At 40.5% G+C, this 116,535-nt stretch overlaps 11 protein-coding genes and 2 long non-coding RNA genes across 16 annotated transcripts in view; 8 read left to right on the plus strand and 5 right to left on the minus strand.

Moving 5' to 3' along the window:
• LOC111228960 (F-box-like/WD repeat-containing protein TBL1XR1) overlaps window positions 1-3,914 on the plus strand; it is a 29,292-nt gene extending 25,378 nt beyond the window's left edge. For all 3 annotated transcript variants that reach the window (XM_022755086.1, XM_022755085.1, XM_022755083.1), the window contains exon 16: window positions 1,138-3,914. In XM_022755086.1, the coding sequence (XP_022610807.1) occupies window positions 1,138-1,164 (27 nt within the window). In that variant the 3' untranslated portion in view covers window positions 1,165-3,914. The remainder of the gene's footprint in view (window positions 1-1,137) is intronic.
• Window positions 3,915-16,430: 12,516 nt separating this feature from the next.
• b3gnt5 (UDP-GlcNAc:betaGal beta-1,3-N-acetylglucosaminyltransferase 5) lies at window positions 16,431-21,396 on the plus strand. Its single transcript, XM_022754767.1, has 2 exons — window positions 16,431-16,656; window positions 18,730-21,396. Exon 2 carries the CDS (start codon window positions 19,043-19,045, stop codon window positions 20,204-20,206), a length of 1,164 nt encoding a protein of 387 aa, XP_022610488.1. The 5' UTR covers window positions 16,431-16,656; window positions 18,730-19,042; the 3' UTR covers window positions 20,207-21,396.
• Window positions 21,397-26,862: 5,466 nt separating this feature from the next.
• Window positions 26,863-31,902, minus strand: eif4a2 (eukaryotic translation initiation factor 4A2). Its single transcript, XM_022755376.1, has 11 exons — window positions 31,830-31,902; window positions 30,826-30,883; window positions 30,588-30,720; window positions 30,135-30,274; window positions 29,557-29,725; window positions 29,369-29,478; window positions 28,885-29,028; window positions 28,335-28,472; window positions 28,143-28,232; window positions 27,774-27,853; window positions 26,863-27,694 (listed from the first exon to the last, which is right to left on the minus strand). Exons 1-11 carry the CDS (start codon window positions 31,856-31,858, stop codon window positions 27,550-27,552), a joined length of 1,236 nt encoding a protein of 411 aa, XP_022611097.1. The 5' UTR covers window positions 31,859-31,902; the 3' UTR covers window positions 26,863-27,549.
• A 1,421-nt stretch (window positions 31,903-33,323) lies between these two features.
• On the minus strand, window positions 33,324-34,612 carry setd9 (SET domain containing 9). The gene has a single exon (XM_022755377.1). The coding sequence runs from the start codon at window positions 34,585-34,587 to the stop codon at window positions 33,727-33,729; it is 861 nt and encodes a 286-aa protein (XP_022611098.1). The 5' UTR covers window positions 34,588-34,612; the 3' UTR covers window positions 33,324-33,726.
• A 198-nt stretch (window positions 34,613-34,810) lies between these two features.
• On the plus strand, window positions 34,811-37,996 carry LOC111229168 (DCN1-like protein 1). Its single transcript, XM_022755378.1, has 7 exons — window positions 34,811-34,946; window positions 35,636-35,849; window positions 35,976-36,144; window positions 36,654-36,784; window positions 36,871-36,953; window positions 37,037-37,133; window positions 37,285-37,996. Exons 1-7 carry the CDS (start codon window positions 34,869-34,871, stop codon window positions 37,359-37,361), a joined length of 849 nt encoding a protein of 282 aa, XP_022611099.1. The 5' UTR covers window positions 34,811-34,868; the 3' UTR covers window positions 37,362-37,996.
• A 1,015-nt stretch (window positions 37,997-39,011) lies between these two features.
• ccdc39 (coiled-coil domain containing 39) lies at window positions 39,012-46,936 on the plus strand. The gene is made up of 20 exons (XM_022755375.1): window positions 39,012-39,110; window positions 39,850-39,969; window positions 40,099-40,245; window positions 40,345-40,503; window positions 40,639-40,731; window positions 41,127-41,255; window positions 41,423-41,614; window positions 41,769-41,872; window positions 41,963-42,095; window positions 42,396-42,590; window positions 42,723-42,887; window positions 42,969-43,106; window positions 43,910-44,118; window positions 44,264-44,387; window positions 44,576-44,735; window positions 44,825-44,931; window positions 45,457-45,597; window positions 45,854-46,033; window positions 46,175-46,263; window positions 46,480-46,936. The coding sequence occupies exons 1-20, from the start codon at window positions 39,012-39,014 to the stop codon at window positions 46,661-46,663; spliced, it is 2,868 nt and encodes a 955-aa protein (XP_022611096.1). The 3' UTR covers window positions 46,664-46,936.
• LOC111229170 lies at window positions 40,354-50,696 on the minus strand. Its single transcript, XR_002665400.1, has 3 exons — window positions 50,616-50,696; window positions 49,272-49,434; window positions 40,354-40,439 (listed from the first exon to the last, which is right to left on the minus strand). It is a non-coding gene; the product is annotated as an uncharacterized LOC111229170 (long non-coding RNA).
• Window positions 47,300-49,098, plus strand: LOC111229169. Its single transcript, XR_002665399.1, has 4 exons — window positions 47,300-47,437; window positions 47,560-47,664; window positions 47,759-47,835; window positions 48,002-49,098. It is a non-coding gene; the product is annotated as an uncharacterized LOC111229169 (long non-coding RNA).
• A 1,579-nt stretch (window positions 50,697-52,275) lies between the features above and the next one.
• On the plus strand, window positions 52,276-55,027 carry LOC111228907. The gene is made up of 6 exons (XM_022755019.1): window positions 52,276-52,301; window positions 52,570-52,788; window positions 53,309-53,417; window positions 54,187-54,297; window positions 54,684-54,762; window positions 54,894-55,027. Exons 1-6 carry the CDS (start codon window positions 52,276-52,278, stop codon window positions 54,983-54,985), a joined length of 636 nt encoding a protein of 211 aa, XP_022610740.1. The 3' UTR covers window positions 54,986-55,027.
• Window positions 55,028-56,540: 1,513 nt separating this feature from the next.
• Window positions 56,541-63,214, minus strand: LOC111228762 (Y+L amino acid transporter 2-like). The gene is made up of 10 exons (XM_022754785.1): window positions 63,149-63,214; window positions 62,310-62,833; window positions 60,600-60,725; window positions 60,368-60,512; window positions 58,836-58,959; window positions 58,003-58,106; window positions 57,817-57,913; window positions 57,523-57,672; window positions 57,224-57,407; window positions 56,541-56,882 (listed from the first exon to the last, which is right to left on the minus strand). Exons 2-10 carry the CDS (start codon window positions 62,818-62,820, stop codon window positions 56,788-56,790), a joined length of 1,536 nt encoding a protein of 511 aa, XP_022610506.1. The 5' UTR covers window positions 62,821-62,833; window positions 63,149-63,214; the 3' UTR covers window positions 56,541-56,787.
• A 914-nt stretch (window positions 63,215-64,128) lies between these two features.
• Window positions 64,129-75,439, minus strand: ripk2 (receptor interacting serine/threonine kinase 2). Of its 2 annotated transcripts, none has more exons than XM_022754787.1 (11): window positions 74,869-75,439; window positions 73,517-73,670; window positions 72,826-72,978; window positions 72,149-72,306; window positions 71,536-71,585; window positions 71,235-71,396; window positions 70,560-70,645; window positions 68,463-68,564; window positions 68,101-68,197; window positions 67,664-67,867; window positions 64,129-67,292 (listed from the first exon to the last, which is right to left on the minus strand). In XM_022754787.1, the coding sequence occupies exons 1-11, from the start codon at window positions 75,111-75,113 to the stop codon at window positions 66,904-66,906; spliced, it is 1,800 nt and encodes a 599-aa protein (XP_022610508.1). In that variant the 5' UTR covers window positions 75,114-75,439; the 3' UTR covers window positions 64,129-66,903. The 2 variants fall into 2 exon arrangements, with proteins under 2 accessions (XP_022610508.1, XP_022610507.1); XM_022754786.1 differs by having other exon boundaries at window positions 72,826-72,981.
• A 6,157-nt stretch (window positions 75,440-81,596) lies between these two features.
• On the plus strand, window positions 81,597-89,038 carry LOC111229047 (agouti-signaling protein-like). The gene is made up of 3 exons (XM_022755205.1): window positions 81,597-81,705; window positions 88,198-88,271; window positions 88,871-89,038. Exons 1-3 carry the CDS (start codon window positions 81,597-81,599, stop codon window positions 89,036-89,038), a joined length of 351 nt encoding a protein of 116 aa, XP_022610926.1.
• Window positions 89,039-94,183: 5,145 nt separating this feature from the next.
• On the plus strand, window positions 94,184-98,388 carry LOC111228908 (V-type proton ATPase subunit d 1-like). The gene is made up of 8 exons (XM_022755020.1): window positions 94,184-94,304; window positions 94,952-95,123; window positions 95,507-95,685; window positions 96,664-96,743; window positions 96,980-97,057; window positions 97,147-97,323; window positions 97,432-97,509; window positions 98,215-98,388. Exons 1-8 carry the CDS (start codon window positions 94,184-94,186, stop codon window positions 98,386-98,388), a joined length of 1,059 nt encoding a protein of 352 aa, XP_022610741.1.
• Window positions 98,389-116,535: the final 18,147 nt, after the last annotated feature.

Below are 116,535 nucleotides of genomic sequence, written 5' to 3' on the forward strand. Positions count from 1 at the left end.
CACACTTTTTGTTTTAGAGTTTTAGTCTGAAATTAAGTAGTATTTTTATCAATAATAATGCTAATAATCAAATGCACTCATTTATTTTGGGGCTATCTTTCTACATGGTAATGCCCCACAATGATCTAGCATACTGAGCTCAATCAAAGGTTTCCAAACTGGTACAAACCAGTCTCCCAGGAATGCTCCATAAAACCTTGGACATGGACCAGTTTTGCAGCATCAACCTGGGGAGTGCATTTAGTAGCCGTGCAAGAAGTGCTGTGATCAGGGAGATGACAGCAACACCCCATCAGTCAGGCGTTTCTGGTGGATTGCTAGACAGAAGTATCTACACAGTTAAAGGGATACTGCAGCCACCTGGTTGTTAGCCAAGTAACACTAAAAGGAAGTGCTTAAAAAAACAACAAAAAAAAAAAACACACTGTTAGCCACAGGTACTGGGAGACTGTCCAGGATAAGAGCATTATATACAGAGACCCTTGAAGAAAGTTTCAGAGTCTGCACTGCAGCACTACAGCAGATAGACAAGACACACCGAGGTGGTTTGGGAACAAGCATCTGAATGTCATTAAGTTGCTGAGCCAAAATCTGACCCTATTGGAAATCTGCTCAGAAACCAGGAAATCTCAGTTCATTGATGCTTTTCAGCCTAACTGACTTGACACTGAAATGCCTGCCACTGGAGGTTCTGCAAAATACTGGATAAAGGCTCTGAATATGCATCATGTTATTGTCCAATTTCTACACTTCTGGACACAAAGCAGGTGTTCAAACTTTACTTTTAATCAATTGTTTGCCCTAACCAAGTCACAACATGAAATCTTTTATGATCGGCTTGTCTGCTTTGACAGAATGCATTTTCCATCAGGTGCCTGTCATGTTTGTGTGTGCTTGACACAGTAATTGTCTGGCTTTCATTCACACTAACTGTATTAACAATGAATTTTAATTTACATGCAACTAAAAAAAATCCAAACAAAACCTAGTAGAAACTTTTTGTCTTAAAAAAAAAAAGGAACTAATATCTGAAGTTACTGATGATAAATGAAACCTCCTGTCTGTGTCAGTTAGAGGTCTGACGTGGTAGAAACAGTAGCGTTGTTTCTAACTGTCTGCTAATTCCTGTTTTTTCAGGTTTGTGTATTAGACCTGAGGAAATGACGCTCGTCTGCGGGAGCCATGGACCGACTACGAATGTGTACATAGCCAAAATGACTGACTGTCCCTGCCTGTCCGCCACACTGCTGTAGTCCCATCAGATGCCATGGCCCACCATTACAGCCAAACAGAGCCTCCCCCCTCCTCCTCATGTACACACAAGGACCACACCTTCGCTACATACAGTCATTATGTACCTGTCTGACAGGTGTGTATGGACACTTGCGTTGCTCTCACAGACCTGCAGGGAGAAACCTGCAGTTTGTACACTCAGTATGACCTTGTTGGACCCATCACACACAAACCAAAACACCAGGATTCTTCTTGCTTTCCTCTTTTTATCCTTTGTACCAGATTTATAAAGATTTTTGTTCTCTGTTGGTGTGTGCATATTGCATATGTCAGCATCTGGTGTCCTGTGGACATTGTTGTTTTGAATTTGGATTTTACTGTAGGTTTTATATTACATGTGGGTTGGGAGAGAAGGGAGGGGGGGTTGAGAGTTGTTTGTCTTTTACAATTGGTATTCGAAGCTGTTCATTGGGAGATCCATTCATCTTTTTTCTTGGCACTCTTCAAGGTTCAAAAATGCAGATGTATAGCTCAGAAGATGAAGTGGTTTATAATTTTGTCAACTATTTTTATCGAATAGATTTGCTCCATTTGCCATTTTTAACAAAGTCTAAAGCAGTTAATCAAAGGGTGAACTGTCCTTTGTTTTTGCAACTTTTATCCTCAGAAATGGTTTTCAGGTTTTCACAATTCATCAGGTTAATATAGAGCTCTAAAGAATTCAAAACCTCCAGGCTGAGAGATAATCTGTGTAGCTGTTAAACTCCATGTCAATCTCATGTTCTAACAGCGTGCTGGGCAGAAAGACAGTTAATGTGCAGTCAGCTTGAGGTTCCTGTCATTGAAACTGAGCTCGTCCTGGACCTGCGTCCTAAGCTTACGAGTAGACGGCCATGCTTTTGTGTCAGTAGTGAGGTAACGTGGCACAGCAATAGCTTGCTTTCTGGCGTCAATGCAGCTTCTGTGGGGAAAGAGAGAGAGAGAGGGCGAGAGAGATATGGGAAAACAAGCCCATAACGGCTTGAATCCATCTGACGTAAACAATTAATAGTCATAATTGTGCTTGTATCCAATGCTTAATGATAATCAGACTAAGTTGGTCTAATTGTGCTTGGTCATTAAACATCAGGACATCATGTGGAGTGCCACTCCCTCTGCAGGCACAGGGTTTTGGATCGCACCTTCGTAAACACAACTCAACATTCGCTCACATCACGACTGAGACAGTGAATCGAAAACTGCACACTTCACATCAGTTGGTCATGTTGAGCAGACCTTCACAACCACGAGTCAGCTTAAAACTTTCACTCTGTAACGTGTGCAGCTTTCGTATCCAGTGTTGACCTAAGTACACACTACAGTCCTTGCTTTGGTTTGCTGTTGTTGCCCAGCATTAACACACATACACACTCTCTGGAGACAGGCTGTGTTCAGGCCTATGCACGGATAGACGGCGCTTTTGTTTGTAGTGTTCAGACTTGCTGTTTTGAGGCAAGTCTATGCTTGTTGTTACAGAGCAGACTCGCAGCATATGACTTCATGTAACATGGTATCTGCATATAATATATATATATATATAAATATATATCTGTGCTATCACAGGGGATTCTTTTGTATGCCACTTGTGTGCTGAGGGTGGATTTTAAAGTAACTTTTTGAAGACGCTTGAACTACAGTATGTGATGTTTTTGTGCATCACCAGGGGTCGTGACCATGAGGAATGGTTTTTATAAAATACCATTAAACAGTCATAGCGAATTAAAAACAAAAAGAAGAGCAGCCCTTTGAAGGGTCTTTTTTCTCTGCACTTTAGGCTAAAAATGGAGAAACGGAGGTGTGTTTATTCAAGTCATCATAGACACACCTAATGTTGAAAATGCTCTTAACGATGAATCAGAATTGATGCAGAACGTGTGGCGTGAAGTGTTCCAGTGGGGAGACGAGGGGGGAAAGGTGTCTTGTCTCAACTCCTCAAGGTTAGACGAACCAAGCCAACTTCATCTCATAGCCATAACTAACATCTAACGGCTTGACACAGACACAGACACACACACAGACACACACACAGACACACACACACAGACACACACACACACACAGTCAGAAGTTTCAGAGATTTTGTTCAGAATGTTGCTCGTTTTTAAAAAAGAAAAAAAAAAAAAAATTTTTGTACTGAAGCTATAGACTATTTTGAAGTTTGCTTTAATGCAGTCAGCAGTGATTGGACTGTACCACAAAGACACTATTTCAAATGATGTCTATGACAGTGGAATGGTATTTTATAATGGTTTGTTTTTAGATGATAAGCTTTTTACACTGCAGTCAAGCGTGTTTGCTATTTTTTGTTCCTACCGAAAGTACTAATGTTGACTCTATCTTTGCTATGTCGGAGAGCCCTTGAAGGTTTTGTACTTCTCAAAACTTTTGTAATTCTGATTTATTTGTAGCTATGTACTCAAAATGAACAAAAATATAAAATTTGGATTTAATTGTTGATGTATTATAACACAGAACATGTAAATACCAATTTGCAGATTTTTTTTTTGTGTTGTCTTTGCCCTCACCTATGTTGTACTCTCTTTCTCTCTCACTCACATGGTTGCTGGTCTGCAGCCTCCTGATCTGACTGTTGTAAAATCACTCAGATCTCAAGGTCTAGAATAAAATCTATTTTGATAATATCATCGTGTTTGCATTTGATTTTCACACTTGTCTGGCTTTGGTGTTAATTGATTGTTATGGACTACAGTACCTAACTACAATCCTTTGGCAACACACACTGAGTTCAGACCAGTGTTTTTCACATTTTATGTTGCCGCCTCTCTTCCCTCATCATTCCACTCAATATCCAATCATGACAGAGCAAAAACAGAAATTTGAAATGGAAAATGTGTAGGAACCCTGATCAAGTCAAAATTTATTATTTATTAATTTGTTCAACACTTTGGTTTAAGGCAACATACCTGAAGGACTAATGACATTCCCCAGCCTCAGACATACTTTGCTTAGTGCTAATTTGCAAACATTAGTAAAACAAAGCAAATTTTATTTATTTGCACCTGAAAAACCTGAGAATTTTTAACAGGAACCCCTGCACACCTGCTTATTCATGCAATTATCCAATCGGCCAATCGTGTGGCAGCAGTGCAATGCATGAAGTCATGCAGCTACAGGTCTGGAGCATCAGGTAATGATCAAATCAAACATCAGAATAGAGAAAAATGTAATCTCAGTGACTGACTTGACTTTGGCTGCAATGTTTCACACTGAATGTATGAAAGCTGGGATCAGTTGATGTACACAGAGCTGTTGACTAGAGGGCGCCAATGAATCCAAAGCTGAATGACAACGCTTATGTGAACACAATCACATATGCGTTTCCCATGGAAAATGTGAAGATGGAGCTCAGAAAAACATGTAAGTCTAAGAAGGGTGAGCAAAACCATTATAGATGGATGTCGCAGCATAAAGGAAGACTATTCACCTGAAGTCGCAGAGTACAGATTGCATCATCTACACGAGAAGTAAGTTAGTCATCCTGAAGAGTCTGTGACAAGACAAATCAGGTGTCAAACTGCATGACAAACCTGAAATGTTGAGCAAGCAATCCTGCCGAGCCGCTAGAGCCACACCCAGTGTCAGACATGCCAAGGAGAGAAACAACAATCTCATTCAAGTTAGACTAAGGTGTCATTATTGAAAACCACAGTACAAATAAAAAGGTGTAAAGGTGTGGGGATCTATCTATCTATCCATCTATCTATCTGAATGTCACAGTCTGAGTATTGCTGCTGACATCCCATGATGGCCACAGTTTACCATCTCCTAATGGCTACTTCCAGCGTGATAATGCACCATGTCACAAAGCAAAAGGAGGTCAGTCCTTCAGTGGCCTGTGTGATGTGGTAGAACGAGAAATTAGCAGCATGAATGTGCAACTGACAAATCTGCAGAATGCGATGCAGTCATGTAAACGGGGTGTGATCTCAAAGAAAACTTTCCCTCATCTTGTTGCTGCTTTGAGAGCAAAGGGAGGCCCTAACCAGTATTAGTATTATTCTATAGTTCTTGGTGAGTGTACTTTAAAAGTGAGTTTTGAATACAGGCTGCAAAGACAGTATATTAACGTGTGTTTAACAGCATTTTAGTGACTATGTTTAAATTTATTTGTTGAAGTATAGTCAGTAAATGCTGTTGAGCATGACTTTTAAATGTAAAATATCTGCCTATAATCTAAAAGTCCTATAAATCTATAATTTACAGTAATTTTTTAAAGGTAGGTGCCTTTACAACTGTTGATCTCCAGGATCATTTTTACTGGTTTGGACAATGAAGTTACAATACGTCTATAAACAAACTGCTGCCACCAACACTTTGTACCTATCAGGTTACTGCATTAATATATTTATCAATATCAATATAAATTAATCAGTGGACTATGCTGAGTAAAATGTAATAGTGTTAACTTTGACTCTTTGCTCTTTCACTGCTGCTGTTTTTTCATGTGCATTGTCAAAGATTTATCTTTCTGGCTGCACTGGATTAAAATGGAGGTTCTGCTCTTTATTAAGCTGTTGCCATGGTGAATCATAGTATCAGATCTCCACTGATGAAGTTTTACATCTCAGGTTTAGTCAACTCAGAGTTCAGGGTTAAATTCAGAGTTTGTTTAACTCACTTTCTATTATAGTCCCCAGGAGAGATTCAATGTGCTTATATTCAAAGCATGCAAATGTTTAAACAAACAACCAGAACAATTTGACACACTTTGAATTTTTTTTTTTTTCTTTTTTTAAAGAAAAAAAAAAAGATACAGTCTGGTGTTGCCGTGCTAACAAGCTAAACTTAACCTGCTAAACATCATATGTTAGCAAGCATGTTAGAATTGTCATTGTGGCCGTGTTAGCATGCAGATGTTAGCACTTAGCTCAAAGCATTGCTGTGCTTCAGTACAGCCACACAGCACAGTTAGCAAGGCTGCAGACTCTTTTCCAAATTATGTGGAACATGAAACTACTGCATTTTCTGCTGTTACATACTGGAAACTATTGAAGAAGTTCAACAGGGTAAATATGTTTTTGGCCTTTTGAATTTCATTTCAACTATGAAGCAAGAAATTATACAGGACTCTGTCTTCTGCTTCCTTCTCTTTGCCTCACAGGTTCCTCACTTAAGCTTTGCAGTTCACTCTACTGTTGTAGCTACCAAGAGAGAAAAATTAACTGCATGTTGTCACAAAAAGTTCTGTGTGCACCCATCTCTTTTCTGACAGTCCGTGTGGTTTCATCCCCAGAGGGATTCATCTTACTTACAATACAAAGCATGCTGGTACTATGGTTTTCATGAAGCATTGTATCACAGGAAAAGGAAGGGACAGTGCACAGAGAATAACCTTAGTCACCAGCTGAGGTTGCACAAGCTTGTTCTAGTTCTAGCGAGTTCAAGTGTGCCAGATGAAGCACTCAAACACTTGCCTGTTAGTCTTTTCTACAAAATATATAAGATACAAGATGTAACTCAGGATTCAGATTACCTCTCTGTTTGTTTCAGCTCTTCACTGAAGCTACATTATACATTTATGTCCAGTACCGCAACTGCAACCCCCAAACAATGGCATGTCATAGGCATGACTATGCCCCATACATACAGCTTCACATGGGAAGAGAGGCTCAACAAGGAGACAATGCAAAAAAAATATACATATGAAGTAAAACCATATGTATATACACAGTATAGCCTATATATGTAAAAAAAAAAAATACATATGAAACCTGTTAGAAATTGGAACAATATCATATATTGACATATACAGCGGGTAAAATAAGTATTGAATGCGTCAACATTTTCCTCAGTAAATATATTTCTGATGGGGCTGTTGACATGAAATTGTCACCAGATGTCGGTAACAACCCAAGTTATCCACACATACAAAGAAATCAAAACATATGTGTCCATAAATTAAGTTATGTGTAATAAAGTGGAATGACACAGGGAATAAGTATTGAACACATGAAGAAAAGGAGGTGCAAAAAGGCACGGAAAGCCAAGAAACCAGCTGAAATCTGTCAGTATTTACAAAGCAATCCTGCCCCCTATCAGTGCAAATTAATATCAGCTGGTTTAGTCCTAATTGATGGCCTATAAAAAGGTTTCTCATTACCAAGGTGTCACACAATGGGCATCTCATGATGGGTAAAAGCAAAGAGCTTTCTCAAGACCTTCGCAAACTTATTGTTGCAAAACATACCGGTGGCATTGGTTACAGACATATTTCTAAACTTCTGAATGTTCCAGTGAGCACCGTGGGGCCGTTATCCGGAAGTGGAAAGAACATAATTTCACCATAAACCGGCCACGACCAGGTGCTCCTCGCAAGATTTCTGACAGAGGAGTCAAAAGAATAATCAGAAGAGTTGTCCAAGAGCCAAGGACCACTCGCAGAGAGCTTCAGAAAGACCTGGAAATATCAGGTACAGTTGTTTCAAAGAAAACAGTAAGTAATGCACTAAACCGTCATGGCCTCTATGCACGCTCACTGCACAAGACTCCATTGTTGAAGAAAAAGCATGTTGAAGCTCATTTGAAGTTTGCTGCACAACATTTGGACAAGCCTATGAAATACTGGGAGAATATAGTCTGATCAGATGAGTCCAAAATTGAACTCTTTGGATGTCATAGCATACACCATGTTTGGGGGAGAAATGGCACTGCACATCACCCCAAAAACACTATACCGACAGTGAAGTTTGGAGGTGGGAACATCATGGTGTGGGGCTGTGAAATTTACTGTTTCAGTGGATTGATGTAATTTTGGACAATAAAGTTTATTGTTCAACTGTAAAATATCCTGTTTTTATTACATATCTTTTTCACAAGTGTATAAATACATATACGATTTTTTTTACTCCCTAATATCGGTATCGGCCCCAAAAATACAATATCCAATATCAGTCGGGCTCTAGTCATAAGTCATAAAGTAGTAAGGCATAAAAAAGTCTAGTATTAAGGTTGTGCCGATGGACGATGATATCGGTGATCGATGATCATCAGAACGATCGCCGATTGCTCATGTCTTCGCAAATGTCAAGGTGATATTTGACTTGTTTTACCATTAATATGGTAACGTATTATTTGTAGTATTAAATTAATACTAATTTAATTTGCCTGTCACAGTTTAACGTATATAAACCGATGCTTCCACACATGAGCGCACACATGTGACACTCCGATCAGCTGATTGTAATGAAGCCGCTTGTTGTTGAGGAGCTGTTGTGATTTAAGAGCGAGATAAATATTCACTTGAATAAGGCCTGGGATCCTCTAAGTAAAGCCTTTCAAGCAATTATTGACACTTTTGGTTTCACCCAGTTTGAGGCTGAACCAACTCACTGCAATGGCAACACTCTAGACTTGATCCTATCCCGTGGAATTGAGGTATCTAGTCTGACTGTCTCTCTCGTCACTTCTGCAATCTCTTATCATTTTTTTATCAAGTTTGAAGCAACACCAGCCTGTCCACACATTAATGGCGCAAATGTATTTACCACACTCGAGGCCCTCGCTGCGTTCACTGTAGCAATTGACTCCATCGAAATTTGTACTACTAAATTAAACACAGCTCTGTCTAGCCTCTTGGACTCCGTTGCACCACTAAAACCAGACGGTTAAAAGAGGTCTACACCGTGGTTTACTGAAGAAACACGAGCCCTGAAGCAGGCCTGCAGGAGATTGGAGGGCAAATGGTGCAAATCAAAATCTGAAGCACTGACTTTCAATGGCACAGGTCTGTGTTAAAATACACGTGTGCTCTCTCCATTGCTAGAGCAGGCTACTTCTCTCGGTTAATTAGTAACAATAAACACAATCATAGATTTCTTTTTGATACTGTAGCTAAACTCACTCAGCAGCAGCCACCTCTTAGCTGCTCGCCCTTTACAGCCCATGACTTTCTAGACTTTTTCAGTAATAAAATAGGCGAGATTAGACATAAAATCACCTCTTCTTCTCCAGCTTCTACAGAACCAGCAGAGCATTATATTGAGTCCCTTTTAACTTCTCATTTTAACAAAATTCGAGACCCTGTCTCTTGAAGCACTGTCTAAGATGGTTTTATCTTCTAAACCTACCACCTGTCTGCTGGACCTTCTACCAGCTAAGCTCTCCAAAGACCTCTGGCCAATCTTGGGAACTTCAGTGCTGAACATTATTCATTTATGACTCACTTCTGGCACTGTTCCCAGCAGCTTTAAGACTACTGTGGTTAAGCCTTTACTTAAACACACCTTGATCCAGGATCCTTAAATAATTATCGACCAGGTTTCTGTCTCTTAAAAAGGAAGTTTTTCCTTGCCACTGTCGCCTAGTGCTGGTCTCTGTAAATAATATTATAAAGAGAAGGTCTAGACCTGCTCGATTTGGAAAGTGCCTTGTGATAACTTATGTTGTGAATTGGCGCTGTACGAATAAAAATTGACTTGACTTTTTAAAACACAAACACAATAATACCATAGCTTTGCAATAGACACGTCCGGCTTTTGCATGGCACAAGAACATATCCAAATATGCACATTGTTTTCAACAAATGTATATCAGTGTGACGTTAAAATGTATTGACAATGGACTATTAAACTGCTGGGCAGCAGCTTGTAATAAACCAAATATCTTACCTTGAGCTGCAGACAATGTGCTCCAGTAGTGACAATGACCCAAAGGTGGCCTTGGCCTTGGGTTTGGATGTCCAATGAGTTCAAATGTCAGTGTGGACATGCATCAAGGGGAGGCGAGTCAGTCTCTCCTGGGTCATGGTGTTGTAGCCATGTTTTCTCGGATGAGGCCACAGAGATGTGCAGGCCCATACCAGTGTAGTGTGGTGTCACCCCTGAAGGCGATTCCCTTGCTTCCCAGGAATCTGATGGATCTGAACAGTAGTTCCCCAACGTGTCGTACACTTCCCTGCTGTTTGGCAGCAGCAGCATCAGACAAGAGGACGTTAATCGGCACATCACTTAAAGTCAAATGCCTTTGTATTGTGTCGGTGTGCAACTTAGATCTCTCGTGCTCTTTGGATTTTTGAATTACTTTACGGCAGTTTGAAAAGCCACCCTTCAGGAAGGGGTTGTCAGTCCTAAAACTGTCTTCATCAATCAGGTTTTTTTCCACTGTGTTCATACAAGCAAAACACACAACCTGATCACTCTCCGCCACCTCATGAAGCCACTTCAATTTAGCAAACCAAGTTGGTGTAAATGCGCGGCCGGAAGTTTCTTTCCCCAAAACGTGTGGCAGGAAAACTGAAGTTGGGTGGCTCCTCAAATGCCGCCAAGTCAGTCCTAGCCTGACTCCTGGTAGCAGCAGGCCCCTTAGTGGTGGCGGTGCTCGGGTTGATAGTCCTCTCGGTGCTGTCGGCCACGGTCTCCTCTCGGACACTAAAGTAAAACCAAACGAAGGCGACGGAGTGCTGGTCGAGCTGCTGTCCTGAGCAGGCTGGACTTCAGCTGGACTCCCTTTAGCTGGTGGTTTGCCAAAAAAATAATGCGTTGTTGCGCCATTGTGATTTAATCGTTACACTGGGCTAGCTGTCGATGCTACAGCAGCAGCGGCACATTTCGGAATCCTACCGTAGTGCTCACGTGACCCGCCCTACTCTGCCTCTGATTGGCTCGTGATCGTTGCCTTTGTTGGTTGGATCGATTGAGGAGTGAGGATGGTGAGAATGGCCCAATCCCAAACCCTGAACCCTCATAGACTTAATTGACATCACCTGGTGAGTGATTGAGTGCCAGAGGCTGCAAGGGCTCAAAATGGTATAAAGAGGAACGGGACAGCACTTATATTACCTTACTTTGATTATGCCAAAACTATCGCATCCAGTTGTGGGTTTGGGACTTTTGATTATACATTTCCCCCTCCCCTCGCTCCCTGTTTGTAAACAAAAAATAATGTAAGATCAGATCTGATCCAATTTGAATATTTTGAATTCATCAGGACAAATAACTCACAGTTCTGGCTCTGAATCACGGTGATCTCTGTGTGTATACTGTCATATACTGTCTTTTTTCTTGTAATGCTAACATTAGGGTTTATTCCTTTCATGCTTCTTTGTTAACTGGTCCTCTTCTATCTTATTATTTCTTGCTGTTTTATAGCCATCGTTTACGCTTCCAGGTGTCCCCTAATAACCACGGTAACCCCGTGTTTAATGCCACAACGCTATGAACTTTGGGTAATTCCCTCAGGCAAAGTCTTAAGAATTGCGGACTTACGGAAAGTCTGCATAAAGGGCTCAAAATGTCCGCTAGAGCGCCGTCATGCCCTCGGTGGTTTGACAGTAGGACAGCCCTCACGAACTTGCCGGGAACGCGCCTCCAAGTCTGAGAGTCTGTGAGGTTGGACATCGGGATTGGGAGAGTATTCACTTAGTGAGCTTCCGTCCTTTCAGTCAATCAAATGTTAGCATGCCTAAATCGGTTGTCTTGGAGACATAGCCTCTTACATCGGAATGGTCTAATATGACTTCGCTCCAAACATAGTGCGAACAGATTCACTTAAATATCGGTAGGGACGTGTCCCTGTCAATATTATAATGTAATATTAAAAGATAGATCCATATACACTACCGGTCAAAAGTTTTAGAACACCCTAATTTTTCCAGTTATTTATTGCAATTCAAGTCGTGCAAGTCCAATGAAAAGCTTGAAATGGTACAAAGGTAAGTACTGAACAGCCAGAGGTTAAAAAAAAAGGTTTGGTTACCCAAAACTGAAAAATAATGTACATTTCAGAATTATACAAAAAGGCCTTTTTCAGGGAACACGAAGTGGGTTAACAATTCTGCAGCAATGAAGGTTGAATCAGCCTTGAAAGCTGGTGCTACTAATTCCTACAGATGTTCCAACTTTTCTTGACTACATACAACCCCCTCTGTCTGCATAAAAGCAGTGTTGGAACACACTGTGGTACCAGACCCTCATGAGCATCAGGTGAACAGTATTGTACTGCAGAAAGTAGTGTGTTGCTACAAAAATGGCGAGAAAAAGGCAATTAACAATGGAAGAGAGACAGACCATCATAACACTTAAAAATGTAGGTCTTTCCTACATGGAAATTGCAAAGAAAGTCAAGGTGTCAGTGAGTACAGTTTTCTTCACCATCAAAAGGCACTCAGAAACTGGGGGAAACTCTGACAGGAAGTGGTCTGGCAGACCCAAAGCCACAACTGAATCAGAGAACAAGTTTCTGAGAGTTAACAGCTTGCGTGAAGGCGGCTCACAGGACAACAGATTCAAGCACAGCTTAATAGTGGTCGTAGTAAGCAAGTCTCAGTTTCAACTGTGAAGAGAAGACTTCGAGCTGCAGGTTTGACAGGACGAGTTGCAGCAAGAAAGCCATTGCTAAGATGTCAGAATAAGACAAAGAGGCTCTCCTGGGCCACGAAACGCTGCCATTGGACTACTGAAGACTGGAAGAAGGTATTATGGACTGATGAATCAAAATTTCAAATCTTCGGTTCATCACGCAGGATGTTTGTACGCCGTCGAGTAGGCGAGAGGATGGTTCCACAGTGTGTGACATCAACTGTCAAACATGGAGGAGGATGTGTGATGGTCTGGGGCTGTTTTGCTGGATCCAGGGTCGGTGACTTGTACAGAGTGAGCGGCACCCTGAACTAATACGGCTACCACAGCATTCTGCAGCGCCATGCAATACCCTCTGGTATGCGCCTAGTTGGTCAGAGGTTCATCCTACAGCAAGATAATGACCCAAAACACAAGTCCAAGCTATGCCAAAACTACCTCAGGAAAAAAGGACAAGATGGTAAGCTTGAAAACATGGAGTGGCCAGCACAGTCTCCAGACTTAAACCCCATCGAGCTGGTTTGGGATGAACTGGACAGAAGAGTGAAAGCCAAGCAACCTACAAGTGCCACACATTTATGGGAACTTCTGAAACAGACTTGGGGAGAACTTTCTGAAGAATATTTGATTTCTATTGTAGAAAGAATGCCACGAGTGTGTTCAGCTGTTATATCTGCCAAAGGTGGCTACTTGATGAGTCAAAAGTTTAGAATACATTTTGGTCTATAAATTGATTATTTTTTCAACTCAAATTGCTTATTTGTTCTATTCTTTCATTTCAGAGTGCAATGACACAATGAACTGAATAATTTTCAGTAAAAAACTGGAAAAAGTGTGGTGTTCTAAAACTTTTGACCGGTAGTGTATGTCAATAACTGCTGTAATAATTCCTCCTGTCCATGCTGGCAGTGGTCCAAGGTCCATGGAAGCACAAACAAGAAATTTCAATCCTAAAACATGTCTTACATGTCTAAAACTTACAAATAACCAGTTAATCTGACTAATTATCTATCTACAATTTTTATGCAGAAAGGTATCTCATCTAATACATTGAAGTTGCAATGAAAACATGCAAATTTCTTACAGATCTGAGGTCTGATGTTCATGTCATTTATGCAAAAGACAGTAATCCTCTCATGGAACCAAGTTCTGCATTTGTAACAATGAAACAATGTAACATTTGTGCATTTTTGTTTTTCTGAGTAAGTGTGCATATAGGCTCACGCATACCTCTTTTTTACACTTTCCCTGAAAAAAAAATCCCATAATGCATTAGTCATGTGTATAGTAGGACCTGACTGTCTTGTACTGTACTCTTCTACATCTGTGACCTCCTGACAAACATTTTTTTCTAATCAGGCCACCCAGTACATTTTTAGACATCCATCTACTGTCAATTGCTGTACACTCTGAGGTGAACTTCTGAGCAGCTGCTTTATTAAATGAGGTTTGACAGTTTGGAGGCTGCGTGTTCGTATCAGTCTGAATAGAGAATAAGTGCAGACGAACTGCATATACATTTTCTGATGCAAACCAATTATCTCAGTCAATTTGTAGTGGGAACCCACTGTTATAAGAAAAAAATAGCATTTGTTAGGGTAATAAAATAACAAGGCAAATGAGAATATATTCCAGTATAATCATATTTGCTGTGTTTATTTTATTTTTTTTAAATTCACACACGCATAACGACTTCACAGTTTCATTACACGCACAATGGAAAATATATAGGCACATTAGGGCATGCAGATGCATTACCTCTTTTGACACATTAAGTTCAAAATAAGAGGACAGGCTTTTCAAATTGCTGTCACACCTAAGTCAAATTATGTCTGTGGTGTGATTCTTGTAAAGCCTCACAATGAACCAGATGCAGCAGCAGAAGTGGTCGAAAATGCCACATCAGAACACCCACAGAGTCTTTCCATTGGTGCACAGCAGGTAGCCAGCACATACAGCGTAATAGGCCGATGTAAAAATATGATGAGTATATTGCTATGCTAGCTGCTGAGACTGTAGAGGTTGAATGTGAATGTTACCAAGCTAACATTCACACAGTGATAATGCGAATATGTTGATAATCAGCAGGTATAATGTTTACTATATTCACCATGTTAGTTTAGCATATTAGCATGCTCACATTTGGTAAGTATAACTGATGCTGATGCTAATGGGAATGTCATTAGTTTTAGTTTTTGGTCATAAAAAAGTAATCAGAATCTGATACCGAGTCTGGTTCATTGCCAAGTAGGTTTTCAACATACAAGGAATTTGCTTTGGTGTTTTGGTTCATAACAATAAACATAGTGAGAAAAGAAATATAAGCAAAGATGAAACAAACAAGTTTGACCTGATGATGGCTCTTCATTAAAAAATTGAGGGATCATCAGAGTTCTTACAGTTCATCCTGTGGGGAACATTAATGTCTGTACCAAACATCATGGCATATCTACTATTTTCTATGTGGGATAATTACTTTAAGATTTCATGGTTCTTTCTTAAGAGATAAAAGTAAATACATGAACCCTCTTTATCTCAGAGCTTTCTCCAGCAGACTCACTCAGTAATAATTATTAGGAAATTACTGGACTGATGCTGTGAACAATGTAACACACGTTTCTTTAGACTGGTTTTTCACAGTAATATGTTCATGCAGTATTGTATACAGACGGGTGACAAAATTAAAGGAAAAACATGAAAAATTAGTGGAGAAACAGGATGACAATACCCCCATCCACAGGCCACTGAGGGGTCACTGAGTGGTTTGATGAGAATGAAAATGATGTGAATCATATGCTATGGCCCTCACAGTCACCAGATCTCAACCTAGTTTAACACTTATGGGAGGTGTTAGACAGCGCGCTCTGCCACCATCATCAAAACAATAAATGAGGGAATATCTTTTGGAAGAATGGTGTTCATCTTTCCAGTAGAATCCAACACTTGTAGAATCAGTGACAAGGAGCACTGAAGCTGTTCTGGTGGATCATGGTGTCTGAACACCTTACTCTCTTTGTGTTGGTTTTTCCTTTTTTCATGCATCTGTCTTCTCTGATGGTTGACACAATGGATGTGGTGTGTAACCTTCTCTGGCAGAATGAAAGGATGCCTCAACACGAAACGCTAGATTCAAATGAGTGAAACAGGAAGCTTTGTGTATCTGCTTCCTGGCAACATAATTATGGCAAAGATATTCAAATGTTGATATCAAACCAAAGATCTTGCACTCAAAGATCAAAAAAATAAACAGGACAAAGAAAGCACTGGTACACTGAGGTGGTTACTTACAGCATCACAAGCATCATTTTCTGGATGATTTGAAAAAATAAAAGTGCTTGTCGGACAAAGATTGAGACAGAAAAGAGGGACATCTTTCTGTCCTTCAAGCTTTTGTCAGTAACACAGAGCACCAACATTAGGTCCAGGTGGCAGGCCTTCCTCTCTTTATTTCCTATAGTGGGCTCCAAAAGTCTGAGACACTGCACTTTCCCAGAATGGGAAGAAACTACGTCTCAACTCATTAACTCAACTCATTAATTCATTCAACTCATCACTTCAGTCCAGGAAGCCTCCAGTTAGAACAATGTCTGTTGATGAGTCCTGAACTGGTCTCAAAATCAAAAATACACAAAGTAACTGGAAATGAACAAAGCATATTCACATGAAGTTAATTGGAGTTCACCATGTGATGTTTTACAGCGCACCTATGGAGTGAGACCACTCCTACATTGAAAAGGGAGGAGGGGGGAGGGAGCGAGAGGCAACTAGCTCATTATCAAGCAGTTTCTGAGTCTATACCGTGACTGCGGAGTGACTCCCCAACACCTTCACAGGTATTCCTCCTCCTCCTGCTCCTCCTCCTCCACCACCGCCACCGCCAAGCGAGTTTGACTGTGTTAACTGAGGAGTGATGGCTGCGTTTGACGGGCGCTTCACTTCCTGTCATCTGAAGGAAGAGTAAAGTAGAAGCAGAGGAGAGGACCAGTGTGGGACAGACGAGGACTCCGTGACGATCGGAGACTGTTGCTCCGTCTGTGTTGGATTCACACCAAGATCTTTTATTTTGCCGGTGAGTGCTGGAGTGATCAGTGGAGTTGTGGCGTGCTCTTCCCTCCCTCGCAACCCCCTCTCTGTGTGTTTCTAATCTATTTATAAAAATGGTGACTTTTGAAATATGTTAGTGGGGTGATTCACTTTCACACGGCGCTTGTTTTAGATGCAGCTTAGTCAGAAGAGGGAGGCTCAACACTTGTGTTTGTGCTCCAGTACGGGGTCATCTTGGTTTTGGACTGGTACTACAAGAATGACAGCAGCACAACCTGTTTGCTACTTGACAGCGAAAACACCTTCAGTAAATAATGTAACCGCATTTAACTCTTAAACATTTAACAAGGGACCATTCTGACCTGCAGCCATTACACGACCACAAACTTAGCCTACAAGAAAATAACAACTGTCTGACGAAACGTGTATTAAAAAAAAGATTAAAGATCAGTAGCAGTAGTTCAGACTGATGAACAACATCCCATTCTGGGAATAGCTGCTATCCGTTAAGCACAGTCACATTGTTGGCAGATGACACCAGGCACCTGTAACATAAGCCCTGTCTCTATGGACGTCATGATCAGACGATTATCTTTGTTGTCTATTGTGATTTTCCTACTGAGCAAACAAGATAGTCTGGTCTCATATGATGCTCAGCTATCATATGTATGTCAGGAAATTAGCGATTTGATCCTGCAAGATCACTACAATTTCATTTTCATACTGTCATGTGTTTCATATGATGAATATTTGATGAATTATGATGAATTATTCCCATTCAAGTGAATGGTACATTATGTGCCTGAACAGCTGGGCACACAAAAAACGGTTCTCATTGAGCTACAGTGGTAGCTGTTAGATAGTGTTGGTTTTATTTCTGACTCCACTCCAACACAATAGAGATGAATGGAACTTTTGGTACAGATATAAAAAAACAAATAAATCACTATCTAGCAGGTGTGATCACGTATCTCAGTACTGGCCAGTAAGAATAACCCCACCTCGGTCAAATTGCTGACAGGAATAAAAATTTGTAACTGACATGTACTTTATGACAGAGAGACAGGAAATATAGTATGGCGTGCACTACATTACTCAGAATCATTTGTAACTGTAAGTTTTACTGTGATAGAGCTGGAGGCTGATGTGAACCAGAGGTGAGGCAGAGTTTCTCATTATCAGGAAGAGAGAAAAGAAAGCCATTTATGAGCCATTGACCCCATTAGGCGTAGGCCATCCAATGATGTTTAAAAAGCTCTCGGGGTGCGGTGGGAGTCCCAGGCCCCGGGCCCATCATGATCCCCCCTTGGTTTCAGCCCAGGCCCGGGCGGAAGCAGGCTATTCTTGTACAGCATTGTGCTGCAGAGCTATTCTGACGCTGCCCATTGTGTCCGAATGCTTTCCATGACTCTCAGCGATTTCAGTGGGTCTGCACCTTAAACCCCTCCATTATGGACGAGCTTGTATTGCAACATTTGCTGTGTAGGCTTTTGCATTCAGTACCCCCACCTCCCTCCATCACCCCACTCACTGACTCACTTTTGATTTTCCAGCGAACGTTACTACTCTTGCACAGAAACACTGAATGCATGTTGCTGCAGTCACTTTCAAACCACAACAAAAGACTTGCCATTTTCACCATGGTTTCAATTGTGCTGCCATTTTGAAGCACAGTTATATGATCTGAGCACATGCTTTTTCTTTCTGAGAAATATAAGTGCAGCCCTAGTTTACTGTGAGGAACTTGTTCAACTGAATGAATAAATTGTCTGTATTTTTCAGTGACATCCTGATGAGTAGCTTAAGTTGACAGCGGGATGATCTGTTTATGACCATTAAAAAATACTGCACATGAGACCACACATTATAAAAGAATAATACGTGCTTGTACAATTATAGCCCAACATGACAGAAGAGGACAACGCCTACATTTGTCACACTTAAGTTACACATAAGGAAGTAGTGACCAAACAGATACTGAAAACACATGGTATGGTAGAGATCTGACTTCCTGCAGTTAAAAGAAGAAAAAACATTAGTCACTCTTGTATGATTTGTCAAGCTCTGGCACGTTGGTAAATGTGCTCTCTCTTCTCAGATCTCTCAGACAACAGCGTCATGGATGAACGATGAATCTCCACCTGCCGGCTGACCGTGTGAGTGATTATGCTGCAATGGAGGATGTTTCCCAGCGGACCCAGTGACTCCCACCGCCGCCTATGCCTCCTGCTGAATGTGGAAATCCTAGGATGGAAGACCCACCACGTGCTGCTCTGAGGCACTGGAACAACACGCTGAACCTCCACATCCTCAGTCATCTTGTCTCCTCCACACACACTGCCACAACCGGCTGCTTCACCACCATCGCCCACCAGAGAGGGACCACTGCCACGGGGTGACAAGATTCCAGGATGTTTTTGAAATTCCGCCGAGTACGAAGATGCCAGTGTGTGCAGCTGATGACCACCTGCCTGGTTTTGTCAGTGGTGATGGTTTGCTGGGAACAGTTGGACAATAATGTCGTCAGCCACGTCAAGTCCTACTCCTACCGCTACCTGGTCAACCGCTTCATCTACATCAACAAGAGCCTCACCATCCCACGCGAGCAGGCGAGAAGCTTCAGCAACTTCCACTACCTGCTGGACCACCCGGATAAATGTGCCAAACAGGACGTCCTCCTCCTCCTATTTGTTAAGACGTCCCCAGAGAACATTGAAAGGCGAAACGCCATCAGATCCACCTGGGGTAATGAGACTTACATCCACAGCAGCCTGGGCGTGACAGTCAAAGTGGTGTTCGCCTTAGGAGCGCCTCAGACCAAGAAGGAGGAGCCGTCGTGGAGTAAGAGGAGCGGGGTGGGCTTCCAGGAGCATCTCATCCACGAGGACCGTCTCTATGGTGATTTGATCCAACAAGACTTCTTAGACTCCTTCCACAACCTGACCCTGAAGCTGATCCTACAGTTCCACTGGATGCACAGCCGCTGCGCACACGCCCGCTTTCTCATGACCGCTGATGACGACATCTTCGTCCACATGCCCAACCTGGTGAGCTACCTGCAGGACATGAGCAGCAGGGGCGTCACACACTTCTGGGTTGGTCGAGTGCACAGAGGGGCGCCGCCCATCCGGAGCAAAGACAGCAAGTACTACGTGCCCTTTGAGATGTACCAGTGGTTGTCGTACCCCGACTACACAGCTGGGGCCGGGTACGTCGTCTCCAGCGACGTAGCGGACAAAGTCTATCAAGCCACGCTGACCCTGAACGCCTCTCTTTACATAGATGATGTGTTCATGGGCATCTGCGCCAACGCCATTGGTGTAACCCCACATGAGCACGTCTATTTCTCAGGGGAGGGCAAAGCACCCTACCACCTGTGTATCTATGACCAGATGATGACCTCACATGGTCACGTGGAGGATATCTATGACCTCTGGAAGGCGGCGACGGACCCGCAGGTGAAACAGTGGACCTCTGGACTCATGGGCAGGCTCTACTGTACGGCTGTGAAGATGACTCTGCTTTGTAAACCTTACTATTTCAACACATACCCCTGCAAAGCAGCCTTTTTGTAGTATTATTCAGGTTTGAGTGTGTGTCAGTGTGTGACAGAGAGAGAAAGTGTATGTCATACTGTGATCATAATGAAATGAGGATCATTGCTGCGAATATTACCTCAGTCCTTTTAACTGGACACCCATGTCTGTCAAAAGACTGGAGAATGTGTTCTGTGTTGCAAGAGGCAAAGAGATCACATGAAGTATCTCTGTTACTGTTAGCATGACATCACAAAGACAAAAAGGTAAAGAAGTCTGGGTTTCTAAATGATGGCACGAAAAAATAGACAACACATTTGGGTGATGTTAGTCAATGTGTTTAAAAAAAAAAAAAAAAAAAAAAAAAAACAGGCCAGTGTTTGATCTAAAAATGTCTCTGTGTCATGATGTGCAAGATTCCTCAGTGAAGTAGGGTAGACGTGCAACTGCAAAGACTTAACAAACATCTCCTGTGCAGTAATGATGAGCAACAAAGTGTGGGCTCGAAATTGAGAATTTTGTTACAAGATTTTTTTTTTGTGATTACATTTGAGAAGAATGTTTTTTAATGAAATAAAATCTACACTTTGTTGTTAGTTTTCAAATATTTTCAAAGTACTTTATTATAACTAGTAGTAGTAGTAGTAGTAATAGCGATAGTGATCAATCATGTCAGTTTGTTGGCCAGGGAACATGAGCTCAGGAAACATCTATAGTATTAGGATATACTGGAAAAGTTGAAGGTTTCACTGACAGCTTATTACGTATTATGACCCAGATATATAAGGCACTTTTGTCACTGAAGTTAATTCTATCAACAGTTTTAGAAAATAGTCAAACATGCAGGCAACAAAATGATGTGAAAAACATCAAGTTCTCCCACAGTTGTGTTGATTTGTGCTTGGACGGCACATTTCCATTCTGTTTCTAAGAGTACATGTCTTTATGGATTACACGTGACAGCCGTTGTCCTAGTGGTATTTGTGCTCAGTAGAGTGGGAAAGATTATTTTTCCCCCTTCCCTTTCTGTAAAGAGTTTGTTCCCACGTACCAAAGGAGCATTACCCACAGAAACAAGCAGAGAAGAGGCCTGAAAGTTCTGTAAAGATTTCCCTTAAAGGAAAAGTTTAAATTAAGGGGAAATTGTGTATTTTCTTGCTGAGGATCAATACCAGTCTGACTATCATAAAAAGCTTTTCCAAAATGTCATTAAATTTCTAAAAGGTCAAGATCAATCTACTATTTTTGTGTAAAAGTTGTAATTAAAAGTGTTTGTTGAAGTTAAATAGAGCATCACATGACCAATATGTATTTTTAAAAAACCTATCATAGATATGTAGTGCTCACTGAGAGCTATAAAACACCTGCTAAAACAGATATTGTTGGTCTTTAACCACACTCAGTTCTGGCGGGAAGCCTTTTAACACTCTGCAGCAGTGAGTGAAAGTCACTTGTGGGACATGCATAGAGACCAATGTTCTGAAACTGTTTGGTTTTAACACACCAGTTAATACGGAAATCAACTTTGCACATCCTTCCCATAGCAACAGATTCCTGAGCAGCAGAGCCGCTGTAGCTGCTACACAAGGCTCATTAGAGTGGAAGTGCAAACATCTTGCCTGAAAGCACCCCACAGTTTACTACCCAAACACCTATTTATAAATGCATATTTATAAGTGCAAGAATGGACTTATGATTGAGCATGCATAAAGCTCACTATGGTTTGGTTTTAGGTGCTCTCCATCTGACATGTGATATGCGGAGCCAAAAATAACCCCCGGCATCGGCCAAAAAGTCATCAGTGTCCTAAGAGTGTCTGATCCACAGAGGCATCTGACACACTGCTAACAGTGATGGCTGAGGCTGGCCCTGTGTCACTGTTCAACAGACATGAGATCAATGCCGTAAACCTTCACAAACAAAATTGATGGTAATTTTTCAGTTGTACGACTGATTAAAACAGAGCCAGGAGAAATCCCCTGTCCTGACTTATCAATTCAGAGCTACAGTAAAATAGACGTTTTGATTTTCACAGTCACACATCACTGAAGGTGTGTGATTATGTAGTTATTTATCCGTTGTATTATTCTCAGTAAAAACATTTTTTGGAATTACTTCTTGTGTTTATCTGCAGTGTTCATGCCCTACAGCGTGTTGTACATCCTCTGCTGCAGGTGTAGCCAGGTTCCCTCATTGAGAACATTGAATGTTTCACCAAATCTCATCTCACTGAATACCCGCCTTGTAATATTAAAAGATGGGAATGGGTGCATGAGTAAACACATCAGTGTTTGCCTGTTTAAGGTCATGAAAATCTCCACTCGCTTTGAATTGTCTATATGTTTATTTACTGCACCTCACCCTCAAATGTGATGTTGCCCGGATTAGCTGTTCTCCAAACAGCTGCTCTGTTTCCATGGCAACACATAAAGAAGAATAATTCACACAAAGGATTTAGACAGACCTAAAATCACAACCAGATGCCTACATCTGGTAGATACTGCAGAAAGTGAGTGGATTTTGAAACTGCCTGTGGGCTGATTTTAAGATATTCATTCAAATACGATGAATATGCAGTTATATCAATTTAAATGAGAAACTCTGCTGATATCGTGTAAAATATTTGAACTGTTTAGCCTAATTTCCCTTGAAGACAGAAACCGGTCTGTTATTTTTAGATTTACTCAAGCGATGGTGACTGAATCAGCCCATGAGGATTCAGTCGCTGACTTAAGTCATCAGGAGCTCGTCAATGAAGCTCATCTTTAGTCACTTCCCATGAGGTGGTTTGGCAAAATAATTGAGTTGACAAAGTTGGTGTGCTAAATATCATTCCAGACTGTCCTGGTCAATGTACAAGTTAGGCCCCACGGGCAAGCGATAACTATAGCTTATTTAAAAATACCTACCTTGGAATTATAATCGGCTCATCTCTTCAGAACCTGGTAAAAGGTGACCTTAGGTCGGCTATAACAAGCGTCACACAAGATTGACACATGGGGAAATTTGTCTGGTTTGAGAGAATAAGGCAAGTTTATTTATATGGCACATTTCATACATACTTTACAAAAAAATAAAATAGATAAAAAAAGAACAGAGCATAGGAAAAAGATTAAGTATAAATGCGTAGAAGGTATAAAAGCAATAGAATACATACAAAGTCATTGTGTGTTTATGAGTCGGACTTTAATCTTTAGCAGCAACTGAAAACAGAGGTGAATGTTAAAGTATTTAGCCTGTTTTTAAAAGCAGCCAGAGTTGGGGCACATCTATGGTCTGGAAATTTATTCCAGCTATGTGTAGCATGATTAGTGAATGCAGCTTCACCTTGTGTGAAGCAGCGGGAACATTATACCAACTCTACTGATGAGCTAGGAGGGTTCATACTGTGGAAGCAAGTCAGAGATATACTTAGGCCTTAATGAACCATTAAGTGATTTGTAGACAAGTAAATAGTATTTTGAAGTTAATTGCTTTAGACACTGGTAGCCAGTGCAGAGATGATGCTGAGAACCGGTTCAATATGTTCAGCAGCTGCAGTCTGAATGAGTTGTAGCTGCCTCAGTGCTTTTTTGAGATTTTTTAGTCTAACCTGCTGGAAATTAAAGCATGGATTAGTTTTTCTAGATTTTGTTTAGACATGTGTCCTCTAATTCTTGCTACATTTTTAAAAAGATAATAGGCCAATTTTGTAATAGTCTTGATGTGGAAGTTGAAATTTAAATCAGTCAATTATAACACCAAGATTTCTGACTTGATTTTTTGGCTTCAAAAAAGAGAAAGAAGATGTGCAACAGTTTATGCACAATACGGCCTAGTGAAAGCATACAGACGTTAAATAGGAGAGGTCCCAGAATTGAAACTTGAGGTACTCCACATGTCAAGCTAGCTTGGTCATGAAGTTGCCAATAGAAGCAAAATAGTCCCTGTTTTGCAGATATGACCTGAACCAATCGAAGTGTCTAGTAGTATTGAACAGTGTCAAAAGCAGCACCAAGATCCAGTAACACGAGGACTGAAATTTTGCCTGAATCAGGGTTCATGCATACGTCATTTAGGGCCTTAATCAGAACAGTTTCAGTGCTGTGATGGGGTCAATAATCTAATTTGAATTTGTCTAAAAGACCATTTACAGTTAAATGTGTTAAGTTGTTGGGAGACACCCTTTTCAGCTAATTTACTTATGAAATGTAGATTTGATATAGGTTTATATTTGCTAATTAGAGAGGCATCCAGGCTACCCTTTTTTAGTAGCTGTTAAATTTTGGAAATGCCTGATAGGAGGGAGCTGTTAACTATGTGCAGTAAGTCTGTTGCCAAGCAGCTAGAAACATTACTTTGTTGGGAGGGTGTCAAGGCAACATGTTGATAAAGATGTTGTACAGCTCCTCTAAAGTGTAGTCAATGGCATTTAAAATTTCCTGATTCAAATATGAAGCTTGAAAATAGAAATAGGTTCCAGTGACTTAAAGGAATAGTTTGACATTTTGGAAATATACTTGCTGTCTGTTAGATTAGAAGATTGATATCACACTCAACTCTGTATGCCAAAAAGTAAAACCATAGCCGGAAGACAGTTTTCTTAGATTGGAAAGGGGAACTATGATTCTGCCCTAATCTACACTTAAACTTTATCTTGTTAATGTCAAACAAACAAGTGGCTTGTTTCACAATCATCTAAAATTCACAGAAAATAGGAGAAAGAGGTTGAACTGGTTTACATATCGGAGAGCATATCAGATTTCCTTCCATCATGTCAGGACTTGTGGTGTTTGGACACTGTTTGTACCAGCTGGCTAAATATTATGAGAACAATGAAGAATACATCAAATGGCAAACTGAAAAAGAACATTGTATAGAAGATACAGGAATCAGTTGTACAGAAAACATTCACTATTCTTACCTGCAAAACTGATTATGACACAATTTAAAACACTACACAAGCAACATTATTCACTTTTATTGAGAGGTCAGTTGGGCCCTTAATGTATTAAATGTAAGGGATTATTACATATGCCCAAGGATACAGACATTTTGAAGAAAAGTGACAGCTGACATTTTTATTTTAAGTGGAAAGCAGTGGTTCTTTATAGTGTATGTATGTCTCTATGGTGCAGGCACAAACCAGCAGACAAGCATTCAGAGTACAAATACAGTTTTATGTTTTCCAGTACAGAAGCTCTTTACCCACATGAATGTCACAGACCTGAAGGTTAAACCTCTAATTGAGACACTATGACATTTCCAAGTCAATGATTTATCAGTTTATAGCTTAAAATACTTAAAATGTGCTGCATGAGGACATGACTGTTTAACCACATACCACTTTACAATCTCACCGCCATCAGGGTGAGGTGAAACAATATTACAGCAATGCATCCTGATCATTTTGCAAAAAAATGATAAACATCTTGCTTCTACAGCTTCATCCTTCAGACACTTACTGGTAGTGTAACTGGAAAGTATCATAACTTAAGTTTCTTAGATGTTAGTCGCAACAAAAAATATTTTGGGAGTGCCTTAAAAATGTCATGTCATAATAGGGTCATGAGATGTATTCAAATTCAGTTTTTGTTTTTAATTTGCTATCCCCCTGTCATCTGTGTTAAATATTTCATAGGACAGATTGTACTGATTGCTTGTTAGGTAATCCACCTCCTCAGCACCAACAAGATAATAATCAAATTCAACCAATTTTGATTACTGTAGCAAAAAATGAATCCACTCATAAGCTGAAGGCAGATGAGGTCTGAGTATATTTTGCCAAGGCTGATAATAATGAAGTAAATAATGGTGTGCTGAAACCTGCAGGGTAAAGAGGATCGACTTTTTCTAGATCATGACTGGAAAGTGTTGCTGAGGTTAAATATAAAAAATGTGCCCTGCCAAAAGGCCTGCATGACCTCTCTCCCTAAGCACATCTAAGGGCAGCTGTAGCATAAGCTATATTCTACTGTCTGTATCAGACTTCTGTGCAGTACGCAAGGTTCTGTTTGACGTTTAGCTTTTCAATTGAGCTAAAGTTGCCTCTTGTCACATTAGTGGTTAATTAATATTTTATACATGTATATATTGTTATTCAAAGTTTTTTAGTGTAAGGTTAAAACAATTAAGCATGCACTCTTACATGCTCATTTTAAGTTAATTCATTAAACAAATTAAAAATCAGATATTAAGCTTGATGCCTGAAGAAAGCAACTCCCTTTCACTCAACACAGCATTTCCCGTGTTCAATTTGTATATAAATATTGATAAGTGGGAGCTTAGAAGATAATGCTGAACAGACAAAACTGTTAAGTTGTATAAAGGTCTCACGTGCATGACTGCAATTATGGAAGACTGGTGCATTGAGATGTGTTGTTGACTTAAACATTACAGCTATAGGGCCATATATATATATATATATATATATATATATATTTACATACACATACGCCATTATTCCTAGATCAGGTCTTACTGTTGGCTTGCCAGTAGGTGGTGCTGGTAACTAGTCTTCCTCAACTGTGCCCACAGATTCTCCCTGCCTCATGCTTCAACTCTGCCATGTTAAGTGTGTAGGTGGCTTTTCAGTTCCAGCATTTACTTAAAGATTGTGTCCATCAACAGCAGGTTCACTCAATGTTTGGCCCCTAGTGCTATATGAAACAGCAGAAAAATTCATCCTTAAGTACAAACTCTAGTGGACACTAGTGTTTCATAACAGACAAAGCAAGTTTACTTACAGCAATTTCAGTTTATTAAGACATTCATACAATTCTGGGGAGGAGGAAATCTGAAAAGTAGTCAAGGGTTGGGAAATAGCAATATACTCTGGAAAGGGTAAAACCACATGTCAGCAAAATATGGCCAACCAGTGAGGAATTCTGATAAAGCAAGTGGGATAAAAAATATGATACATTTAAATTAACACATTCACAAAAGATAACAAAAAGCAAGTGAATCTACAGTATAACATGACAAGTGCCTCTATTAAGCAGGCCCACGATACATCGCACATATGTTAGCATAACATAATTTGCAGACTTTATACAGCACTTATACCTTTTAGTCCACAAGTAAGTTACTAAATGGTGGAGAACATCGAATACACGCATCTTAATTGAACATGGAAAGAAATACCTGATAAGGACCTTAATGTTTACAGACCCCATGGCTTTATAGCTCCAACCAGCCGACTGTCGAGGTTAGAATCTACAACTGTCCGAGAGGGACCACCATAGAAGTCACCTCGCTTTTAACACATACCAAAATTCTGATCCAAGGTTTAGCATTGAGAAGTTTTTTCCCCCTCGAATAATAAGCACAATGCAAGTGGACGATCGCTATCACTGCGTTTAAAAAAAAAAGAAAAAAAAAAAAAAGGAAAAAAACCTCAGGGCTCAAATCAGGTCAGCCACATTCATAGGCATCTCCTCCACAGTTGTATTGTAAAACGTCTCGATGTCCCGAAGAATCCTCTTGTCCTCCTCAGTGACAAAGTTGATAGCAACTCCTTTTCTGCCAAAACGGCCACCACGACCAATTCTGGAGAAGAGTAGAGACATAAGACTCACACGAGACTAAAAAGGGGCACATTTGGTGCATTTATATGATTCCAACTTACCTATGAATGTAGTTCTCTCGGTTTGTAGGAAGGTCATAGTTAATGACCAGGGAAACCTGCTGGACATCGATCCCACGAGCCTGAGAGAAAGAAACAAAGGCATTTCAATTATATTCAAGTCTAAGAGACTGATGGTTTGAACATTGTGCATATGTTAATGTCGCCCATGTATAAGTAACAGATTCCTACATGAGAAGAACCCATTGTGGAGCACGAGCCCTAATCTCCCAAAAGTTTAGACTGCTTGGTCATTTTAGGACTGTTGCAGGATTAAGAACATTTTGGGTTTTAACTTCACAAACTGATTATTTGACATTTCTTATATTGCCCATCAACATCCCATCTCACAACATTGCACCTCGTACTAACCAGAAGATCAGTTGTGATCAGCACTCTGCTTGAGCCAGATCTAAACTCCCTCATAATGACATCACGCTCCTTCTGGTCCATATCACCATGCTGTGAAAAGAATAATTTTAGTAAGGAAAGTTGTACAGCATTAATACCAACAAGCAAATAATGTATTGTTCTAATCTAACAGTTGTATAGAAAAGACCGTACCAGAGCAGAGACTGTGAAGTCTCTAGCATGCATCTTCTCAGTCAACCAGTCAACTTTTCTCCTTGTGTTGAGGAAGATGACAGCCTGGGTGATGGTGAGAGTTTCATACAGATCACACAGGGTGTCCAGCTTCCACTCCTGGAGACATCCAAGAAAAACAAGAGGTTATGCACCATCAACTGCACAAAGTAAACCTGGCAAATCATACTGCAAACCAGCATGGGGGTGGTTATCAAGCAACTATTTAACTCCATATTAAGGAGGAGCAGCTGACAATGTAACACAGGATCTTGAGACAAAGGACACAGGACATTAAGAAAGAGGTCCCTCCAAGCCTCATTTCCAATACTGTGCTTTTATCTCCTTCCCTGGTGTACCCATGCTTACATGGCCACATGAGCCAAACCTGTGAGGCTTGGCTCCTGCAGTTTTAGCAGGGTGCTTTAGAGAGAAGGGAAATCTATAAAGTTCATACAAGTATGAGAATACACCAGAAACTGGAAGCCAGCTAAATCTTTCTGGATAAAGTGTTACTGATAATTAAACCCACCTCTCGCTCCACATTTATGTAGAACTGCTTGATACCCTCAAGGGTAAGCTCTTCTTTCTTCACCAAGATGCGAATGGGGTCTCGCATGAACTTCTTAGTCACCTCCAACACATCTGCTGGCATGGTGGCAGACAGCAGGACCACCTGAACAAATTGCATTACAAGTTACCATAAGAATCAATAGACTATGACCAATTCAAAATGTGGTGCAGTGTTCCAAAAGAATTACATTTAAATGCAGAGCTAATTGTGGCACTGCACCTTGAGAAAGAGGCCAATGAACATTAAGAAAGAGGTTCGACCACATCTCATTTTCAGTATAGTGCACAATAATCTCCTTCCGCGCAATACTCTGCTAGCATCATTGCATAAAACAGATAAAATCTGGATCACACAATTATAGCAGACTTCTGTTAATGCAGAAGGGAACCATATTTAACTGCTGAACTGTCTGTGTTGTGCCCGTATCCAAAAAGATACTTACTTGAATGTTTGTGCTCAATTTCTGGAAGATCTCATAGATCTGGTCTTTGAACCCTCGACTCAACATCTCATCAGCTTCATCCAGAACAAACATCTTGATCCATTTTGGGGCTATGCAAGAAATGCTGGGTTAGAAGTCACAAAATAAACTTAAAATCTTTCCTGGTGAACAGGACCTGTGATACTTACACAGATGTCTCCTGTTAAGCATGTCGTATACACGTCCTGGTGTACCCACCACTATGTGAGGGGCCTCAGCCTGGAGCTTCTGTATTTCGCTACGGAGATTGGTCCCTCCGATGCAGGCATGGCAGGTCGCGCCCATGTAATCACCCAGAGCCAGAATTACCTTCTGGATCTAATCAGGTGAGACAGGAACAAAAACCAAAACACTGGTTCAGGATAGTGTGGTATATATGGCATGGCAGGACATGCAAACTCAAAAGTGTAGAATAACTGTTAAAAGTGATCAGTAAAACAAAAGGATTTCTCCATTTCAAGAGTCAGTCCCGAAAGATGGTATGCCATCATATCACCCAGTTTTCCACAGCAACACAAAACACAACAAATTCGATGAAGCCAGATCACCTTTTAGACCAATGCAGCCATGGACAGAGACTACACCAATCGTAAGAGGATACTTTGTTTCAAATTTTCAGAATTTTGACAAGTTTAAAAAAATGGTACCTTAGCACTTGAATCAGTGTCCTCAATATGCTGCCTAGGTCTGAGACACTGAGGTTATCGTGACCTCAGGAACAGCATACCTGCTGAGCCAGCTCTCTGGTGGGAGCCAACACCAGAGCCTGAGTCTCCTTCTGCTCTATGTCCAGCTGCTGCAAGATAGAGATGGCAAACGTGGCCGTCTTGCCGGTGCCTGACTGGGCTTGGGCAATGACATCATAGCCTGATGGCAAGGGGAAAAAGATTATTATCTGAAATAAAAGATTTGTTCCTACTCAATCCTAACACAGAATGTGATTAATACAAATTCAAAAGTTTGTGTCCAAGAAATGCCATGTCAAATTTGACTGCCTCAATGCAGTTACCACAGAGCATTTCTGATGTTACAACTGAGTTATTGATGAATAAATTCAACAGTTGAGTGATCAGTGAGAAAAAAAATTATCCCCATTAATGGGTAAGTCCCGAAAGATGGTTAAGCATCATTTCACTCAAACAGTAACAAATCAATTTCTGAATACATTTAGTTACTGTACCTTTGATGCAAGGAATGATTGCCCTCTGTTGAATGGCAGATGGTTTTTCAAAACCATACGCATATATTCCCCTGAGAAGAGTCTCCTTCAGGTTCATATCATCAAAGTTGTCCGTAATCTCATTCCAATTGCTCTGGATAAAGAGGAACAATAGCTTATGATTGAAAAGCACATAACCTCAATGATGACCGTTTTACACCATGAAAATGAAATTTATGACGTTTAATCATGTAATTACCTCGATGACACCATCAGGCTCCATCCCATCTGGCCCCCCATGGTCTCTATCTCGTGAGCTGTTAAAGAGAATTAAAATAGGTCAAAATTTCACTTGAAGTCAACTTCAACATCATATACCCATCACAGAGAAGGAAATAAGTCTTGGGGATAAATTACTTGACACACGCAAGTGTAACTAGCTGCCATTCATACCACGTGTCATACCATGAGGGGGCTACTGTCAGACTTGTCAACACTGCCAAGCCGCTCCTAAGGAAAGCCTCCTATTTCTCGTTAATTTCGGGGATTTAAAATGTAAAAGCTACGTCAGATGTGTAGTGAGCGGGTCCACGGTGGTCCGGGTTACGCCCAGGGTATCTCGTTACAGCCCGGGGCTTCGCAGGGCGCACGTGTCAAATTCCACGAGTAGGGCTCAACTACCTGCCCCCCGGAAAATTCCCGGTTATGTAACCTCGCAAAGGTTCCAAACCGACTCACACACCCACTATGGTCTATGTTAACATGCATGTCAAAAGCGATAAAGTCACATCTGTACGCATTCTGCAGGTCTCAACATGGAGCTCTGCTTCTCTCCCCGTTAGCCAATATGTCGGACAGTTGGGCCTGTGCTGCCAACGGTGGCTCCTGCTGCCCGAGAACTAGGCCGAGGTATTGCCTTCCCCGACGGTTCTTTAGATTAACATAACCACCGGCCACGACAGCAATACGTTATTTCAAGAACAAATACTGATTCATAAGTGTTTTACCTTCGCTACTACAAAAATAACTAATATTTAATCCAAATAGCTCCCAACGGCATTTTTGAACCGCGGTGTAGCTGGGCAGCTAACGTCTCAAAGCTAACTCTTAGCAACCAGATCGCCCTGACAGCGGTTGGGGCTTAGCTAGCTAGATAATAACTAATTCGGCAACATACAAATTACACACTAGAGCTGCACGCCTCACTACACCTAAACATCGAGTAATGTTTGAAAAAAAAGGGGCCAAAATGTAAGAGTTTACCTGTTGTAATCAGCAGAATCGCTAGACATGATCCGTCCCCAACTTCAGCATGCGACTGGAAAGATCGCTGATGGCGATGCCAACTGCCTTTATGCAGCCGGACTATTTTCACCGATGAACTCAATGCTCATTTTCGTCGACAGTGTGGTCTCATTTGACTGACTTAATGTTTGGATTGCACTACATTTTATTTACTATCTGATATAGATAAGGGTGCATGCCAATAACCTATAAAAATGTGAAAATTGTTTCAGACTATATTTCTCAGCGGAAGGATATTGCAGTAATGAGTGGTGCTCGGGCTTCTACGGTGTCCCTGACAGGTCAAAACTCGGCCTGACAAGGTTGTGCAACATTTTTGGAGAGAGGGTTCGTATGAGGCCGACACATGTGGAGTTCATTAAATAAAATTAAATGCAATACATTTAGAACAAAATTGACAAGCTGAAAGAACAGATTTAAGTCTCCATCATCATGAAACCACTTTGCTTGGGAGGAAGTTTAGAAGATTTGCAGCAGTGAATGTTGTGTCTGACTTTTTATTTTATTATTATTATTTTTTTTAATCTTTTTTCCTGCTTTAATAAGTTGACTTAGGTAACTTTGTAGTATAGCAGTCAGTGAGCTGCTAATCACAACTTTGGACTGCATAATATATTCTCTCTTTGAGAGAAAACTGGAGACAGGTTTTGAAACATAATAGTAACCAACAAGTATACAACCCCTCTCATATGTAAATGGAGTGTGTATTGGACCAGGTAAAGCAAAAAGAGACTATGTACATTGGACATCCTCAAGAAACCTGATTGCACAGACAAACCTGTTTTTACTAAGGATTGCTTTTTCAGTTGCTGTGAAAAGTTTTATGGCAGCATACTGAAAAATGGTCTCCACTTGAGTATGTCCAAATTAAAGTAATTAATTTGACCTTTCTCTCCAGTCTTCTTTCAGCCTCTAATTTTAAACACTGATCTGTATTACACTGTATTACAACAGCAAACATCATGTATTTTATCTGTTGATGATGTATTTAATTTGGCGTCTCTCTTTTATGTTAAAAGTTGAATTAATCTCACTGTGACCAATTAACATGACCAGATTCTTTGTGTACCATCTTCTTTTCTTCAAGTTCTAGCCATCCATGTCTCTGTTACTGAACTTTACAATTTTGAGGTACTTGTACTTTCCTTGAATAGGTCAATTATATGCTACTTTTCATTCCATTACATTTCAGAAGGAAATATTGTACTTTTTACTCAACACCACTTATTTGCCAGCTAGTTACCAGTTGCTTAAAAGGTTATGGTTTTCATCCAAAACATGTGAACACATTTATGCACTGTTCAAACTATACCCAACATTACTAACTCCACCTCTATCACGGCATGCTGTACACAGTTTTTAGTTAATAAATAACATACTATAAACAGGTTATTTTGCATACTGTATAGTTTTTTTAATTCTGAACATTTAAGTATATTTTGATGATAACACATTTGTATTTTACTCATATAACATTTTGAATGCAGTATTGCTACTTTTACTGTAATAAAAGATCTGAATACCTCTTCTGTCATGTGCTCAGGTCTGGCATATACTATACTATATATCTTATGTGGCCTGGCTCAACTAATCTTCGATATTTCTGTATATTCTTGCATTATGCTTCAAAACAAATAACACCAGTTTTGTTCCTTGCCTATTACAACAAACCATACAAGACATATTTTGCTCTTACTTGTTAATAAGCATTGCTGAATGTACAAAGAAAACGTTTTTAAAAATGAGTGGTTTTGCCATTAAATACAAACAATGATAACAATGTTGTTTGAATTTCAAAAATGTTCATTCTCTTATGTTCTGACACCAAAGCAGAACAATGGAGTATATTTCAATTCTAATGCACAATGGTGTAGTAGTTGGAGAAGAGTTCCTCCCCTGCTTTAATTTCTCTGAGTGAAACAAGGACAACACACCGGAGAGGCCTCTGTGTGTCCTGGCTGTAGTTGACATTAGGGAGATACTGGTGGAGCTCGATAGGAAACTTGTCTGGCACGTCATATTCCTGGTAGCACACATTAGCTGGATACTCGTTAGAGCAGTTGTTCACATACTGGCCCACAGCAAGTGGGTTTTGTGGAGTGGCTGTCAGCCAGCTGGTGTCACTCATCATGAAGGGTCCTATTCTGTCCCTGCCACTGCAGGACTTGAACACCATTTTGGAGATGCCTTTGTCATTTCCATCGATCAAGACACCATCAATACACCTGAATACAAAAGGGTTTCTAATGGACTGGAGAAGAATAGGCTCATAGGCTTGATAGACTGTGCCAGGGTACATGGCAACTGTAGCTCCTTTGGGTACAAATCCCTTGGTGACAAACACTCCACTTCCTGCAAAGGGCAAAGTGCTAGGCTGCCGGTCAATGCAGAATCCGAGAGTCTGTAACATGGCATCATACCCAAACGCTGGATTTCCTTCATACTGCTCTTCTTCACTTGTTACCTGTCTGTGAAAGTGAGTTTGAGCCGCACGGAGATCCCAGTGATTAGCCCCATGACTCCTCAGCAGTACTCTGAAAAGCTTCAGCAGGCTCCGTGAAACCTCTGCATCTGGGACTAGTTTGTCTTTCGAGCGCTCCGTCACCTGTCGCAGCGTTTTCTCGTTTTTAGACAGGTTCAGTACAACCCAAGGCACAAATCTGTGTCTGTATGATTTCCATTTCTTCTGAAATCTTTTTAGGGCAGTTCGGAACATTCAAAGCGACGTCTGACAGACTGGACACGGAGGAATCAGCTAATATACAGGTTTTCTGCAGTCACTTCCGACAAGTTGCTTCAAAATAAAAAGCGACACTTGTTAATATTTCCAAATTCGTTCGAAAGTTTTGCACTTTGATAATGTGTTACGATAAATGGGAATAATATGCTATGCAATTTGTAGAAAGGGGGATATTTAACCTTTTAGGAAATCATATCACCGAGAAGCGATTAATTATGTGCTTTTAATTTGAAGAGGTATCCTTCAACCGGAAAAAAATGTACGTGCCTCGTGAAAACTTTACACGCATTAGCCAGCTGGATGGGAGGAGAGGGAGTCGGGCGAAGACAAACATGGTAAGAAATGACTCTTTTTATCCTGGTGTCTTGATGCAAATGTAAACAGCTCTCACATACACAAACTATCACTTTGATGTTGTTAGTATAATTTTAAAAAGTGCGGCAATGACGCTATATTACCTCCATAAAAAGAAAACAAATGTAGCTCTCTTCGTTAGCATTAGCCAACTAGCTCACGGTGAGACTAGCCAGCTCGCCTAGTTAGCTAGCTAAGCTTGCTATCATTTAAAACAGCTGACAAACAAAATTACATACTCTGTAGCAATGTAAGTTATGAATTGTTGTCGACAGGATTTAAGACTAGATGGCTAATTCAGTGTTATCACAATTGTAAAGATACCAGCCTGCTTACACACTGAAAGTCGGTCACTGCTGTCAGGTCGCTTGTTATTGCTAGTTCTCTTACTGCTATTTAGGTGTGTTTCACCATGGTTCAGTCCTTATGTAGCTAACAACTAGCCTGTCCTTTGTGGTTATTATGGGACATTTTGGATGGTAAGAGTCCTGCAGTCATATGCAGGCTGTTGTTGATATAATCGTGTTAGACAACTGATAAATGTAGTTATATTGTTAAAGAAAAAATGCGTTTCGTTGTGTTATTGTTGTTTTTCATAGTAATCTAATCGTGTATTATTGCAACAACAGTGTTGTTGCGTTTCATGTGATGTGTGCTTGTTTTTGTGCAGAACAAGCTGAAGTCCTCACAGAAGGATAAAGTTCGCCAGTTCATGATTTTCACACAATCCAATGAGAAGACTGCACTGACCTGTCTGTCACAGAATGACTGGAAACTAGATGTTGCCACGGACAAGTTTTTCCAAAATCCAGAGCTCTATGTTTCACATCTAAAGGGAGTCTTAGACAAGAAGAAGCTCGAGCAGCTGTACAACAGATACAGAGGTATGGGAAGCCTTTTTCATGTACAAAAATAAAGCACCACCACAAGGCTCAAGGCAATTTTTAGGTTGTTACAAATTTTCCATAGGGCTGCAAATTAATAATCGCTCTTCCCACTCTTACTTCTAGATCCTCATGATGACAACAAGATCGGCATTGACGGGATCCAGCAGTTCTGTGATGACCTGGGTTTGGATCCAGCCAGTATAAGTGTCCTCCTCATAGCCTGGAAGTTCAGAGCAGCAACACAGTGCGAGTTCTCAAAACAGGAGTTCATGGATGGCATGGCTGAACAAGGGTGAGAATGTATTTTTCAGACTGTACAAACACGAGAGAACAGAACAAACTTTGTTCTCTCATGAAACTGCTCCTCTGGTTTCTGTGAAGTGAACTTAAGCATTATAAACTCACAGATCACAGGAAAACAGGCAACAATAATTTAAATGCTGACTTGATGTTAAGTAGAATTTCAATAGAAAGTGTGTCTGAGAGTCATGAAAGGACTGCGGTACATTTATCTAAAATGCCCTTCAATTGTGTTACTAAAATCAGAAGATGCCACATGTATTAATGTAAATACTCAGGTTGTTTCCGAGAATGTTGACTAAATTGTGTTAATGTGGTAACCATGCAGTCTCTGTAAACAGTCACTTAAACGGTTTTTCATTTACATGTATATACTGTAGAGCCATTCAAACATCTTAACACTGTAGTGCATACAGCTTATTTGAATGCTGAAATATTCTAGGAACAAATTAAGTTTTCTCTTTGTCCAGTAAAAACTAAGTTTGCTTTATGTTTCCTCAGGTGTGACAGTATAGAGAAGTTAAAAGCTCAGCTGCCAAAGATGGAGCAAGAGTTAAAGGACCAAGGGAAATTTAAGGACTTTTACCAGTTTACATTTAATTTTGCAAAGAATCCCGGCCAGAAAGGTTTGGGTAAGTCTCATTATGTTCATCATACCTTCTTTTGTGTTTTGTGTTTTTTTTTAATGTATATTAACCTCTTTGTGGTTTTCTCACAGATTTAGAAATGGCAATTGCATATTGGAATTTAGTACTGGCTGGAAGATTCAAGTTCTTGGACTTGTGGAACAAATTTTTAGTTGTAAGTTGATAATCACACTCAAGACTACTCTAAAAATGCAAATATTGTTCGGTTGCTTCAACTCTGCCCTACTCCTATTGCAGGAGCACCACAAAAGATCAATTCCTAAGGACACTTGGAACCTCTTACTAGACTTCAGCACAATGATCACAGATGACATGTCGAATTATGATGAGGAAGGTTTGTACAGTGCTTACAGACAGCTGTATTGGAAACTTCTTTACATCTTTGACCCGCAGTTGTTCCCCTCACATCCTTCAAGAATGGTTTATACAATATTGAAATCATTGGAGTCAATTTATTCAACTAGTTTTGTTTTTATGTTCAATAGGAGCATGGCCTGTCCTTATTGATGACTTTGTGGAGTTTGCAAGGCCACACATCGGGACCAAAAGCACGGCGGTTTAAGGGCTGCTCTCACTGAAGGAGCATCCATGTGAGTTTTCTACAAAATAGAGTGCAGTGAAAGGAGGACAAGGGGACCACACTGAGCTGAGAACTATGTTGCCTTTTCAACCCTCAGGACTGAAATATTTTACACAGCAGAGACTTTATATATGTGTGTGTGTATGTACATATATAAAAAGGCATCTCTCTTTGTTGGTCAGCTTGTTGTGGTTTGGAACTTTTATCTAAAGTATTGGGCTTTTTTGTGTGTGCTCAAGCCAACTACAGAGGAGCCACCATCTTTGCCCACGAGGTTTGGCTCAAAAGCAGGTAGATAGACACAACTTTGAATTGTAATGTAAATTGGAGGATTCAAGAGGAGATGTCAATCTTTAAATATTGAATTTTAACACTTGTGTGCATTCCTGATTTTGCTTTTGTTTTACAATACATTTGTGTGACAAGTCAGTATAAAACATTGATTGTAATTTTTTAAGCATAATGCTGTTTGTTTAAACACAAATGTATAAAGATAAAATAAATGTTTCAATTTGGTATCTTTAAAGTTGGCAAGCCTCTTTGTATTTCTGTATTAAAAATGAATAGATAAAGGTTAAGCATTGAGAAATTAGTCTCAGTAGCCATTGGATAATGAATACTGGAGGTTGTTATATTTTAGGAACCGTGTAGGTTCTTTCATGAAACTGAATAATGTTTTGTGTTAAATTAGGTCAAATGCTATCCAAAATAGAAGTTGTTTGTTCCTCTGACTGCAATACAAATACTCTTTTGTTGATGCTTTTGTAGAGGTCATGGTTTATGATAAGCAGGTAATTTGCCCTCAACTATTACATTTTTCTTTCAATGTGGAGAAGATTGTGTAATTGAGTTTTTAAGATGAATGTTGACACAGGTCTTAAAAGAAAATTGAAAAAGTGGCCCACTTAATAAGAGACTACACAAATGTTACATCCTTGAAAGGATAAACTAAGTCCAAGTGATCAATCTGAAAGGCTGACAGTGAAATTATCAAGACCTGTTTTTTTTTTTTTTTTTTAAAGTCCCATAAACTTAAATGACTGGAAATTAGATGATGCCACGGACAAGTCTTTCCAAAATCCAGAGCTCTATGTTTCACTTCTAAAGGGAGTATTAGACAAGAAGAAATGTGGGTATGTCAAATAAGTTCTTTCTCATGAATGTTATATCACAAAAGAAAACATAAATGATTAGTATAGCCTTCAGGGAGATACCATGTATATAAGTTGAGGTATGGTAGTCACTTTTATGTTCATTTCAACATACACTCTTTAAACTGCATCTTTGTTTACTACATTTTAAGTTACCTCGAGTATGTTGTGTAGAATTTGTAACTTCCATGTTGAATATTTTTGGCGGTTTATTAACTTCCGTGAGGTGCAGAAAAGACTCCTGCAGCCCAACGTGCAGGACTGGTTACGCACCGTGCTGCAGTGTTCTTTGTGGTCTCGCGCTGCCTCCTCGTGGCAACAACATTGAAGGGCACGTGTGGTTGCTAAGGGCGACTGACAACAGACAAACAGCGGCTTCAGCAGTTTCACAGCAAACTGTAGAAAAAGAAAGCGACAGCAGTTATCACTCTGGATTATTCTTTTGTTACTTTGTAGAGGCTTCGTCAAACTCTGCAGGAAAATGTCGAGTCTTCCTGATACAATTTTATCTGAGATTGGCTGGGATGAGCGCTTCGCCATTCCTGAACCTAATGTTGAAAACAAGGCTTTGATAGAGGAGGTGAGTATGGAAAATTACGGCTACCATTTGTGACAAAACTAATGAATAGTTTATCTTAGTAATGGTTGCCGAGTAATCGATAGTGCTGCGAGTTAATCAACGTGGCCAAGCTAGTTTAGCTGGATGTTTGGCATTTGAGATCCAGACCCTAAGCTATCCCAAAATAACTTTAGGAATTTATGAATCGTCAAAAATGACTATGAGGTTATAAATAAAATACAGGTTTCAGTGATTTTAGTCAACTGGTTAATTTACTGTAACAAAATGAATATGTACTAGTTTAGCCACATGATAATTTTATTTTATGCTAAACATCTGGCCCATCCCAAATGGGATTCCTACACACAACAAAAGTTACAACATAATAAGTAGAACTACACCTGCTGCAATATGACCAGACGGAGAAATTTCCTTCCTGACAGATATAAGCTTTTAAAATTTGTCGAAAAATTTGCTCTTTGGTTCCTGCATTACATTTTTATGTGCTGAATGTATACATATTTACTTTTTGCTATTTTCTCAATTGTTCTGTACTGCACCAATGACATGTTTTGTGATGGCTTTTAACTTTTAATTTTTTAAAACGGTATCTAATCTATACATGTACCAGTTCGAGACAAATGTTTGTTACTGCATATAGTGACTGACACCATTTTTAGCCAGCTCACAAGAACAATCATACTGCAGATGGTATGTCATGTATGCTATGACTGTAATCTGATGACTTCCTCAACTACAGATTCATAAAAAAGAGTATGAGCTGGTGCAACTGGAAAACAAACTTGAGAGAAACAAGGATCAAAAGCAGTTAATGACTGAATTTGTCAAAAATGGCCAACAAGAGCTGGGAAATACTGAGGTAAGTTTATCAGAATATGTTGTTTATTTATCATGTGTCAGACAGATGTGCATCTTTTCTGCTAATTAGGTTATAGTCAGAGTGTCAGGATATGTTGCAAATTTCTCATTTTGATTTTCCTGCACTTAGGCTCTGTTCAAAGCCAAGGAAAGAGAACATGAGTTGGAGAAACACCTCACAGCTGTTACAGAGAGGGAGACAGGTCGCCTGGCACAGGAGACTACTAAGATGGAGAATGAGCTCCGATCTTTAGCAGAGAGGAGAAACATGCTAGAGGTCTATACCATTCACAGCATGACTACAGAAACAATTATACAGTATCTGTTGGGGCCAAATTACTACTTTAAATGTGCTAACCTTTGTCCATATCCTCAGAACCACATCTTCAAGACCAAACAGAAGCTAGAGGAGTTTAGGAACCAGATGAACTGGGACCAGCAGACCATGGATGTCTTTTTGGAGGAGTCAGCCTGCAAAGACGAGGACACAATGGCGATCATTAAGTATGCCCAGCAAGATGAGCAGAGGATCAAGGTAAAGAGAAAACATGAAAAAAAGTATCTATAAGCTCTACATTCTGTTTGCAGCAGCAGTTACAATAAAACTAAACTGCCCTTTACAACTCTGACTCTTCCTGAGCTAATAGCTTTGTAATCTCTCCTCATACAGTCACTCACTCTGGCTTTAGAGAAGAAGACACTGGAAGCCAATGAAAAGCGCAAAGCACTTGACAAGGAGTTGACTGAGACTATATCTGCACAGGTACGGCAAGAAAAAACTGCACATTGTCACTCTTTATGTGGCTATGACATTTCCTTTTTTTTTTCAGAGCCAGCTGACGTCCAGCTTGCATTCATTGCAAGAAATCAAATGCATCACGATCATATGGTATTTGAGAGAAGGAAAGAAATTACTTGAGAGACGGATGAGAGGAACTGAAGTTTGAAATTGAAATTGAAATACACATCCCTCAGGATGTCTGCTAACAAATGTGACAATGTAACCCATTGTGTTCCTATACATGAACTACCTTATTGTACTGAATTACATAAGTATAAATTCAGATCTATACGATATTGTCCTTGACTACTAGCCCTGTGGGGCTATAAGTATTACACACTGTGTTTGAAAAAAAAATTCACTGCTTTTTTTAACAGATTGCTTTGGATAAGACTACAGAGAATTTGCAGCAGGCCCACCTGGAGACACAGCAGCTCATCCACCAGTGGGAAAACACCATCAAACAGATGAAGCAACGTGACACTGAGATGCAGCAGTGTGCACTGGTAAAGTCTGTGACCTTGCTTTTCTGCTGATCAAAGACATGCTGACTCAAACCAGCGCATATTAACTTCTGAACAACAAAAGCTGCCAGAATGTGAAAGCAAACTGAACAGTGCACTTTAGTAACGCTCTGTTTTTGTATTCCTATCTTGTTCCTTCATCCATCCAGCAACTTGCACAGGCCAACCAGAACATCAGGGAAAAGAATGCCACCATTATGGAGAGGAAGCACTTGCTGGATACCCAGAGGAATAACAACAGGGAAACTGAGAGGAAGATAAGCGTAGCCAACCGACAAGCTGTAAAACTGCGACAGGATTTGAAGGAGCAGGAAAATAACTGCATCAGGCTTCAGGATGAGGTCTGCTCGTCAAAGGACTTTGCCCATAGCCGAATGTGCACTCAAAGAATGTTACAGTTACATTACATTCACATGTTACATCTCATAAGTATTTTATCAATCCTAATCTATCATATTGTAAGAGTGAGTAAATTGATTCTCATGTGTCTTGCAGCTGGCTAGTTGCAAGGGCACACTGGACAGAGCGACGTCCGATGTGGAGTCTGTGACGTCCAACATGTCCAGAATGAAGAAAGACGTAGAGGATAACAAAAACAAGTGAGTGAAGTCTTACAACGTGTCTCTATCAATAAATTTTCACTCTCGTGCTTTATACACATCCTCTGTCTGTATATGTGTTCGCTGTAGACTCAAAGAGGCCAAGGCGTACAATGCTGCGCTGGAGGAGAAGCTTAAAGTTGTAACTCAGACTGCCCTTAGTGAGGAGGAGAGAGCTGCCCAGATGGACCAGTTTCTTAAGGATGAGGAACAGGCCATCAAGGTGAGCAGTCTCACTATCCTGAGCCATGAACTAATAATAACTATTACATAATTAATTAATAACATAACTATTTGCTTTTTCTTATAGCTTTTCGACACAATCCAAATATCAACTACTGTATGTCGGTGTTGATAAAATATATATATATTTTATAAAATCATATAAATGCAGGGAAATTTTTTGGTTGAAGACCCCCCACTGTAACATATGACAAGCCCGTTTTATATTGTGCTTAAAATGAGATAGCTTTGTGTTGAAATACTACTTTGTAACCCTGCGTTGGCCTGTGATTTGTTGAAGGAGCTGGATATCCAGCTGCGTGACTCCAGAGTGGAGCTGTTTCGTCGCAAGGAGCATTTGAAGGCCGCGAAGACAAAGGTGAAGGATTCTGTGTCCCACGTTTCGAGGAGCAAATCCATGATTACCAACCTGGACAACCAGCTCAGAAAACTGGGGGAGGACTTAATAAGACAGCAAATGACCATTAATGGGCAGGCAAGCTTACCAAAAACACACACACACACACACACACACAAACGACTATCTACAATCACACAACCCAGCTTTATCCAGTCTAGTGCTACCTCTGCAGTAGTCAAATTTCCCTCTCACTTTCCTGCACCATAGGACTCCAAGATCATCTGCCTGGGTAGAAAACTGGCACGGCTAGAGGGTGACATTCACGGTGATGAAAGACAAGTCCTAGACATGAAGATCACAGAGTTGACCAAAGCCCTAGAAGAGAAGAAGAAGACAGCGAACATGCTAACCAACACGCTCAAGGAGTCTGAGGTCAGTCTTACTGCTCGTTATCTCATCATTCTACAAAATGAGTAATATTACTCCTCACATGTGTCTCTGTCTCTCTGACAGGATGACATTCGCTTTTTGAGGAAAGAAATGGAAAAGTCAGAAGCTCAAAAGAGAGATCTGACCGAGAGGGTGGAGGAGCTCTTTCTTCTCCGTAGTACCAATGAAAAGGAGCTGAAGAGACTCAGACTCAGGAAACAGGTAACTCACTGATGTCATAGCAGGTATCATGAAATCACTCGAATCGCTGACTTCCTGTGTTCGAACTGTGTTCAGGAGATCAGATGTAAGTGCTTCTTTTCACCAAGTCTGATTTCAGGTCATATATCACTTTGGAAGGTCATTCCCCATTTGGCTGAAATAATGCTTTGAAATAAATGCTTACATCAGCACGCTAAGATGCTGACAATGAACATAATGATGCAGGATAATGTTCCCCATGTTCACCATCATAGCTTAGTATGTTAGCATGATAACATCTGCTAATTAACACAAAACACATAGTGCAGAGGAGACTGATGGGAACATAATTTGTTTTGCAGGTTTTGGTCATAAACCAAAGCACTGGACTAATTACAGAGTTGACCTGATGGTGGCATTAGGATAAATCAGAGGATCACCACATCAGCTAGATTCTTCCTGTAGGGACTATGAATGTCAGTACAAAATGTCATGGCAATCCATCCAATAGTTCTTGACAAATCTCAATCTGGAACAAAATGATAGAGCAACCAACAGACCGACATTACCAACCCTGGAGTCATGCTGATAACAAGGCTAAAAACCTCTTTAATAAACACATGGAAGTGGATGTTGTCTTCCTATCTTAACTTAAGACTTAACATAGGAAGTGTCTGTCAGTATTGTTCTGTATTAAAGACAATGTTAAATGAATTTACACAAAAAACATAGCAAATATTATGTAATGTAGCTAAAAGAAAGCACTATCTGTATGAAAATCAATCCCATGCACTATGATGTTGACCTCGTGTGTTCCTCATCAGGACAACATGGTTGAGCATAATATCATGAAGATAGAGCTCAAGCGTTGTAGAGATCTGGTATACAACAAGACGGACACTGTGCTGTCTTTGGAGAAGAGGAAGCTGGAGCTGCAGAAAGCCATAAAAGACCGGGAGGATGAGATCAAGGTCTACAGAGAAATGCTCAGCCAGCAGCTCAAGATCAGCGAGCAGGAGAGACAGAGACTCAAGTAAAAACCCCAACTGTTACCTGAAATCCCATATATATATATATATATATATATATATATATTCAACTTTGCTTTCAGCGGTGTTTTACGTCATCTGGTTTTGACAGAACAGTGTCACTTAATTTAGCGACTGATTCTGTTTCAGTACTGAACTGAATGAGAAACTGGCCAAGATCAACATGATGAAGAAACGTTTTGAAGTAGTGACACTTTCAATGGCAGCTCCGGAGGGGGAAGAGGAGAAGTCACAGGCTTACTATATCACAAAGGTGAGATCCACACACACACACACACACACACACACACACACACACACACACACACACACACACACACAACACAACCTACACACACACACACACACACACACACACACACACACACACACGCACGTAGTGTGCTGAAGCTGACCGGCGTTGTAACAGCACTTTGAATGCTGTTGTGTGCTTTTCACCAGGCTGCACAAGAGAAAGAGGAGCTCAAGCGGAAGGGAGACGATCTTGATGCTAAAATATGCCAGACGGAGCTGGAAAATAAAGCTCTGGAAAACACCAACCAGTTGTTCAACAACAGCAACTCAGCTTTTCGCAAATCCCTCAACAAAGTAAATGAATCGGGTACGTATAAAACCAGCAACTCAGCAACCACACTCTTAGGAGGGATCAACAGCAGGAAGTTATGTGATTTATGTCTTTTTTTGTCTTAGGCCCAGAATACCAGGAAAAACTGAAGTTAGAAGAGCGGCTCAGGGCGGCTGAAGAGACACTAAAGTACAAGAAAAGACAGATACAGGAGCTCCAACAGGACTTACAGGTTATTCATGTTTCTAGACAGTGTTGAACAGACTACGTAGAAAAAGCAATTAGCCTCCTGACTACTGAATACCTCAACTTATCACAGTTCATTTCCCGTTACACTTCTCACAGAAAATATGTCTTTGTGTTGCATTCAGAATATATCTTCTACACATTTTAAACACCTTAAACTCCATTGTCAAAGTATTTTTACATTAAATGTGTTGCCTTCTTCTCAATTATTATGTTTTTTGTTCATAATAGTTAATTGTATAAAGTAAACAATCATCGTCATGTTAATCTCCATGACAAATCATACTCTTTGCTCTAGATTGGGTTGCACCAACTATTCATAAATCAATTTTTCCATTTGTAACTTGTGTTATTGAGTCGTGTTCCTGTTAGAGTATTAGGTAAAAAAAAAAAAAACCCAGCACCACTATCTGTCTGAGTCATCCAGTGAAATTGGCCGTGCACAAATCTCTGTGCGCTTTGCTTTTGTGTGCTTACGTGAGTGTTTTTGTGTGTCGCTCTCCATTTCCAGGACATGAACAATACCTTGGAGAGTCTGCTGCAGGAAGAGCAGGTGGAGGAAGATAAGATGGAGCACAAACAATCACTCATGAGTAAACTGAACAAAGAAATCTCTTCCCAGCAGGAGAAGATTGACAGGGCAAAAAAACAGGTTTGATGTCCACCTGCACCAGTTTGGCTAGCAATTCATAATTTCATTATTGCAACAGTTAAATTGCTTGGAAATCAGGCTGATTTGTTTCATCTTGTTGGACACAACCCAGTGTAAGCTGCACACATCATGCACTGGCAGTGAACAGTAAAGGAGGAGTGTGTGAGTCTATATATAGTGCAGGAGTCCTGTACTATATACAGTATAGTGTTTGCTGTAATCATATTTTCACTTTGTTTTGTCCTACTGTTTGCAGAGCTCTAAGCTGACCAAAGAGATCCGCTCAGCCAAAAACACAAAGACTGAGACTTTTGAAGAAAAGGACATTAAGCTGAGGGAGTTGAAAGAATTCAACAGGAGTATCGATAAGATGCTGAATGAGGCCATGGAGGACGAGCCTGATCTCAGATCAGTGCTGGAGAAATACTTCCTCCAGGTATCAAATAGTTGGCACGGCATTGTTTTTATATTGAGCATTTATATTCCGCATTAAGTCATGATCAGCTGTGCTTTACTGTCAATAAAGGGATTTCAGTGCTTAAAGTGGCTTTAACTTGTTTTCTGCTGTTTCTCTCAGGCCAATCTGTCTCTTCCGTCTCCTTCTTCCACTCCGACCAGCCACAGCAGCTCCAAGACAAACTCTTCTCGCAGCTCTGCCTCTCTCAGGTCAGACTTCCTCGATAAAACCTCTTCTCCAGGGAATCTTGTTGCAGAGAAATGATGAGGGCTTTGTTGTCAATTGACCAGCTGAATTATTGGACTGAACAACGACTTGAGGAAAATGATTGTGTACTAAAGTCTCTTGTTAATAGGGGCTGAGAAAGACACTCCACATTGATTGTGAAAAAGTTTTCTGAATAAGATATTCACTCTGTGTTACAGGTCTCCTGCCTCCTCAGCCAGCAGCAGCCCCAGGGCCTCTGCACTTCATTCCCCCGTACTGAAGACTGTGGAACTGGGCTTGGATCTGACTGTGGATCCTCTCACCACCTCCAGACGTTCCAGTTCTGCAAGCAGCAGCAGCAGCAGCAGCAACAGCAGCAGCAGAAAGTTGAAAAACCCATAGTTGCACAGAATAACTGTCGCATTATTCTGAAATGTTATTTAAGTTGTGAAGAGAGGTTGAGGATAGTTGTGTGATGTTATGCTGTATTTTCATGTGTTAAAAATCTTATTATTCTTAATTTCACTCTGTAGTTATATTTATTAATGTAAATGTCACACATCCTGACTCCATTATCACCTGGGTGTGTCCACAGTGTGTAAATAGACTGAACAGATTGAACTAGAAACATGATCCGTGTTCCTCTCTCACTCAAAGAAATCTCAATAAAAAGTAGCTACAACTCTGCCTCAACTCATTTATGGTTATTTTAAGTTAAACTAAAACTGTTTAATAGCAAAAATTGCGTTTTTGGAACTGCAGCAGCAAAATCCTTTTCAGTTCTTTTTCTATATTTCAAAAACATATTTGGTTACTTGGTGGCTGGTGAACTTTGTATTTCACTGCTAAATAATAAAACAAATCACAACCTTAGAAGGGTAGAATGAGTCTTATTCTGACAGGATCTTTTTTTAACCTTGTTTTTCTGCTTGAGTTGCTCCAGCCCATACATTTCTTTGAGGAGTTATCTATTGTTTTTTTTTTTATAGGCCACACCCTTTGAATAAAAGGTGTCATTTCCTCGTACAGAACAAAAGTAGCCAGGGGCTCTGTGGGAGCAGAAGGAACACGTTCCCATGACAGATTTCACACTCTTCAAAAACACGAAAAAAGAAAGCTTCAACATGCTGCTGCTGATCCTGTTTTCTGGTTTGGCCTCGTGTGCTGCACAGTCAAGTGAGTGCTCCGACTGCTGATTCTTTTTAATATGTATACTGTGAGTAAATGTATTGAGCTTTTTCGTAAGTTAAACTGCCTAGATTTCAAATGTGGTCTACTTTATTTTAATGTTTATCCAGCACCCTTTCCCTCCTCTACTCTGGGGATTTCAACCGTGACGACTACTCCCTTTCTACAATCAATCCAGACAACAGTCCTTCCCACGTCTAATTCAATAAACAACAGTAGGTGCATTTTAAACTTGTGGAATATGATTCACCTAGAAGTCTGACATGATTGATGATTTTGTATTTAAGCATCTTTTTATTTGTCCCACAGCTGTGGCAATCCTTCAGACAGCTGTTCAGTCCAGGTTTGAGCTAAATGGAAGGACAGTTACTCTGATCTTAAAAGAGGTAACTCGCTAGTTTAATCTCCAATTCTGTCCATTATTTCTTTGATAAAAATTCTTAAAACCAATTCAGTATTCATTGTGCATGCATGGTTTAACATCACAGTGTAATTATTAACTGCTGAACCGGGGACCTGAATATAATGAGTTTAAAATGATTTGTGTTTCAGCTCCACAACATTATCCAGAGGTCCGGACCAAATCTGAAATTCACTCTGAATATAAAGAACGTCACTAAAGTCTGAAACCTTCTCACGTCACAGTTTTCTGCGTTTGTCCACTTGTTTCACTGGACTTGAAAAAAAAAAAAAAAAAAAAAAAATTAGGCTTTTGAAAATCCTCTATGTGGATAAGGAGGATCATCAGTGGTGTTTTTTTATACATGCGTTTAATTTTACTTTTGGAAATACCCCTTAAAAATGTAACATTAAGTTGTTCATTGGCTTGTTAAATGGGAGAGAGATTTTAACTACTCCAGGCTGGCGGGAGACAACACAACCCGTTCGAGTGTGTGACTGCCAGCCTAGTATACCCAAACAGTTAAAGCAGAAAAATGACAGACATGCTGTGTTGTGTAGTGGGTGGTTCTGAAAAGCCAATTTCTCATTTGAATTCAAGCAGTCCTTTAGATTCAGAATCAGGAAACTGACACAAGTGAAACCACAGTTAAAAGCAAAGTGAGCATTTAGACAGACACTCAAGGATTCAAAGGAAGATAATATTACAGATGACAAGTTTGACAATAAGAAAAATACATGAATAAAAGTGCACCTAAACCTCAGTCTGTGTGATAAGAAAAGACAGACAGACCGATGTTTGTAAGTGCTGCTTTAAGTAAATTTTCTGAGTAAAAATTGTCTGTTAAAAATCATGACAGGATGACGCCAATTTCAAAAAGCAGAAAATGTCTTTATACATTTTTAAGTTAAAACAATAACAAATCAACAACAGGGTAATTATAATGATTACAATAATAAAAAATAAAGAATTATGAAAAAATAACAAGGGAATGTTTTGTTGTTCATTGGCATGTTCTTGGTGCAGTTCAACTTTAAGCCACTAGAGGACAACATACACTGATGTTTAAGGCTTTGAGATGGGCCCCAACCATGGATGTATTATAATCCACGGCCCCAACCCTCCTCTCACACAATTCTCATCTTCATCCTGCTCACATGACACTTTTTCACCATCTACTACTAAAGCACAATGAAGTATTTTGTTTGGAATTTTTTCTTTTACTCAGTTCTTTAAACAGTGCACATCTTCAAAGAAATAAAACGAAATATCTTTCTTGGAACAGTCTCAGCCTGTCATGCTCCATGATAAATGCTGTTTGAGTTTAACTGAATCAATGTGACAGTATTAAAACAACAACATAAACTGATTGTAGTCAGCGTGAGAACAAATAGCCAGTGTGGTGTCAGTGAAGGCACTTACTTCTTTCTAGGTACAATCTTTCCCCTTTCACACGGCCCGAATCTTCTGTCCCAGCTGAAGTTTTTCTTTCCATTTCTGCTTCTATTTTACTGCTCAGATATTTTGTTCCAGTGCTTGAATTTGGCAGCCCACAACCTCCAGCCAACAACCGGCAAACCAGAACCTGCAAATCAATACATTTACACAAGGGATATATCGTTAAAATGACTTATAGCTTGAATGAGTGAATGTTGCTTGCTGTGGCTGCAGCAGCAAAAACTGAACTTCTATCACAACAGTAAGATTTTACTCATTTTTCTCAACCTTGAAGCATCTTTAGGAAATAATAATCTAAAACCCCCAAAAACTTGGTTCTAAATCTTAAAGCTTATATAATACGTATTTCGTCTTAACACGTGTGAGAAATGACCCAAAGAGAATCACATAAATTGTCTAATTTGCCTAATTTCATTGTCCTACTTGTACTAGGTGCAAATATACGTTGATGTTTGTGAGGGGGTCAGTTAGATATATGGTTGGAACATGAATAGTTTACAGGTAAATAATGTGGCAGCCTAATAAATGTAGACTAGTAAAACATCTCAGTGATGTATAATATACCAGACAGTTGACAAATAAAAGAAAGTAAGGTTAGGAATGTGTTGAGCTTCAGTGGTTGTTAAACTGGGTTCAGATCTGGTTACTGAAGGCCACAGCAAAATGATTCACATCATTTTCATCCTCATCAAACCATTCAGGTCACCAGGTGTGATCACCTGTGAATGGAGACACTGTCATTCTTCAGATTTTACTTTGTCACCGTCCGTATATTCACATATTTTCTGTTTCCAAGGTCAGGGATACACCGTCACTGTCATGTCTGTTAACTCTTTATCTACATACAATATGTAGCATATGTAATACATACGTGTACACACACACACACACACACACACACACACACACACACTCTCTCTCTCTCTCTCTCTCTCTCTCTTTAGTTCTGTACTCCCATGGATATATTGTAATAAATACATCCATGTGTGCTCCCATGGATCCATGTGTACTCCACGAGACCCCAAAACAATTTTCAACAACAACCACCACTTTACAGCAGCCCTACGGTAAGTCACGGGGGACACACTTCAAAAAGCCTAACACGCAGCAAACACAGGAGAGTCTGGCATCGTTCAACAAAAATATCACATTCAGTTCAATTTATCGGGCGTATCAAATTTGTGTTGAGTAACGCTCTTCCCAAACACTCAATGTTTCAGTTAAACTATTTTCAATTCATTGCTTTAACCTGTGTTTTTACCACACAAGTGAGCCATAGAGTAAACTCTAAAACTCCGTCGGACTTACTTCCGGTACCAAGTGATTGATTTTCTTCTAAAACAGGATGTAAGAGGACGATGGTTCCTGGAGACAGGCCTGATATTAAGGAGCAGATCCTAGTATTTTACTTACTAACCGCGGACTGTAATCAGAGCCAGGTGTGGTTCACTGACGCCATCATGTTTTTCTCGTCTGTATTTAAATCTGAAATGGCGCCACACGGTCCAATCACTGCACCCGTGAGGGCACTGAGTGCAGAGCTCCCCTCGCCTCGGGGTTTCCCCTCCACTTCCTGCTCAACCGTCTGTTACAGGTGTTAGTTTAGTTCCTCAGTTTACTTTTCTTATGCTGTTATTCACATGACTCGGCCTAGTCTGAGACGAGACACACAGGAAAGGAAAGAGTAAACCAGCTAACATGAAGTCCAGCTGCAAGTGACACAACATCCATAAAGGGACGGTCAAAATTCATAAGCTGCAGCTAAAAGCCATGAACTGCAGCGGGAAGTGAAGGTAGAAGTCAACAGCAGCTGTGCATGAAGTTCAAGTTCCTGATAAGTAATTATCACAACTTTCATAAGCATACAGTCCATTCATTTGAAAGCAATTTGACAAGATAAAAGGCTAAATGTCACTTATGTTATTCTTGTGCCCGAGGACAGTAAAGTCTATATTATCTGTCCTAAAGCTAGAAATCAGACAATCCCCAATTCCACAGACAACACAAGGGCACTGACTTTGTTCTGTCAACATGTGTATTTCATTAAAATATCGAATAAATGCCATAAATGACTAATTAAAATGTTGAATACACCTTTTTAATTGAACCCCCACATTAAGAGCTAATGAGTGCAAATGATGAACTAATAGGCGTACAGTAGAAAAACATACTCTGGAAATATAGACTAGCAAATGTCATATTCTAAAAAAGCCAAAGGCTTGTTTTCATCGGTCAGGCTACTGAAGTTATAGAGCTGAAATTACTTTAAGCCACTGTGAGAAAGGCATTACCTCACTAACCCCATAATCTACAGGAGCCGTGTAGTGCACCTCCTAACAGGTCTCATCCAGATTTTAAAGTGGACATAAGGTTTAAGATATAAAACATTAATTTTAATGTAAGAAATTACACAAACATTTCATGGCTTCACAGCATCAGAGTCCCATTCATTGTGTTTAGAGCAATCTGGGATGACGTTGCCGCTTTAAAAGTTTTCTGACTTTAGAGGAGAGTGCTGCATGTTCACAAATATTCACCAATCTGTTCTGGGGCACAGGAATAAGAGATGTGACTTCTTTAAAAAGGGCTAGATTCTCCTTTAAATTCACAATCCATGATTTATGATATAGTGTTTCATCCTCAAAACATCTGGTGCAGAAAAATAACAAACATAATGTTTGAACTTTGGCAGAAATGTCTGATCACATCGTTCAGAGTGACAAACAGGTTATCAGGGTCGTCAGTTTACATGTTTGACATTACTATGCATCAAGCTGACAGATACAGAGAAACCAAACATTAACTTCCCATTGTCCTTCATTGGAAACAGTTTTTGGTTCCCTATGGATTGGAGCGTGAGGATTGTCCAGAGTAATACAGACACTACTGCTAGAAAGACATGCTGCTGTTGATTTTTTTAATGTAGTTTTTTAATGCAGTGAGCAGCACAAACGGAGGTAGAACCATCATGTCCAGATACCAGTATGGTATTTGGTATGTGGTATATCTGGGAGCAGAAGGCAGGAGGTATTAAAATTAATCTAAACACTTCTGATATGCTTTGGACAGTGTTCAACAGTAACACACAATCCATAGATAATAGGCCAAAGCAGACACAATCACTGGTCTAATTCTAATAAAAAATACTTTTCTGTATGTGTACGTGTTTTCTATATTGAGATCTTTGGCCAGTTTCCTACAGTATCTTTCTCTCCCATGCTGTAGTCTGTGTTAATCAATGTTGTACTGCCCTCTTTTCCAGTTTTCCACATGACCCACGCACTCCCCTTTTAAGCCCTCGGAGCCGATTTGAGCCGACATTCAGAAGACGTCCGCACACTTGGCCACAGACTGGATACGGGCCTGATCTTCCTGACTTCACTATGACCCTGAGATTCCTGTTGGTAGCCTCAGCTCTCATTCTGGGGGCCACACTCACCATCTCGCTGGCAGACCGCACCGCACAGTGCAAAATCAAATGGTAATGTAGTTGTTTTTTCTTTCAGTGTTTGTGCAGAGTCAGCACTGGTATGGAAGCTTTCAGTGATTTGCCTATTTTTCTAATGACTGAGTTTTATCTGATTATTAATATCAATGCTGCAGCGTGTGTTCCTGCTGTTAATGTTCACAGTGCAGAGGCAGCATTATGTGACCTGCGAGGCATAGATAATGCTTTAAGATACTGTTTGGATTCCACTGCTGTCACAGTGCAAAATGGTCAAATACATAGTGGACAAGGTACTTTATGATTTCAGATTCCTGTGTGGTGTAATTTCTCATGCTTATTATCTCAGATACGGGCTCACAAGACTCACATTAGTCATGCAGTGCAGAAAAAATAGAAAGCTTTGATGATTAACAGAATCTGAAGCAGTTGTCAATTTTCTGATGCATGAAGTTCATCTTTTATTAATCAGATATTTCTCATGAATACAATATGAGCCTTCGACTGAACAATACATTAACAAATCTAACACTCACTGCTCTGCTCGGCTCTGCAGGTTGTTTGGGATCTCGTGCAGCGATGTCCAGGGGAGGCTGGTGGGCCAGATCAAGGCCTGGCAGATCAGGCAAAGCTGTCTGTATGCAGGGGAGCGGTGCTCGTACGAGGTCAGAAACATCTCACTCAACTAACATATTGTTGAATTTGAATAAATAACAAACAATTCATTTCTGTAAAAAAGAATCCACATTTTCACAGCAGATTCAGAAAGTGGGAAATGAGCCAATGGATGTAAACATGTTAGAAATGTTATGAATATAGATAATGAGTGGAGGCTGGTGTATGAACGTTATAGTAGTAATAATATAAAGTATGTCTTCATAGGAGAAGTTACAATTGCTGACAAACATTGTACATTATTAAACCCTTAAAATCGGTTTACAACCACATTATAGTGTGTAACAAAGCATTAATTAAATGTTTATGTAGTGATTTTTAATGGTAAATGGGGGTTTAAGTGTTGATTATGATTCATATGCTGAGTTTTTCCTAGGTCATGCACCTCAGTGTTCATATGTATGTAATACGCAGAAAAACACTGCATGGTTGTTATTGTAAATGCTATTAATTACTTTTCCATGTTATTTAAATTACTGAGTGGCTTGTGGTCCAGCCCTGACACACGGTCTCGTCTGTCATGATTTGACATGACTTGACTGTGATTTTGAAAAAAAACTTGAATAACTTTGGCTTAATGCTAAACTGCAACTCCCAACGGCTGCTACTACTCACACGAGTCCTCTGGGAAATTACTACAAACAGTTGTACCCGATGCATATGCACAATGTCCTCATTTCCATGATTAATAAAGTGAGCCTGACATGTGCAGTATGCAGTGCTCCTGTGAGACTTGACTGAATTTGAAATGTGCTGCAGCTTGTGTCGACAGCTCCTTACCTGATCAAAGCCACGCACACGTCTCCCACGACAAGGAAAGTGAACAACCTTCAGTTTCTTCTAGAGCAGTCCACCATCTGCAAAGTGACTGTGAGTACGATTCTTTTCTGAATCGGATCATGATGCAGCTCCAACAGAACCTGAAGTGTTTCCTCTATTTTAAACCACTCTGCAAACCTGTGCCCACAATAAACTTTGTTCAGGACCAAAGGACGCTATTTAATTCAAGTGAATACCAAATTTCATCAGTGTTTTATTTTATATTTGATTTCATGGAGCGATCATAAAAATGTTAAATTCTAGGTTTGATTATTTAACTCCTAGAAAATATCACACAGCTTCAATCAGATGTTGAAACAAGCAGATAGATAATGTGTGTGATGCTTAGGGGATGCTTAGTTTATCAGCTTTGATCTCTGATATTCCTCTTTCAAATACCGTTTCCCTTTTGGTCTTCTGATCTCTCTCATGTGCAGGGTGACGCGGTGTCTGAGTTTTCCAAAGATCCGGCTGACAACAGCACAAACTACTGCAGCCTCCAGAACCTGATGGATGGTAAAAGTTCTCTCTGTTTGGCTCACGATATCTGTGATTTACTCAGTCATTCATGTCAGTAATTTTAATCTACATTACAACAAAAGGTAACAGCCAGGGTTAACAATGTGTGTGTGTTTTTCTCCGTTCAGGAAGTGACCTGATCGATGCTGAGGGATACAAACAGTTCAGCAATAAGTGGATTTGTCCTGGGTTTGATGCTGCAAACTGCACCATGTCTTAGGAGGAGAGTAGATCCTGAGTAAACAGTGCATTTATTCTCTGTAGTTCCTGTGTGCATAATTTAGTTTTATTTTGAATGATTAATACTTTTTAATAGTATCATGAAATGACAAGTTGCAGACCAGTTACCGGGAACAAAAGGTTTGTTTTACATAAATTAAATGAAAACAATGGAGGAATTTTGTAAACCACTGATGCACAGAAATTTAACCTGAATAATATTTAAATGTTTAATGGCTGATTTTGTTTTTACAATAAATGAATTAACTGCTTTTTGTCACTCCTTAAGATGAAGACTAAAAACAAGGTAGAAACAAAGAAGAACAGAATGATAAGAGACTCCCCTGTACTGAGGCTCCATCAGCCCACGAGTATGTGATGCTGTACTGACAATAATATTTCATTATTCTATTTATCTACAATTTGTCATGAGTCCAGTTGACTAAGAATACATAATAATTAGTTTTATTTTAGGGAATTTGCACAGTCCCAGTAAGAAACTGGTACTTTGGAACGCAGGTGACGGAGTGTGACACACATTAGCTGAGAAAATACACAAATATGATGTGAAAAATCTTTGCAGTTTAATCATTATACAAAGTTAGTCCATAACAGATACTTCATTTCAAAAGAAAATCTACATGTGTAAATATAATCTTTGGTGTGTATTTGACAGCAGTTTAACATGTGAAAAATAAAGTAATAATAATGATACAATCTGTTATGAATGCACAGAGAGGTCAAGTGCTTTGAAACAGAGCTGCATCTTATACACTGACGTGATGGAGAGGTTGTGTTCATCATTCAAGTGCTGTCGAGTTTGAATGGTTTCCTTTCAATAAGAGCTGGCATTAGGGGGACATACATTTTACAATACACATTGATTTATTATTATTATTAGACAGTTAAAACAGAGACACACAAGCCTTTGTTTCAGTCCAACCTGCGCCATCTGCAGGTAAGAAATGTAACAGCAGCAGCAGCAGCAGGTTCGTTCTGCACAAATGTTACTTTTCTGTAGGTGTCGCTGTTTGACACGTGTTGAACTGGACAATGACCAAACAGCTCCCCCTTGTGGAGAAGCTGCTGCAGCAGCGAGGTGGTGAATGAGTTTCCCACCAGTTTGCAGAAAGTGTTTTGCTGACGTGACAACTTGGTGCAAAGGTAGCATGACTCGGAGCTGCCAGCAGACAAACCACACTTCAGTCAGATGATCCTGTTAAATCTCTGAAGCTGATTATGAGGTTAATTGATGAAAGACAATATGTAAACTTGTTGGAATCAAACATTTAAATTGAAACTGTTTATCAACAATACTTGTTGAATCTTACAAATATATAGTGTTTTAAATTTGAGGTTATTTACATATGAATATATGATCAAATCATCTCTGGATATGTAAGATTATTACTCCTGCCAGTTAAAGGCTATCACATGACTTGATTCTAGCCACATATTTTTTAAACAAACAAAAAGTAATCATCTCACATCTTCACACAAAAATAAAATGTGAGCTCGATCTACATATTTTTTAATAGTTTTATTAAATCCTCATAGAAAATATTATTCAATCTCTGTAGAAAATGAAATCGCATTTACAGAAGAAAGCAACAGTTTGCAACAGTCTCTCAAGTGCCGTCTCCCTCGAGGTGAGTCATTTGAGACATCAGGCCTTTTTTAACTTGACCTGGCCAGAAGTAATCCTCATGTTGTGAGTCTACGCTTTGCTGCGCCGTCCTTGTTTTTCAGGGCTGGGGCCTCAGGCAGGAGGCGGCCCAGCCAACGACGTAGTCTGTCTGCAGTTCACTGTGTTTTAGTGCCTGCTTGTGTTTCTGTCTGCACGTCAAATTCAGTCAGGCAGCAGTAGAGCAGCGTCTGGGTGTATTTGGTGGCAAAGGCTGGAGGAGGGGAAGAGGGAGGGTGTGGGAGGGATGTGAAAAGACAAAGGGAGTGGAGAGGTCAGCTACAACTGTCACTGATAATCCAAGATGATTCATGCTGTATTTTAAAAGTGATATTGAGTCAGACAGTGTAAAGGATTTAAATATTATAATGAACTTCAGTAACTAAGTAGAGAAGTGTTCCCCCACCGTTTATCACTTCCTCTCCACATGTTTCAAATGGCTAAAACAGGACAATATATAACTGATATTCATACCTTAAAATAAAATTAAAACACAAATATACTGCTCTGAAATATGATATTTTCTGTACATGGACATTCGAGGCCAAATCTTACCATTTATGTTGCGTATGAATTTGGGCCTCTTCTCCTCAGGCAGGTAAATGGCCACATAATAAACTGGCACCCCAGAGAGGGCAATGCCAATTCCTATGAGAGAGTTGATTGTGTCTCCGTACAGAGGGACGATGACTAAGAACAGGCTGCACAGACAGTAGATGAAGGGGAAGATCAGGGTCAACTGTGGAGAGAAGTAGACAAGCATCTCCGGTTATTTAAGTTCAAGGAGCTCAAATTCGCACAAAGGTACAGTAACTGGCTGAATGTACTCAGTCACTTTCGACTGTGTGCAGCACCTTGACAGGCCTGTGTCTGTCTGGCTGAGTGATGCGCAGGTAGATGAGGCCGGCCACAGACAGACCCACGTAGAGCCAGTAACTGAAGCTGAAGTAGTTGATGAGCTGGAACACGTCCTCCACACACAGAAAGATCAGGCCCATTAACCCCTGCAGCCACACAGCACAATAAAAAGAACATGTGCCAACCCGTCATGTGACCGTTTTCTGCTCTTTGAAGTCACGTGTACGTGCTGGCATTTGAGGTATTAAATGTTCATTTGTATAATTAAGAGTGAGGTAAATGCTCCTCACATTAAACAGCAGGGCAGGTATAGGCGTGTAGCGCTCCAGGTGGATCAGACTCAGACTGTTGGGGAGGTGGCCCTCTCTGGCTCCAACGAAAAACAACCTGCATGATCAATAAAGATGTAAAGTTACTGTCAAAATACTCATCATGATGTGGGCCTCAAGTCTGCCTGTTCAGTGTGTTGTGAGTACCGTGAGGCAGCAATGATAGAAGCATTGAGTCCTCCGTAGCAGGACATGGCCACTGAAACAGGGATGATCCAGTTGAACGGGCCGAGGACTGCATTCCCAAATGTCTGCGGGATCAGATTCACTTGGTCTATTAAGCTCTGGGTCAACAAAGCCTATAAATACCTCAGAGCATTGTATGATCCAGAATTCACTGACAATTCACTGCAAGCTGCTTCTGCTTTAATCTCTGCAGCCTTGTTTTCTTCTCAGAGGGCAAAACGTCTCAGGCCAAACATTTCTAAGTAGAACAGGACTATATTTAGCATCATCTCTCTCTCAGGTAGCTGTTGGGCCCGGTCCCAGTGTCCACATTCACGGACTCAACACACTTTGAGTTGCATTCCTGCAAAGTCCATGAGGGCTTACGGCTGTCCCGCTGCCAAATCATCAAGTGCATGAAGGCTCTGGCGCAGACATTTTGAGCCCTTATGCACACTTCCCATTAAATTTGCATTTCTGCAGACTTTGCCTGACTTTACCCACAGTTCATAGCGTTGTGATGTTAAACACTGGGTTACCACCGGGGAAGCATTAAAAAAATGGTAAACAACCACCATAAAGCGGAAAAAAGAAGAACATAGAAGAAGAATGGTTAACAAACAATCATGAAAGGAACAAACCCTAACGTTACATGTAAGTATTTTTGGGTCATAGAATAAACACAGAGCTTTCATCGGCTCTTATCCAATATAATTTTTTTGTTACAAACAGGGAGCAAAAAGAGGAATAAAGTCTGTGAAGGTTCAGGATTTAGGCCTTCGAGGCGCCATTGGGATTAAGCCTTGGTATCTTACCACAGCAACGGCATCACTGGCCAGCAGAGATGACATATCCAGAACCACGTAGTACGCCACGTTGGTCAGCAGGTAGATAATGGTCACTATGGGCATGGAAATCGCAATGGCCAGGGGCAGATTCCTACAACAACAAGCACACAGTGTGGTTAAATGACTCAAAGAAATCTGCAGAATAGGTTTCACTCAAGTTGCACTTCACACCTTGTCAATACATTACGTTGTAATTCCAGCTCATGTGATTTTATTTCTGTTCTTATTTTGTCAAATTCGTCTAAACACTACAAGCAAGAAATGTAAATTACCACCTCACGGTTGTTTGCCTCTGCCAACCAGTCAAGTTGCAGTTTAGATCCATGTCTGTCCAGACTCATCTAATACATGTAGCGAAGAATCTGAAGGTATTTAATGAAAATGTTTTTGTTACGCTGTATGTCTATTGTATCAGTGTGGAAGTTCATTGAGAGAAACAAAAAACAGTCAAATTCCTTATATGTGTTCACATGCTTGGCCAATAACGCTGATTCTGATAAAAACACAAAGTTGTTGCCATGGCAGCAGACGAAGCTTCAAATATGGATGCTGCTGCAAAGAAGCTACAAATTCTAAAATGTGAAATAAAATGTCTAAAATGTTTCACACACATCTTCAACCCAGCAACACAGAACATCTATACAAGATCCACACAGTGTTCTGGTGTTGAATACTGGCCAGAAAATCTTTTCGCAACATTATGATTCCATAATAAAAGTGACCTTTGACCTTTTGGATATAAAATGTGATCACTTCATCATTTCATCCTATTAGACATTAGTGTGACATTTTATGTAACGCCTTGAGGGAATTTCTTCAAATTTGGTACAAACATTCATTTGGACTCAAGGATGAACTGATTAGATTTTGGTGGTCAAAGGTCAAAGGTCAAGGTCACGGTGACATCACGTTCTTGTGAACATGATATATGAGGAACGCCTGGATAGAATTTCATTACATCTGCCACAAACATTCACTTGGACTCATTGATGAACTCATTAGAATTTAGTGGTCGAAGCTCGATTCTCCATTTCATGAACTAACTAGTCACTTACTTTGTTGTTTGGTTCAATTCAATTGAGTCATTTGATGATTCTCTGCGGCTTCATCACAAAGAGCAACACTTTTCATAAATAGTGAGTACAGCCATTGTTGATATAAAAATATTGATTGTAGCAGCTTTAAATCAAGTCTAAATAAATATCTGTTACTGGAAGTTCGGTATTTTTTGGACAAATAGAAAAACATTCAATGAGTTTTATGTTTTAGCACAATTTTCGGTGGCTCATTTTCACGATCTGTATTAACCTTTTTTTTTTAATATTCAGAAGCATGTTAGCCATTCAGCGCTGGGTTGTTCGGAGACTAACTGTGAGTAGATCAGTGAGCCAAAAACAGGAAGGAAAAGTAAATTAAAGTGTCAAAAGTGTCTGCATAAGGCTCAAGTATATATATGTACATGTCTCAGAGTGTTTCTTTTGGTACGTCTGTCTGATTACCTCTCTGGATTCTGAATCTCCTCTGTGACAAAATTGAGTGTATCCCAGCCAGAGTAGGAGAACAGAGCAGAGTAGAGGGCCAAAGCTATGGCTCCAGGATCTGTAGAGGAGCCCTCAAACGGACTGTCGAAGCTCTTTGTTGCTCCTACACAGATAGAGAAGTCAGAGTTTGAAACACATGGCATTTATTTCCTGTTTCCTTTTATGCATTCGTATTTTTATTTGAACCTACCAGTAGATAATTTCAGGAGTCCTACAATGATGATGAGGAAGAGCGCCATGAGTTTGGCGTAAGTGAAGATGTCCTGGACTAGAGTCCCCCACTTCACATAGGCACAGTTGATGAAAATGAGCATACCTGGATAAAACAGATAAATAAGTCAATGAATGAATCTTCTTCTGCATGACTAACATATTGATTTATACAAACGAGGCCTAACACAGCTTCTGGTACAACTTCTGCTTTTAGGTGGCATGTGCAGAGCAGGCAAAGAGCAATCATTCAGGAAACAGTGGGAAAACATTATTGGTCAGTTTCTGAAATTCATTTTATAAGAAGTTGAATTTTTATTTTTTTTTGTTCTTAGCCAACCATCTCAGCCTCATTCAGTATGTGGGTACAGAGAGAGCGGTTCACGACTCATGGCAGTGCTGCTCTCTCACCTAAATACCATTTGTGCCAACTACATTCTTCACAGCACAAAGCCGGCTGTAAACCACAGTGGTATTTGTACAGTACTGGAGATCCAACTATAGCCTGTGCCAGTCCCACGAAGGGTTACAGAGTTTGATACTGCGATGAATGGAAATTACTGCTGACAAATATATTATATTTCCTGTGACTACTTCAAAATAAAAGCCATCCCAGTTGAAAGGTTTTAATGTGAACTAGCAGCAGTAGGAAATGTTGGGTTTGCATTAGCAATAATTTAATCCAGCTCTGTTACTGAGTTGGAAGAGTGAATAGTAAACACTTAGGCTGACATCAATAAGATAAAATTACACACTGTAAACCTGGAAAACATACGTGTATCGTTAGGTGGTTTAAATCCAGAACAGGATTGGCGGACCCTGCCACTAACAACTGTATAGAGAGGTAATTACTGAATGTAATTATATTGAATGGCTATTGTTAAAAAAAACAAAAAAAAAACGTAAATAGTTAATTAATAATTTCACGGAAATTGTAAGGTCAATAACTTTAATGGTCATATATTGTATAAAGTGAGATTTCCACATCTTTTTTTGATTATAAAGCAGGTCTAGGTTCTTTGTTAATACTGTGAAAGTATCAAAATGATCAGTGAGCAGAGAAATGCACACAGCCCCTATTCAGAAACTGTGAAACTGTGTCTTAAAATGAGCCATCAGCACTTCTGTAACTTTGTGATGTCACTCAGACCCCACCATCCAACTTTGCAGGATTTGGTTTCTCTGAGTGTTTACCTGTAATCTGCTACATTTTTTATTGGAATACTCAGAAAACAGTGAGCCAATCAGAAGAGAGGCTCAGAGCCTCCTCTTTTCTGATTGGACCACTGACCTGTTGTTGCTAGAGCTCCACAGAGAAGTCAGAGAGAGGAGATGTAAAACTATACCGAGATGGTTTTTGGAACTTAAAATCACAAATTTATCTTCTTATGGATCAACACTGATCAACACCTATACGTGCTTTGTTTCAGCCTTCCTCTGCCTGCAGAACCGCAGTGGCGGCAGTAAACTCACTCTTGTGTTTCACAATACAAAATGTGTGGACATACATTCACAGCTAAAAAGCTGATTAACTTTCACTAAATTACATTCTCAATCACAGACTGCTTTTCTTTTTTTTTCTCTTTTGCCGTGGGGACTTTGCAACGTGTTTTTCTGGGTAATGAATTAAATGCTAAATCTAGTATATCTCACACACACACACACACACACACACTGGAGTTTTTCTTACAGAGGCAGGCTGCAGCGATGAGGCGGACAGCGTTGTACGGCGGTTGGCAGGTCGGATAGAGAGCCTCCACCAGGTAGTTGGCAAAGGTCAGTGAAATCACAGCCTGGCTGGCTGGCTCGATCAGCAGGATGGACGTCCACAGGCGGATGAAAGCCGGGAAGCTGCCAAACGACTCCAGGATGTAGGCGTAGCTGGCTCCAGACTTCGTGATGGTGGTGCCAAGCTCTGCGTAGCACAAAGCCCCGAACACTGAGAAGATCCCTCCGACAGCCCAAATCACCAACGACAGTCCGTAAGAGGCGCTGTGCATGAGTACACCCTTTGGTGAGACAAAGATCCCAGAGCCAATCATGTTGCCCACGATGAGGCAGATTCCATTCATGAGAGAGATTTCTCTCCTCATCTGCATTTTCTCTTCTTTTGGGGCCTTTAAGTCTTCGTCAGACGGAGCCCGTGATCTCGGGCATATTGTCTGTGACATAAGCCCTATCTTCTGCCTCAGATCCTCCATTGGTCTTGCAGAGCTGGTGTGGGGATGATGAAATAAGAATTAGAGGGAATCTAGTTTAAATAATTAATATGACACGATTCTTGTACTTTAAACTTCAACTACACAACTCCAGGCTGAAACATAAAAGCTGAACACCGCCCTGTTAATATCCAGTAAACAAGAAAAGGTCACACATGCTCAAAGGGTCACTAACAGAAATGTTTTTCTTCATAGTCCACACTTCCTGGCTCCAGACATTTATAAAACCTACTTAACAGGTGTGATAATTCATAAAAAAAAGGGCAAATGTGGAAAAGAAAAAGAAAAAGGAAAAAGGAAGTGAATTTACCTTATGTTTTGGTAAATCTAACAGTGTATTTGTCCGTCTGAACATGTAGTGTCTCTCAGGTCAGTGCTGCTCCTCTGAGCCAGTGAGACATTGGTGAGATCATATCTGAGGTAGCAACATGACTGTCAATGTTGCAATCGCTGCAGCCCAGCACGACCACAACGGGTGTTTTTCCAGCAGCAGGCGAGCTGAAACTCTCGTGTTCCCCTCTGTGCTATTTTCAGAGACAAGCAGACCTCGTCCCTGCCCCCAGGGAGCCTTCATCAGCAAAGACAGAGGGAACCAGTCTGCTTCTGGGTCAACAGAAGACCAGTCAGTCATTAAAGAACATTTAATGATTGGCGATTGGTCCGACACCTGCTTCTCTATCAGTCACTCGGACAGGTTGCTATACACTTGAACAGACTAAGAGCCAGTGGGCCCCAGACATTTAAAAGTCCCCCTTCTACATAGGAGCAGGACGCCGAAAATAAAAGTGCAAAATGCAAACTGACTCTTCTTTGTGCTAATTTTACATCTGTGGTATTTTGCATCTCTTTATAATCCTTTTGCACCTCTTTGTAGTAATTTTGTAGTTTTATGTTGCATCTCTTTGGGGTTGTTCTGTCTTCTTGTTGTGGTTTATGCATCTTCTTAGTCCTTTTGCACCTCTTTAGTGATGTTGCTTCTCTTTGAGGTTGCTTTGTGTCTCCTTGTTGGTTTGCTTCTCTTTGCATCTGTGTAGTCGTTTTGCATCTTGTCGAGGTTGTTTTGCATCTCTAGGTGTTACGCATCTCTTCCAGTGACATTTTGTCCCAGGTAGGCCTGTTCAGTATTCCACGGTTATACACAAGCCCTCTTACTTCTTGGCATCCCGATCAGTAGCTTAATATAGATGATAACATTATATGACCTAACTGTTCTAACTGACTAAATATTGCCCTGGATTAATGATACATAAAAAGAAAGACAGAAAGAAAGAAGACGAAAGCAGGCAGAAGTAAAAACAGAGTACCAATTTTAATGCGTTTGATACAGTTTGTGAAAAATACCTAGTTGTTGAAACCACAGCTTCACATCAACTGAACTTTATGTAACACATAATATTACTGATAAACTGACATTGATAATGACACGGGCACTAAATTATGTCCCAAATTATGGGCCAGGCAACGCTACGAATATCAAATCAACACTTAAAAAAAACAAAACAATGCATGAGTTTTTAACAACTGATCACGGATGAAAATACATATAAAAAGATGACACCATCATCTACAATACAAAATATGTTAAACATATTTAGGCTATTAAATTTGTAGCATTTTTACTCATCCTTGCTTGATATGTGTGTAAAAGGCTTTTGCACATTACTATAGTTGAGACTCAAAGCAGAATATGAGGCACAGTTATCAAAGACAAGGCAATACAAGTCCAACATCATGGAAGCATATCGACCTTGTTGGCCTTCCTGTTGTCATTTAAATGACGTTACATCACTGTGTAATATTTCTTGTAAGAATGACCTGCTGGGGTCCATTTCCCACTGTGTAGTTCAAAGTGCAGTTGTTATTGAACTGCAATTTATTTTGGACTTAATGACAGGGAGCCTGTGTATCCACATAATGAGCAATGAGGAAGTGCATTTATGTAGAGAAATGGAAAGAAAACAAAAGGTTATTCTGTGATGAATGTATGGATATACAGACCGTAGCTACAATACTGTAATGTGAGCACCCATTTGATAAAGTGAAAGTAGTGACGACGGCAGTAAGGCTCTTCATGAGAAACTATACACATACACACTAGAGCTGATATGATTAGTTGATGGTCAGAATATTATAATAATCACTTAATTGATAAAGTTATTTCGAAGCATTAATACCAAAGGAAAATCACTGATTCCAGCTTTTTAAATGTAAATATTTGCTTTGTTTTCTTAGTCTTCAGTCTTCTAAATACCTTTGGGCTTTGACTGTTGTTCAGAAAAAATCCAACAGTTTAAAGATGTCACCTTGGGCTCTGGGAAACAGTGAACTGCATTTTTTGTTTTTACCATTTTCTGAACCATAAAAGACCAAATGAGAAAATTATCATCCAGTTACTCGACAATGAAAATCATCATTAGATGCAGCTCTATCACTCGCGCACACACAAACACAAATGAGTTAAGGAGGACTGAAAGTAACGAGCGTGTCATGGGAATAGAAATCATTTGTTTCTTTACTACAATGTATTTTGGCACAAAGAATATCCATTACATGTTAGACATTTGAATGAAGTGACAGTGAATTCTGGGGCTGACAAACAGGTTTTACTCTTATATATAGAGATAAAATGATGCTACCGTTTTCATGTCGATGTATTTTCTTGCATTGAACAGATTTATGCCTTGCTGAATGTCTAGAAGAAACAGATTTTACAAGTCTTACTGTCAGTTTGAGCAGATTTAGGCAGCACACATACAGTAGAAAAAGTTTCACAATTAAAGAGTAATAAACTGAGCAGCGTGACAGCTTAGACTGTACCGTACAGTGCTACAAGCAAAGCGGGTTTGATTTACTCTGTTCATGTATTGCATTTGTCTCAACTCAGCAGGATAAAAATGTGACTCTTAATTTTCAATCTTAGCTCAGAGCGCATGGAAGAACTTTAACTCTTGAAGCATCCAGATGAGTCTGAAGTGTCTAAAGTGAACATTATTAAGAATACTGAGAGGTGATGCCACTACTGAGAAGACCAAAAGAAATCAGAGGGCAGATCACTTTAGTCCACTTTGACATGCAGACACGCACGCACACACACACACATACATACACATCCTTCTCCTTCTGGGTGTTATATTACAATCTCAACTTCCTCTTTACACCAGGTCCCAGTGACTCTCTTTAGCTCAGTGGTAAAAAGAGAGGGAGGAAAGAAAACTTTCCACACAGTCACAGTCTACCAAAATCACAACTCAATCCAACATTTCAGCTGAGTTACGTGGCACTGTTAAAGTTCAAGAACACGTGGTTAGATTGCTATCATTAGCTCTGGAGTATTTCTTGTACAGCACTTGATGATGCATTTTCTCATTGGTTTATCAATGGATATGTGCTTCAAACCAAGACAGACACCCTTTGTTCCTTTGAGGGCCACGTACCCCTTCACAGGTGGGACACATTGTCAGGAAAGTCAACCCATAACTACATGATACTTTTAGATGAGATTGCTATAATAGGAATACATCTTATTTTTCTTGCAGATTTACCAGCATGTTAACAGTCGTCCTGTCACTTACTCAGATCAACTGAGTGTATCGAGGATGTCTGCATTCTACAAATAAGGCTGCGCGCGCGCACACACACACACACGCACGCACGCACGCATACGCGCACACACACATAAATAAAAATACTAGGCTACATAACTAATGGTAACATACCAAAATGAGTGAAACCCTGGAATACATCCACTCAGTGTGTGAATACTATAAATAAATCACCTCATTTAATCCAGAACATTGTTAAATAAAATCGATGATTCAGTCAAAATCTTTTGATTCTGATAATACAGAATCGAATCCGTCTCTTACTGATGAGTGGATATTAACTTTCCAACCAGTAGTTTGGTTCAGTACCTGTGACGTGTTTTTCTCAATCCTTTTCGGGGAAAAACCGGCAGGAAACATGGTGACCATCTTGATGACAGCGGGACCAGTAATCGTCAACTTTAGTGTAACGTCGGAACAGACTGTAAACTGGATATTTTCCATTGCTTGGCTGAAACTGCTGCTACATGTTCCTGGGGATATTGTAGGACGTGGACATTGGCGGTGCGCTGGGGACGATGGCTGCGGTAGGGGAGCTGATTTCGGCCGGGTACGGCTGAAGACCCATCTGCTTGTTGTCGTGCAGCTTGCGGACGACAATGCGGCAGAAGTCTTCGTTGTGTCTGTGACAGTTGTCCAGGAGCTGGCGGACCTTGGCGGTGCGAGTGGCCTGGTTCACCACAAGTTCGTAATCCTCTCGCATCAGCATGGAGCGGGCCAGCAGGGCGTCCAAGCTCTGGTTCAAACAGGCATCTGTCATCTGGAGGACGATCTCCTCACGCCGTGTTGCGATCCACTGGGCGATGGGGCCTTGTGAGGGTGGGGACTGCTGCAATGGAGGAGTGTAATTCACTGTGAGGGAAGAAAAAGAGAAAGAGAGCTGTGATTCGGATTTTGCAAAAATATGTCATATTGTTATCATTACCTGTTATTAGCTATGTCAAGTCAATTTTATTTATGTACCCAAATTCTCAAATTTGCCTCAAAGGGTTTTACAATCTGTGCAACATAGGACAGGTTCTATCCTTACAGCCTGGTTAAGAAAAAACTCTTACAGAGAATCACAGGTAGGAAGGGGCATAAAAAACAGACAAAAAAGGCAACTTCCAGGTGTCGCTAAACCAGATCTGGGCCACATCACCTCCCCTCTACCACAAAGACCAAAAACAGACTACATATACACACAACAGGAAAGACATACTGTATGCTTTCAATGCTTGTACCTTGTTGCTGAGGCTGTGGCTTGAGGGTGAGGTTGTCCAGTCGAGTCTCACACTCGGTCACCGGCAGGCCAGGCTTGATGGGAATGTTCAAATCTTTCAGGGGCCTGGCGCTCTGGAAGTCGTTGAGATTGTTGATTTGGCTGTGGTCCTTCAGAGACTCTGGAGGCTCCAGAGTATTAGTTATGAATGACGGTGGAAGACTACCTACATGAAAAAGAGCAGAGCAAGAGGTGTGATGTACCCAGGCGACAAATGAAGCTCATTTTATATTAAATGTTACATCTGATCTCGTCTGTGCTCTTGCCATCTTGTCGATGGTGAACCATGCCCTTATATGTTGTACATTTATAAGATATACATAAATCAATGCTCAATCTCACAGCAGCATAACCACTAATTAAATGATGCAGAGACATACATGCCAGTCTCGCTGTTACCTTTAGACGGTGCAGCATTACTGCTGATGAGGTCACCTGGTTGGGATATGTCTGTGTCCTGGGAAGAACAAGAGGCTGAGCCCGAGCCTGAACTCTCCTGTGGCAGAACAGACAGTAATGCTTCATTTCCACACACACTCACACACTTATACAGCAGTAATCACATAAAAATACCAAAACATACAAGGCTTAAATGTAGAAGTTGCTCCCCCAGTATCACTGCTTAATTTTAGACTTTTTTTTTGATATTTCCATAGACATGTCAGTTAAAGACATCCATTTAACAGCTAAATGCATGTACTCCTCAGAGCATTACTTGGCCAGCATAACCTGAATGTAAGTGAAGATGAGTGGTTACTGACTGGCCAGGGGCTGGGACTGTTCTTCAGCATGTTCAGGGATCCCTTCTCACTCCTCTTCTCACACACCGTCTGAGCTGAACAACAGCCTGATCTCTGCCTCAACTGTGGAGTGAGGAAGACGAGGTGGATGACAAACAGGGAATGAATCACAGTGACAGGGAAACTTTGTGGGCAACAAGCAAATGTTAAGAATGTGTTAAATTAAATACGCTGGAATCAGAGCTAATTAAACTAATAAAACAGCTAGACTAAGTAAAACGCCTTATTTGGAAACCCTTATATAAAAGAAAACACTGTAACTTCATGTCCACATAAGGAAACATGTATTTTTCATTTACAAGAGGAGAAAAAAAACAGCTTGTTAACCAGAAGAGTTTTCATGTGTCTGACAACACAGTTAAATGTTCACTTCATTACTTCTTATATTTTCTCCTGGTGGAAGTTTTGCTGCCTTTAAGTGTTGCTCATATCAAAGGGTCAATAAAGGTCATATCAATTTTTGGATTTAAAAGCTGTGCATTGTGTAATTGTTTTGTTGCAGTTAAAGCAAGAGGGGATTGCAATGAGTACTCGAATTACTGGACTTTTGGCAGCAACATTTGTCCTGAGTATTCAGTTTCCTGCAGCAAGGGTGATTTGGAGTTACTCTATTGTACTCTATTTAAAACCCAAGATAGGAATTTAATATTACTCCCAATAATTGACAAGTCTTTTAATACACAGACATACTGACATACTAACAATAGACAATAAATACCTAGAATTCATTTCTGAGTTCCAGCACAAAGAAATGTTGGTTTTCATTAGTAATTAATATAAAAAGTGGAAAAATAAGAAAATAAGCCTGTATTTTCAACTATCATCATCTGAGAATCTCTCTCTCTTGAGGCAGTCGAGGCAAACGGCCGAGCACCCTGAACCTGCTTCTGCTTGAGGTTTCCTCCTGTTAAAAGGGAGCCTTTATTTGCCACTGTTGCCAAGTGTTTGCTCATGAGGGAATATTGGGTCTAGGTAAATAGTATTATAAAAAGTAAGGTCTAGACCCGCTCTGTATTCAAAGTGACCTGAGATAACCTCTGTTAGGATTTGGCCCTGTTAAAACAAAACTGACTTGACCTGACTAACACAGCAATTGGTTTTACCTGTTCTGGATAATCACAGCTATCTACTAAGGCCTAATCCTACTTTAACTTACAGGCAGTAGCTTTCCTGTAAAATGTTTCGTAATTGGAAGCAATGGTCTCCCTCACATGTACACACACCAAAACTGAATAGAGGAAGGATATGGTAAAGGGAAATTATGAAGCAAAGTTTTTGACCTGTCATCCTTTATTAGTCACAGACTAAATCTCAAACTGTCCCAGATTACACACAGTTAAACCTTTAGCCCCCCTTCTTTGTGCAGAGACATCAGATATTCAGCTTTAGTTTGCTGTTTGTATGTTCCTGAACAGGGAGATTACCCTACACCACTGAGACATGATAGAAAAGCAAACAGCCTTTGGATTATGTAATAATTACTTGTTTTTTAGTAATCGTGTATCCAGGGAAAACCTGCTGAGAATGTGTGTGTTATGTTTCCTGTAGTTACACACATCTATAGCTTGGACCTGCCCTGTGCAGTTAAAATCCCCCACAGGTGGACACTAAAATGCTGTGGGGCAGTTGGCTGTTAGATGAACTGTTCAGTAAATAGGAAAACACCTACAGAAGATGATTTCCTGCCTAAATCAAAATGACAACCTTTTTAGTGTAATGCCCATTTTTCTAACAGCTACTGTATGTTACCAACGTCCCCATTCTGTGTGTTATCATCAAAGGTGAGCAAACTCAAGTCTCCCTCTGTCTCCGTTTCCATACCCATCACCTCCATCACAGTGAACCAGAACTGGGAGAACTGATAGTCTCTGGGTTTGAGGTGCCGACCATGAACCACAACATCCCCAGTCTGAGTCCAGCCAGTGACCTTTGTTGCATGTCGTTCCCCAACTTTCTCTACCCTCAGCTCCCGTGGTGCTCTACTCTCAGCTATCTAATTAAAGGCATACAATACCTAAAAAAACATAAATAAAACACTGTTAAAAGCCTGTGACTGACCTTTGACCTCTTGATCTGCAGCACGGCCTCCAAGAAGTCTATTTCATCAAACGTTCTCACCATGGGCTCCAGCTCAATCAAACACTCTGAAATGGCAGGAAAACACAACACACCATTAATGTACGTCACACTGTGAAATCTAGTCAACAAGGAAGGACAAAACTATCTTTAACTAGTATTACTTTTCCCCCAAGTCATGTGGTTGTATCAGTTTGGACAACAGCTCACAAACTTTGCCTATTTGGTCTTTTGTTTAAGTGACTCACGCACAGATGAAAGAAAGTTGTACAGTCATTAAAACATTACAGAAAACAAGTTCATAAATCTGCTACATGTTTTGATTATCAAAGGAGGGTTTGATTATTTCAGTCATAAAAAGCAGTTGCCTTGAACATGTATACTTTGAGTCAGTGCTGAGAGATTCATAGTGTTTCAGTGAAGACAGAAGAAAATTTCAGTATCATGACAGGAAGCTGATACTTAGTCACTGCTGCTTCGTTAGGGTAAAATTTAGCATGCGAAAAACGTGTCTGTTACTCAACAGTACAGAGTCATCCCAAACTGTGAAAAATGTCAAGGCGATACAAAAAAGTGCAAGTGTCTTTTGAGTAGGTGGGATTTGTAATCTACTTCCAGAAATGAGTTCCTGTGGTTGAGTAACTGGTGTGAGCTTACGGAGGAAGGAAGGCCGTTCGTCAGGGTTAGAGGTCCAGCCGCAGGTCATTAAACTGATAAGGGTCCCTCTGCTGGGGATCTCAGCGGGCAGGCTCTCCAGGCTTGTGTCAGGACGCATACCGCGCAATACGCTGAACATAATCTGCATGGGGTTTGTCACCTCTGACCACAGACACACACATACTAGTTTAGTCTGGTAACACCATGAAAACTCCCTCAAACAGCAAGTAAACTAAATGAGAGTGACAAGTCAGACTTGGATATACATTTACAAAAACCAATTTAATAAAAAATGTGTTACCTTCGAATGGTATTTGCCTGGACAGCACCTCCCACATTATGATGGCATAGCTGTAATGTAAACATCAAGAGGAGGGAGAAGGGAAATTAGAGTTGTGTCTTTTCCACTGGTATTCCCCTTGAGAGCTGAGGGACTTTACGACAAGCTACCCAGAGAGGCTGCTTTGATGAACAGTGATGATTCACTGTAACAATTCAGATCCACCGCCCAAAAGCTTAATAGCCCAGAGAGATTCACTCTAACTTGCAAAAGACAGAGGATTTACTGGCTGATTGAGCCTGACATGATCGACAGATTTAGTCTTTGGCATAAATCCCTGCACAGTGTTCTGTTTTGGTATGCCAACAATCCAAACCATTGTTGGCACATTGTCTCATGCTGCCAGGCAGGACAACTTCATTTCCTCGACTGTGTTTGACAATCTTTTACTTAGAGTTTTAAACAGTGAAATAAAGTTATCAAGTTCACCCATTCACAAATTCTACCCAATAATTTGACCACTGACCATTTGAACGTCACGCACATAAAACATCTTGAGATTTAAGTCATACCCAGATTAAAGGGGAATGTACTTAGTGTTCTAATTACAAGTTATTGGGATTTGCTGTCTCACCTGTACATATCATGTTTCACATCGGCACGGCGGCTCTTGGATGGTTCGTACTCCTCAGGGGGCATGTAGATGACTGTGCCGCCCATCTCTGTGGGTTTGGACCCTGAGCCTTTACTAACAGACAGCTGCCGCCACTTTGAAAGGCCAAAGTCTGCAATCTGGACAGAACGACAGCAAAATGTTAGCGCTATTTAAGAATGGACATATTTTAACATAACTTTTCTTCAACTTTTAACTTTAATTGATTAAAAGACAACTGGTTGGGGCTCCAAGAACCTTAGCTATGTGGTGAGAATTGTCCTGTTTATAATAATGGCAGACACTCTGGCACACTTTGTATCTTTAGATATTAAGCTAAAGTGTGGACTTCAATTAATCAAAGAAATGACATTGACTGCAATTAACAATCATTTCATTATGAATTAATTCGATGATTATTTTCTCAATCCTTTAATAATTTTGTCTAAAAATGTAAAAAGAAAATGTCTGAGAACTGACTCAGCTCTAATAAAATCTAAAAAAGAAAATTCTATCCAAAAGCAGTAAGGTTTTACAACAGAACTGTGAAACTCAATACAGAAAATGTATTTTAAAAAACAAAACAGACAGATCGCGTTCCAAGTGGTACATGTCACACATACAGCGAATACCATACCAAATCTCATTGACAGACACACCTTAACATGAAATTCACCATCCAGCAGTATGTTCTGTGTCTTTAGATCATGATGTAAGAGCGGTGGGTTCATGTTGTGAAGGAAGTTGACCCCAAGTGCAATTTCATAAAGAATCCTCAGTCGCAAAGGCCAGGCAAGAACTGGGTACATGTCCTTCTGTAGGAAGAGACAACAGGCCAGATATAAAAATATATATATATAGAGAGAGGATGTGTTATACTGTGTTGAGACTACAGAACAAAGTGATGCAAGAGCAAAAAAGAAGGGAGAAGAAATGTACTACACGAACACAAGAGGGAATTTCCCCAAACTATGTTTGCCTGCTCTCTCCACTTTTCTTTTCCTGCTTGTTTCAAAGTTTCATCAGAGACAGTGAATACCTCCAAGTTCCACTTTTGGAATGGTTTGGTGTGTCACAGAAGAGAAAGCTATGTCATACATGTATCATGTTGAGTGATGACTTAGCTCTTCAGCTATTCTGGCAACTGAAGTGAAAAACAAGAACTGTAGGCGTTTCTCTTGTTCAATATGTGACTGAAATTTAACTGAATTCAAAACAAATAACACTATTTTGCTTCTGATCAGTTACACGTTAGTTCTCCTTTGCTAAGTAAAAGAGGAAGCCAATGTATGTATACCTTATACATAACTACTCTCAGCCTCGTTATGCTACCTGCTGACATATAGCTACCTCGTGGAGCAACAGGTCCAGAGAGCCATTGCTCATGAACTCTGTGACAATGCAGAAGAACTCTGGCTCATTGCAAATGCCAAAGATCTGGATGATGTAGTTGAATCTGGCTTTGTGGAGCACCTCAGCCTCCTTCAGCAGGCAGTTCCTCTCTCTGAAACACAGCCAGCGATACAGAGTCAGTATTAACTCTTAGACAGACTGATAAAAACACCAAAGCATTGATGACATTTGTAGTGTTGTGTACACAGAGGTACAGGTGGTGAAATCATTATAACAGCATTAAGATGGAAACTTTAAGACATTGCTACCCATCATGATATGACAAATGTATGCAAGCAATGACCTGCGTTCCACTGTTAGGTATAACATGAGGTCAAATTGTTTATATACATGAAATAAAACACTTAGTTTTGTTAGTATCTGCAGGTTGTTCTGAATTATGCAATTGGATTATAGACATTTAAAATAATATTAATAAAGCATATCATTACACTATGATCCTGTTGAAATTCAGTAAATGGTAATATTGAGTTATTGCCCATCCCCATCTGTCATGGCATCATTACACAGGGGAATAAAGGGTCATTGTACTCAAAATATTTCTTGAGAATTAGCGCAGATTAGCTTTAAACGTTTAGATCTCAACAAGTTTCCGTTGAACCACAACTGCAGGAGGGCAGACTGCCTCTGTCATCTAGAAACAAACCATGCACCTGGTTCAAAGAGAAAGCTACGACACACCCATTGTAGCCAAACCAACAGATCACAGAGTCAATATATCAGCTAATATTTATTTATTAATGAAGTACTAGTATTAGCATATATATCAACCAGTAGGTAAAATGAAATAATAGTACAGAAACAGCTACACACATTTGAGGTAATGTAGAAAGAGTGTCTCCATTACATAGTGTAAAGGTGTATGTATATGTATGGCTTGTTTTTTTTTTAATCATTTTTTGCAGCTCAGGTTTAAAAATGCGGCTCTGAGCAAGTTTTTCGTCCACCTGAGCTGCGGGAATGCAGACAGATTAAATCGTCTAGAGTCAAGCCCTGCAGCAGCTTCACAGACAGAGCAGTGAAACAACTCCTGCGACACATTTGATTCAAATGTACCTGCAAGCCTGACATTTAATTAAAATTAACACCAGTTCAAGTCTTGATGCTCTCATTTGCATCTTACAGTCTTCTGTGACTGTACAGTGGGTGCTCACTTTTCTGTGTAATTTTTACCGAAAAAGCACAATTTAAGTTTCTGTTTGAGAGCATTTCATCCTTAAATTTAAGAGTTAAATTTCCTTCCTGACAGTGTGCATGGCCTAAATTGTTATATGAGATGGTGACGGTACCTTTCCCCGAAAGGCGAGTCGAACTTCAGGCACTTGATGGCCACAGTGGTCCTCCAGTCGGAGTGCTGCGCCTTAAACACGGTGCCAAAGCCGCCTCTGCTCAGGTAGTACAGGTCTGTGAGCTTCTGGTAGGGGATCACCGGTAAGGTGCTGGTCAGACTGCCCATGTTCACACAGCCCATAGCCGCGCACGGTTCCATGGCAGTTTGTGAGCCTTTTACGAGAAGTCTCTGAGGATTTATCATCCACTAGGTCAGCTACTGAAAGCAGAACTGCCTCTTTAGGTGTACGCAATGAGGAAGAGCTCTCCCATTAACACGCATGCCATAATGTCGCGGAACGCTAGCAGGCTAAGCTAACGTTAATGTGGCGGAGGTGGAGGACGGCTGAGAGTGAGCCAACGATTAGCGGTTCACACGTTTCCTGACCAAAACTGCCGTACACCCAACGACAAGAATTAAATGTATGAGCTTTCACGCTCCTGTTTACTCATGATACGCTACAGCGGCTTCCTGTGACCAGCTGACAGAGTCTTTGCGAAAGAGCGAAAACAACAGAGCGCCACTGTGCCCCGCTGTCATTTAAGGCAGGTGGGTTTGTTGTTGCTAATGACGACACGCTTCCGGGTTTTCGCTAGATGCGTTCACGATCCTAGGTTTTATTTTTAACAGATTCAGATAGTTGACCTGAATTTATTTATTTTTTTTTTGTGCGGCTGGTTCTAAACATCCCTCTGAGCACAAAGAGATTCTGAATTCAGAGACGAATTATAGAGAGAAACTAAGATAAGTTAATAATAAAAAATATGATGAGGGGGAGCTTATGAGTTGTTCACATAATCTTTTGGATGAGGCTTCAAATGAATAGTTAGTTTCACTTTGGCTGGAACAGTCACACCTCCTTGGAGCCTGAACGCAACTGTTAATGTCGGGATTTTAACCATAGATTCATACCGGAATACCCCAGACGTGGGGTTTTCCCACCGACACGTTGTTGAGTTAAACGATACATTTCAGTATAAAAAAAAGTAAGTATACTTCATTAGGTCATAAATACGTGAACTCATAAGACTCATATCTGCACTAGCTACTTTTAGTTATGGTAATAAATTGTATGTTTAATCCAATTCATAGTTTAGCAGAATTTTATAAAACCATACAGACAAAACAAAAACAACGTAGAACGTAAATTCCAAGAGATAGAAAGAGATAGATAGATAGATAGATAGATAGATAGATAGATAGAAAGAAATTTAATGGCAAAAACTATAAATCCTTATTTAAAACTTGGGATAATATGGTTACATAGTAGAATATATTTTATGATATTATATTAAATATATGTCACAAAGGATAGTCCATAGCCTATAGTTTGTATAATGACCTTACTGTGTTATCAATTCATTGTTATCTTATGTATCACTATTTACAATTAAATTATATTAAAAAATCCTATGATATTTCTACCAGTTTAAGACTTTTTGTATTTTTTGTTTTAGTTTCAGTTTTGTATTTTTACTTATGTATTTGTTGGTGTGGTATATGGCTATTTAATATATTTCACAATCACACAATACAATCAGTCACAATATTATTACTTGACAATAATGTGTGTTCACACGGTTTGTGTTTCATCGATATGTTTGGTCAGTTTGTTTGTTGTTCATCTAAACAGAAAGAACTTTTCCTGCCTGAGGGGCCAGGCCTCACTGTGAAGCACATGACTGTGTTACGTTGTCGTCTTGTAATCTAAAACCCTCTGTGAAGTAGAGGGTGTCAACAAATTAATCACCAGATTATTGCTGCTACTGACCTTGATCTCACAAAACCTGCCTTGTTGTGTTTTTTTGATAACCCAGCAAGACCATCAGCGAGAATTCCCCGCATATCTCAGGCAAGAAACACAACGCGGAAGACACTTTTCAGGTCTGTCAGGGATAATTCTCACTGAGTTGGTATAAACGAGCTACTACACTCTGTCTTTCTCTGTTCATAGTAATAATTCTGAATGAATGAAATGAAACAAAATGGTTGTTCAGTCAGATAACAAGGTCATGAATGGGGTCTGAAGCTCTGACACACACACACACACACACACACACACACACACACACACACTGCTGAAAGGAATGAAACATTTTCATTCAAGAAAAACATCTCAGCCCATTTTCGAGGGGCGCTGTGTTCACGGCTCAGAGAAATTACCTTGAGAGTGACGAGAACAGAACATGAAGTTCCCAGTGTCCCTCTCATTCAGGTGCAGTGGCTCTACTTTTGGAAAGTGCTATACAGTGCCACCCTCTGGTCATTGTCTTCACCTCAAAATCTCTTCAAAGACATCTCTGTGCAGTGAAATCAAAATTAACCAGCGTTAATTTTGATTTTCATTGAAGTTGTGCCTGCAGCCAACCAACACCTGATCGTTAATATTGGCTGTGCATGGGGAGTTTCGTCACGTCACTGCAGGATTCAGAATAAATTTCATTATTTATATTTGTGAGAAGGAGCCGTTTCTTCCCGCATGAAAGAAAGATAATACATAGGTGAAAATACAAAATGTTTAATATTAATATGAGGTATTTATATGGTTGATAATAAAATAAGTGAATAAATGAAGTGTCAAACTGAATTGCCTTATGTGTCCTAAAATACATTTTTTTAAAAATGAAGGAGGTGAATCAGTGGTGCATCAAACTCTCATCCTGAGACAACAAGGTATAGCAAATATAAGAATCTCACAGTAGAACAGGAAAATCAGACTTTCTGGTGACGCTGAAAAAAGAATAAAACTCTGTCTTTCCCATGATTTAATTTCCCCTGAATTAACCTTTAACGTTTTCTTAGATTTTATTGCTATTAAAGCGTAATATCAGCTGCCAGTTACATTTTCAAACTGAAAAATTGGGGATGAAACATCGTGTTCTTGTCGCAGCAGCACAAACTGAACGTGGCAGGACTAGAGAATTGTTTACCTTGTTTCTGGGTTTGATTCTTGTTCAGCCTGAGTTATTAAGTATCCTCTGTTTTCTGACCTGTGATGTGTTAACAGCAAAGATGTGAAATTAGATGCAGTGGTTTTAACATCCTAACCCTAACCCGAAAATCCAGAAACCAACCAGCGAAACAAAGTCACAAACCATCAGGGCAAACACAAGGAGGAGGCTGGAGAGCAACAGGACACGCAAGGAGATACAAAGACAAACTGACAGTGAACAAAGGGGAGCAGGGCAATATACCAGGTGAGGATGGACAAGGGGATGGGGATCACATGCTGCCAAAGTATGCAAAGACCTCTGCATCCTCTAAGGTTTCAGAATTAATGTTGAGAAGTTCATCCACTGATGCACATGATTTTGGTCGAGGAGGTGAGCTTGTTGAGCCCACTTTGCAAGGTCAGATTATCCCTGTTACAGGCCCAGGGGGTAAACTGAGCTGTTGACCCCCTTGGTCCTCCCACACATTGCGTCATGTGAATGTATCCTATTGCCTTTGATTGTCTATCATGTAGGGTGCACACCGTGGACAATATATGGAGGAGTCATTATATTTTGCCCTGAGCACTCAGAGAGGAACATGTATTGCTTTTCTGGAATAATATCCTGCACCTGCTGAGTCCATGTAAGAATGAGATCTGCTGAAATAATAAAGATAGTGAAATTAGATTTCGAAACGCAGGGCCTTGGGATGATAAAAATGTTTCAGAGTGAGTAATGAGAAAGGAAAATGTTTTTAGAGACCAGATGGAAATATACCACAGGGAGGACACTGCAAGTCATTCTCGTTTGTCCAGAGAAAAAGCTGAGCCTGCTTTGATGCTCCTGTCAACAGTGAGAATAATACTGTAAATAATATTGTTTACTGTCATTTTCCAAATCATTTTTTTCTTTTTGTATTGTTAAATTCTTCGCTGAATTTCTACCAGTTAATCGTCCTTGATATGGTTCAATTCTTTCAGAGAGCAAATATTTTATGCTTGTGTGAACAAAGCTGAGCAGTAAACTGACTAATTTTAAGAAGTCTTAATTTACCCAGAATTAATTGCAAATTATTCCTGTACCTCAAATAGGCAAGAAGCAGACATCTTTGTGTCAGATATCCCTGAACTTTCTGCCTGTTTCAAGATCCACCTGCTCACCTGTTTTTAATTTCCAATCACTGGAACTTTGCCCCTCAGCCAACACACCTGTTCCTCATTTCCCTCATCTGCTCTCACTATAACAGCCCTTTTTTCCCCCTGTCCGTCGCCAGATTGTTTGCTATTGTTTCTGTGTTTCCCTTTATGCTGTTCATGTTGTGGACTCCCATTCCTGCTACCTGTATGTAGTTACATGTTGTCTGTAGCTGCCTACCTGTCCAACCGTCTGTAAGTCTGGTCCGCATCACTTATTCTGCTGAAGTTCCTGCCTGCATGTCCGTGCTAGGGTTCTTCCCTGCCTGTGCGCTAACCACCAGCCGTGACATATCATTAGATGATCTCTTAGGCATTTGTCTTTGCTCTGGAAGTGCAGCAGATTGTGTACAAGAGCTTTTTCTTCTCAAATAATAAAAACAATATTCACCAACAAGAGCAATTTTATGTCTTATGTTTGTCAGCTTACAGAACATGAACCAGTCATAACTTTCTGCCAACATCTGTATAAAATCGTCTTATTTTCCCAGTAAATGTCAAGTACTGTAAAATACCCATATGACATGTCTGGCTCGGTACTTTGGTAATAGAGGAGAGGCAGGGTATTGTCAGTAAATAAAAACTTGTTCCAGAGTTAAATCAGTGGAGCTGTACAAGTCTATTCTGATTCTCCTGATTTTATATCACCAATACTGCCTCATATTAAATCAGTAATGGGTTTCTTGCATTTGTTTTACTTCCTCTGAGATTTGAGGGATGTTAATGCAAGGAAATAGAATATGAGTCTCTGAATTAACAAAAGTGGCACAGAGCTATACAGATTTTCTGAAAATCTCCTGAATACTCTGAAAATTTGTAGGATGCATTCTGGTATGTCCATTAGATCTGACTAGACAGGTAATACTGAAGCTCTCTCTGTCTGAGACTGTTCTATGCACATGCCAAGCCAAAAGTCACCATGCTGCTTTAATAGCAATCAGTTGGCTGTCAGATGAATTCTACTCAACACCTGGAGTAATGTTTTGTGAATCACCGTAAATCTTACATCCAGCAGCATGATCTTATATAACTATACTAGGGTATTTATTCAGTTTAGACCGTAAAACTACTCAAAGTGAGATAAGACTGGTATGTACTGGAGTCACATTATCTACAGCTAACCGGGTCTCTAAATGTCTACTAAGAGGAGATCTTCCATGAAATGAAAAACTGATTCTTGCATTAAAGTGAGTTATTATATCTTCACAACTTTCAAAGCACTGCATGAAATCACCAGCTGTGAGACTCAGCAGGGAGATCAGAAGAATTTAAATCAACTATGGCATCAATATTATTCAGATTGTAAACATGGATCTGATTTCTTAATTTAAGACAAAGAGGGTCTTAAACTATTGAAGAAATTTCATTTAGGTCTTCAAAAACACACTAACTCTGTTCTAAACTGTATTATATATGAAGATGATGAAAATCCATCCTTGCTATTTATTCCTATATTTTTATCTCCTGTCAGAAAGTTTCCAGTAAGAAAAAACTGTTTGCTCCCAAATATTTTATCCTGCCTGTCACCTGTTGTAGTTTTTGTTGACAGTTTTGGACATAAAATAGCTTTCATATTAAATAATATGTATATATTAACTTGAATACGATCTGCCTTGTCATCAGCATCAGAGAAAAATAATAAAGAAGCGAATTTACAAGGAAAATATGTTACAGGCCTGAGAAAATTTCAACAGTGTGTTGGACAGTTCATCTGTGAGCTGTTAAACAATCATTTGAAAAACTCACTGTTCATTAAAAAAGCTACAAAATGACGCATGTAGTGACTCTACTATAGACTATTGTACTTGGGTTAAGGGTTAGGTTGGGGGTTAGAAGCTGCTCCAAAGCTGCATCAGACAGTCCTGGTTTTGATAGTTTATCCAGATCCACAAGCTCCACAAGAAACTCACAGCTCAGTCCAGCCTGACAGTTCAATGGAGACATTTGACCTGTTTTTGCAGCAAGACAAAATGGCTATTCAGTAAGATTGGCCATTTTTCATGGCAGACATTTTGACCTGTCACAGTAGGAAAACACACAACATTAGCACTGGATCTATTCTTAATGATGGCTTCAGATACATTTAACCATGGTTATGTGCTGTCTTTATTCTTTACCATGACGTAACTACTTAAAAAACAAAACAGAAATCGATCAAGGTGTCTGCCATCACTATGTTCTGTCACAAAGTAGCCTAATTTACCACCCGCCAGTGTGATTTGTTGTCTGTTGCCAAGGAGACCATCGTTCACGAAGCACAAGCATCACCTCCTGCTGCGTCTCGAGCCCGTCATGTGGGGGCGGCGCGTTTCGGTCTTTGTAGTTCGTCAGCCACCCTGTGTTGGAAGCAGTGGCGCCTCCTTACAGCCAGAAGGAAACTTGAAGCAACTGAAGTGAAGACTTACAGGAGCTGAACTACGTGAGTCATGGATTCATGGATTTTTTTTTTTTCTTTACCATTGCACCTGATAGTCCTGGATTTATTTTAATGAATGTGAGACTGATGTTTTTTTCTTTTCTTCTTCTGCTTTTCAACCGTGTCATCAACAGATCTCATCATTATGAGAAAGATCACTGGCAAACACTTACTGTGCTTCTTCCTGCTCGTCTTCCCGCTGTCCTGGGCAGAGGACACAAAGAAAGATGTGAGGAAGACTGACAATGATACAGGTGAGGTTTCTCTCTCTCTCTCTCTCTCTCTCTCTCTCTAACCCATTCAAGCTGATTTCATTTTGAAGTGAGCCTCTAAAAAGGCTACATCGTGAGCGAAATGGTGCAGCTTATAACAGATTGACTGGATAAGAAATGATATGTAGCCTAGTTATTACAGACTGATGTGGATTCTGCGTGTCTCATATTGCCCTTATACAATGTACGTAGTCTTTAATTTACCAGAGTATCCATGGGCTTGTTGCACAAAGTAGTAAATGCAATTAACGCAGGAGAGACAGAGGTGGCTCATACCTGCTCATTTTTCAGTTTGTATTTAAGAGGATTATTATGAAAATCAAAATTAATAATATAGGCCTATATATTGGAATATGATTATGAATCTGTCCAACATTCCCCAAACATTTATGAATCCGATTAATCTTGTCAAACTCAATTTATCAACACTTAAGGCTGGGAATACTGTATGTTTATGGTTCCCATCTTTTATTGCAGGTTGTATAAATATCTGTAGGGGTTTGATCACAGCAGGAGTCAGCAGAACCTTACTATGATAAAGATCATTTAAATTTTTTAAAACATTTGCAAAATCCAATGTCTTCTGTTTGAAACATTGTCACCGTACATATGATCATATTAAACCAATGCTCTTATATCTGGTATGATTTTCTTTCCTTTTTCTTTGAAGCAAATGTTTTGAAGCAAATCTTATGACAGCTGAAACGTCACCCGGAGGTCTGTTTGTGAGGCAAATTATGTTTCATACCATTTCAAAAGTTGACCTTGATGAAAGAATTGACAATTGAAGTGTGCTGTGTGTCACACTTAAAGGCCCAATCCATCATTAATGACCATAGAAATTACAAGTGTACGTGTACGTTTGTCTTAATAATAGAAAAACACATTTTATTGTATAGTAAGCCTGTTTAACTGCTGAAATCCTGGTTATTGTAAACAAACCTTTAACAGTCAGAAACTTCAACAACTTAGATTTTGTGATTGTGGATCTAAAGACCTGTCAATCATTTGTTTTTGTTCCGAGCATTTTCTCAATTTTTACATATCTTCTTAAATTCAACTTTTAAACTCAGTTGTAAAGAGATTATTTGGCCCTAAAACTGAAAAGTTCAAGTCCAATTTTTAAAATTCATCAAATCTCTTGTGAAAATATGTTTACTCATGTGGATTTAATATTTTAGTGCTTGAAAATGGGTTTACCAAAGTGGTAGGTTCACAAAGGTAGTGGAATATATGAATAAAATAGTAGATAGACCTATAATAAATGTCTAAAATGAAATTCTATAAATACACACACACATATATATGTATAACAGAAACATTATTTACAGTATTTCCATATTTCCATGTGTGGCTGCTTGAGAGCTGCTGCATGTGGTTCACTCGGCCCGGGAAGCTGTGAAACATCTCTGTAAAAAAATTTAAATAGAAATTAAGTTAATTGAAAGAAAGTTCTCATTGCCTTTCTCCTCTCTTCCCCCAGATGCCCCTCACACGTACGTCTAAGAGGAATGTGGGGGGTGGGGATACGCTGTCTTCCATTTCACAACTCACTACACACTAACAGAGATTACCAGTAATTTTGCGTCAGTATAAAATGTCTTTCATTAATAATGATGTAAAACAAAGTTCTTCACTATTGATACACAAATTAATTTAGCTAGTTGTGTACAGAAGCAACATATAGGCAATATGGTCACATTTACAGACAAAGTGCACTATTACTGTGATATTGCAAAACAAAGTTTTTGTAAAATATATATACTTATACTATACTATACTATACATTTTTAAATGGATCCCTATTATTGTCGTATTCCTCTTCATCAAAGGAATCCATCTACAGAGAGTTTACACAGTATTTGTAACTTCTCACTAATCTTTGTTGAACTTTCTAATGTTCAAGTAATGTTCAACATATTCAGCCAACAAATAGTAAAGTCTTCAATGGTTAGTGTTAGGTTCATCTGAATTGTTGAATCTCAACTAATAACCTTTTGAAATGTTTTCAAATACTGTGTAAACTCTCTGTAGGCAGACATTCAAATAAAGTGTTACCACATTTATTTTAAGGTCTGTTTCTGGCCACTCGAATGAATGTAAGTCCCATATTCACTCTTGCTGTAGTTCTGTCTCTTGTTTCCACCAACAACTGGCTCTTTAGCTGTTCAATGCTCCACTGAGTTCTCCAGCTACAAACTAACGTTGTATTTCTGATGTTTGGTGCTTGACAGGTAGCATTCAGTGAGTTTATCAGATTTTTTTGCCTCCTAACAGACAGGGTTGTTGCATTATGTTTTCAGGTTGTTCATCTGTCTGTCTGTCCATCTGTCCGTCCCATTCTCGTCAATGGGTTATCTCAGTAACGTCTTGGGGGAATTTGTTCAAATTTGACACAGATGTTCACTTGGACTCAAAGATGAACTTATTAGATTTCAGTGGTCAAAGGTCGAGGTCACTGTGACCTCACAAAACATGTTTTTAGCCATAACTCACAAATTCATACACTAATAATGGCACAATTTAACTCAAATGTCTATAAGAATAAAATTAAGTGATGAGATTTCATATCCAAATGGTTAAAAGGTCATTGTGACATAATAATGTTCTGCAAAAACTCTTCTGGCCATTATTCAACACACTAACTCAGGAAGGGGAGATTGTAACCATATTTCCTGCAAATTGGCTGGTTGGCGGAGGCATACAACCACGAGGCTCTAGTTCTAGTTTTTTTGTTTCGCTATAATAAGCAGTGACCCAAAACAGTATTGTTGTGTCCATAAAATAAAAACAATAAGCTGTTGAAAAATCTCTGCATACGGTACTGCATACGGTAGTGTGGTGGATTTGTCACTACAAACTACACTCCTTTCACTTTACATATCCATTGATAGGATGAAAATATTAATTCGAGCAGCTTTAAGTTGCCGTAGTGATGTATAAGTGCACTGAGGATGTCAGTACACTATGACATCACTGCTGGGTGTGGTTACAAGTGTAATAGAGCACACTTCTGACCAAAACCAACAGTAATGCCCGGTCACCCATAATAGATCACTAAAACAAGACTATGAGGTGTTATTAAGCAAGTTTGAATCTCAGACTGTGTGATTCAGCTCTTACTTTAGTACACAAAACACAATTCAGGTTGACAGAAAACCAATCCATCTATTAATGTCAATTCAGAAGATGCAGTGAGGGAAGCTTTTAAGGTGTAAACACAGGGAGGACATGAGGGAAAAAGCACAAGTGTTTCATTATAATTTGTTGAGAAGACAGATGGTGGTTCCACAGAAAATGTTGCATTTCAAGTAGAAAAGTAAAGATATCTTAAAGTGGAAGATCAAAGTGTGGATGAAGGACTCAGCATCAGCAGGAGAAGAGGCATCAAACATCCCCAGGTTGAGTGAAGGTATTTTCTGCACTGTAACAGATAAATTGTACACATCTGGCCAAAGATTAGCCCCAAGATCTTGAGCTGGATTGGAAGAGTAGGTGTAACAACCATCGATCACGAGGCAGAAGGAAAATGATCAGAGCCAAGGAGGAGGATTTTTGATTTGTTGCCTCTGTGGACGCGTGCAGTATCTAGGTTGTAAAAGACACATTGAGGTATAAGGGTGAGGATCTTAAAGATGCCAATGTCAGAGGTGAGTGTTTGACTTTGATGAACTATGTTTTGGGGATGATCCAAAGAACATCTAGGCCAAAGATGTGGAGGCAAATCATTTTGGTTTCCATTGGAACACTGACAATCATAGCTACTATTTCTGTCTAAAAAAATATCACACTGCCAACAGCCTTGGACATTGGTCAGCTCCATTGCTTATGAGAGCATACCAACACGTTTCAAAGCAAACATCATAATAAATCATGACCACCTGTACACATTTGGCATGGTTAATTAATTTAGTTAAAATTTATTGTACTCGGTTTTTAGTCGCATTTTGGTTTAGGTAACAAAACTACTTGGTTAGGTTTCGGAAAAGATCATTGTTTGAGATAAAACAGACCCTTTGACAACGTTAACCATGCATTAGAAAGGCTTTGCCAGAACTTCTGCCACATGGTCAAGGAGAACCTAGAACCTAGGTGTAAGTAGCTGCATTGAATATCCACCCCAGGTGTGAATAGCATTGTTGGCTACAGACTCCTGGGTGCTTATTTCTGTTGTGCTATATACACCCAGGTGTCTGTAGCCAGACTGAATATCCACCCCGGATGCAAATAGCATCGTTGGCTACGGACACCTGAGTGTGTTCCACATACTGTTCTTGGTGCTGTTTGACACTGTTGGATGTACAAAACAAAACAAATTTAGCATGATCATTTTCAATCTTCAGTTCAAGCTAGAGATCCATGAAATGCTTCTACTTCACTACAGTGAAGGAAAATAAATCAATGAGTCAACTGTTCATCGTAAAACTTATTTAAAAAGACAAATACCATGACTATTTGATTAACTTACTATCATGTTCGTTAGAGGAAGGAGTAGCACAATTAAAATCACATGACCTAAGAAGGGAAATTCAGTTACATTCATTTGTGAATTTGTCTGATGGAAGTTCTACTTTTTGGTCACGTGATGTCAACTGACCAAATTCTGTCCGCTAAGGAAGACTGTGAGATGTGAGCAAAAGTTCTGGAAAAAGCTATTAAGTTGGCTTTCAGTCATTTTTTCTCTCAAAGTCAAGAATGAACTTCATCAATTATCATAGTATTACCAGTTGATTATCAATTAAAGTCCAATAAATCTACATCTGAGTAGTTGGAAAAAGCACATTTTTGTTAGTTTCACAACAACACAAAAGGAAATGCAGAACTTTTAAGTACGCAGTCATAAGATAAGAACAGAACGACACCACAAACATCACATACACAAACAATAGAAAAAAATAATAGCGCTAAGCTAAGAGTATACAGCCATGCTAGCCACTCTGTGAGGCTAGCTACTCATTCTCAATAGTGCATTGAGCCAAATGCTAACATAAGCATGCTAACCTGCTCCCAATGACAATGCTAACATGCTAATGTTTATCATGTTCATTATTTTAGTTTAGCTTGCTAAAATTTGCTAATTAGCACCGAACACAAAGTACAGTTCAGGATGATGGGTAAATCATTAGTTTTAGTTAGTCATAAGTATTGAACAAATTAGAATTTAATACAATTTCAGACCATCTTTCAGTACAGAATGACCCCATAGGTCATTTGTGTGAGCAGCTTATTACGACCCATAATTACGTTTATTGTTAGGTGACATAACAATCGTGGGAGATGAAAGTCTTTTCAGCAAATACCCCAAAACATGGTGGAGCAAGACAACAAGTCAGAGGATCACCAAGGACAGCAGCATTCATCCTCTGGAGACGTCGAATGTAATGGCAATCGTAGTTGCAGAATTATTTCAGTCCAAAAGTGGAAGACCAATCAACCAACAGACTGACATTGTCATCGACAGAGTGATATGCCATGAATATCGCTTAAAAAAAAATGTATGTCAGTAGAAAGTTGTGTTAAAAGAATTTTACAGTCCTACAAAACATCATCCCAAACTGAAACAGCAGAGCTATCAAGTGGAAATTTAAACCTTTTAACATAGTGAAAAACCTATTAGACAAGCCCTTTAATGTGAGCCCAATTCCTCCTAAAGAAAACAAAGACTGTCTGTTATCCAGAAAAGATGAGAGGAAGGAGATGTAGGCTTCCAGTTGTCAGGCCAAAAGGGTGACAAATGATGCAGAAAGGGAGGATGAAGGGACCCCAAAGAAAACAGTAAACACATTTAGTGCAACTGTTTCTCTAGTAATATTTGATTAAGTGAAAACTCTTTCCAGTAGTTGCATAAGGATGGAGATAACCAAAACATTTGGAAACATTTCTTTCCTGGAAACCATGAAAGCAGAGACTCTTAAGTTCCTTCTGAGAGGAGGCCCTACAAACCCACCTGACGACGAGTAATTGTTCTCTCTGAATAAGGCCTCTGCATGGAGGGGCACCTAAATTGTCAAGTATTTAGGGCTGCATTTTCTTGCCTTGTTTGTAGGAAAATGTGCATCTACTGCACCTCTACCAAAATCAAGTTTCTGCTAATGTGTATGGGATAGTTTTCCACCAGCAATTAGCTGGCAATCCACTGTCTGACTGGAAGATGTCCCCGGGCAGACTGAGAACACCCATCTGTGATTAAGTCTTATAACATTTATTGTGCGTTTACTTCTCTTCTGAGAACCTGTTCACAATCTAGTGTTGACCTGATAGAACAAAGAGGGGAAAATAAAGCAGAAGTTGCATTGTTGTTTCCCCATCATGTGAAATAAGAATATAGGTCTCTAGAGACTGTAGTTAGGGTTTTTATTCCTGGCCAGAGAAACTGGATTGACCTGCACTGAAAAAAGCACAGAGATCATTGTAATAAGAAGGAACATGTTTATTAAGAAAAAACAATGATTCTTCTATTATTTCCAACTCTAGTTTGGAGCCAAGCAAAGACCAGACCGCTATTTGCACGGCGAAAGATTTCTCCATCACAGGAAAGTCACATTCCTGTAAGTTTTCTTTGTTCTTCTTAAACTGCCTTTGTACAACATATAAGGCCGCTGTATTTTCATTCATGTTTCAGTAAGTTGTGATTCTGAAGCCTTGAAATGAAAGGTGTGAGAAAAGGGCTATGTTTGAAGTCCCCAACAGATCTGACACCTGTATTTGCAGTCTTCACTCTGTTTAATCTCAGTTTTTGTCTCTACCAACTCTTAAGGGCAATATCTGGCTCTTTAGCAGCTAAATGCTTCACTATGCTCACCAGCTAGGCGGTGAGTAAACCAAAACATTGAAGTTGTAGGATGTAAAACCAAAACAATGAGCTGAAACACACTAAAACTCTCCATAGAGCTTAGGGGAACTGAAAAGTTGGGAGAATTGTTTGTGGGCTCTTCTCTATGAGCAACCCCTTCCACATTACACATTATAATTTGACCCATTGAGTATTTAAAAATTGAGATTAGAGCAGCTTTAAAGTTTAGCTCTTTGTGTTTAAACGGTGCTTTTCTGCAGCAACGAGTCACAGGGTCAACAGAGGTTTTACTTCCTTTTCCATTTTGTTGTGAGAAATTTCCTGTAACTACTGTGTTTGTTGGTGTTGTTTCAGAAACACAAGACAGACCTTATGACCCCTTCACGTCGCTGCGGCCGCCTGATGGAGAACTGCTCCTCTCGCGTGCCGTGCTGCGACCCCTGCGCCTCCTGCCGCTGTCGACTCTTCAACACCATTTGTCATTGCTGGAGGATGAACCACCTGTGCTTAAAGAAGACATAAGTGGAGCGCACACACACACACACACACACACACACACACACACACACACATACATACAAGCACACACACACGCATGCACGCACACACACACACACACACACACACACACACACACACACACACACACACACAGACACACTCTGGCACCTGGATAAATACAGTGATAAGCATATACACACACAGCAGTATTCACATATGCTGGTCTCTGGCCTTTTACAGCGTAGGTGTAGTTGAGAGAATATTGTCTCAGTTCAGTGTGAAATAGAAGTATTTGGAAAACCATGAACCAGTCTGGGGTGAAAAGTGAAATTTCTTTCCATTGTCAATGGTTTCCACACTTCTGTGAAGGAAGGACAGATGTGAATGAGAGAATGAAGCCATGTGATGACAGTCAGTGCTTTTCTGTCCTCAGTCATCCGAGACATGAATGTGAAAAAGAAAGTACCCACAGAAATGTTCCCAGAATATCCAAATACCCAACATAAAGTATGTCAGTATAACAAAAGGATGAGTGACATCTGCTTTTCATGTATGTATACAATGACATGTTAACTGTGTGTTGTTCCTCCGGTATTTCCCGCACTATTGCTGCTTTTGAATATCTTTCGTTTCTGCTTCTCCTGTCATGTTAAACGTGTTTGGACGCCAATAAATGGATTTACATTGGAACATTAACGGTTAAAAAAACCAAAAAAAACCAAACAGATTTCTGTTCCTTTGTAAACCATGCCTTGGAGAAGAGATGATCTGGGATTCCAAATGAGGAATTACCAATTATTCATGTGTGGATTTATGAGTAAAGTTAGTTTATATTTTTGCTATAGAATAAATACACTGTAAGCCTATATCATGCTTGATTTGTTCTTTTCCTTACATGTTTGTTTTTAAGTGGAAATATCCTAAATCCGTTTGCAGTCTAAGCTGTACTCGCCTTGTCCTAAGGGTTGAAAATCACCCGCCTTCACTAAACCCCTCAAATAAAGCAGCTTAATTGAATTTTAAACCCCCATGAAGAAATAACCTGTCATTCATGATAAACTTTGAATAGTTGCAGAGAGACTGCATTTAACCAGTGTAGAGCTTTGTTGTTATTGCTAAAGGTCCTGCATGGGTGTAAACATTCATTTTTTTGTAAGAGGTACGTAGCAGAAAAGTAGTTTTGAATGTATTTCATTGAAGGAAACAGTGGCAACAGTGATATATATTATACTCCGTACAATGAGGAATTCAACTGTAAAATACTTTCCCCATTTTCGAACCATAAAAAAACAACAATAAATAAAGATTAAAATAAGATACAAAATACATACAAAAAACGTGAAGGACATCAATCAGGTGTGTGTGTTTTTTTTTTTTTTTTGTTTTTTTTTTACAGTATTTTGGGGAGCAGAATTGGTATCTCCTATGCAATGCTATGGAAGACGACCACAGGCCAGTGGACAGTCGTCCCCCTGCAGCTGTAGGCTGTCCACGCCTCCCCTGTTGTGGTTGTAGTCTACAAAAAGGTGCCGGCCAGGGAGGTATTCCTCTAAAAAGAGGTTCAGAGGTGAAGAAATTGTCACACATGATAGTGTGCCCTTTAGTCCATCTGTCACACCAAGCACAAACCACATCCCCTGGTTTTTCTCCGTCACAGACCACCCATATCTTGATGTTCTACCGACCAGTTTCCAACCTCTTACACCTCTTGCATGTCTTTACTCACGATTATCAAATCATAGCATACTTGAAAAAGTGAGACACACCCTTTTTTTTCTAAAATGGGAGTTAATTTAATCTATTTTTAATTTCCCTTTATAGCATTTATTTTGGTTTTTCATTAAGTGTACAAACCGCACAGCTACTGAGACAGAAGCACACTGTATTACAAAAATAAATTGACAATAAAATAAGACACAGCTTTAACCACAATAGAGAGACCATGCCAGCAATCACTCAATCATGTGAGATGGGAGATTTTCCATGTAGTTGATAAAAGGCTGCTATATTTTAAAAGATTTATCTTAGTCCTCAGTGAGCAAGTTATCTTTTCCAGAGGTATGCAATTGTTCACTTCTAAGAGCCACAAATATTTTGAACGGTTGCCCAAAAGGCATCGGGATCCTGGGAAAGTAACTCCATGAATTCTGGATAAAGCATCACAGATCCCTGCCAAAACCTTGTAGTTTGCTAGAAACAGCACAAGCAAAGAGAAAACCCAAATACAGACTCGAAGACAGAGCTTAAACAGTTCAGAAATGTATTCGCAGAATGAAAAAAACAAGGCTTACGGGAAGGTGAGGCAGACAAGGGGCAGAATCGGAGGCCTCCAAAGGCAGACATCAAAAGTCCAGCAAAACGGAGGGGGGGGGGGGATCTAGGAACAAACTCAAAGCAAACACTAGGTACTGTGAACAAAAACAAAAAACGATGATCCTACGAAGAGCGAGAGAGCGAGGTAGGTTGGTTTAAATAATGATATTGAGGCGACTGGGAACAGGTGTGTGAGTGGGAGGGGAAGCTATAGGTGATTACAAGTGAAAACAGGTGATCGACAGGAAGAACGTTCATGGACGTGTGATGGGAGGATGGAAAGGTAACACGTCTTCAAAAACCTTAGAGATAGTTGAAAGACATTAGAACCGTTGTTTGACCGTCCTGAAAAAGATGTTCGGTGTGTGTGTTTTCACTGTCCTCCAAGGTTAACCCTTATAAAATTTCTTAAATGTAAGTATTTAAAAAAAGGTAGTTGATATTTCTGTTTTAGTTGTTGGAAGGACATAAAAATGTCATCCATATAACAATGCTCCAAGCGAGTGATTCCTGAAACTGTGGAGTGACTGAAAACCATCTTGCACCCAAACGTTTTATGTATTTTGAAGTCTGGACTGAGTGAACAATGAAAGGGTTAATAGTTCTGATGGACTTTCTCCTTTATATAAAATATCAAACAGTTCTCATTCATCTCTGGCCTTTAGGTTGGGGAGCAAATGAACCAAAAATCTAGCTTGTGCTTCTAAACAATACTATAACATAACAGTAATAACCCATCCGACAATCCTTCTTTTCAATTATCAAGGGTAATTTGGTCTAAAGGAACCCTCAGGGATTTATCTGATCAGTTTGTCCAGAGGAGAAATAAAAAATCATTAATTTAGCCTAATGAAATAAGAGGGAGGCTCATCCACTTATACAAGTCACCCTCCACTCTCTGCAACAAACTCAACAGTTTGATTTTACGTAAATTACATATAATCCTTGTCCACTAATCTCTAGGTATGTAAACCCACTGGGTGACCACCTAAGGGGAAACTCATTAAAGGGATAGTATTTCACTTTTGTCAAGACCAATCTTGTCACCAAAAAAGGAACAGTAAAAATGAAATATATGTAGTATTATGGGAGAGGGAGCTTATGCGGTATGTTAGTTTTTCTAATGTTGGGGTCACTCTAGGAAAAGTCATCAAATTTCAAGTTGAAAAAAGGTTTTCCTCTGCTGGTAAACATAGTGATGGGTCATTTTACCCTGTCTGCAACACACGGGTTAAACATTTAAATGCAGCATTACTAATATGTGGATTTATGGGAGGAAACCCTGCTTCATTTGGGAAATATGAGACACAGGATCAAAACAAAACAAGAAAAGAAGTAGTCATTTCGAAAAGGTTTGCTGGCAGCTATCTAGTGGATAAACAGGGACTAAACCTGCTTTGTATTTCCGGGATGATTTTGTGGAAAGCAGAGAGATAATGAACATTAAGCACATGTGGAGGGGGGCCAAGTGTGTATCCAAAAGAAACATGCATAGACACATGTTGATGTAGCCTGAGTGAATTCCAAGTTTTGCATCTCTTAAATCTTATCCAGACAATCTGCGTTGCAATTGGTGTATTACCTTGTCTGGAACACTGTCTGCTCCTCTTCTAATGGAAGGTGCAGAGAGCCACATCTGATGAGCTGCTACGTTTTGATCGATAATCCATTTCATAAATCATCATCACATGTATGTTTATTTTGCATTGCGCAGTTACAGTATGTCCTCTAAAGCAATGAACATGAAGGAGCTGCGTCAGAGTTCATGGGGCCGAACACATATTGTAGACGATGAGATTTCCATGTGTTTTGAGATTGTAAAGCAGATCTAGGTTCTATATAAAGACTGAAAGTATCAAAGCGCTCAGTCCACGGAGAAATGCAAACAGTCTGTAGCTGTGCCTTAAAATGAGCCCTCAGCCATGCCCACAACAAACACTTACTAACCAGCAAGTGCTGGGTGCGTTGTGTTTGGATGTTTGTCTAAAATACTGGAGCATTTCAGTCTGAATTTGACCACCTGTTTGGCTCATTTTCACCGGTGAGTTTTACCAAGCTACAGTACACTACGAACTGTTACCTGTGGTTTTCATGACCTGGTGTCACTCAGAAAACAGTCAACCAATCAGAAGAGAGGCTCAGTGACCACCAACACCAAACGCCTTCTTCTTGCTAGAGCTCCAGAGAGATAGAAGCGTGAGAGAGATGTAAAAGTAAATCACAAATATATCTTATAAAGTGTAAAATTTTAAACTTCAAAATATGGGAAGTTTAAATGAAAAACATGCATGTGGGGAGGAGGATATGTGGAAAGGTATGATATGGAGGTATGATAGGAACACGACAAATGGCAAACTTGTTATCTGCTTCCTCCACAAACCATCTGATGTGTCTTCTGCCTGATGTGCTGCCTGATTAAACACAGACTCACTGACTGATTGAAAATAAACACTGTGCGCGCTTGAGGATGGAAGCTGATTTGCGTGCGTGATTATTTAGCTTAATTCCCTTTTCTCCTGCATAATGTCCAGCCAAAGAGCATCATGGTCTTTCATTTATATAACAGTCACACAGCGTTTTGAAAAGAGATACGTCTTACTCTGGGTACACTAAATAAATGTAAGCAATTTAACTGTATAGACAGACCGACATATTCAAGAGCAGGAAGTGAGACAGCAAACGCTTTTAGGACAGCTATGGAATTTCTTGGTGTCAAAGAGGAAGGGAAAATAACTGCATGGATGTTAGTCAGTGGGGAATAATGCAGAAGTTGCTTTAAAAATAAACCCCAAAGAGAAACATCTAAACATCACTTAAACAGCAGCCTGGCTTTTTAATAAGTCATTTGGCATCATGGCAGAGCTCAGTTTCAACGTGGATCATGGCTATCTGGAGGGTCTGGTTCGAGGGATGAAGGCTGGAATTCTGTCTCAGATTGACTATAACAATCTGGCCCAGTGTGACACACTCGAAGGTAAGAAAATTGTGCTTCGGATGCATTTGAATTAAACTTCCCCAGGAATGTAATATACAAATACTTTTTAACTATGCCTTTCTTTTTTTTTTTTTTTTATATTCTCGTGCATATGTGTTTGAGTGTCTCAAAAGTTGAGTGCTGACAGGGAGCACCTTATCTACCCAGTTTCTTCATATGGATCTCATTTATCAAGGAGCACATCTGAATTTTCTTTCCAGGCAGGCATTCCTTTCTGAGAGAGACAGAAAGAGCAATGAGATGTTAGTTTTCAATATGTTTAAGATACCTTATACTCCCACACAGCATTCATTTTAATATGTCCACACAGAGACTCACGGTTTTGGGAGGAGTCTTCTGAAAAACATACTCTACATGTGTTTGTGTATATAATTGACTGATTATTGATAACATCAGCTGTAATGTATTTAACAAGTTGAACTAAGGTCAAAAATAGCCATGTGTGTATTACTGTGAATTATGATTCATCTCCTCCTGATTTGTAACTGCAACCTGACAAGAAGCCGCTGTGGAAAAACAGATTTTAGGGCAGAATTACTTGTGATCTGAACACAAGTCGAGCCAAAACAAAAAGGAAGTCCAGCACAAAACCCTGAGGTACTTCCACCTTCCTTTCCTCTCCTCAGACATGAAGCTGCACCTGCAGAGCACAGACTACGGTAAACTGCTGTCCTCGTCTGAAGAGGACCTGACTGTGTCTCTGGTGGACAACAAGCTGAGGGAGAACCTGGTGACTGAATTCAGCTGCCTGCGCTCCAACGCCCTGCCTCCGCTCTCCACCTTCCTCGACTATATAACGTATGCTTTAACACTGCATGTGGTTCATCATGAATAATACCAAGGTCACAGGAGAAAGCAAATAAGCACATTACTTATTTATGTCCTGTGGTTTTCTATCCATACACTATTCTCTGGTTTAGGTAGATCAATTTTGATGATGCTCCTTTTTATACTGTTCTGAATAGCATTATCTTGAGACCGATGAAAAGCACTCAAGGCCATGAAATTGAAAGAAAACAATTCTCACTAAACCAACTGAATATGCTCCCAGTTTCATAATCTCTAAAAATAAAGGTGTATCAGAAAGCAAATGTGTCTCTATTAAGAGGGCTGTATAACAGAAAATGCCACGCAGACAAATAAAGGTACTTCCGTTTACTGTGTTCTCTGTGTTGCCATAGCTACAGCTACATGATCGACAATGTGGTGATGCTGATCACCGGGGCCCTGAAACAGAGAGATGTGGCAGAGCTCCTCCCGCGCTGTCACCCACTGGGAGCTTTCGACCAAATGGCAGCGGTGGGCATCGCTCGCACCCCAACTGAACTCTATTCGGCCATCCTGGTGGACACACCGCTAGGTAGACTCATCAAATGATCAGTTTTATTCCCAAAGGTGATAAAAATATATGAAGTATTGATTTTAGTATTAAATACGCTTTCAGTCACAGAGTCGTTGTGAGTCAGTGGAGATAAAACGATCACCATTTTACAGTGGGAACAGATTGGAGATGTGGAAATATGGAAGCCAATTTATGCTTTGAAAGAATTAAAAATTATTACGATCATAACTTCAATGTCAAAATTCTGACTTCCCATCTGGTCACGTTAGAAGGTGACACGAATTCATCAGTGTGTCTTCACAAAATATGTTCTTGGTGACATTATAGGCCTTGTTCGTAAACTACCGTAAATGGCGAGGTAACTGCTAAACATGCTAGCCAGTTGAGTTAGCACAAGTCAGTATCAAGCTGTCCAAGTTCCTTTGCTTTCTTCTGTCCTGTTCACTCTCCTCCTGGCATCCTGTTCTCTGTTCCCCCGTTTCATTAAGTAAAGAGTCACTGAAATAGGAAAATCGTTCTCTGAGCTAACGAGCATGATAACTCTGTTAGCAACACAGCTAACAGACTGTGCTAGCTTTCTCCGTTTTGGGCCCTGTTCTCCCAATGGTCAGCAGTGAAAAGACCGCTTTGTGTAAATCATGTGAATTTGCAGGTCATAGTTCATTACAAGTGAGCACATTATGAAAATAATGTGCTCAAATTTACTTTGCCCACATGTTCAAATCCACTAACCGTATCTATTCCATTGAAATTACTTGATTTCGCAGTGAAATTTTCTGCAAAGCTGCTTGAACAGCTGGTGTAACCAGGCCTTTAGTTAGTCATAATTTTGAATTACCATTTGTATTTTTATCATCTCTAACTTTTCACCTGTTTTTTTTTCTTTTGTTGTCAGAAATTGGCTTCCATATTGATTAAATTCTACTACTGTAAATAAAAAAGTAGTATATGATACAGGCTACCGATCAAACTGATGACCACTGTGTTGTTTTGTAGCTCAGTTTTTCCAGGATGCTGTATCTGAGTCCAACCTGGATGAAATGGAGGCTGAGATCCTGAGAAACAAATTGTATAAGGTGACTACAGGGTGATTTAAGACCACTGACTACTATAACTAACTGTGTGTGTGTGTGTGTGTGTGTGTGGAGGGTTTTAATACTGTCATGTTTGACAACCCTCAAAGACAAATTTTACAATGTGTACTAAAAGTTTAAGGTTCTGTTTGTGATGGAGGTCAAAGTTCTCACCTGCCAGCAGACACATTATGTCATTCATGATATAAGGTCTGACCTTTAAGTGTTTTTTTTTTAAGGCTTATTTAGAGTGTTTTCACTCTTTCTGCAAGAACATCGGGGGTGCCACAAAGGATATCATGTGTCCTGTCCTGGAGGTACTGTGATAGTTTCCACTGCATGAAGTCATCACGTCATAAAGTTAAAGATTTGTTTTTGCTAAAAATGCTCCATGTGTGTGCTGCAGTTTGAGGCAGACAGGCGGGCCTTCATCATCACAGTGAACTCTTTCGGGACAGATCTCAGTGGTGCAGATAGAAGTGCTCTGTATCCGTCCTGTGGCAAACTTTACCCCGAAGGCCTGCAACTGCTGGCCAGGGCAGAGGACCACGAGCAGGTCAAAGCTGTGGCCGACTGTTATCCAGTGAGTCTCTGCTCATCTCTCAGGATTCCCTAATGAGTGCTCTGTTGTTGTTGCTGCACTTAATTCAAGTCAGACATGTGAGTAACCTTAACCTAAACCTCCCTGCAGGACTATAAAATCATTTTTGATGACCCTGAGCCGGGATCAGATTTTAAGACTCTGGAGGACAGATTCTTTGAACAAGAGGTAATATAAATTTAAAGGAGCTATTTGTAAGTTTTACTCTTGCCACATAGCCAATGTTAGCATTAACATCTGTTAACTTAATACCCTTGCCAAGAGCTTCAGCCATTGTTGCATGTACAATGCAAGAGGTTATAACACGCCCTCTGAGCAGCGCTACTTCTTCACCGAAGACACTACATCGGAGAGGGACTGTGATGAAAATCTTGTGAGACACCCAGTGTGTTAAGCATAAGTATTTATTGCAGGTTGATGCACACCAAGGCTAACAAACATTATCAGGTCAACTAGTGTAATGCCATCCCAAATCATAAGCTGTCTCTGTAAAGCATGTGTATAAACACAGTTTCTCATGTGGCTGGCTCAAGCTCGCCTCTTGCCAGCTATGTTCCCAAATAAGGCAATTCCATATCTCTCACATACATGTGTTGGATACTTAAACCTAAACATAATCTCATGTCTTACCTAACTCACAGTGAGAGTCTTCCTTGACTTCTGTCCCAGGGACAGACAGTATGCACCAAGTGCCTCTAGCTCTCCCCTCAAATGTTCGTATCCTCCTACACCCGCTATCAAATAAAGGGCCTGCAATAACCTTGACTACTGCTACTATAGGAAAATCACATCCTTAACTTGTTTTCAGTTGTAAACTTCATGGATATAAAGCTGTGTTTCTGTCTCTCAGAGCGGCTTCAACTCTTTCCTCAGGTGAAGCTCAACGCACTTGCTTTCCTGCAGCAGTTCCACTTCGGAGTATTTTACTCCTACATCAAACTGAAGGAGCAGGAGAGTCGCAACATTGTCTGGATCGCTGAGTGTGTCACACAGAGACAGAAGTCCAAGATACACAACTACATACCCATCTTCCAGGGAACAAATTAACTGAGCGATGAAGAGAAATACAAACAAACATATATTTCACATACGTAGTGTACAACAATGTAATAAATGCACTTAATCAAACTGTATAAAAATATTTGTTGATCTCTTTATGGTCAAAGTTTGGTTGTGAGGATTAGTTACTGTGGTTGCACTAAAGTCAGTCACAAATATCTTCAGTGTTTGCACTACAGACCACAGAAAATACAAAACAGAGGCCTTGTGATTCATAATAATAATTAATACTTGCTATAGTTAGTATGTCCACATTCACATTACTGCCAAACAAGAGTGTACATTACAGGAGGTATAATATTGTATAACTATACAATAGGGTACAAAATGTAATAAAAAATGTATGCATATAATTAATGTAGTACAACCAGTGGTATAAGAGTGTAAATGTGTCTGTTTTAGCAGCTAACAGGGTCGTACATCACTCATCTCTGCTTTTCAAAAGCTCGTCCTTCCTTCATACTTTCACTGAAACAAAAAAGAAAAACAAGAAGTTAAAAATAGGTCAAATCCTTTTTTTTTTTTTTTTTTTTTTGCACTGAGAAATGTAAAACATCTGCCACACCATGACAGCACAGTGTTATAGTATTGCCTGCTTGCTTGACCCAGCATGGGTCCAGTCATGCACATCCTGGTTGTGTGATGGTCTTACTTACAGCACTGGTAGGGGACCTCCAGTGATATGTAATTCTGCTGGCAGAGACGAACAAAAGCCGATGCTAATCTGCAGGGGGCTCCGGAGGAGCTCAACTTACACACCGACAAGAACTGAGCAGGATCCACCTGATGACACGGACACACTGCTGTTAAACATGAAGCTGACAATCGGTCACAAACGGCACCGTGTATGGGACTGGAAACGAGAACACATTTGTTTTGCCTGACAGATACCAAGTCCTCAACTCGGTTTCCTTCATGCCACATCTTTAAGTTCATGGTCAGGTCAGAAAAATATTGCTTTCCAACAACTGTAGATAATATTAAAACTTTAAAAAAAAACATCATATTGGTTTTATTGGAATTTTGCAATATTTCTTTTTGGAAGAATTTTTTGCTTCATCTATCTCAAAGTTGATGAAAAGTGCATATGGTCATGTTTATTCTAACAGTGTCTTATCTTGGCAAAGAAATCCATTAAAAGTTAAGAAAGGTCAGGGATGAGTGGTGGGCGCCAGACGAGTTTTCACAGTGTCTTATGTCAATGTACAATCTACGTCACCAGACAGTGATCAAAGCCACAAATGATTTCATGTTCTTTAATCTCAGATCATTCTAGGTACGAAATTGCTCATGCATGTCAGATGTGTTGTTCTACTCACCACCCTGAAACAGGAACTCAGTGGAGAATCAGGGGAAGAGAACAGATAGTCACAGCTCACAGGGCTTGTGGCTGCAGTAGCTGGCAGCCTGATACACTCCGGTTTCATCTGAAGACACACAAGATGAGAACTGGAGACTTTCACGTCAACGGAGCTCCATCAAATATGAATGTGCCGACATTTTTAGAGATGCAAGAATCTGGAGTTTCTCCTCTAACTTCTCCTACCTGCCAGCTGTAGAAAAATCTGTCCAGGTTTTCAGCTTGAGATCCACCAGGCAATGGAAAATCGTTCCCTGCTTCATTGTCATTAGTCCCTAACAGACCAGTGGACGTGCCTGTGGAAAAATAACATGTACATGTACCAGAGTCGGACCTGTTTCTTTGTATTTGTAATATCGGCACAGCCATAGCTCTCCTACCATGTAACCATCCATCCAGGGTGAAGCTGCACACTTCAATCGACAGGTCACATGATACTGATACTCCGTTCTGATTGGACACCTGCACAATGTTTGACCCTCTTCTGACAGCCACTCCACTGTCACTGTGAAATGTGTGTGTTACAGCGTCGTTGCAGTTGGCTTTCACCTGTGACACAAACATCTTTTTTATTAAATGTTTTGCTTTAAATCCTCTCATAAAAAAAAAAAATTAAAAAAAAATCGAACACCTTGAAATAAACCTGTTAAAAGCCCAGAATAGTTTTTCTCACACATGCAGGAAATCAAAGACACATTTCAAAATACCAGATAGCTGGAGACTCCAACATTCAGCTCTCATATTTCATGTTTTTGGTATTTACTGAACCAAGTTTTCTCAGCAGCATTAGCATATACCTGTCCACTGTGCTGAATGTTGATGGTGCTGTCATTCATTTCCATCAGGAGGAAGCCTGAACCGAGCAGCAGCGTGAATGAAGGGTCGGTGCTGACGTCCTGGGCGAGCAGCAGTGGACATGAGCCTGGAAGCTCGTACAGGTGGCCATCAAACGTCACTACAAACTGATCCGCAACCAGCAGAGCTCGGTCTTTTGGAGAGAGACAAAAATGAAGAGAGAGAACTTCAAGAGACTTTAAATGCATCATTTGCATGTTAGAAATTTAAGACAGCGGGTTTTTAATGAAGCCTGGGTAACGCTTTGTTTTACAGGTTTGTAATTTACTGATTAATTTCTAGGAAGTTTCCCAGATTTGGTACAAAATTGAAACATTGTTTAATTGTTATAATTTATTAATAAGTCACAATGAGTTAATTATTCCAATCAAAGTGAAAAGTGAAACTGTCTTTTATTCAGTACACAGCCAATTCCTCTGGAAGTCAATAATTGCTTATGAGCTCAGCACAACTAAACTAAGCTCTGACTAATTCCAAATAACTGAAGTTATTATAATATTTTCCCAGTAATTGGAACCAAATGACTTTTCATGAATCTTCCCAGAAAGTTTTCAGGAAATAATGGACATGTCAAATATCTTATGTGTATATTGTTGAAAAACAAACACGAGTGTGAGTTTGTTTTACGTCTGAACGGGCTGTCCATGATCTTCCTCTTCAGGCGGTAAAGTTCAGCAGTGGGTCTGATGGAGGCGAGGGTCTGCAGGGGCCTCAGGAGCCACTCCTCCAGGAGGATCTCCACCAGTCCGGCCTCGGCCACCTTCGAGCGGGGGAGCGGAGGCAGCGGCACCGACAACGCCACTGAGCACTCGCTGGAAAAACCGAGAAGATTCTGCTCAAAATATCTGACGTAGGATCTTTTTCTTACAGTTTGCTCTGGCTCAACATTTTGTAATTTAACAACAAATGCAAACAAATGAATATCTATATATAAATATCTCTGCATCACTTGTTGACTGTTGCACAGCTGACACAGCACTTTTGTTTCAGGAGCCTCTGAATGATTATATTTCAGTTTAGTTAGAGTCAAATTCAAACTGAAATAACGAACTGTTATTTACAGTTATGTGACCTATACATCTAAAAAAAACCAAACAAACATTTAAACGAAATTTATCTCAGTTTTTACCCAGGCATTTTTTTGCCATTAGGTCTTCCTGGGTATGATTGTCATACTACAACACAATGAGGAATTTTTCCCCTGTCTGACCTGTTGAAATCATTTTATGGGAGTTTTACGGGTGTAGGACGCCTTTCTTCATGTAAGTCTCAGACATGCACGATACCTGGGGGAGAATTTGTAGACAGAGGCCAGTTGTTTCCTGAGTCCAGACAGAACCGTGGCCAACCTGGTCTCTACCCAGTGGTAGGTATGCTGTCCTGCCTGATTCACACAAAACATCAGCATTTAACACACATTCATGACAACGTTTACAAGCATTTAAGTATTTTAAGTTTAACCCTACATTTGATCATATTTGGGTTATGATTAAATTCAACCTGCACTAATGTTAAGATTCTAACATTAGAGCAGGTTTGTCTTTCACTTTTTCACATCCAGCAAATGTGTGTGTTACCTCAACATTTTGCTTCTCCATCCACTCTGCCAGATATAATTATATTTTACAAGTTCATCATTAGTTTCTGTTTTAGTGACTATTACCACATAATTTGAGTTGATGACGCACCAGCAAACATGGCAGAAACCTGGATAAAGTGTTTAAATGCAACAGTATCCTGTTTCGAGGACATCCGTGTTTCTTAAATCCAGGATATGAGCTCATATCACAAACCACGATATAACAACAGATGATCAGGATGGTCTAATAACACAGTCGTAAGTGGGACACTTGTGTGACTGTTCACAGAATCTGACACAGAATCAGACGTGCACACACTCTAACAAATATCCACAAAATGATCTAAATGACCCAAACAGAAATGACCGATATAAAACTTAAGACACCATTGTGCAGGTTGCTCACCACATCCAGGGCAACGCTGAGTGTGGCGACGCCGGCCTGAGCCAGCGGTCTCAGCTGAGGGTTCCCCAGCAGAGCGGGCAGGACCTCCACCAGCCTGTCAGTCCACAACGAGACCGCCTCCCTCCACAGCGCCTCCAGCCTCTGGCCGTTCACGTCCTGGTACACTCCTGCCAGAGTGGCCAGGGGCCCTGAAGCCAGAGCACAGAACAACATCAGGGTTTGACTTATGCTTTTAAAGACTTCAGGCATCCAGAGAGACTGAAAATGAGCAACAGCAATAAATCTTTTTTTTTTCTTTCTTTTACGTCACTAAGGTTACAAAAAAAAAAAGTGAGGACAGGTCGGTGGATCCTGGCAACACAAACATTCCATGATCATGTGAGAAAAAAAGACAATGAATGATGTGAGATGTTTTTCATGCCTCAGATAACCAAGTAAAGGAAAAGAGGATTACTTTATGATTCAGAGAATTGGATTCGTGCCTGTGAGGAAAGGCAGGGATCAACTGTACTGCCCTGAATATGTCTATATTTACAGCAACTACATTTACTGTGAACGCACATCTACAGTACGCCATCACTGCATTGCAGCTCCCGTACTTTAATGTACTTGTCTGTACAATAAAGATTTTTTCAACAGCACCAAACGTGGACCTCCTTAACTCACGCCTCAGTTCCTGTTGTCCCAGCAGCGAGGCGTGCTGCAGCAGACTCAGGAGGCGCGGCAGGCTGTCGGTCACGGTGCGACGGAGGGGGCTGTTCTGCCACGGAGCCAACAGACCTCTGTCTCTTTGCCCCAGCAGAGCCTCGACTTGCTGGGAAACATGAAGGGGCACAGCGCTCAGCTCCTGGAGCAGCTCACTGTCTCTGGACTGAAGAGGTGGTCGTGAAGAGAGACAGTCACCACACTGAAAACTGCACACCACATGCATTTGTTGACAGGAAGTTAATCCTACAGTTGTTGTGTTTTGTTGTGGTTACCTGTCGTCTGAATTCAGTGAGGAGATGCTGTAACGTCTTGATTCTCTCCAGCAGTTTATTCCGTATCCGAGAGCTCAGGTGGAGAATCCGTGTCTGTGAAAACAACAAGATACAGGATTTAAAGGCGTCATACTGCACTGTAGCTACTGTAGCTCCTTGTTTACATTGGTGATACCTCCACTGCAGTTAGACTCTCCAAACAGCCACTTGCTCTCAGCGTCAGCCTCTGATTGGCCGTTCCCACAGACACGCTGCCCAAAGTGGCAGATATGCTGCTGCTGTCTCTTTTCTGCACATCCAGCATCAAACTGCGATTTGTTCCCACACACGCCACCACAGTGAGGTCCTCACAGAGGCCTGGACCTGGACGTGAAACGAATGAATTCTTCATAATCATAGTCTTCTTGTTTTTTGGTGTTTTTGCAAAAATGATTATATTCTATATTATTTTGTATTTACCGTTCGCATAACCTGCTGTGGTCTGAAGACATCGTCCCTCTATCGTCCCGTTCAGCCACATCCTTTCTCTGCGGTCCAGTCTGGCCTGCACCTGGAGACCAGAGCCCCGGGGCCAAGACAGCGCACTGCCCCCCACTTCCACGCTCCAGTTCCCTATCCGAGACTGTGAAGTGTATACACTCGTTTTTATGAAATGTATAAAGTCAATCCCAGTCTCCGTTACCGCTCGGCGAGAAAGCAAACAAGCATATTTTTCCCAAAATGTCAAACTGTTCCTTTAAATTAACCACATGCACATCCCGAATCCCTGCCCTAACATAATCCTAACATTCACCTTTGAAGAAGGGAAAATAGACTAAAATGTCTTCACAAAAACATCCTCATTCACCAGGTTTAAAACTTAAATCAGTCCTCCCAAAGAAAGAAATGCACAAACAGAGAGTATTATATCACAATAAAGTGAGAGCAGCAATGTAATAAAGGCATTGTGCCCAATAAAAGAGGAGTGACATGATGTTCCCTGTTTGACCAATGTTATGGAGACACATTATTGTCGATGATTCTAGTTGTTCCAGTTGTTTACCTCAGAGAACAGAGACACGTTGGTGCCCTGAGCAGTGGAGGAGTTGGTGAGGGCGAGGGTGAGGCTGCAGTGGAACGGGTGTCCTGTCACAGACAGGCGAGACTGTGTGTGAAACAGCTCCTCTCCTGAGTTCACTCTGTGGGATCCTGACCACGAGAGAGTCTGAGATACGCACAGAGACATGTGATGTTATATTTTTTTAGGTAGGTTTCATCAAATCACTCTTTCAAGTTGGAAACTCTCCGAGAATGCATTAAGACAAGCAGCGAGATCCATCACTCATTGTTACTACACATTATCAGGTTTCATGAATGTGTGTGGACTCACAGGCTGGGGGGGGCAGAGGCCCAGCAGCACCGTGTGCTCCAAATTATCCCTGAGGTTGGTTTGGACTTTGGCCAGCATTGTGTGTGAGGGACAGGGTGCAGGAGACACTTTGTCCAACCCAACATTAACCTGAAGGCTGTGCATTCCCCGCGGACCCTTCTGGAAACAACACGGACACAAAACTGAGACTATTTTCACACCAGCCATTCACTATCAGACATGTTCATCCAGTTTGAAGCGGCGCACCTGGTACTTCATGCCTTGCTTGACGCTCCTGTTGTCCCATCTCAATTCTGCATTTTGTGAATATGAGTTTCCCTCCTGACCTACTGACACACAACCTTTAACAGAGGACACTGCCATCTACACACACACACACACATACACACACACACACACACACAACCACACACACACACACACACACACACACAAAGTATCAAGAAGTTTTGATGATCCATAATTGCATACTATGCATAAATGTCCATTAGCATCCACCAAGAGTTCTGGAAGTGTAGGGGATCCACCAACCTGCTGTGTGGAGAACAGAGCACATGCCTGCCCCCTGCTGGAGTTGGTCTGCCACTGTTTGTTCAGGCTGAGGGAGACATTGACGGGGACGGCACTGTCCCATGACAGATGGGTCTGCATGCAAAGAAAAAAAAATCAAAAACAAAAACACATAGTTAAACTCAAAAAATAATTCACATATCTATTATTTTCCCTCTAAAATGCTTGAACTGAATTATCATCTTTGTCTGTTGTCCTGATCCATTAGATAAAACATTTTAAATGGTGGACAGGTGTGGTGATAAGCACCATGCACGTCAGGGATATCTTTTACTCCTAAAGAGGCAAAAGTATGAAGCTCTTTTTTGTGAGTGGATCTGTAATCACTGTCTATTAAAGGGCAATGGATCATTGATTGATTGATTGATTGATTGACATTTATTCATCATTTAAATGTATTTCTAAGTAAAACAATGTGACGTTTCACTAAGTACTTAAATTACACATTACAATGTAGTTTAATTTAAGTAAACAACATTATGCATGGTAACTAATATCGTATTACAGTGAGCAGATGTATAAAACGTTCCAAATAATGAATACTTAAAGACTATGTTTAGGTTGTATTGGCTTGTACTGAGGAACTTTGTTTGACAAAGAGGTTTTAATATTAGAAGAGACACAGTGACCTGCTCCACTTGAGTTAATAGAATCAGGGTCACAATAGATCATCTTTATACAAAACTGTGGCGGCTGTTTCAAGTGCTGAGCTCCATTTCTCGGTTAAGTGACGTGCTGAGGTAAAAAAATGAAAGTGCAAACATCCTCATGTACCTGGTGGCTGCTGTGTCGCTCCCTCTGTGAGCTGTGTGTGTGAAGGGACAGGCGGCTGAGTGCGGAGGAGAACGGCTGTTTCAGCTCCAGCCTGGTCTCGTTCATCTCCTCCGACCGACTCCAGGAGCTGAGAGCTCTGACCTTCAGGTGAACAACACACACTTCATGGCCACAGAGAGCAAAACAAAAATCCAAACACTTGCCATTTAAAAAACACTCTTGGATTTTTCATAAACAGGCTAAAGATGTGTTTGCATGAAAGAGTCTGGGTATTTAAATCATTGCAGCTGCGTTTCTACTGTTGAAAAGTCACTAACATCCCAGCAGCAACCTCCGCTCGTGAGCAACAACATTTAGGTTTTCAGGGTCATGACACACTTTGTACAGTCTGACCTGCTCCAGTCGTCCATGCCTCGTCCAGCCCAGTGATAAACTGTCTAGTCGGCCCTGTAGGGAACGCTCCAGTGTCACCTCCAAACTGGTCCAGCGAGGAACGCAGCTGATCTGAACTAAGATCAAGGACAAGTTTAAGACATCAACAATCTGTGGCCGGCTCATATCTGAGGTCTCAGTGATTGTTGTGTGGTTCTGCAGAGTTGGTCTGCAGTGGTTTACCCTTCAGGGTCTGGTTCCCCATCTCCAGTGCTGGAGGAGCAGAGTACAGACCAGACAGGCTGAACTCCTGATTGCCCCACACAGCTCCATGTTGAACTTGGTAGCTCCAGCTCCTGGCTTCATACACTGTCCTCACTGCTACTGTCCTGGGGAGCGGCTTCAGCTATGGTCAGGGTGTGGACGGACAAAAATGTCTATTAAAGTTTGGTCAAGGATCAGAGGAAATCTACTGTACCGGTGGGTACGGCAGAGGAGAGAACATGTCAATTTTTGTTTGTTGACAAGAGAATTACAGAGCAATGTTGCCAAGAAATACCTGTGGGTACGAGTGTTTGAGCTCCAGAGCCTGTCTGTATCCGCTCTCGATGGCTGCCAGTTCCCCGAGAGCCCACAGCCTCCTCCTGCCTGACAACACCTCCAACAAGCCCGACACACTGGACTGAGACTGGTTCAGCTGGAGAGAGATGGTGACATGTCATGCCAATGTAGCCCTCGGTGTAAGAGTAAAGGATTAAAACATGTCAGTTCCCAATAAAGTTAAAGAGAATAATTTAGTTTAATAAAAGATAAAGATAACCATAAGATAAAGTAGCCATCAGCAAGATATGATGTAAATAGTTAAACAAGTTGTTAAAATAACAGTTCTAAACAATATAAGCAGCAAACTTTAGTAAACTAAAAGAAAAAAAACAAAACATCTCGTGTCTTTAGTTTCAGTTACTCTGATTAGTTTTCGCTGCCATCAGTCTGTGTCACCTGTGGAGCTGGTCACAGGTGTGGTAGAGGGCGGGACGGAAACAAACAAAACAAACCGTAACGACAGAGAGAAGACGAAACTAGGTAAAAACAGCAGGTGAAAGTGTCTGTAAACAGAAGGAAAGTGTAGCAGTAGACAGCCATGGTTTTGCTTAATCACGGTTGAATCCAGTAAGATGTTGTGCGAGTGTGTCTGCGCGAAACTGAAGGCGGCGTGCAGCTGGACCAGAGGACGCCATTACTAACCGGGCAGGACTCATGTAGTGTGTCTATGCTAAAGTTTACAACCGGCAAAGTCAGAGGACAACACTGCTGATCGGACAATGCACTTTGAGTGTGGTTGTGCCAAAACTACAGTCTATAAGGACAGAGGACGTCATGGTTGATCGTGTTGAAAGCTGTAGGTGTGTGTCCCGAGCGGGACTCCGTCGCCGTCGAGCTGTTTCTCGTCGGATTGGGACATGTGTCTGTGTTTTGCCCTGCTGAGGAAAAGCATTCAGAGCATCACGCGGGCCTGCAACGTTTTTGTTTTGTGTGTGTGTGTGTGTGTGTGTGTGTGTGTGTGTGTGTGTGTGTGTGTGTGTGTGTGTGTGTGTGTGGGTGGGGTTGTTATTATTTTAAAGTAGTCTAATTAGTCTTAATTTGTTTATATACTCCTTAAAATACAGACAGTAAACATGTTTCTTTTCATTCTAAAGAGTTGTCTGGGATCAGTTATGTAAAATATAGACAAACGGAGTGCAGGGGTACGACACCAAAGAATAACTGCTTTACAAATGAATATAAAAAAACCCCAAAATGATAGCATAGCGAGTGTAATTCCAGGAGGGGATCAGGACAGTGTTACTCACACCTTGTGCACAGGTTTTACAGAACATGTTGCTTCATTCTTCATTCAGATGCTGTATGATGAAATAACAGTGGCTTTGAGAATAACAACCCACCTGTGAGCGGACATTCAGGTGTGAAGGCAGGTAGATCAGCATCTCGGGGATATTCTGGACTACCTTCACCATCAGGTCCTTGCTGGACAAAAGAACATCTATCACTTAAAGAGTGTGTGTGTGTGTGTGTGTGTGCATGTGTTTGATTGACAGAAGGCACGGCTTGGTATTTTATATTTGTTTAATTTTCAGATTTCACTTATAAACAATGGTCCTGTATGGCTGACAGGTGTGTGTGTGTGTGTACCTATGAGGCAGATGGTGTCCCTGGATGATGAGTGCAAGTGATGAGCTGAGTTCAGGGTTCACAGCCATGGAGCACCTCAGCTGTGACTCGGTGAGTCTTCCCCAGGCTTCCAGCTGTATCAGCAGTCACAGAGGTTGTTAGCACAGAAGAACAAAGTTTCTGGAAATTTTGAGTGCCGGCGAACCTTTACCTGTAAAGTAGGACTCATTCGCCCCTGTACGGTATGTTTAAGTGTAACTCTGGCCTCCTTGGACCCTCCATGTGCCCTCCAGCCTCCTACGTCCCCCACCACCCGGACCCTCCAGTCTTGACAGTGAACATCTACTGAGGCACTCCGCAGAGGACCTGCAGGTAGGATTAGACAGGTATAAGCATCACCATCACGAGAATAAAAAATGTTTTGCAAGAGAAAACTGAGAGCTACATTTATCCATTGCTTTTACTTTGTCATATGGAAAGCTGAGGCAAAAGTCAAATGGTAACATCTGCTGATCAGTGAGTCTTTGATATTGAATTTGTATGGTCGGATTCAAGGCAAAACTTCATGATGAATCAGAGAAAGAAAACATAAGGCTGGAGTTGCGTGTGGTATGAAACTTGCATGCTTGAAAGAGAACATAAAAACAGACCTGAAATTAAGTAATTATGATAATACTGGTTATATTCTAGCAAATTTCTTCCATATGAAGAACGAAAGTTATATTCCCTTGTCCCCTTTAAAGATACTGCGAAATAACCACAGAAATATTTCCACATCCCAAACTTCATGGAACACTAGTTAAAGGAGGGGTGAAGCACGCACATATTATATCCAGCTGTTATTGCAATCTGACCTTTGAACTGAGCAGTTAATGCAGTGTCGAGGCTGAATTGTGTCCCTGTTCGATTACAAGCTGGTGGAGAGTAGGAGAGCTGCAGGGCCAGACGTCCATCAGCCACACTGACATTAAAGCCGGAGGCGAGCAGCTTGTATCCGGCCACAGTGAGCTGAGCCCTGGACTGAAGCTGAGAAAAGACCCCCTGGATGGAACATAGACCCTTGGAGAAAGAAAAAAACACAAGCTGTTTGTTCCCTAATAGAATTAAATATGTTTTTGGAAAACACACAAAGACACATTTAAACCACCAGGATAAAAAGGAAGACTAAGACAATATCCCCCCAGTTCAATAAATAAATAATGTAAAGGACAAATCAGTCTTAATATTGAATGGTTTAAAACCATCATTCACTCACCTCTATACTGAGCGGTAGCCCTCTGTCATGTAGCCATGACCAGCTGTGCCACATGCTTCCACTTATCTCATTGGTCATGGGGAAAGATTTCAGCTTTAGTCTCAGTCCTGCCTGCTGACCTCCAAACTGGGAGTGTAAGATTAATGCCTTCCCCTCAGAGGAACCAAGCTCTACCTGCACACACAGCCACTGTGGCGTTAAATCATCTGAGAGAGGGACCGTACACCTTCACTGACTGAATTGTTTCCATCAATCTTGAAAACTGACAACTGGTTGAATCTACTTGAGCTTCTTACCTGCATGCTGTTGTTTCCAGGGACTCCCAGTTTCTTCAGATAGTTCACTGTGTGTCTGAAATGACCCTTCACTCTGACTGTCTCATACGTCTTAGACAGTGCCATCTCTTGAGTTAGCTGCAAGACATCCAGAGTGTCAGCTGCAGCAGCTGTTATATAGAATTCATGATCGAAACATGCACATTTCTACAACGCTCTGCCATCTGGTTTCCACTTGAAGACCAGAGCACCACACAAATGGGAACAGTTTTCTTCTTTTTGCTTCTGTCTGATTTTTTCCAGCCAGCAAAGTTGTAGCTGGGATATAGTTACATACACATTATCATCCGAGACCTCCGATCCAAGACTTTGGGCTTGAGTGGTTTGAAAGTGAATTTTTCATCCCTAAATTGCTTGAGTATGCTAATCACTGCTCTTACCCTCTGATTCCCTGCACTGCTGTTGAATATGTAAAAGTACGAGCCATTGCCATGATGCCCAGAATTCACTGTAACTGCGGCATTTGCAGGGAGACCCAGCTTCTTCAACACAGGCACAGAGTGGTTTAGATTAAGTGATGCTTCATGTTTATCCTGCAACAACAACAGCCAAGAATTAAAAAACAGGCAACATCTTAACGTCACATGTAACACAGTGTAAATGTGAAATTTATTGCATTTTAAAAGCAATTAATTTACTCTTTATTTTTTTTATTGTAACAAATGTAAAAGTCCAAATGTTTTTGTGCAACTCCACACCTTCATTTTCTTAAGAGCCAGTGAAGCCTGTAACTCGGTATCATCTATCGCCATGGAAACCTGAGATTCAGCAACGTTTGGGGAGACAACCAAGAGCCCAGAAGCCTGCATCCTGTGTGGACTACCCCACGCCTAGAAACACAGGGAATGATACAATGATGCGATAAACAATTAATATTCTGTGTGTGTGAACGAAGAATACACTCAGTGGTTTCTGTACCTGAATCAGTGTGCAGTTGTTGTGGTACACCACTGACCCCTGCAGGCCTGACTGTGACATCACAGCTCCACTGGCTCTCACAGCACACTCGTCCATCTGAAGGAGGGCCTCTGTGTCATACTGCTGTTTTCCAGTCCTGCTGCTTACTCTCACTCTGCTGCGTTCAGGTAAACCCCTGAGAGCAGGAAGGCTGTGACTGAGCTCACCTTCCACACTTAGCTCTGGCCAGGCCCTTGCATTAAGCCTCAGGAAACCCCTTTTGCCCTCCAAATCAGTGTCCACCGTGGCTGTCCAGATACCCTCAGCGTCCTGCCACACTGATCCATTCAAATGGGCCTAGAGTGGATAAGAAGACAGTTGTCATTTTGGCTGGCAGTGGTAGCAAATAAATACCTTTATGTGGACTGGACTCAGTTGCGGATACTTAAAGATGTCCCACCTGTCATCCGAGAGGATTCTTCAGTTCTTAATGACTGGTGAGGGTCAGGAGCACCTGGGTCTCCTCATCAGCCAGTGAGAACTAAAGAAGCCTTTTGGTGAAGCATCTTCAAGTATCTACAACCAAGTCCGGTTAATGATCTAATAGAAACCTGTTCTGATTGGTTGGTTGATTCGTCCATTCATTCATTCAATCATTGAGCTTCAGTAATCATCACCGAAGTCCTACCTGGAACATCGGGCACTTTGACTCCAGAGCCCAGAGCCACTGTGCTCTTCCTTCTGCCTCCACGACTCTGTTGGCTCTAATGTGACACGTCCCAGCTTTGATGAACAGAGCCCCACTCTGCTCAGGGCCTCCAGGAGCAGTAGCCTCTATGGAGATCACTTGTGGCAGACCTCGACTCCTCAGCCCAGGGAAGGAGTGAGCGAGGGTCCCAGTGATATGCTGCGGCCTGCAGGACTGTGCCAGGTCCAGGGTGAGGTCCTGGTTGTCCGCCCTCAGAGAGGAGGTCACTGTCAGCTGGCAGGGGGAGACTGATAGGAGACCCTGAAGAGCCAGGGACACTGGGAGGACCATTCCCTATAAAACACAGATGTCTGAACATAGATCCTTTCCTTGTAATAACTAGTTATTTACATTCATTTTTCCACTATGCAGGTGTTGTGCCTATAGTGTTTGGGCTGTCAAATACAGTACACATGTATGGATAGTTCCATCATTACCACAAATCTCAGCAATGTGGATAAATATTCTACCTGCTGGTTTTTAATGTAAATGCTTCAGCTCTGTGTCACTTTAGTGGCAGCAAGTCAAATGAGGGAACTAAAGATTTAACATAACAGCTGTATCATCTGTAGTATTGTTGTCCTGCTGCTGCTGGTAAATGAGCTGTAGCTTGACCTAACAGGCTGGAAACTATTTCAGAGGACGCCGTGTTGACATGGACAAATCATGTAAGAAATCTCAGGAGTGACGTCACATTGTCACAGTTAGAAGTAACAGCAATATTTACACCTTAAACATGGTTATTTATTCAGGTTTCCATGAGCAGTATTACACAGAACTTTCTTACCTGTAGTGCAGGACAGTAGTTGGTCACATTGACAGCGTAAAAAGACCGGTCCCCTTCTGTTTCTTTGGCCTCCCCCCATTTACCCCTGAAATAACATGGTCCCAGCTCCAGGCCGACCTCCACACCAGGCAGATGTGCCGTTGAGACATTCAGAATTATTGCCCCGTGGGAGGGAACTCCCAGCATCTGTATTGCCTCTATAGAGTGCTGGACAGATGCTTTCAGACTAAGACTGGGGAGACAAGTTAGGTACAGAGTGAGACTGCCTATCTGTTCCTCCGCAGTCTGGAGAACGGTACTGAGATTTGTGGAGCAGCCAGAACGAGTGATGGAGACGTTGACTGAGGTCTGTGGTGGCAGGAGCGTCTATAGGGGAAAAAATGAAAAAAGAAAGATAAGAACTGGGATAATAAAAAACAAATTAGATTCAGGAACTCACTATATAAAGTGCTGCCAAAAATGATTAAATGCTTATGAATATAAAAGCAGACATGTGAGCATTACCACAGATATACAGCTTTTTAACCTTAATAAGTCAAATAAAAAAGGAACATTGAGAAATTCCCATACAGACAAGACCATTACTGAAGAGACTGGCAGCCTCCACCCCATTAGATTTTACATTTATGTACCAAAGCGGTTGATATTGTAGAACATTTTCCTGAGATAGTGTGGAGGTTCAAATTTAAATCCCAGATAAATCTAGATTGTTCAAACCAAACCAAACTTATTATAGTTTGTCCTGTGGGGACTGTGACTGTCTGTTGATATATCTCAGTCTGGACTAAAGTAGTGGGCAGAACAACAGACTGACACTGCTAGTGTAGCTAAAAACCATTGGGAGGGTAGCACCCATTTCAACCACGGTCTTGTTACCACTGTTTTCGTACAGTATTGGTGTTATCAATGAAATGTGTACTATAATGGAAAGATAAGAGTCATCTCCAAGGTGAAGATGTTTCTTTTGCTTTCCTTCCGCTGGGAAACAAGTTTCCTGACATGTTTTCTTGTTTCCTCTCTAACCTTCAGTAAGACACATCGCTGCTGGACAAAAACACTCCAGCTGGTCCTCCTGTCCTCTCCCCTGTGTTGATTTGCCAGAAGACGCAGTGAGCACACATCACTTTCCACCTCAAACTGGGTCTGACTAGCTGTGGTCGACATGCTAACAGTGAGTCCCACTGGTAAAGCAGTAGAGGCCAAGTTTTGCTCAAGTATGACCCTGAAGGAGATGGAGGGCTTCCAGGCGGCAGTCATGTCCATCTGAGCAGAGTGAGTATTGAAAGAGAAGCGAGCACTTCCAGAGAGAGAGGTATCATGGAGCTGACCTGACCCCCGGAGGTCCACTCTGTTTGGGATGATGGAGGTGAGAGAGGCCCAGTGGTGCTGGAGGGTCCAGCTGACTTCAGCCTGTTGGTCTTTTAGAAGTACAGACAGGAGGCATTGGAGAGAGTCCTGCTGGTTTTCTAAACCCAGAAACCCTTTCAGTCCATCTTTCCCTGCTTGTCCACGTACAGTTAAAGATGTTTTATGAGCTACTGCCCCCTCATTACTCCCTACCTGCACCCACACCAGCCTCCCCACCCCTTTACACCGGACAGACACCAACAGACTGGAGCTGACTGAGTCCCATGCTACATTGACATCTGCCCAGATGTGACACCAGCTTTCCAACCTCACCCGACCTGTCAACTCCACTTTGTGTGTAACACTGCGGGTCCCATACTCGAGCAGCCCATGCCAGCCATACAGCCCAGCCCTCTCCAACCTCAGTCCCATATTCAAGTCCGTTCTCCAATGGCCAACCACCAACCCGATCCCCAGGGCCCACCTCTGAGGCCCCGGCCGGAGCAGGAGCCTGAGATCAGATTTGGTGGGTACACCCAAATACGTCAGCAGTAACACGGAAGAATGAGTGAGATTCGCTCTGAGCTCCTTCTGACCATTGGAGCTGTAACAACCTTTAGCTTGAGCACTGAGGCTAAAGTGAGAGAGTGACAGGCCGTAGCAGATCCTGTTGTGTGGTCTATAGGAGCGAAAGGCTCGTACCTCCACAGGGCGACCTGCCACATTTCCATAGCACTGGGCTGAGAGACGGTCTGCGATGGCGTCCCCTGTGCAGTTCATCTGTGTAAACAAAACCCCCTGTTGGTAAAGTTTGTTTTTCAAAGGAGAAACTGAAGGAGGAGATGGGAGAATTTCTGAGGAATTACTGAAACCAGACACAAAATATTGTGGTACACCAACATGCTGATCTGAGCCCTAATTATAAAACAACATGTTTAATGTTGAAACACTGTTTCTGTTTCATTCTTAGTGCTTCATTTGATACTACTAATCACGGCATGCTATTGGACATGCTAAGAAATATTTTGACATCTCAGGAAATACTATCATTCCCTTTGCTGCGGAGAGCTAGATGAAAAGACTCAAATATATATATACTCTAAATATGCATCAACAGCCAGCAGCCGCTTAGGTTAGTTTTGCATAAAGCCTTGAAACAGAGATAAATGGCTATCATGGCTCCGTCCAAAGATAACACAATCTGCCTACCAGCATTTATAAAGCTTCCTTTTCACATAGGTTTTTGTACAGATTAAATAAAAAAATATATAATGTGAAAGAAAGCAAATAAGCAACAAAACTTAACTGTTTCAGATGCTACATACAGGGTACAGATACCTTAGTCTCTCATTTGGGGATCTAACAATGTAAATGTTAAGGTGTGGTGTCCCTCAGGGAACAGTACTTGGGCCCTCTTTATCCTCAATTTGGACTTTATATTTTTTGTTATAGTTATACCAGTGACATACTTTATAGATTTTTACAAATCTTCCCACCAGTGATGCAGGTCCTTTAGATTCTCTGATAACTCATTATACTAAATGCTTAAACACGTGGATGTGCCACCACTATGTAAAGATCATGGATAAAGATAAATAACGGCCCAATCAAGCATTTTCAGTCATAGGCAGAAATCTGCAAGTGAATGTGTTTAAATGATTAAAATTTACCTGTAAAGAGGTGGGTAAGAGTCCTTGAAGCAGTTTCATCTGTTGCCATAGAGACACTACCAAAATAGCTGTGCTGTTTTTTGATCCAATGTTGAAAACGATGTCAGCCAGTCTTTCATCTTCCACGTGGAAGACCAAACCTGTATCTAGTCCCTCTGTTTCTAGCTAACAGAGGAAAAAAACATAAAACACTAGAAAGGCAAATAAAGATGTGAATCCATAAAGGAAACTTTGATTCCTATTAAAAAAGGAAGTTGCCAGGGATAGAAAAGTATATTGTCATGATAGTCCTTTACCTGGTAGTGTGCTTTGGCTTGTATGGAGCTTGATAAACCTCTTTTCAGCAGGGCTCTGACTTGATGCTGCAGCCCTGAGAAGTATTCCCATCGTGGGATAAGATGGTCTGACTTGCCACCTTTAAATTCAGCCTTCAGATATTCAGGTCCAGCCTGCAGCTCTGCCAGAAGTGACAGTCGACTGCCATCCTGGGCCCACCTTACCTGGACACTACTGTTAGCAGGTATACCTGTATCCAGAAGACAAAGAGACTGAGAGACAGGGAGGGATAAAAACCAATCAAATATATGTTTTGTATAATGTAATGATTACCTGTGGCATTGAGCAGGTGGAGAGAGTGAGAGAGGTGGGTGTAGATCTCCCCC

The sequence above is a fragment of the Seriola dumerili genome, unplaced genomic scaffold (genome assembly GCF_002260705.1).
Source record: "Seriola dumerili isolate Sdu_G_001 unplaced genomic scaffold, Sdu_1.0 BDQW01000226.1, whole genome shotgun sequence".
In the NCBI taxonomy this organism is placed as follows: Eukaryota; Metazoa; Chordata; class Actinopteri; order Carangiformes; family Carangidae; genus Seriola; species Seriola dumerili.

Bases quoted from the DNA above. Each gene is read 5' to 3' on its own strand.
- ripk2 (XM_022754786.1), bottom strand. From the start codon at position 75,113: ATGATAAATCCTCAGAGACTTCTCGTAAAAGGCTCACAAACTGCCATG. The intron at 73,671-74,868 runs GTACCGTCACCA...GCTGTGTTTCAG, and splicing joins GACTCGCCTTTCGGGGAAAG to AGAGAGGAACTGCCTGCTGA. The intron at 71,586-72,148 runs GTGAGACAGCAA...TTTACATTACAG, and splicing joins GTGAAACATGATATGTACAG to CTATGCCATCATAATGTGGG.
- b3gnt5 (XM_022754767.1), top strand. From the start codon at position 19,043: ATGTTTTTGAAATTCCGCCGAGTACGAAGATGCCAGTGTGTGCAGCTG.
- LOC111229047 (XM_022755205.1), top strand. From the start codon at position 81,597: ATGAGAAAGATCACTGGCAAACACTTACTGTGCTTCTTCCTGCTCGTC. The intron at 81,706-88,197 runs GTGAGGTTTCTC...TTCCAACTCTAG, and splicing joins GAAGACTGACAATGATACAG to TTTGGAGCCAAGCAAAGACC. The intron at 88,272-88,870 runs GTAAGTTTTCTT...GTGTTGTTTCAG, and splicing joins CACAGGAAAGTCACATTCCT to AAACACAAGACAGACCTTAT.
- LOC111228762 (XM_022754785.1), bottom strand. From the start codon at position 62,820: ATGGAGGATCTGAGGCAGAAGATAGGGCTTATGTCACAGACAATATGC. The intron at 60,513-60,599 runs GTAGGTTCAAAT...CTATCTGTGTAG, and splicing joins ACTCCTGAAATTATCTACTG to GAGCAACAAAGAGCTTCGAC. The intron at 56,883-57,223 runs GTAAGATTTGGC...CCCCTCCTCCAG, and splicing joins ATTCATACGCAACATAAATG to CCTTTGCCACCAAATACACC.
- LOC111228908 (XM_022755020.1), top strand. From the start codon at position 94,184: ATGGCAGAGCTCAGTTTCAACGTGGATCATGGCTATCTGGAGGGTCTG. The intron at 95,124-95,506 runs GTATGCTTTAAC...GTGTTGCCATAG, and splicing joins ACCTTCCTCGACTATATAAC to CTACAGCTACATGATCGACA. The intron at 95,686-96,663 runs GTAGACTCATCA...GTTGTTTTGTAG, and splicing joins CCTGGTGGACACACCGCTAG to CTCAGTTTTTCCAGGATGCT.
- LOC111229168 (XM_022755378.1), top strand. From the start codon at position 34,869: ATGTACGTGCCTCGTGAAAACTTTACACGCATTAGCCAGCTGGATGGG. The intron at 35,850-35,975 runs GTATGGGAAGCC...TCTTACTTCTAG, and splicing joins GCTGTACAACAGATACAGAG to ATCCTCATGATGACAACAAG. The intron at 36,145-36,653 runs GTGAGAATGTAT...ATGTTTCCTCAG, and splicing joins GATGGCATGGCTGAACAAGG to GTGTGACAGTATAGAGAAGT.
- ccdc39 (XM_022755375.1), top strand. From the start codon at position 39,012: ATGTCGAGTCTTCCTGATACAATTTTATCTGAGATTGGCTGGGATGAG. The intron at 44,388-44,575 runs GTGAGATCCACA...GCTTTTCACCAG, and splicing joins AGGCTTACTATATCACAAAG to GCTGCACAAGAGAAAGAGGA. The intron at 46,034-46,174 runs GTATCAAATAGT...TGTTTCTCTCAG, and splicing joins TGGAGAAATACTTCCTCCAG to GCCAATCTGTCTCTTCCGTC.
- LOC111228907 (XM_022755019.1), top strand. From the start codon at position 52,276: ATGTCCAGATACCAGTATGGTATTTG. The intron at 52,302-52,569 runs GTATGTGGTATA...CCTCTTTTCCAG, and splicing joins AGATACCAGTATGGTATTTG to TTTTCCACATGACCCACGCA. The intron at 54,298-54,683 runs GTGAGTACGATT...TCTCATGTGCAG, and splicing joins CCACCATCTGCAAAGTGACT to GGTGACGCGGTGTCTGAGTT.
- eif4a2 (XM_022755376.1), bottom strand. From the start codon at position 31,858: ATGTCTAGCGATTCTGCTGATTACAACAG. The intron at 30,275-30,587 runs GTACAGTAACTA...CCTTGCCATCAG, and splicing joins AATCATTCCTTGCATCAAAG to GCTATGATGTCATTGCCCAA. The intron at 28,233-28,334 runs GTACGGTCTTTT...TTCTTTTCACAG, and splicing joins ACTTCACAGTCTCTGCTCTG to CATGGTGATATGGACCAGAA.
- setd9 (XM_022755377.1), bottom strand. From the start codon at position 34,587: ATGTTCCGAACTGCCCTAAAAAGATTTCAGAAGAAATGGAAATCATAC.